Genomic DNA, 144,179 nt, shown 5'->3' with positions numbered 1-144,179 from the left:
TCACATGTTTAAAGAGAAATCCAGACATTTAACATATTTAATGCATGAGCAGTGCCACTTGTACTCCTTAGGATAATTTATTGGTACCTTTCTTATCATTGCTACAATCTTGAAAAGGAGATACAAGCATCTTTGCTTTGTAAATGAGGACTCTTGAGTTTCAGAAGTGAGTAACAGGTCCTACGTCATATAATGGGGAAGTTGCTCAGATTTTGTTTGAACCTCATCATCTTCTGCGGTGCCGAAGCACCTCTTCTTCATGTGAAAGACCTTATATTAAGTCTTCATTTTAGCACATTCACAGGGCTCAACATCGCTCTGATATTTTTACTGCTTTGCTGGTAAGAAGCAGAGCTAAATTTCCCTTCTCAGACAGCAGCCTCAGGGTGGACCTGAGTATTTAGGTCACCCCCCTTTTCTTTCTGTTTTTCAGGTAGCCTCCTGTGCCTTAGTCATCTTCCCTGTTGGGCTCTCTCTTTGAGGAAGCTCAGTCTGCATGTCGCTCCCGGTTTTGATCACCGCTGTACTAAGATGTCACTCTGTTTCCTGGCTCCCACTCTCCCAGGTGAATGTTTAACATTTACTCTTCTCTTCTTCAAATTGAGCACTCCGTTTTTCCTACTCATGCTCCACTAATGCCTTTGTTTCTTTTATCACTGGGAAAATGGAAGCTATCAGAAAAGAACCTCCACATCTTTCTACCAAATCTGTTAAACAGTATCCATACCAAGTACCCTATATTCCCTCCCATTGCACTGGATCAACTGTCCCTTTTCCTACGTTAGTCCAGCTCCACCAGCCAGGGGCGCTGGCTCTCAGCCCTCCTTGCCTGCCTGAAGCCTCTTGCATCATCATTTTCCCCTTCTCTGTTAGAGAACTTCCATAAACGTGCATCATGGGGTAGTGTTCTCCGTTAAAGAAGAAAAATTCTTTTTTTTTTTAACATTTTTTATTGATTTATAATCATTTTATAATGTTGTGTCAAATTCCAGTGTTCAGCACAATTTTTCAGTCATACATGGACATATACACACTCATTGTCACATTTTTTTCTCTGTGAGCTACCATAACGTTTTGTGTATATTTCCCTGTGCTATACAGTGTGATCTTTTTTATCTATTCTACAGTTTTGAAATCCTAGTCTAAAATTCTTTTCTTGACTCCTGAGCTGTCATCTAGCTACCCTTCCACCTCTCTCCTCTTTTGTGTTGTATCTGTTTGTTCTCCTCACTCTGCCTCTCACATTATTTCTCGAATCCTCTCAAATTGGGCTTTTGCACTTGGCACTCCATTGAAACTGCTTTCCTCAAGAATGCCAAGCACAACCCGCTGCCTAGTCTGTCGGGCGATTCTCAGTGCTCGTTCACTCAGTCTCACAGCAGAATTTCCCTCTGTTGGTTTCCTCATTCTAGAAACACTGCACCCTCCTGATTTTTTTTCTTCTTTTATAGGCTATTCGTTATACATTTCTTTTCCAGGTCGTTCTCTTCCTGACCTCTATATCCTGGAATGCTCCAGAGCTCAGTCCCTAGACCTCTTTTCCTTTTTGAGTTTTTATTTCTTAGAGGATACAGTCATTTCTGGGAATTTAATACCATCTGCATACTGATGATGCCAACATTTGTTCTGTACTGAACCTCTGACTTGTATATGCAACTACCTGCTCAACATCTTTACCCAACGGTTTAACAGGCTTCTGAAATTTCATATGCCTGGGAGAACTCTTGATTTTTCCCATTCACACCCATTCTTCCCTCAGTATCCCTGATTTTTCTAAATGGTTTCTCTTACATTCAATACTCTGTATCCAGACTTTGAAATCATCCTTGGCACCTCTCTTTTTCTCACACACGACATCCAATCCATTAGCAAATCCTGTTGCCTCTGCCTTTAAGATGGATTCTACACATGACTCCTTCTTATCACTTTCATCAGTCACACTCTAATTCAGGTTGTTCTTTTCTCTTGCCCTAACACAGTAGCATCCTGACTAGTCCAATAGCATCCTAACTAGTCCCCCTGCTTCTGTAGTTGCCCTATTGTAGTTTATTCTTTACACAGTAAACAAAATATTTTAAGAATGTAAATGAGATAATGCTGTACTCTGCTCAAAAGCATCACGTTGCTGTTTCACTTTCTTCATAGCACTCACCATCGCACCACAACGGGACGTTATATAACTATTTGCTAATCTGATTATTTCCTTTCTTTACCTCCAGAATGTAAGCTCTGTGAAGGCAGAGGCATTGCCGGTCTTGTTCACCTCTACCATTCAGACTACTAAAATAAAACTACACTATAGACTGGGTGGCTTAAACAACAGAAATTTATTCCTCACTGTTCTGGAGGCTGGGAAGGCCAAGATCAAGGTGTAGGCAGATCCAGTGTCTGGTGAGAGCCCTGCCTCCTGGTTTACAGACAGCTGTTTTCTCACTATGCCCTCACGCAGCAGAAGGGCTGTGGGAGATCTGGAGGGTCTCCTTCATAAGGGCCTTAATCCCATTCATGAGGGATCCACTCCCATGACCTAATCACTGGCCCCACCTCCTAATACCATCACATTGGGGATTAGTTTTCAACATATAAATTTTGGAGGGACACATTCAGCCTATAGCAACCTCCATGTCACCGGTGTTTAGAGGAGGACTTGGTACTTAGGACGTGCTAGTAAACATTTAATGAATGAATGATGAATGATCTTGAAATCAGTACACTCCTGGGATCGTGTAATTGTTTATTCAAATACCACTGCTAACTTCATCCTCCTGCCTTATCCTAACTAGCCACTCTCCCATGGATCTCTTAAATACATGAAAATTTAATGTTACGCAATTTGTTCTATTACCCTATTCAATTTATTTAGATACAGTTTAGAATGCTGGAAAATGGAACAAAGTATATACTTAATAGGTGATTAAGTTACTTAAAATATGGCTATTGTGGTTTTTTCTAAAAACAGTCTTTGTCTATGAAGAGAACTTTATCATGGCATTTTGGGGGGGGATAAATTTGAGTTAAATTATTTCATCTTACAGAAAATGTTCTTTGAACGTGAGCTGCGGTAAAGATGTAGGTAACTTTTTGTGCCTTGCACTGTGTGTGCATGTGTGCATGTGTTTTAGGAGCGGGGGCAGTTACACAGGGAAAGGGACGGTCTCTGCCTCACCCGTGTAGCATGTGTTTACATTTTCTGATAAAGAAAAATATTTCATTAGCTAATGCCCTTCATTTAAAACAGAGCATGGTCATTGTTAGAACATAAACAGAGGCAAACACAAAATGTTATTCATGACTCAGTTGAATTAGGCACAGAATTTGTTTGCTACTTTTAAATGACACCCTTTCCTTTTTCTCTGCAATTGTTTGTGCAATGAGTTTTTATACATATTTATAACAAAATGACGAGTCCTCCGCAGACAGAAGTCTATCAGTTTTACTTAAGAGCATATGGCAATTTACATACAAACTGCTTTATGTTTGCAATAATAAAAATGTCAGTACAAATAGGAAGTGTTAAACATGGTGATATTTTTATACCATGTAAATTTATTGTCCCATTTAAAATTAAAGTTATAACGGAATGTGATTGATGCTGCACGATGTAGTTGCAAAAAAGACTAGGCAACACCGCTTCACTTTCAGGCTGAGCGCTGTGTTTTATTTGGCAAATCTTCTGACGGTCATGATGCTCTCTTTTACCTTGTAATCCCATATGAAGCCTACCCAGAAAGCATAAAGAATGTTCTGGATGTATTGACTTGTGTGTAAACAAGTTTCCTTTGCTGTCTTCCTCAAACAGCTGGGAGTGAAATACTGGTTGGTTTCCCCATTCTAGTTGCTTCCCTCTGTGGAGTTTATTACAGTTTGGTGCTTCTGAGGTCCTGAAAGAGAGCTAGTTTTCAGATCACTTTCCCAGGTTATACAAGAGTACAAGGTCCTTAGTGAGTGAAAACTGAAGAGACTTACACTGGCCTCTTCAAATGGAATAAAATAGACCAGGCAAGGAAGGAAACACAGAAAGGAGACGTGTCTGAACAAAAGATGTGCCAGACAGACAGCAGATCTTGTATGATTTACTCAAGGCTCGTGTTTTTATTCCCTCTAAATTTTGAAGAAGGTGAAAGATATGTGTGAACACCTAGGAGTATATATAAAAACAAATGTGTGCATAAAGTTTTGTATCTAAACCAACTGAAATAACTCAAACCTGTCAGCCTGATTCCCTTGAAAAAAGAATTGGCGGAGAGAAATTCTTTAAAGTAGTTATAGGCTCTTTGGGGATCAGAGAATGAATTTTGACTTGTGTTTAGAGACTACATTAATGTGAGCAGTACAAAGATCTAGATAACATATCCCAGCCATAAAAAAAAAAAAAGACAAAACCAGGAAAATGGAAATTTTGCATCAACTCAAAACTTGGACAGGGATCAACAGGGAGTCGTTCTGCTGAGCTTTTCAAGCACAGAGGTGTCTGCTGCTCTTTCTTAATGAAACGCTGGGATGAGAGGTGAATCGTGGGTGTTTCGTGCCTTTGGAGCAGACGGATAGGTGGCGAGTCCTACTGGCTCTACGTACAAACAATGCTCTCCGGGAGTGGCCCGGTACTTAGGTCTCGGCATTACTCACACGTATGCTGGCCCTCAGCCCAGCCGTGGGATTTCAGAGTCTGTACCTCATTGCTGGGAGAGTCTTCAGGAGACATTCAAGTAGTGAATTCCTTCCAGCAGACCTGATTCTTGTTTATAGTCTTTTTGTCAAAATAAGGTAAAAGAGGTAGTAAGAGGGACGGGCCAACCCAAACCAAGAGTCCTTCCTGGTTACGATGTTTTCTGAAAGTGTCTTCTAAAACCTTCTTTAAGGAAGCATTCAAAACTCATCAGAACATCTCTTGCCTCAGTAGAGTCAAAACAGCTAGTTTTGCTCTCCCTGATTATTGTATAAAGTAGTGTTGTTGTGTTGTTACCGTTTGAAAAAAGGAGAAAAGAAAACTGAGGCTGAAACATGCTGAGTCATTAGTCCATGTCGCATAGGACAGGGTGGAGCCGGAAATTAACTTGCTCCCAAACAGAAGTGTTAGCATCAACACTGTGCTCAATAAATATTTATGAAATAAATAATAAGTAAGTGGATAATTTCAAGTCCACTGTTGTTAGTGTGTAAGTAATATTTTGCTTTTGCCCAGTGTTAGAAGCATCTTCAAGAATCACGGAAATCATTTATTACTCCCAAGCATACTGCCGATAATAAATCACACTCCTTCATAACAAAATGGCACTTTAAAATTAGAGAGACTCTTTACAAATGGAGAAGTTTTGTTTATATTACATATTTAGTTCTTTCAAGAATCTTGTGAGGTACAGAAACATTATTGTCTCTATTTTATAAAGCTATCATGACTTGCCAGTATCTGCCCACTGTCAGTGGTTTTTTGAACTGTCAGAAGTCAGGATCTTCTAATTTAGACCTCCTCCTCTTCTCTTTTTCTCCTTCTTTTCCACTGTTATAGGCAGCTGGTTGCTTAATTCCACATTAAGGATATAGCTGAAAGGCTGTATAAAATGCATTTCATGACTGACTTTCAAAACAACACAACACAACACAACAGGGAAGCATTTATCCACTGGTGCCTTGTCCCTGTCCTTCCTACAATGTACAGATTATGCCTGTATGTGTGGCATCCACAAAATCTGAAGGGCAGGTAGTGAGCCACATGTACCACGGAGCTGAGGCAAAGTGCTGTCAGGCTGCTTCTGTGTGAAGCTGAAATAAGAGACAGGGAGGGCAAAAAGAGACAGGTACAGACAAAGTCTCAAACAAGCAAACAAAAATAAACAAATCAAACATCCAAAAAAAGTCAAGAAGCGTTCAAAATGAGACAAGCAGAAAATAAAAGATGGTAGCAAGTCCAATTATATCAATAATACAATAAAGAAAAATAGATTAAACATACTAATTAAAGATAGGGATGATCAGATTAGATTAAAATATTCAGGCTTGTATCTAAAATATAAAGTCATAGAATGGTCCAAAGGATAGAAGGACAACATGCCACGCAAATGTTGACCCAAACTAGGGTGGTATGGGTATAGTATCAGACAAAAGAGGCTTTGAGACAAAAAGCATTATTAGAAATAGAGAAGGTCACTAAATAATGATAAAATACTGAAATTATCAGGAAGATACAGGAACTCTAAATTTATATGTCTTCAATAAAATATCTCAAACATACGACACAAGAACTGATAGACCCAGAGGAAGGTAAGTCTACCATTAGTGGTGAAAAATTTATTACACCTGCCTCACTGTCATATCCTAGAGAAAAATATTTAATCATAAAGATAAAGAAATTTGCACAACACAGTGAACAAGTCTGAGCTAACAGAACTCTGCTCCAAACTCTTAAACAATACACGTTCTTCTTAAGCACACATGAAACATTTACACAAAAACGATTATGAACTGGATTAAAGAGCAACACTGACCAAATTTCAAAAACATCAGCAATCTATACACTGACCTATAACCTGTATCTCCTAGATCCTTAAAAGTTCTGGAGCTTTCTGGCAAATATGTGAACAGAAATAAATGTATGGGGTTACTCCACACGGAGAGGCTCTGGTAAGTGCCCACAGGGTCTACAATGGGGAAAGGGGATGAATAGGCTTTGTTTCAAGCTGAATTATCAGCTGACACACTGCTTCCAATGATGCCTCCATACAAAGATAGACACTTGTTTTGCAGAAAATGCAAAGAAACCAGCAGCTGGAGAAGAGCTGCAAAGAATTCGGTTAATCAGCAGCTTCCAGTAAGGGGAGTTCCTGGAAATCTAGCTGAGCCAAGGGGAAGAGATGTTTCGTTTATTAGAGAGGAATGACAAATTTTTAGGTGTTGAACTATGTCAGAGGAGGTCAGATTATATGAGTTAATGCGAAGCTAACCAACTCTGCAATGGCTGTTTCATGCTGTGTCTACAATTTAGGACCATTTCTTCCAGGTGGTGTATGCTACATGTACAGCCACATACAATTTTAATTTTCTGGATAATGCCCTCATTTTGGTTCTTTTCCTACCTTTCCTTGTTGCCCAATCTGCATAGTTGATGGCAGCCCTTTACTTCCAACTCCTTTACATTTGAATTACTAACCTGGATGATACGAAATTGGATGGACACATGTGCATATTACCACCCTCCTTTGATTTTTCTTCCTTTAAGGATGGTTGAGAATTCTGGAGGCAAGGAATATATTAAGTGCTGGTTGGGCACTAAACTTTACTGCTGACATTACCTATTAAGTATCTCTAAAGGAAATAATAAAATAGCAGCTTTTTAGAGCCCATTTGTGACTCATAAAATATGGGTTAAAACCTCCCATTTTATTGCACTTTTACTTCTGTAATTATTACTATAAGTGATGGAACAGTGCAGGGCAATCAAGAAAGCAACTCTCTCAACTCCTACGCTTGAAGACAAGTCTATGAAAGTCTAAAGAACAGCCTGATGAAGTAAACAATAAACAGGTCAAATGAAAAGGAGGCAAAAGCAAAAACCAAACTCCAAATGAGGTAAAGCAGTCAAAACAATGCTAAAATCGTAGATCTGCAGAATCCCAGAGCCCCCACAAACCTGCTCATTCCCTGCCTCAATCCTCGGGGATGACCCCGGGAGAACTGAGTGTCTCCACACCTTAATTTGCTCATTTGGTAAATGGGGCATAATAATTATTCATAATGAATTTTGTGTCTTTTTTCCGGGGTCAGGGGGTGGAACTAAGTGAGCTGGTGTATGTAAATACATTATCACCAGTTCTGACACATAGCAAATGGTCAATAAATGTTAGTTAATATTAGCTAACATTATTAGTATTATAATTAATAATGGCAATTGTTTTCTTACACATAGCCCATTAGATTGTATTGTGGTATGTCGGATGTAACGTTTATGAAGCCATTTGACCCATAGCCTGTCTATTTTAATTCCCACCCTGATGTGTGCTTGAAATAGTAATTGCAATTGACTTACAGTAAAAGTCTATTCTCACTCACTTCTGTTGAGAAAGGATGGGAAAGCTGTAAATCTAGCTATTAGTTTTTACAAATGCTATGTTAATTCCCACAATCTTCAAAGCATTGCTCTTTGGTTGTAGGAATAAGCCATAGTCCCTGGTTTCAAGAATTTATGGTATAACACAGGAGCCAGACACAGATACAAATACTGTGTCATACAATGGAGAGAACCAGAAAAAAGTTGCGTGGGGGAAGGAAAGTGCTGGGCATAGACTAAGATTCAGATTTAAATTAAACTAATATTTAACCTATAAGCTACTGGATTTCAGGCACTTTTCTCAGAATTCACTGTTGTTTGGTATTGAACCAATCACCCACAGCTCTAAATTGGAACATTAGTTATTGTGAAATGCAGTAATCACTTTAAAAATCCCATTGCAACAGTGTTATTTAAGGTAGTACTTTCTGTGTTTGAAGCCAGGAGAAAAGCTAAAAGGTTCTTTTATTCTTTTATTCTTTTATCACCCTACATTCTCTGGATTCAAGAAGTTCACTGTCTAGTGAAAACAGACAATGTATCAATAGGTATATTACTATGTGATAAATTCTTAAGTGAGGAATGAAGCGGTGATGTAGGTATGGTTTTCCCTGGATTAGTTCTAGCTTGTCTCGGGGAACGGTGAAAAGTTTGTGAAACACGTGTTTCTGTCCCTCAGGGCCCTGGGAGTTTCTGCAATTCTTGATTTTCTCTTCTACACATTCCAGGGCCCTACCCTAAACACATGCCCACTGCACAGGTTCTGTTTTTATTTGTCATCTAGTGCACCCCAAAGAAGTATTGAGATTTCTCTTCTTTCAGGGTTAGAATTTCAGTAGGGACATCTTGAAGAAACAACCACTTACATGTGAAATGAGGAGTGAGTGTTTATGATGGAGGCCTCTGGCTAGGGTGCCTGCCTGCGGGCTCTGCCGGGTTCCACCATTAAGAGTCTGTGTCAGACAGTGAAAAAGAATGGACCCCGCACAGGACAGACCTGAGCTGTAACTCGTGCTCCAGCAAATACCAACCGTCTTGGGCAAGTTACTCAGCCTCTGAGGGTTTTTTCCATTATTATTAAGAGAAGAAGGGGGAGGGTATAGCTCAATGATAGAGTGCATGCTTAGCACGCCCAAGGTCCTGGGTTCAAACCCTAGTACCTCACCAAAAAAAAAAAAAAAAATAATTAATAGAGGATAAGAATCTCTATTTCAGAGAACCACTGTGCAAGTTGAATGAAGTCAATCTATACCTAATGTAATGTTCTGTATGTTGCAAAAATTAAGAAATTATAATGGGGAGAGACAAATAAGAGAAGAGACTCATAGTTAAAATATGGAGTGTCATGGTAATAAGGCTGCTGAGGAACTGAAAAGCAGGGAAAGGAGGAAGGTAATGTCAGGGGTGCCGAGCAATTAACTAGAGTGGGCAGGGAAGAACTTTCTGTAATACGATGTGTTAATAAAGCCGTGAAAGAAGTAAGGGAATGACAGAAGTTTGTAGAAAGACAATTCCAGGCAGAGGGAATAGGCAGGGGAAAGCTTGGTGCATCCTAAAGTAAACAGGGATGCCAGCGTGGCAGCAAAGGGACGAGCTGGGTGTGTGTGTGTTGGAGGCGGAGGCAGGAAGCAGTAAGCTCGGAAGACAGAGCGGGTGGGATGGTGCAGATCATCTGGGCCCAGGCTGGTCATTCCGAGGGTTTGGCTCTTACTCTGAAGGAGGCAGGAAGCTTTCAGAGGTTCTCGTGGAGAACAGCAACAAAACCTGACTTGCGTTTTAAAAAGGACAGATAAAGTGGTAAAGCAAATATAGTCAAATGTTAACTAACGGTAGAGTTGAGGTTGTGGATATACGGGTTCACTGTGAACATTTTCTCTCTTTGCTGTATGTTTGAAAATTTTCATAATAAAATGTTGGGGAGGAAAGATTCATTCTGGTTGGTGGTCTGAGAAGAGACTGAGGTGTCAAAGGCAGAGAAGGGGGACCAGTGCGAGGCTATTAACAACAACCAGGGGGAAAGGCGAGGGCTTAGAGAGGGCAGCGGTACAGGGTTTTGAGTCTGGATATAGTTTGGAGGGAGAGCCATGAGAACTCAATAGCAGATTGGCTGCGAGGGGTAAGGAAGAGGGGACTCAAGGGTGACGCCAAGTTCTCTGGCCTGAGCAAGTAACCGCATGTCGTTACCTACCGCTGACAGCGGCCAGGCTGCTGCATCCCATGCTTTGATTCCAGAAGGGCCCCTACCTCACTGTGAAGCAGGTGAATATGTCTTTGTGTCATCCTTTCTCAAGGACCTTTTTTTGTCTTCCTGGGTCAGTCACTCTGTGTGGCCTCTGCCAGCCTGAAATGCTCCTGTTGCTCAGTGCCTGCTACCATCCAAGCCTTCGTGTTACTATGGAACAGAAACAGCACTGAACTTGAGTCAGACGACCACGATCCTCTGCCTCAATACGTTGCTTAACTTTTCTGAACCTCAGTTTACTTATGAGGCTAAAAATATACAGATATAGGGATCCTGTGGGAACTGAGGGGACATATAGCATGAAAGTCCTGTCACAGTAGCTTCTGGTCTTTCCTCACATACCCCACTGAAATTTGTCCATTTTGTATCTCCTTACCCCGAAGGTCTTTGATCCACTGTGAAGTTCCCTGGGATTCCTAGAGTTCTGCAGCGACATTCTCAAGTGCAGAGCGCTGACCTCGGAGCTGGGATGTGTGAGTTCCAACCTGCTTCTTCTTGCATGAGCTGAGTGACTTTCACAAGTGGCTTTAACTTTCTGTGATTCAGTTTTATTGCCTCAATATTCTCAAAGTTTCTTCCTTTGTAGATGTTGCCTATTAGAGGTACTCACCCACAGAAATCACATTTCATTCTCACAGTGACCCTGTGAAATAGGTATTCTCTGATTCCGGAGACAATATTCTAATCTCTTTGGTCTAAACCACTTTAGATTCTAAACATAAGGTTTTCAGTCCAGTTTGTTTATGTATAAATATACCTTAGACATAAACAGTCAAGATAAATGAACATATCTACAGCTCTAAAAGTTCCTTTGCGCCTTTTTGTAACCTCTCCCTTACTCCCTTCCCTAGCCTCTGTCCAATCCCTTGGAAACTACTGATCTACTTTGTATCATTATAGTTTCATTTGCATGTTATAAAATATTATATAAATAGAATAATGTGATGTGTATTCTTTTTTGCCTGCAGTCTTTCACCCAGCATAATTATTTTGAGTTCATCTATGTAGCAATAGCTTACTCGTTTTATTTCTGAGAAAATTCATTTCTTTTTATTACTGAGTAGTAATCTATCATGTGGATACAGCACAATTTATTTTTCCATTCATCAGTTGATGGACAATAAGGTTGTTTCCCATTTTGGCTAGTATAGATAAAGCTGCTATGAACATTTCTATACCAGTTTTTGTGTAGGTATATGCTTTTATTTCTCTTAGGTAATTGCCTAAGAACAGAATAGCTGAGTTGCATGGTAGGTGTATGTTTAATTTTTAAAATTGTCAAACTGTTTTCCAAATTAATTGTGCAATTTTATGTTCCCTCCATCAGTCTATGAAAGTAGCCAAAACAATTTAAAAAGGAACACATTTGGATGACTTACACTACCTTATATCAAAGACTTACAAAGCTACAGTAATCAAGAAAATGTGGAATTGGTATATAGATAAGCAAATACATTAATGGAACAGAATATAGAATACAGAAATAAAACCACACGTATGTGGTCAACTGGTTTTCAACAAGTGTGCCAACGCAATTTACAGGAAGAAAAAGATAATGTTTTCAACAAATGGTGCTGGAACAGTTGGATATCTTTATGCAGTGATATGAACCTTGACATTGTAGACATTTTAATGAATCATTATCAAAAAACCTAAGAAAATACCATGGTTTGAATAGGTTTTTTGGATAATAAGTAAATGATTAGAAAAAATGATTCAATTTAAAAAGTTTAAAAATTTGAATTATCACCATCCAACTGAGGAAAATTCATACAAACAATCATATAAATTGTAGTCAATATTGACAAGTACAATTTATCAATCTCTGATTTGCCTTCTATAAATATATTAAAAAATATTCAATACAATTCTAATGTATGGAAAATGAAAATAGCCAAATAAAGTTACATTCTTTATCATTCTGTCTATATAGGCAAACTAATTTATCAATACATTCTTTAAAAGATTGAATAAGAAACAAGATTAAGCTGTTTTGAAAACAGCTTGCTGGATCAGTAAACCAAAACTTTTTTGTGTCACTGTATTTACCTCTTTTGTGTCTAGATGGAGCCTGTAGTAGCAAATACAAAATTGAGAAGTGAAGGTGAAAGTTTACCAGTTGAGAAAAAAATTGTTTATTTGTGATCAACTCTCTCAATACTATGTAAATTTAACCCTTCATTCTCTGGCTGTTACCACAGTTTTATAACAAAGTAATAAAAACCTACTTTCCTTCTGTATCTTTTTCTGATTTAAACCACATGCAGATTTGTTAGCACCCTTGCTGGTTTCTAGCTTTCTATGCCAGTAGATGGCATTCTTATTCTTGTTTTTATTTTAGTAGTCTTAGATTCATGATGAACGTAATGCTATGTGCTAGACTGACATTGATTCTGGTTCCTACAATCCATGTCATCAGGGTGAGCAATTTCTGATGCACACAGAAAGGAGAGAAACACACTCAAGAGAAGGATAAACCTGTAGTACTTGGAAAACTGAGATGTGTCCAAAAAATTGGAGTTTCTTGATTTTTTCCTTTGCTGAGTAGTGTCAGGTCTAGTGACGGCAGGAGTTTTGGGGGAGGGAAAGACTGAAACTTGGCCATTCAGACTATCCCCATCTCTGCAGGGCAGCTCAGTTCCTTGTAGGTTAGCTCCGCCGATGGCTCGGGCATTCAGGCTGTTTCTGCGCCTTGTTCCCCTATGTGGAGTCGCTGCTGGACTTCGGGGAACATTGACCTTGTGGCAACAGGATCGGGTCTTGGGTCTGCATGCTGGCTATTTTGAATGTTCCCTGCTCACCTGGTGGCTTGGTCCTGATGGCTCTGCAGGTGTGATAGATTCCCTTAGCACAGGCAGGGTTTCCTCCCCCAGCTCTGCAGGCGCTGTGATCTGCTCGTCTCGGCCACGGCCTCCGACTGGCCCTGGCTACGACCATTCTCCCCACGGCCTCTGCTTCAGGGTCCCTTTACCCTCAGTCGGGCGATCTGTGGCTAACTGTCTCACTTGCTACTCTCGGCTGTGGTACAGCTCCCTGTCTGAGAGGACCTTTGAAATGTCTGGTCCCCATCCATACCCTCCAAACGGGGCCACCGGAAGCTCAGGGCCACCATTTCTGGCCTGTTGCCTACATGTGCCCCACTGCCATTTCTAGTCTTCTGTGACTACCAGGTTCTGGGTAAGGGCATAGAGCCAAGTGGCATCTCCCCTGGGTTCCAAAGAGGAAATAGATCCAGGCGCCCCTGTCTTTAGCTTAACTTACCGTCTCTCATTGCAAGACACAGTACCCCTGCTTCCTGCTAACTAAATGCCAGTAGTGCTCAAAGGGACAACTAACCTCCTCCCCGATTTCCAAATCCTACCCTAGGAGGCAGTAGCCTTCCCACTGAAAACCATTGCTTTAGACAGTACCTTCCCATAACATGTTTATAATCTCTCCTGAGTCTGCAGGTCACAAATTTAGCAATATTCAGCAAAATGAGCCTTTTTTTTTTTAGTATACGTTCAGATAATTCTGGCATCTATGCTGTGGGACTTCTTTTTTTTTTCTTTTTGAATTTTTATTTTATTTTATTTTATTAAACTTTTTTTTATTGAGTTGTAGTCATTTTACGATGTTGTGTCAAATTCCAGTGTAGAGCACAATTTTTCACTTATACATAAACATACATACATTCATTGTCACATTGTTTTTTCATTGCGAGCTACCACAAGATCTTGTATATATTTCCCTGTGCTGTACCATATAATCTTGTTTATCTATTCTACATATCCCTGTCAGTATCTACAAATTTCGAACTCACAGTCTATCCCTTCCCACTGTCCCCCTCCCCAGCAACCACAGTTTGTATTCTATGTCTATGATTCTATGTCTGTTTCTGTTTTGTATTTATGCTTCTCTCTTTTTTTTTTTTTTTTAGATTCCACATATGAGCGATCTCATGTGGTATTTTTCTTTCTCTTTCTGGCTTACTTCACTTAGAATGACATTCTCCAGGAACATCCATGTTGCTACAAATAGTGTTATTTTGTCGGTTTTTATGGCTGAATAGTATTCCATTGTATAAATATACCACTACTTCTTTATCCAGTCATCTGTTGATGGACATTTAGGCTGTTTCCATGTCTTGGCTATTGTAAATAGTGCTGCTGTGAACATTGGGGTGCAGGTGTCATCCTAAAGTAGGGTACCTTCTGGATATATGCCCAGGAGCAGGATTCCTGGGTCCTATGGTAAGTCTATTCCTAGTCTTTTGAGGAATCTTCATACCGTTTTCCACAGTGGCTGTACCAGACTGTATTCCCACCAGCAGTGGAGGAGAATTCCCTTTCCTCCACTATGCTGTGGGACTTCTTGATACAAGTGTCCACATTATTAATAGATCTGGGGACTCCTAAGTTGCCCAGGAATTTTTTGAGAACAGCAGCCCCACACTATACTGTCTTCCATTCCTGTCTTTTGCCCATTTATCTATTGAACTATTTTCTCATGGATTTGAATTAACCCTTAATAACTCTCTGCTATGATTAGGAAAATTAACATCCAGAGACACCAACAGATTCATAGAGTCTCAGGGGTGGGAACTAGGTTTATCAGGACCAAAGCTCTAATCTTCTGTCCAGAACTTTCCTATGTTGTAAGATTATTGCCTCATAAATTAATCCATTGGTTTTTTATTTGGAAATCAGTGTCATCATCATCATCATAATTTATTATTATTGATATAAATCAGTTCAGGAGGGCCTGATTGTACCTGGGTAAAGTGACACACTGAATTTCTAAACCTGCAGACCTACAAGGTAAGGACCCCACTAAAGCTACAGCCACCTTAAGAGACCCAGCCTAAGGAAGCCTTTTAACTAACTTAGTTCCTCTTCAGACCCAAGGAGCCATGATTTTCCTTGGTTTTTTATTCTATATTTATCCATTTTTATAGTCAGCCTTTGTTTACTGTATTGTCTGGATTTTTTTTTTAATGCAAAAGTCTACATTTCCTAGATCTCAAAATCCATCCTGGAACAGTCCATCTTGTCTGGAACCAGATAATAAAGTGAATCAAACATGTAAAGCCAAAACAGAAACAGTCTTATCTTCTTCTTTTGATGTAGCAAGCCTTATTTAAGGGGGAGAAAATTAGCATGTTCTATACAACATTAGAAAAAAAACTTCTCTTTCAGGAGCAATTTTTATGATCCAGTTCCCCAATTTGAGTCCTTCTGATCTACCTGTTATTCTTTCTAAGTCAAGAAAAGAACATTAGGGGTAATGGTTGAGTTGTGAATGATAAACTCTATGTGTGTATTAGAGAGAGAATGCATATGTAGCAATTGACTTAACTAGGAGTGCAACCCTGTGCACATTTATGTCTGAGGTCCAAATCAAGCCCTTAACAGGCAAGATTCTTTAATATAAATGAGAAATAGGCTCTGTCCTGCCATAATGACCTGCAGCCTCTCAGACATGACTCTCTACAGACCGATCAGTCCACAAAAAGGTTGGCCGGCTCACTGAAGCCATTATCTTTTATTTATGCAGATCAGATTGTGACAATCCTTGGAATTTTTTGTTTAATCTTTTTTTTTTTTTTAAATCCTCTTGATATGATCTTTTCTTTCTGCTTCTGTATAGGCAACTCCCCAAACAAGCATTTTCATGACTTTCCAAGTCATTGAATGAAAATATTAGAGTATAATTTGGTTAGCTTGTATTATTCCACAAAGAAAAGTGTTTTAATTTTGGAGACTACTAGATAAAGGAAGAGGAAAAAATTCCTTAATTTTTTAAACCACACAGGGACTTATGCGCTGTGCCAACATACTAACCAGCACCGAATCCCAATAGCTTACACTTTCATTATTTCATATGCCCTCTAGGGTTTTGGATGTGGCTCAGAAAAAAAAAAAATTAAACAAATTTCTTACATAAGGCCCTAATTTTCAATGGATGTGCTTAAAAAAAAAACCTTGCCTTTCTTCTTTTTACATTTCCCATTAGTCAATATTAGCTACATGTTCATGAATGAGAATTTAAATAGCATACATCTTGTGAAAAAAAAACATACCAGGGTGGCCGTTCTTAATGTGTGTGCTTCTAGTGATCATCCCCTCTTAGGGAGTGAGGGGGATGTTCAAAAGTGGAAGTTGAAAGAAAAAGAGAATATTACTTCTGAGTGTGGCAATTTGGTCTCCATTGCATATTACTTTTATTTTTTCCTGTAGTGTTGTTCTTTCTTGCTTTTATCTGAGCCGAGAAGCAAGGCAAGAAGCCCACTGAGAGATCAGGCAACCACCATTGTAGGAAGGATTTTCCCACTTGATTAGGGGTAGTGCTGAGTTCAGCTGACATCCTCAGGGTTTTTATTCCTGCGTTTAATCCACGAGCATTTTATTGAATGTTAATTATTATGTTTCAGTTACTCTGCTAGATGTTATGGCAGATAAAAGAAAGAATCAAAGACAATGCTTGCCTTTTTTCACTCATTTGATAAACATTTGCTATCCACTGGCAAAACAACAATGAATACAGAATGGCATGGAAGACAACCTGAGTAAGTGATGGTGTGGTTACAGAAAAAGGATCCGTTGTACTGGCTGTCATCAAAGTAAAGGTACGGGGTGTTAAGGGAGCATAACACACAGGGATGCTAAGTTAGTGTGTATGTCCAAAAGTTAGCAAAGTTCTCCCTGAAGTAATAAAGTTTACGTTGAGACCGGAAGTATGAGACCAAGTTAGATATTGGAGATGGTAGGGGTTGAGTGTGTCCTGGGAAGCTGGGAGACAGCTGTGTGAAGGTTAAGTTGAGTGGTGCATTGTGAGGAACTAAAAGAAAACTCAGAGCAAGGTAAGTAAGACTCAGTTCCTTTTTCTCATTGAGATCATGAGTTTTGAGGGCTGCTGTTAAGTGGCCACGAGTGGCTGTCTTCAGTGACTGGAAGAGATGGGCTGCATTTGGAGCAACGTGCCGTCTGCAACTCACATCTCACTGGGAGGAGCGGGCAAGCCCCTGGGAAGCCAAGGATGGGGGAGGGGAAAGAGAGTTCAGGAAGTAAATTGTTTGGGATGGAAGTAATATAAAGAACCAGCAACCCATAAAATATTAATTGATGATAAGAGGAAAATGTCTCTCCACAACCAAGGAATAATTGAGCTCCTGAGAGTGGACATGGATTGTATTTCAGGCTTCTTATCAGTATTATTAACAGCTTGCTAGGGGTGCAGTTTTAGCTGTTGGTTGAAGGCAGGGAGTTAAGATAGTGGGATGTGAGGCAGGAAAGTTTCTTTAGAGAATTGGAGAAGAGATGGGACTAAATTGTTGTGTCAGGGAGGGAAGGTGTGTTACAAGGCCTGGGGAGTCAGGGGCTCTGTGGGGATAAGGAGGTGAGAAGGCTTTAACTGCAGCACGTAGTCATCATGTGACTGTCCCATACGCCATCTGCAACTCAGGGTGGAGGCCACCTAACTTCTTAAATAGGAAGTTTGTCACAGTCCCCTCCTCTGTGGTCATCAGGAAGCCATTTCCTACTGTGAGAAAGAAAATTGCAGCATTGGTAGGAAGAGATGTGTTTGGGGTCAGTGACAGAATAGTTCTGTAAGGATATTACCTGAGTGTCCTCAGGAAAGAAGGACAATGGTTGTCTTACAACTGAAACGGAATATTGCCCTCAATTGCACTGCATTCATGATGAGTTTCTTGTCATTATAGTTAGGGGATTTCTTTCTCTATACTTAAAAAAATATACATATTAAAAATACAGAATTTCTCCAGAAAAACTGTTTGTTCTTAAAGAAAAACCTTCATAGCTTTTATTTATGATGGATCAGGAATTTTATTTAAGTTTTGAGATGAAGAAACAATAGAAACTGATATAGTGACTCAGAGGGACCTGTTAGCTAATAGAGAGCATTTGGAACTATAAACTTATGCTAATGATCCTTGGCAGTACCAGAGCACTTGGCAGCACTCAGCAAAGGAACAGGGGATGGGACAGGGATGACAAAGTCATCAAAAGGACCCAGAATCTATACACACACAGGAAACCCTGCAGGCTGAATGTATACCATGTCTCACACACTCATATGACAACTATTTTCAAATATCTGGACCTGCTGTTTTGATGAATAAATTCAAATTGATATTAAAAAAGAAACAATCAGAAAGAACGTATTTGACTACATTCATGTAAAAAAACCAGTGGTGACGTCTGCCATGTGAAGTAGAGATCCTTGGAAGTCAGAAATAAAGTTAGATCATAACAGAAAAAGAGGGCAAAATATACCTTAAAATAACAACAATAAAAATCTCCCCAATTCATCTAACCAAGGCTGCTCGGACCCCCTCCAGTAGAGCATGTCATCTGGGCTGACGCCATCTTTGCATGTTGGCGTTGACGAATGCATGTTGTTTAAGGCGGATACTCATCATATTGATACTAATCATGGAAAATGACCATCCAGTCTGATGTTTCTATGTTCCAGCATGAGCACTCCCTTTACAGGGCACATTTGTGAGAATTCAGTCCTTATTTACTGCCTTCTGGGTGCGGCAAGCTATCTTGTTCACGTGTAAGAAACTATAATGCATCTTTCACATTTAAAGTGCCCTCTGAAGCTTTCTGCTTCACAGCCTCTCTCCTTCTTTCCCCGTTACTCTAAATTTTTCATACTGTCTTGAGCATCTCTCAAAGAATTGCAGATTCTAGCTGGAACATGATTAATTTAGCATGTGGCCTCCTCCGATGGAGTGCTCTGCTGTCCATCCTCCTTACACAAGGCGACTTCTCCTCTCGGCTCTTAGCAGGAAAAGTGAATTAAGGCAGAGGCCCTGGTTGTTCTGATGTGCTGCTTGAAAATGAATTTTTACTGGCAATGCCACAAAGTCAAAAGTGTGGTGTTGCAAAAGTGAAATTACAATGTATAGTTGATGTTATTTTAGTTGCAAAGCTCAGTCACCCCATTTCCCTCTCCCAGTTTGCCAAGGGAGTATCCATTATTCTTTATTTGGAGGTGGAAGGCAAAACACAGGCGTTTCTCCTCCTTAAAGACTCCCTGCCTTTATTTTGTTCATGTCTCTAACGCTGTCTTTATTTATTTCATCCGCTAATGTTTTCTTTGAGAAGGTCACCTCCCTTTGCTATTGAGAAGAGAGGTACTTTTATTTTCAGTGTTGTAATTCTTTTAATAGAACTCATCAAGCTAAACCATGAAGGCTGATCCTCTGCAGTCACAGATGGCTTCCAGCGGCATTCACCGTGGAAATCTGCTCCAGAATATCTCCTAGACCTGGGTCCATTTGGCTTCCATAATTTTTATGAAGAAGGACAGTGAACAGTGTAAACCTCTTTTTTGAATGGTATTTTGAAATCACATTTGTGTGTATCTCCTACAAGTTAATTACTTGCCCGTTTTAAAAGACTCTTTTTGTGTAAGAGATGTGACTATCAGGAATATAACCTATTTAGCAAGATGCCTGATTGACTCAATCAATCCATGCTCATATTAATGATGAGGAAGAGGAGGAGGAGGAGAGGAAGAATGAGGAAGATGGAATGCTGCATCTTGGAAGATGTCACTAAAATAACCTGTTGATAAGACAAAGCTGAGATCCTCTGTATTTCAGAGTCCTAATAATGAATGGAAATTTGGCTTAAAGCAGGTCTTTTAAAGTTGGGGAGTAGTGGAGTTTGGAGGAGTTGGGGGATAAGGGTACAGGAAGTATGGGAGGGAAATGTTCATTGAGTTTGCGTGACGACCATGCTATAAGAGCTTAAGATTGGTGAAATCGAGAATTTTGAAGGGTCTTGGAAAGTAATCAGTCATTGGATTGAAGAGCTGAACCTTTTAATGTTCATGTAAGTGGGATTTTCATCAAGTTCCTGGAACCAACAATAAAATTATATATTTGCAACTTTTCTCTTCTTGGGCAAATTTTCTGAAGCACTACAGTAATGTCAAGGAAGACAGTGAAACAGTAAATTTCTGTTAGTGAAGAGTGAAGACAGCTGCTAGGAAAGCCACACCAGCATCGTGGTAAATTGTGTGGGTGTAGCTGGCTTCCATCCTCCTTCCCCCTCTTCCTTATCCTCTTCATCCTTCTCCTTATTGTGGCATTTTGAAGCTGAAGCCATTTACTTTCAGGGAATTAGTTACTTGATGTGTGTGTGTGTGTGTTTTATAGTATGGTAAATATTCTGTGCTGCCATGAAAAGAACCTGTCTCGGGGAAAACTTTTCTTCAAGGCCATTTCAAACATTGACTCTTTATGAACTCTGACCACGGTGCTGGAGAACTACATGCCCTTCCCCTGTGACGTATTAGGATTTACTGCTTTCCTGACTCCTCCTCCCACAATGTGAGCTCCTCAAAGTAGAAGCTGCATTATTTTTCTGTCATCAAATACTTTTCTCCTTAATTCCAGGGACTGTACTTTGTGTTAAAGAAACCATGAGAAATAAAAAGCAGTGCCTGCCATCTTTGAGTTCTTGTTCCACTACAGAAAGTAAATGAAATAACTGTCATTAATTTACCTTTTTAATGATTCCATGTGCTTAGTAGAGCATTGCACCCAGTAGTGTAGCAACAATTCTGAGATGAGTGATTGTACATCCATGAGGTGAGTGTGAAATGGTATTTTATTGTGGTTTGAGTTTCCTGAGAAAGTTCACATATACCCCACTTCTAAATAAATTAACTTTTTATATCACTTACTCATGTTTTGTTACTAGATCATTGTCATTTAAAAAATGAATATGAAGAATTTTATTGTATATTCTGAGCAAAAATTTCCTACTGGTTTTATGGATTGTGAATATCTTCTCCCTGTGTCTGGCTTGCATCAGTGTCATTTTTTAATATACTGCCTTTTGTGGTCCAGAAGGTTTAATTTTAATGTATTAATCTTTTCCTTCATCGCAAGTGCTTTTTGTGTCTTGCTTGTGAAAATTCCCTACTTTAATGTAATAGATGTGTTCTCTATTTTCTTCTAAAAGTTTTAAAGTTTTGCTTCTTGAGTTTATTGAATTTACTGTAATTAATTTTTGTGTATGGTGTAAGGTAGACATTTGACTTTTAGTTTCCTCACGTGATTCACTGATCAGCTGAATACTTAAGGGAGAACCTCTACAAATCTCTGAAGGTTCTTTCTTTGTGCTGCTCACTCCTGTCTTTTACTTTGTCTTTCTAATTCTAGCCTCCTTGTTGTCCCTGAATTCTCAGCTCCATCTCTTCAACTCAGTTTGGTTACTGGGCTATGCCTGAGTTCCTCCTCCCTGTTCTGTGGCTTGGAAATGCTCTCAAGGCAGTAAGCTGAGCAATCATGGGGCTCACCTCATTTGTTTCCATTTCTTAGGGATTACTATCTTTAGATGCCTGATGTTGAGTGTCCTGAAAACCTTGTTTTATATATTTTGTCCATTTTGGGTTGCTTTAGACAGGAGGGTAAATCTGGTCTCTGTTATTTCATCTTGACTGGAAGCAGAAGTCTGAAGGCAGTGAGAATTGAACTAGTTAAGATCTGAAGCTGGAGAAGTCAACATGGAAGAGCTAATTTTATGGATCCATAATCTGAAAGAGAGCTCACATTGATTCAACACGATGAACTGCGGAAATGGAGGCTTCGAGAGGTGAAGTGACTTTCTAGGTGTGAGCTGTATACCAAACAATGATTACTGTCCAGGAAATCAGGTGGTGGCTTGGTGTATTTTCTCTGAGCTCTGGCATTGTATTTGGAAAGACAAGTTAAAAAGGGCATATTTTCCCTCTCAGTGTTCAGGGGACCTAGGAGAGAAGGCAGTGGTTTGGGCTAGGATAAAATCAGTGTGGTCCTAGGAAAGGAAGCAGATCTCCTGATGATGGTGGCCTGAGAGTTCTTGTGACCTAGCTTCCAAAGTCCTGTGGAAAGACTTCCACCACTGTCCATTGATAAAATGCGAGTCACATGGCCAGCCAAAGGCAAATGAGGGAACACAAGGATGTGAATATCAGTGTGGTTACTGAGGTGAAGATCTTTGGTGCCAGTAACCATAGTAACCCACTAAACGTTTTGAGTGGAGAAATGGGAAATAAAGTGAGAAACAGAATATGGCCAAATCATCAGCATCTTGAATGCCAGGGTATAGTCAAAGGGACCCTAAATGCTCTTGTGCATTGGATTAATAAAGCAAAACCAGTGTTTTAGGAAGAACAGTCTAGTATTGACATGTGTTCTGCTTAGAACAGGGAGGACTGGATGTAGATTGAGATGTTAGGAGGCTGCACAATAATAATTCAGGTGTGAACAGGTAGAACCAGAACAAAGGTGGATGCAGTGGGGATAGAAAAAAAGGGAGACTTCTAGGATATTTTGATTCCAATTTGATGTTAAGAATCCTGCCTAGTAGAGAGATGTGTTTCCATTGGCACACGATAGCTATGAAAACCTAGTGAAGAAATATGCTAAGTCAAGAAATACATTGTCAAAAATTTTTCAGGAATTCATAAGATGATAAAGAAGACCAGAGACGTATTAAGCAAAATGGGGGGCAGGAAGGAAGTAGAGGATAGAAACAGTGACCATGAAAGTGAGAACAGGGACAATGATTATACCTAAAGTACACAGGAAAAAATATTCATAGGGGAGGAGACAAAAAACACACTGAATAGAAATGCATACCATCTATGTAAACGCAGCAGAGAAACAATAAGACATAAATCTCAGTGACATCACCACTTCAATATAATAGCACAATAAATGATTTTTATTAGTGATAACACATTCATTCATTTAACACACACTTCTAAATATTTACCATGTACACAGCCCTGACTCATCCCTGACACTATTATGTACACAGAGAGAAAAAAGACCCTCAAATCTTCCCATTATGAAATTTGCAAAGTGTTGATGACAGATGTGTACAGGAAAATTTGTAACATTATAAATGCTAAGTGCTAAAGAAGTCGTAGGAAAAATTACTTAAAACACAGAAGAGGGAGTGAATAACTTTTCTGAGGATGTCAGAGATGACTTCACAGAAGATTGAGGCAATCAAGAAGAATGGGAGTTCGGCAGCTGGAGAAAGTGGATCGTTTCATTCCAGATAGTGGAGACTCCCGGCACAAGCAAAGGTGGAAGATTTAGAAAGCATGATGGATTTGAAGATTAGCAGGAAGCCTGGTGGACTCTGTTCACCAAGGTTGGGAAGTTGGGAGATCGTTTAAACTATTAAAAACTATTTGGAATCTTTGGCACCCAAAGGTTAAACTGTCAGTTATCTGGAAGCCTATTCACCCACAATAGCTCTTTATTGCCCAAACTTCCCATTCCAAAGTGTCTCTTGGTGGTATTTACTACTATTGCCTACTCTTAATCTCTTCCCTTCAATATGGTGGTATGACCACCACAAGATTTGTAGAATCTCTGAGTGAGGTAGAACATATGTGTTCAATGTTTTGAGGCAGCAGACTAGATTGAAGAGGCAGAATTAAGTCACATGTTAGGCATTCTTGGGATATCCTATGTGACTTTGGAAAAGCTGGGAGAACTAGACCTATTTATCTATCTATCAATAAATCATCAATTTATATCTCCAAATTGTGATATGAAATGCCCTTGGATAATATAAGAGTTATCAACCAGCATGGATTAACAGTGCAGAATGCAAACTACAGGATTGTCATTTCTGCAGATGTTACCAAGCAGCCTGTTAAAACAGTGCAATATTCAACTTCATTAGCTTTATCCAAAACACAAAGACTGCTGTTTAAAGTGTGTTCTTTGGGTAAGTCGTTTTTCAGGATAATGCTAATATATAACCTTTGTAAATAAAGTTTCAGTTCACAAAGTGCTGCCACATCCATTATTTGGCTCACTCTACCTCTAAGAAGTAGGTAGACATTTTCCCTCCCATTTTACAGGCTAGAAAACTGAAGCTCAAAAACATTCAGGGCTTTGCTTAAGACCAGGTAGATCCCAAGTGGAGGAGGCAAGATCGGAACTTAGATCTTTTGACTTTAAGTGCTTTGTCTTGCTAGAACACTGCAGCTTCTTCCTACAACCTGGTGATTCTGATTTAACTTTAAATCTTTATTGTCAGTGCAAACGTATATAATTTAAAAGTTAGGGCACTTAAGCACATTAGTAAGTAAAAATATACCAATAACTTCAATAGAAATATGGCATTTTAAAAAATGTAATATGTACATTTCTGCCATAGACATTATTACCCTGCTGATAAAGAACAGTTCGTTTTACTTATTTACTTGATAATGATGATGACCAACACATGTTTCACCACACGTAAACATTGCAGGGACTCGGTCCCCGCACGGAAGCAGCTCACCATCTAATGTGAAAGGCCGAAGAACCTAATTATCAGCAGTATGGGGCAGAAAAGAGTAAGTGTTGACCGGGAGGTGCAGAATGTACGGAGGCAAGGGAAAGGGGGACATTCATTTCAATCAGGGAAATCAGGAAAGGATCATGACGGAGACTTCTTGGAGCTGAGTTTTGCCTTATGGATAAGATGCTAAGAAAGTCTTCGTCTGTTTAGGGCTGGAGACAGGGAGGGTAGAGAGCATTCTAGAAAGAAAAATGGTTTGCAAACACTAGGAAGTGGGTAGGTGTTTGAATAACTGCTGATGATCTGATGTCACTATGTCAGAGAAAGGTACTAAAGGTGTAGGGCAAGAAGCAAATGACATAGGGACTAAGGGGCAGATCATGGAGGCTATTGAATGCCTCCATGGTGTTGGTCGTGCAGGCCCGGGAAGACGTATGTCAGGACTCGGAGCCAAGGAGAGGCACAACCGAGCAGGGTGCAAGGAAGGTTGCTCTGGGAGTGGTTTACAGAAAGGATGAGAGGGGAAAGATTGTGCTGGGGAGAGGCTAAGAAAGGAATAGGAGGGGAACTCAAAAGAGGCAGACAGCCAGGTGAGGTCCAAATGAGTTTCACATTCTGCAAGTAGCAATAGGAACAGAAGAAAAGATGGTCAGGGAGTGGGACTCCAGAAGAGGCAGGAGCCACAGACAATGGTGGGATTTCTGGATTTAATAATGGTAAGGACGGCGAGGATGGAGGTGAATTCAGTGATGTGGAACAAAGAGGGGACTGGTGAAAAGATATTTGTTTGGGTTTGTTTGAAATCCTCATAGTATTTTAGTTTTATGGATAAAGCACAATACTTTTTTCTTTTGAAAAAAATGAGCAGGCAGGAGCTGCATGTTTTGCAGACTGTGATTTACGGTGCATAGTGGTTGTGTAAGTTTTACTCTCTTTGGCCTAAGCTCTCAAAAGAGAGCTCTTGCTGGGACACGCATTCTGATTTTGTGTTTCTGTGTTTTACGAGGGAATTGAAATGCACCACTTCAGAGTGAATTAGGAGTGAGTTTGTACATTTTTCTGCTTAGTGGAACTCAAATAGTTTCTCAGGGAATACGTTCTCTGTTTTCCCAACACCTTTCCCTTATTCCCCAAACATTACCACGTGTCTCTCATATTTCCCACAGTGTCATCAGATCGAGAGAGCGAGGGAAAGAACAGGCAGAGGACACGATAATTTTACACCTGAGACAGTGATATGTAGGATCTGAAGTTCCTAAACTCCTGAAGACTCTTGGGTACGAGGTACCTTTTGTGTTCCAGCACAAAACCAACACAGCACGTGGAGTAGTCCCTGAAGGTATCAGGCCATAGACTGCACCTGAAAACTCTTATTGTCGAGCGTTTGGGAACATTTCATAGTGTTTCCTCAGTGCCCAGTTTCACACTTATAATATACTGAAATTAAAAAGGAAGCCTTTGTTAATATTCAACAGGCCTAATACTGAGGAAATGTAGATGCAGTTCCTCTTACCTCTCCTTTTAACACTTTTTTCTCATATTTAATCTCACGGGGATCCCTTCCCTCTCTATTCTTCCCTTTATCGTACTACCCAAACTTCTGTGAGCAAACGACTGGGAGGAGTTCTCTGATCTAAACCCAGTATCACTCAGAAGGGCTAGGGGATTAATCCCATTCGGAAGAAGACGGTTCTCAAGTTATATATATTTGAAAGGGCCGCTTGTGTAGTAGGTTGCAAATTTATGTGCATTACACCTGATGTGCCCAGAAAAAATAAGAGCTAAAAAGCACCCGAGGCTGGTGCTTCCAGGGATTGAGTTCTTTGAGGAGGGTTTCCAGGTCCTCCTACATCAGGAGACATCAGGTCACGCAGATGATGCCAGTGGAGACACAGACACTGGCAGGACAGGCAACATCACTTTGATATTATTCTCTGGCTGTCTCTGGACCTTGTGTTTCACTGAGCAAAGTCTGGACATGCTTGGGCTTTGGGTCTTTTTTTTTTTTTTGTCTTTGTACGAATTTAGGAATTATTAGAGCCAGAAGCCACAGTTTGGCGAGAAAACCCTTAGAACAATGGGAGAAGCTGGCGTGAAGGAGGGGGGCTCCTCCAGCGTTCTTTTTCTGCTGAGGGTCTGATGACCTCGGAAGGTGAAAAGCACTACCTAGAGCTCTTCAGGGGGTGGGTTCCTTTAAAGGGAGTGAAATACCAGAGTTAGCATGATAATCATGGGGTGTTGGAAATGCTGCCTCATAGGAAACAGTGAAAAGAGACCAGCTATGTTGGCATTAAGGAAACCAGTGCAATATTAAAGTTTATCAGGTGAAGGAACTGAAGCAAAGGAAGTAGTTTAAATTACTTTCTAAAGTTGGAATACCTTTCTGAGTACCATCACCAGTAACCTGGGTTCAGCTCTCACTGAAGTTTTCAAATAACTAACATGCTAGAGTGTGATTCCTATTTTTCCTAAATAAGAAAATGATAACTTTCAGTTATCATGGAGGGAATGTAGACGTTCTGGGAGAGGAAATTCAAATCACAGAACCCAGCCCAGTTCCCTGCGACAAGGGTCTTTCTGTAAATGCATCCGTCACCAGTTCATGATGACCTTGTATGAGCTTTTTCACTGGACTGGCTCCCAGTTTGCTCGTTGGAAAATGGAAGCTGTGGTGTCCAGATTATGAAGATCCTTTCATCTTTCTAAGGACATTGAGCATTTTTACTGGGAGTTGAGAAGGAATGATCACTGGGGTTTTAGCAGCAGAAACAAGATGAAATCTGGGTTTTAGAAGATCACTCTGGCGCCATTCTGAGGCGGAATGGGGCAATGCCACCAAGCTGATCAATACTTCTGGGATGATGGCCAGAAAAGGAGCAAAAGTCTCCAGAAAACAGCATTTATTTGAAACCAAAGGGCATCAATTCACGACAGAAGAGGCTCCATGAGCTCAAGTCGTACCAAGGTGAGTCTGACCCTCTGAAGAACATCAGAAAATAGAAGAATTTCTGCCCATGTAGAATTTCTCCAGCTAAAGGGAATTTTTTTTTCTGTCCAGATGTGTTCTATATTACTCTGAACTTCTGATTCATGGTGAGATTTGTTTCAAATTGAGAGTCAGTTTTCTTTTGTATTTAAATGCACCATTGCTGTCCTGAACCTTTCAAGCAAACATCAAGATGGAAGCCTTGAAGTGAATTGTTAAAAAAAAAAAAAAGGAAGCAAGCTATTGTTTTACAGAACAAAAGTAAAAATCTACAAGCAACGGTAATGGGCAATGGATATAATTTTGAAACACACGGCAATTGGATTACAAATGTGTAAATATTTACATACACGTTTCAGCAAATTATATTTTATTTCCTAGCAAAGTCATCCTAGGTGGAGCAGGGCTGGTGCCTCATTTGGTGGTGCTATACCCTGAGAAGTGCTGGTCTCTCCCACTGAGTCCTAATTGCATGCATTTTCCCTGGTAAACCAAAATCTCATAGCTGGGGTCACTTTTGGTAATTAGTCAATACTTAATACAATTTGTATTCCCACCTTTTGTTGCTGCTGTTATTTTAAAAAACAAGACAGAAAAAAAAACCTTCTTTTTGTTTTTTTGCATGGATTTACTTTAAAACTTGTGTGGTCCACACAGTAGAACTCAGCCAGCTGAGATTTGCTGTGACGATGGTTTATTTAAGCAGCTGTATTCTGTTGTAGAGTATCTTGTGACTTGCCTCAAGGAAAATGTCTGTATCCCCCAGACTGTTTGATTGCAGCTCCTGTTTTGGACTCTTTGGGGCGGGCTGTCCCTGTATGCTATCTGGTGTCAGCTGCAGCGAGCGGTGGGGGATGGATCTTCTCGCAGCCTGCTGATGTCAAGGTCTCAGTGAGCTCGGGAGGTCAGATTCCGGGGCTCATCCGCCTTGTCAGGAGCACTTTATTTGTATTGCTCGTGTCGCCTGATGTGACCTCACATCAGAATCCTGAGAGTCAGGATAACAGCTACAAAGCGGTAATTTTTCCAGCATCTGTCCTCGTCCGTTTGGAGGGACCTACAGCCCATCGGTGGCAAATTTCTTTCCAGCAATCATAGCTGTCCTCAGGGAGTGTCACTGAGGCCCCCGATAGTGCTTGCTCCCTGTCTCTGGGTGGTGCGGGGCTCTGGTCTCCAGCCTATTCAGTTGTCTGAGGCGAATATGGGGTGTGTGTGTGTGTGTGTGTGTGTGTGGTGTGGGTGTGGGTGTCCTTGTGGATACGAGGAGAGGCTCAGAGGGACAGGTGTCGCAGGACCTGTTAGTCTTGGGTGGCCGGAGGCTGGGAAACAGCACAATCTGTATTTTCCTTCCTGTCCTTCTAAACGGTTTGAATATTTATTAGAAGCACATGCTACTTTTACAGGAAGAGAAAGGCCTGTTTAAAAAACAGACCGAATGTTTGTGTTCTCTCAGAATGCATATGTTACAAAACCAATATCCCAAGGTAGTGGTATTTGGAGGCGGGGCCTTGGGAGGTGATGAGGTCATGCCATGGCACCCTCTTGAATAGGACTGGTGCTCTTGAAAAGGGGATCCCAGAGAGGTCTCTTGTCTCTTCTGCTGTGTGGGGCCACAGCGAGACGACAGCAGTCTGTGAGCCGGGAAGTGGACCTCACTGGACACCAAACCTGCTGGCACCTTGATCCTGGACTGCCCAGCCCCCAGGGTGGTGAGAAACAAGTTCCCACTGTCTATGAGCTGCCCAGTCTATGGTGTTGTTACTTACGGCAGCCTGCACAGACTAAGACAAATGGCAAAGTGGAAAGAGTTTCCAAGAAAAGAGCCCGTTCCTGAGGGTGGGCCATGGGAGAGGGAAGCTTGGTATGGGTTGTGTAAGGGGCTGGGGCCACAGAGGGCTGACTGAGGGCAGATGAGGATGTAGTGGGGAGAACTGAGGGCCAGCCCAGGAGATCTATGCAGGAAGGATGGCCTTCCATTAGCCATCTTGCTGGCAGAGATTCAAGATGGGCCCTTTGAACTCAGTCTGTTCTCTTCTCCAAGACTCTGAGTGGTGCCCTGTACACCATTAACCCTGTTACTGTCAAGGGTACCTGAGCACTCACCCACTATAATAGCTCTGTTCCCATGTGGAACCTTCATTCTTGGTCGAGACCCAGGACTCCTCCCATCACTACCTCTGCCAACTGAATTCAATGTCTTATATTATTTCTGTCCATGGCTTTATATTCTATTAGAGATTTTAAATTCCTTTGCGGATAGGAACTGTATCTTATCCAGTTTCACTCCCTTCTCCAGGATTTGAACTGTAATTCACATGTAGCAGGTGCTCAATGAATGTTAAACTAAAACAAGGAAATAAGAGTGAGGAAACATTTCATTATTTCACTAGTGTGGCAAGGGCTACACCCGTGAGAAATTCTTGGCTTAGTTCCCACTACATTTGGCATCTGTAAGAAGGAGATCATCTTAATTTCTCATCACGTTGGTAGGGTTATGATAAGGCTTAAGGAAAAAAATCCATGTTAAGGCCATGTCACATTGTTAGTGCTTCGAGAATGACTGAGGTCAAAATGCCTGTGAAAGTTTGGAATTTTGCTTATTTCATCGATTTGAACAGAATCAACTGCCAAAGAAAACATATGAATAAATGGGTTTTTTCAGTCTATTCTGTTTCCATGAAAATATTCCATAACATAAGAGTTGGCTTATATCTAGTTGAACTCACCTAAGTTTGGCAGACCTGAAGATCATGTAAGTCACATTAGTGGAGAGGAATATCTCTTGGGCAGAAGAGACTGGTAATTTTACTAAACGCAAGTCCTAGCAGGACTGAGTCAACTCAGTTTTTATTTATCTCTGAATCCTTTGCTCATAGAAAAGTACCTGCCCTGAAAACAGACTGAAAATACTTGGTTAAAAAAAGTTAATGAATGGCCTGGGGTCAAAGTTGCTTGATAGTTTCTAAATTGTACAAAAATATTTCAAATATATCACTCATAAGAAAGAAAAATGTGTATGTGAGTCTGAGATTTGGGTAGCCATGTCAGGGTGTTTATTTCTGATTAAAAACTGTAAAATCAAAGCAGTTCAGCTGTTTGTTACTGAAGATCCAACTAAACTGGGTTGAGTAGAAGCAACCTAAGATAATCTTGATTAAGTGGCAGTCACTTGAATGTTTGGGTCGAAGTGCTTTTTGTGGATCCCATACGTTAGGAAAGCTAAGCTGTTGAACAAGTAAATCGATAATTTGTGAAAGAATCCAATAAATGTATGTAGAAAGGCTGATTTTGGAGTTGCTCTCTTTCAGGGATGTGAGAGGAGCAGCTGAGGAGGGGTGGTCCTTAAAATAAATCTAATGCTCTTGCTGCTGTGCACAGAACAGCTGCCCCGCCTGGTGCTATTTCCTTTGCCACCTGGTACAGCCATGTGAGGGACCAGCCCAAGGGAGGAAGTGGCCCAAGAGGGTTTTCCACTTCAAATGTAAACTGGCAAAGAGCTGTTTCCCTCCCCTGCAAAAGATTCACCAGCTCCTAAAGAGGTGATCTATATGACAAGGTTCTTGCCAATTATAAAGGACTTACTAACTTCCTTACAAGTTATAAATGGTGAGGACTAGTGTCCATCTGTTGTATAGACTAAATATGGCTTAGAGTTGAAATACTTGTGAAATCCAGGCCCTGTGCTCTTTTCCCTCCCTGATGGTGAAATTTGGCGCTTGGAGTGTCTCAATCCCTGTTGAACAATGGTTGAGGTGCAGGCAGAGCAGGGAGGTGGGTAGTGTTGCTGATAAATAGATGAAGTTGTGGAGTGTGAGCCGCACCGATGCTGGGAGCTGGGCTTCCCACTTTGATTAACCTCTGTGTGCAGTCACACTCACGCAGCCAACTGAGGACTCCATAAATGCCATCTTGAAAGTGGAAGTAGCTTAGGCTCCGGGACACTACCTCAAAAGAAAGATCTGGAGAGGGAGGATTAAACTGCTATTTAATTGTTGGGGACACGTCCACAATGTAACAAATGCCCTTAGAGAAGCAATTTGGAAAAGAGTGAGTTGGAGACCTTGGGGGAAAGTCAGAATCTTTAGTCATAAAACACCTGAACAAGACATAATTATTAGCCCCGAGCTTTATTTTAATGATGTACTATGTCTTAAATATAATACCGACAGTTCTCTGAAAGATGCCAGCTGCTCAGAACAGGCGAAACAAAAGGAAAAGAAGGGCCATTTGTAATGAGTCTGGATCTTTGTACAACCTGTCACTGTGGTCGTCTGAAGCTCTGGTGCCCTCAAGGGGCTGACAGAATGCGCCGGCATATGCCATGGGACATCTGCCGACAGTCCTCTGGGCTGAGTGGTCCCCACTTTGATCCTTTGCCCTGGGTGCGCCTATGCATTCGCAGCAGGTTGTGAGAGAGCGTCTGAGAGACAGTCACTGGAGCAGGGTGGTTGATCAAGTGCTTTCCTTGGACTTTGGAGACCTGGGTTCAAATTCTGACTCTAAGTTTGACAAATAATTTTGCTTTTGACATTACAGTTCCTAATCTGCAAAATGGGATTGAGTCTAGATACTTTCAAGGATTAACATAAAGGCTGAGTAAATGTTTTATGTGAAAATGCTTAGAAAGTAGCAGAAGCTTTTCTGAAGGTAAGGTGATTATCTCAACTCCTTCTACGGAAAAGCAAATTTCTTATTATCAACTTAATATTTATCTGGACAAACAATCTTGGTTTTTTTTTTATTAATGACCTTATTCTTTATGTTACAAAAATGTGTTATCCAACCTAAATTCCTTGAGACAATGCACATTTGTGACCTGGCTGAATGGACAGATAATTTCATTTAGAGGAGGGAATAGCGTAGTGATCTTCTTTGGCACTTTTCACTCATAATTATTTAGAATTTTTCAGTCTTTTGGAAAAAAAGACCAGATGAGCAATGCTTGCAAGGCATTTAAATACTAACTCAGTATTATTACCTCCAAGAAGCTGCTCACAAACGCCCAAGCTGGGTTCACATATTCATTCATTTGTTCCATAGCCAGAAACTCACCCATACTTTACTGCTCCCACAATGCCCACACGCATCACCATCACTGTTCTTGACATTTCATGATACAATTAAGTTTTTGTAGGTTTTATCTTCCCCACTAAAATAAGGGAACCTTAAAGATAAAACTTTGACCTATTTGTTTTCACACCTATTGGGCTTGACATATTATTACCTGGCATATTATTAGACTTATGAAAATCAAATACTTGTGAAAATACTTGTAAAAAATACTTGTGAAATCTTGTGAAAATGCTTACATCCAAGAAGTTGCTCCTGGCAGCAAATAACAGATGACCTAACTCAGAATGACTTAAACACTGAGGATTTTTGATATTCATGTTGTAAGAAGCTCAGAGGGAGGGTGGTTGATTCATTAGCTTCACAATATTACTCAAGATTCAATTTCTTTCCATCTTTCTGCATTCTCATTTTCAGGGTGGCTGGGTGGCTGCCATCACACCGGATGTACAGCATCCTATAGAATCTCCTTCAGGAAAGGGTTTAATTCCTTTATTCTTTTCTATGTCTTTCTTTGTTTTAAGTTCTGACTCCCCCATCCTCCACTTCCACCCCAGTCAGACTTTTCCTACCATCTCATTGGCCATCCTTACCCTTCAACTAATCACTGGCACAGGAATGGTGATACCAAGATAGGTTATAATTAAACAGAACTTACCACTGGGCTGAGCACTGGGAACTCTTTCTTGACCAAATGGCCAGTCAAAGGAGAACGGATATCTGAAAAACACTTGTTTCATTGTGCTATTTTTTTAATATGAAAGAATGCTGAGTTGGCAAGGTAATCAGGAATGTCATCCAGAGCCAAATATTTATAGTAAAACAATGAAACGACACTACATTTTAGTTCACCAAAAAATTTGTTACAATATGGAGAATGATATGAATTTGATTTTAAACACTTAAGTGTCATGAGACCTGAGTCCAGAGTTACCTTCTTTTCTGAATATTCTCCTTCAGGAATATTGAAATTTAAAATTCTTAAATGCTTTAGAAGGTCATATTTATATTAGGCCAAAATAGAAGAAGAAAATAAAAATAATTTGCCCACCCACCTACCAATAATGCCTGAAATTCAACTTTAAGCTTTATTCCTTTAGATTCATACACTAATACCTCATTGATAGAAACACATTAATTTATAATCAGTCACTTACAAGTTCATGTCAAATATTTTATTATGTACTTTTTTTCGATAAACAAGCCAAGTGTAAGTGTTTGATATGTAATAAAGACCCCAAATACAGTGAGCACCACCAAACTACTTAGAGGATTTTCCTGTTTTCTGTTTTTTATATTTAATAAAAACTGATATTAAATTCATATATTCAAATTCAAGGGTAAATTTGAGTCAGTGTAACCTAAATTAAATATAGATAACCTCTCTTTAAAAGTCTGAACTATAACATCTAGCACTAAAATCTTGAAAACATTTTTGGAATTTTTGATCCCTAATGTTCTATCTATAATACCTACAGTATTACTGCTAGGTCACTGAGGCCGATGATTGCTATAAAAATTCACTTAAGAATAGTCCTTTGGAATTTTTTCATCAAAAGAAAGTATTCTCTGGTTATTATAAACAAGCCTAAAACAACATTTCTGCAAATTCTCTGTAGTCTGTCTCCTGCTACAAGGGATAAAAACATTAATATTTGTAACAGTAACTGGAAATCATATGGCACGTTGCACTTTATAAAGTGCTGTTTCATAATTCCCTCTTTTTTTAATTGAAGTATATTTGATTTTACAATATTATATTAGTTTCAGGCGTACAGCATAGTGATTCAGTGTTTTTACAGATTATACTCCATTAAAAGTTATTACGAGATAATGGCTATATTTCCCTGCATTATACAATATATCCTTGTTGCTTACCTATTTTATACATAATAGTTTGCTTCTCTCTCTCTCTCTCTTTTTAAACTTACTCTTTTTGTATAGGATTCTTTATTTTGTTCTGAGTTTTAATTTTTTTTAAATTTTATTTTGGAGGGGGAGGTAATTAGGTTTTTATTTATTTATTTATGCATTTATTGAAGGTGTTGGGGATTGAACCCAGTACCTCCTACAGGCTAAGCATGCACTCTACCATTGAGCTATACCCTCACCCCTGCATCTCTTCTTTTTTTTTACCCCCCTGCATCTCTTAATCCTATATTGCCCCTTCCTCCTTGCCTCTCCTTTTTGGTAACCACTAGTTTGTTTTCTACATCTGGGAGTCTGTTTCTTTTTGCATATACATTCATTTATATTACTTTTAAGATTCCATATATAAGTAATATCATACAGTATTTGTCTTTATCTCTCTGACTTATTTCACTAAGCATAATATTCCTATACACATTGTACAAATGACTGGCTTTCATTCTTTTTTATGACTGAGTAATATTCCATTGTATATAAATATTGCCTCTATCCATTCATATTTTGACTGGCATTTCTTGGCTATTGTAAACGGTGCTGCTATGAACACTGGGGTGCATGAATCTTTACAAATTAGTGTTTTCATTTTTTCCAGACATATCCAGGAGTAGAATTTCTGGGTCACATGGTAGGTCTCTTTTTAGTTTTGTGAGGAACCTTCATATTGTTTTCCATAGTGCCTGTACCAATTTATATTCCTGCTAACAGTGTACAAGAGTTTCCTTTTTTTCACATCCCCGCCCTGGTTTGTATCCAGCTTATTGGAAGCCAGGCTTTTATATTTCTGGAAAAACTTAACAATAACAAAGGAAATACTTACAGACATTGATGTTTGTGATTCTCCTAAATAGAATTACTCTACGATGTTAGTTTATAGTCAATGAGACTTGTCTACTTACACAAAGCTTCCAATCAGCTTTTTGGTTATTCACTCTTAAATATGAATATACAATCAAGCATCATGATATGTTTGAGGAGACCCTTAAATATTAAAAAGATAGACAAAAACAAACATGAAGATACGATAATTTGGAGGGAACAGATACAATGCAGGATGCATAAGGAAGCCTTCTATCATCAGAAAGATGAGAAGATATTGCATTCATGAAACAAGAACAAGATGCTCTGAAAGAAATAAGAAACATAAAAGAACTCTTGAAAAAATACATGTAGAAAAATATATCTAAATACTTGGAAAATAATATTTAGAAAATATCTCAGGAAATAAGACTAAAATATAGGGACAGAAATTAGAAATAAAAAGAATAAGAAAAAGACCTAAATTGTGACAATGTCAAATGTTGACAAAGCTGTGGGGAAATTAAGTCAAATCCTGCTTGTGGGCATGTAAATTGTAACTTCTACTTTGGAGAAGAATTTGGCATTATCTTCTAAATGGAAGAGGAGTATCATTATGACTCAGCAATTTACCTCTAGGTGTATACTCTTAGTCTAGAGTGTTTTCCCTGAAGATAAGAATCACTCAGAGTGGGTGGGTGGGGGACTTATTAAATGTGCATCTTCCCAGTCTTTTCCATGGAGATCATGCTTGAGAAAGACTGAGAGGAAGCGTGGGATTCTGTATTGAAATGTTTGAATGTGTGTGCAAGGCTGTTGAAGAACTGTTTTTAACAACTGTAATTTGTTTATCTACAAACAAACGTATGGGTAAATTATGATACAATGGAATGCTACTGAAATAAACTATATACGTTAATACATATCTATGAATTAACAGGGATAAATATTGAAAATATAATAGAATATAAGCATCACAAAAGGATAAGTATAGCAGGGATCATGTATGCAAAGCTCAATACATATTTAAAATATGTAAATATAAAATAACTATTTTATATTATATGTAACATATATAATAGAAAATATATATTTAATATTATCATATATAATAACATTATATATAGTATAAAATAATAGAGGAGAGTGATATGTTACAACTTCAGGAAAGTGATTGCCTCTAGAGAGAGAAGTGGGCTTCAACTCTGTGTAATGTTTATTTACTGAATAAAAAAGACCTGAGGCAAATACAACAAAATTGTGTATTGGGTACATAGTTTTACTGCCTTTTCCTTTGCCCTTTTTTATGTTTTAATTATTTTGTTTAAAAAAAACCAAATAGGCTTAGGAAATTTGAGGGTATTGTGTACAAGTCTGATTACGAGGTCTGACTTTTCTTGTATACACCATGCTCATTTTGGATCCTTGATGATTTCCAGTGTGGGATTCTTTAGAGTGGAGCAAAAAGATAAAGATCCCAGTAAAGCAGTTTGAGAGAGTACAAAATTCTCTTAGTTTTACTCCCTTTCTCTTTGTTTTCTATTTCAAAATTCCCTTAGTTTTACTGTTTTCCTCTTTAATTTGAGAGCAATTAATTTTTTTATAATTTGAGAGCAATTTTTAAAGCAATTTTATCAAGTCTCTTCAGAATATTCATCTTAGTTTTCAGAGAAATGTCTATTTGTTTTAGAACTGTTATTTCATATAGGTTTATGTCATATTTAGCAAAATTAAATAATGTAACAACTGAGACCATGGGCAAGTTTGCGAATAAACACAACTGATTCTTCTTTACTTATTTATTTTAAAATTTATTTTTATTTTTATTTTTTATTCAGGCATGGTTGATTTACAATATTATGTAAAGTTCAGGTGTACAACATAGTGATTCACAATTTTTAAAGGTTATATTCTATTTATAGATATTATAATATATTGGCTACATTCCCTGTGCTGAACAATATATCCTTGAAGCTGTTATTTTATACATAGTAGTTTGTACCTCTTAATCCCTTACTCCTATCTTGTCCCTCTCCCCCTTTTCTCTCCCCACTGGTAACCAGTAGTTTAACACAACTACCTCTTGATGGATTGTACTACCCACCTGGAGAGGAAGAAACAGATGGGCATAGCAGAGAGAAGCCGGAATTCTTGACAGTGTTCTGTACACTGTCAGCAACCTCTGGCATATTTTACAGAGAGAGTAGAAAGTGTGGTGGATCTGATAAACTAGTTAATTAGAGGTTGGTTAAAACAGCTTCTATATTTTCATCTGAGTATAACTACAAATAAAAGCTTCAAGCTTTTAACAACCAAAGTGATCAAAAATATTCTTTCTCTAAAGTACAAGGAGGCTTGTGTGACTTTCCAGACATAAATGATTTTAAACAAATCTCCACTTTATGCCGTATGACAGAGTAGAAATGTTCATAATAGCTTAGTGAAAGAGATAATGTTTTATGTGTCACTGGAGGAAAGTGTAAAACAAATATTTTACAATTTTTCTGTAGCCATTTATTGTTTTGATTTGACTCAAATAACCTTTTATTGTTATAGGAATCGACTTCCTAATGCATTTTCTCAATGGCATAGGCAGATACACAGAACTTTATATGCGTGAATAATATAAGTTGATGTAGCAATATATTTTCTTTGTTTTCGCATTATACATACAGCACAAATCCTAATAAAACTAGACTGGAATATATTACAAATTCATTTGGTTACTATTCAGTTACCAAGTGAGTGAATAAATATATATGATTTAAATTAAGAATGTGCAGTCCATCACTTAACATGCCACCTCTTCTACTTTATTTTGACTTTTGCACTTATCATGTTTTATTAACATTTTGAAGTTGTAAACATGAGCAGAGTGAAAGCCACATCACAAAACTGAGGTTAAGGGTTTATTATATGTTGGAATATGAAAGTCCTGAGAGTAACTACAGAGAAACTCAGGCGCAGTGACTGAAAACATTGCTATGTCAGTGATGCTTCTAAGCTTTCCTTTGTGGATGGTGCGTGCTTTTGAGATGCAGTCCAGTGCATCTCAAAGAGTAGCTAGCAGACAACTTTGAGCCCGTACTCAGTCCTTGTTAAAAATGCCGAACCCTGAATGTGAAAATGAATATATGTATATTCATGTATGACTGAAAAATTGTGCTGTACACCAGAAATTGACACAACATTGTAAACTGACTATAACTCAATAAAAAATAAAAAATTGAAAGAAAAATGGCCAACCCTGGGCTCACCGTACACCTATTAAATTTACTTCTCTGGAGGTAGGGCCAGTGAATATGCATTTAACATAACCTCCCCTATTGATTCTTATAAACAAGAATTTTGAGATTTTCTTAGTTCTGGTCCCTTAAAAGCAGAGCCTTCAATGGAGTGGTTGTAATCATGGCACATGATTTACTAAGGCAGTGATTTTCAGAAAAATCTGTGAGGTTGAGGGTGAGGCAGGATGGGGAGAGAGAAAAGGGCTGAGCAGCAATGTGGTCTCAAGTAAAGATCCAACCTTGGTCTGATCCAAAATGGGCTATGGAGTTGTCCCTCTTTGAGGCAAGGGTGGCAGTGTTTAGTACTCTGCTTTCAACTGATCATAGGTTGTGGGCTATGGTATGGGGATGGAGGGTGGTGGAGATGGTGCAGCCCTTTCCTGGTGAGGCAGCTCCTATGAGCAGAGGGCAACCTTCCTGTCAATGGTGTAGCTGGGAACCCTCTGGCAGCCAACACTTTGAACACCTGGGGCATGAGTGCCCTGGTCTGATTAAGAGAACATAGGTGGGGCATCAAACAGCATTCATCACAGTCTACCCCTTGCATTGCTCATGTCCACTTGCTTCTCACATTAAAGTCACTTGGATTATACAGATCCCGTAATCACAGTTCTTGGAGAAATATAAGAGGAGGGTTGGTGGGACAAACTACAGCTCCTGCTACTGTAATTGGTATCAGTGTCCTAACTATACTCATCATCTCCCTCCTCTACCTCCATTTCTGATTCCCCTGACCGCCAGCTAGCGTGCTGGCTGGACTGGGTGACTTGCCTTTTTGGTTGGTACAACTGTCATCTCTGAGGAGCCTAAGTCTCTGGTTTCCATGCTTTCTTGAAACTGGGGTTGCTGTACTCGCCTGTTCATGGTCACAGAAGGCATGAATGTGCCAAGAGATGCCTCAGCAGAAGTATCAGACGTATTCATTTATGTCCTTATTACTAGGTGGGAGTTCTAATTGCTCATAATGGTCAGGGCTGATTTTCCTGGATTTTGGATACCTCCATCAACCACCGGTTGATATTAGCATAAGGAGCCTAACGGGACTTGTGGCAGCCATTGCTTTGCATTTAGTTGGAATTAGGTTTACTTTGTCTTTTGGGTAGGAACATTCCCTATTTTGCAATCAGGGTACCTAGATTCAGAGACTATAAACATACGGGAATGGAAAGCACAAGTTCTTTAAGTGAATCACTGGCAGTGTTGGTGAGTGGGGCTACTCCCACCTTTCTGCTACTTGATACTTGGACCTATGTCTTCTATTTATTGGGGACACACCACCATGTGATGGACCTTGCTTTAAGGAATTTACCAAATTATTCAGGATAGCAGTATCCTTACAAGGATGTTTACAACTTCAAAAGGTTAATAAAACTGTTTCAACCTAGTGTCTTGGATACATCTTTAAGAAGCTGTTTCATCACCCTATCTGGACAGGGGCTTCTAGACGGTATAGAAAGTGGTAGGTCTGGGTACACCATACACACATGCCCACTGCCACACCTTCTTGGCTGTAAAGTGGGTCCTTTGATCTGGAGTGGTTTTATGCAGAATTCCATGTCTGTAGATCAGACATTCTGTGAGCCTGTGAATAGTGACACTGGCTGAGAACCTTCGGACAAGAAACGCAAACCCATACAGTATATGTTAATCCTGGCGAGGAACATCTCTTTCCTTTCTGGAAGGCAAGTCTGATGCAAGCAATTTGCCATTAACTAACTGGTTGGTCTCTTTGAGAAAAGGATGTACAGTTCCAGTAAAGGGGATCTAGGTGGGGTACCAAGATTGGTTCTACCACAGAGACCTGCTGGCCTTTCTTTCAGGGTACAGTTTAAGCCAGATTTGACACAAAGGATCAACTTTGACCATATTTGTAGATTTATTGTTTGCATACCGGCTGTTATGATGGAAACTAAAATGTGTTCAAATTAGTTGAATTCATGCAGTTATCTTCAGTTTAGTTTGCTTGAGCAAACCCAAATCAGATTTATTGTTAGGTCGAGTTAATTTAATCAACACAGACTCTTTGTATTAGATGTTAGCCAGTTAATGGAGGTAAGATGGTCAAACCACTTGGGCTGTGTAAAATCAACCTTTGAAAAATTTAGCTGCTCTTGACAATGAAAAAACTCAGAAGCAGGAATTGCGGAGAGATGGCATGACTCAATGAGGTTTCCTTTTTTGATTTTGAAAATTGTATTTTATAAAATACATTTCCTTAAAAAGTTTTTGGTCTGTAATCTTAAAGTAGAAGAAACTAATTACTAATTTAGTTTTTTAAGTTAGCAAATTACTTATAAATTCTGAATTATAAAACCATAGAATTATGGAATCACAGAATTGGGAGGGCTTAGATCTTCACAAACATCCTCCTTTCCAACAAAGAAATTCTCTTTATTACAGGCTGATGGTCAAATAGCTTCAACTAATAATGTGATAGTAAATCTAGGACTTCCCAAGAGAGTCTACTTAATGTCTTTTAAACATTATGTTTTTACAGTTATAAGGATAATATATTTTTATAATAGGAAAAAACCCTCAAAAATAGAAAGTAAAAGATCACTTTAAATCCCTATTTAAAAACTGCTGCTACTAACATTTTGCTGTTTTTCCTTTCAGTATTTTTATATGGTTTAATCATCCCTCAACGTAGCTGTAACCATGTTACACATACAGCTATATATCTTGCTTTTTTAAACTTAAAGTTATAATAAAAGCCTGCTTATGTTGTTATAAATACCTTTGAAGTTCCTTTGCAATGGTGCACAATATTCCATTCTGTTCAACTACAGAATGTGATTCAACCATAAACTAATTTATTGTTCTCTCATAGGTAGGCAATTAGATTGTTTCCATTTGGCTAAAACAAGGGTGATAGGAAATTTACCCGCAGATACCTTATTTTCATAAAATTCATTTTATTTTAACTTCTTGGAAGAGAGGCAATTAGGTTTATATTTATTTTTAATGGTATTGGGGATTGAACCCAGGACCTTGTGCATGCTAAGCACACACTCTACCACTGAGCTATACCCTCTGCCCTACTCACAGATACTTTGAAATACAAAATTGCCTTCCAAAAGTTATGCCGTAACATTAGGACATGGTGGACAACTATGTTTTCCCTCGTTTGGAATCTTAACGAGGTTTGTGCTTCACTTTCAGTTTGCATATAATTCCCCTTGATGGAGAATGCTTATCCAAGACAGGAATTGGACAGTATTTTCTCTGATGTCAGCATATACTTCAAAAGCATGGAAACCCTTTTCATTTGTTCTCCTTGCTTTGAGGAAATCGACATACCCTCCATATTGCACTTAGCGTTTTCACAAGCTTCGATTCTGTTCTTCAGTTTTTGTTTTTAAAATTTCTGCTTTCAGCAACTTGATTATTATGTTCCTAGGCATGTTTTTGTTTCTGTTTATCCATTATAGATTTTACTAAGCTTCTTTAATCTGTTAGTCGATTTTTTAAAATCAATTTTGGAACATTTGCAGCCATTAGTTATTCCAAACATTTTTCTATTCCAATGTTTCTTCTTTTTCTGAGACACTATTTGTGTATGTATTTGACCATTTGATATTGTTCTATAGGTTCTGAAGCTCTGTTCATTTTTTCTTCTTTGTAATTCAGTTTGGATAATCTCTGTTGTGTTGTCTTCAGGTTCCTGAGTTTTTCTCCTGTGGTGTCCAATCTACTGTCAGCTCATGTAGTGAATTTTTCATTTCAATTATTGTAATTTTTATTCTAGAATTTCTATTCAGTTTTTAAATAATTTCCATTTCTCTACTGATAGTCTTCCTGAGAACTTTCATTATGCCAATTTTTTCCCTTAAAATATGTACGCATGTTCTTTAAACTGTTTTAAAATAATTTTCCACTAATTTAAATATTTCTGTCATCCTCAGTCTGTTTCTGTTTACTGATTTTTTTTCTTCCTGTTTCAGGTCAGTAAATCTTGTATGTGGTCATTTTTGATTGTATGCTGCATATTGGAGATGCTCTGTTGTTGAGATTCTGGATTCCACTTTCTTACTTTAAAGATGGTTGAGAGGTGGGGGAGGATGCAGTTCAGTGTGGGGAGGATATAGCTTATAGCTCAGTGGTGGAGTGTGTGCCTAGCACACACGAGCCCCTGGATTCAATCCCCAGTATCTCCATTAAATAAATAAATGGGTAAATAAGCCTAATTACCTTCTCCTAAAAAAAAAAAAAAGATGGTTGAGATTTTATGATCCCAGGCAGTTAATTTTCTGTTGAATTAGCTTAATACTTGTTTTTAAGCTTATTATGGCATATCCATAGTAGTCCTTCCCATAAGGGTCCAACAGCCCTACTCCTAACATATGGTCTTCCTGGCATCCCAGAACGCTGAGCGCTGAAGTCTCTGACACTCTTGCTGTATGGAAATTCGACATCTCTCAGTACTGAGAAGCCTCTAGAATCTCCAGTTAATCCACATTTCTTTAATAACTGTTTTTTCCCCAGGCTTCAGAGAGTCTTATTCTGACCATCTGCACTTAATACATGATTGAATTCTCAAGAAGCTGCTGTACAGATTTCTGGAGCTGCTTCCCTGTGCAGCTTCCATCTGACCGATCCCACGTGCTCCAGCAGCCCCGGACTCTGATTCCCGCCTCCTCAGTTCCGTGAAGCTTGGGCCTCATCGCTTGGGCCTGACCTTCCTGCGCCAGGTTCCAAAGTACGTCTAGTGAGAGAACCAACACGACCGCGGGGCTCGCTTGGTGTGCTTCCCTTTGCCTAATCGATCACAGCTCCGCACCGCTGATCTGCAGCAGCTGAAAGAAGTTACTTCATATGGTTTGTACAGTTTCATAGCCGTTTACAATGGGCAAGCTCATCTATTACCAACTACATCTGGAAACGGAAGCCTTTACAGTAATTATGTATATATTAAGAGATGAGCATTTATCTATTTCGAATATAACTCTTCTGTTGCACTGTTTTATTACTTACCCAATTAATTATTCCTTTGCATCTGTCCAATGACCTATTTTTTTTGCCACATACATTGAAAAAATTTTAAACTGTGATGTCTTTGTTGTATGATATGATTGGCATTCTCTATGATAAATCACATATCAAAATTCAATTTATTTAAAAACGAATTTCTTTTAAAAACTTAATTGCCACAAATTTAATATTGTTCTGATTTTTTCCTTTTGCTGGCATTTTATTCAAAATTGTTAATAACCATTTCTGAGGCCCAGCCTGTTCATCTATAATTGCAGGCAGGATGCCAAGCAGCCACTTTTTCTGAGACATTAAACCTTTTAGAATACTTTAAATCTCAGAAGTTACCTTTGCCATTTCTAAGATGGGATCCAGAGACATCTTTCAAAAATCAAACCCCACCAGAATTTTCTTCCAAATTAAAAACTTCAATCCTAACGGTGGAAAATTTACTTATTCCTTTAATAATATTCATTACACTTTTAAATGTTTGTTTTCCCTTTTAGTTTGCAAATCCTATGAGGGCAAGGACCTTGTTTTCTATTGAACCATTAACATTCAGTACTGTGTCTAAACATGGTAAATACTCATTTGTTAAAGACTAATAAAAATAATAGTAAAGGCTAACCTTCACTGAGAGCTAACTGTGTGCTCGGAGCCCTTCTAAGAAGCAAGCATTATTATTATTTTAAAATTTGTCATTTCTGTATTCCACGTGAATCTGTCTCCTCTGCCGTTGCAACACTCTCTAATCAGGTTTGCAACCCTACACATCCTGGGGTCTTTTCACTTACTGGCATCATTGTAGTCCAGGTATCTCCAGCATTTCTTGGGCACAAAGAGAAAAAAAAAAGCCCCTAATCGTATTAATTAGGGCCAATTACAATGACCCTTCCCAGCATGCCTACTGTAGAAAATAAAAATTCGGTATGGGGGCTCCAGATTTAAACTCAGGCTCCAATGACCCTGAATTAAATACAAAGATGAATTAATGTAGCTGCATCCAAGACATGAATTCACACCAAACCATGACCCTTATGAAAACTTCACAAGGAAAACCGCGGAGCCCATTTTGTTTCTCACCTGAACTTTGCTCAGTTTCCCTTCACCTTGCTGATCCTACAGGCGGCCGTGGGAGAAAGAAACGCCACCTGAAGAAGGAGACCCGAGTTTGAAGCCAGCTCTGAAACTCATTATTCATCTGACTTCGGGGTTATCATTCAGACCTTCAGAGTCTCACTTTCCTGACCTGTCATATGGAGGCAAAAACTTTTCTAGCGTGGTGCAGCTAAGAAGATTAAGTGATAAAAAATTAAATGTTATATATGCACAGGTTTTTGTCAATGATAGTGTGTGCTAGCCATGTGAAGAATATTAATAATGAGTATATATTGGCGTTAATTTATATCTTCTAAGATATTTTGATACAATTTGGGAGATATTCTGATAAAAGAATATTCTGATAAAATTTGGGAGAGCAACTGATCAGATTTATTTCTTTCAAAGGTGTCCTGTGCGCCTATCATGGTAAATAAGTAATGACGATAATAAATAAATCCAGGAATTAAGTATTTATGTATAATACTTTACAACTTCATTTGGTGAAGCATCTTTCATGCCAACTATATCCCCAAACAGATTACATTCAATAAAGACTTACAGTGATATGCAATAAATACTAGCGGTGAGAGACAGACATTGAGATAAACAGGCAGGGGAAAGTGCTTTTCAGCTAAATTCTGAAAAGAAATGAAGAATTTAGGGGTGAAGAGACCCAGGAGAGATGTCACAGTAGGCAGGAACTACCGGAGAGGAAGTTCTCACGCTCAGTTTTCTTAGTGAGAGGCCCGAGGCCCAGAGTTCCAAGGCCTTGAACCTCTGCCTGGGTCATCTCACAGGCAGCACGTCCTCACTGTGGGAAAAGAGAAGGATATGAAGTCCAAGATCGCTGAGTTCCGACTTCCTGGGAATTATGCGTCAGGGAGAGCTTTGCTTTGATCTACATGGAACAGAGAGGAGCTCTGCATGGGTACCCTGTTCGCCGTACTCCACCCAAGAAGGGCATCTGTGAAGTTTATCACTGAAAATCAGCCGGAAATCTGATTCGCAGTCTAGAGTGAGGATTTTCAAGTTAGCTCAGAACAAGCTGATTTCTAAATCCTCCATGTGTTTGCCTTTGGTTCACAGTTTTGATGAAACAGAGAGATTTTTTAATATGTTAACTTGACTTTTTTGTATGCATGTGGACAACATAAGGTCTTTAACACTGTGTTGTGGGATGTGTGTGTGTGTGTTTTAAGGGTAGGGGGTGGTGACATAAGAAGAGAAAGAGGAGAGGAAAATGTTACTTGTAAGTCTAACTTAAGACGAATTTTATTCTGCTCTCAGGGTTTTACTCTCAGTTGCTTCATCTAGAAAAGGAGGATATTAATATCTTCTCGCTAGGGTTGTGTGCAGATAAATAAGACAACAATGGCAAAGCTTTGGTGCTGCAATTTTTAAGGCTCTTAATAAACATTTGTCCCCATCTTCATTAGCCTGAATGTGCTATTGCCTTGAAACCCAGGAAACACGAGAAGGAAATGTCCTTTCTCTCTCTTTTTAAAGAGTTATTACTTAGAAATTTTAATTTTTGTAAACTGCTTTCTATTAGAGACAGAACCATATCACAGAAAATTCTTAGAGTAGGCAATTAAAAAAACTCTTATATTTTGATTTAAAAATGCATTGTATCTCACAGAAAAAATGTGACAATGAATATATGTATGTTCATGAATAACTGAAAAATTGTGCTCTACACTGGAATTTGACACAACTTTGTAAAATGATTATAACTCAATAAAAATGTTAAAAAAATTTAAAAATGCATTATATGCATTTTTTAGCACATTCATTTTGTTAGATTCTCGAGTGCTAAAATAAGTGTATTTGTGTAAGTCATACTTACTGAGATTGGGGGAAGGTGAGAGTGGGGAAAGGTAAGGAGGCTCAAAAGTTAAGGAAGAGTTGCTTGTGTGAGAAATTTGATTCAGACCATCAAAAGAGTGCATAAGCAAGTGTTCCTGTATTTTCTATTCACAAAGTGTTTGCATTGTTGTCATGATTGGTTTGGTTTAATGACAAACCAATGCCCTCTAAAGAAAGACGACCTTGCAAACCTATCTGAAGCCCTATTACATCATTTTATGTTCAGAGTGGCAGATGTAGTTCAATCTCAACAGCATACGGTGGGCTTGCTGGGCACACAGTGGCAGCTTGAAGGAGGGCCACTGAAGTGTCTTTCATGATGCTAAAGTGGCCTCAAAATGAGGAATTTATTTTGGAAGAGCATATAAAGAGTAAAAAAGGGAAAGCTTAACTTAAAAATATAGCTAGGAAAAGAGACTGTATATAAATGAATGAAGAGATTAGTGCCCAGTAACTACAAGCACAAGTTGGTTTCACAGCTGCTCCTGATACGAGCAATGAAAAAGATAAGGATGAAAAGAGCCATGAGAGGGTCCACTTCTTGAGGGCAGGGCTCCTGTCTCGTTGCACAGGATGCACCCCCAGTGTCTAGAATATGGTACGCACATGGTAGGTTCTCACTACTCCATAGTGGAAAAACAAAATATACACAAAGAGGGGAAGGACTCGACCTTTTTAAGGTAGATTTAGATTATTTGACCCCAATGGCAGAGGCTGTCTTTTATGAAACTTTCTCTGTTTTCCAGTTGTCTTCTAAGTAGGTAGTTCTATAGGTGGTGTTCTTTATGGGCTAAGAGGCATAGGACAGATGCGTCCAGAAACGAAGGAGTGAGCTGAAGTTGTTACATTAAAAAGTTTTCCCAGGCAAGCAAGAAATGGCCTGGAGTTTGCTCCTGGTTGCAACTTTAATCACTTCACACCAGTGACTGTAGAAATTCATTTGAATGATGAAGGAAATGCTTTAATCTGGACTTCGTCATGTTACTTTTGCAACCTTGGAGTTCTAAATTGAAACTAAGCATGGAAAATTATCTGCAACTTCAGTCCTCCAAATTCTAGTAAATCCATGAGAAGATGTGTTGCTTCATGAATGGAAGAGAGAGGAAAAAGTCCAGGTCAGGCAGGGAATCAGGAATGGGAGATCTGGGTGTGTGTGGGTGGGGAGTTCAGGTCCCAGAAAATTAAGTTTGAATATATATTGAGAGTTTGGACTAAGGTTTGGAAGAATAAGGCATATCAGGGGTCATAAGATTAATGACAATTAATGAGCAGAATCACACCAGGTATTTGGAGGCCAGGAAATCAAGCTGATTTTAGAAGTCTGTGGTCTTGGAGACAAAAGGAAGCTAAAGCTACAATAATCATGAAGTCAGTCAAGGTGAGAAAGAACTTGTGGGAAAAGTGATTTAGAAAGATAAAGAATTGGATTGCAGGAATTAGATAGGCCAAAGGAATTACAGCACCTCTCGGAAAGCAGGACTTGTCTAATTCTGATACGGTAATTACTAGAGTCAAAGACTGTTTTCATCCTTCCAGGTGCAGGAATTTGTTCCCCAGCAAAAAGTAGGCGTGGATCCTCGCTGCAGGGCTGTGTTCAGCTGGTGTAGGAAAGTGAGAAACCCCAGGACTGTTCTTGTGTGTGTTTTTCTATGAGCAGATCATCGCATTTCTCAGCTCAGGGGTCCACGGAGAGCGGGGGAACTGGGAAAGGTGTTGCTGCTGAAAGGAAGGATAAGCAAGAAAGGAGGGCGGTCACGTTACAGAATGATCTATTACGGGGCAACTCTGGGACGTATTGTGAGAGGATTGTATTTCTTGCAAATAACCACAAAGACCTTTCAGTCTATGTCTTCTACTTTGAAAGAAGAGAAATTCAATTGAATCTCCCCAGTCTAGATACCAAATACACACAGGACAGGTGTCCCGACTGAGAGATCCAGGAAGAGTTAACCGAAGTCATTTTCAGATTTAATGATCCCAGGAGTCTAAATGAGTGTGGCATCTCTCTTAACCAACTGAGTGGCACAGCAGAAGCTCCTCTGTGGTTAGGCTGGCCGCCTTAAATGACCCAGAGTTGAAGCTGCTTCTTTGGTGATGTCTGTAATGTCTGATCCATAACCTCAATCATTTCTCTGTCTTTTTTTTTTCAAGCTCTTATGATAACACAGCACATTTGAATATGCTTAAAGTATTCAAGCGGTGCTACTGGCTATAATTAAGTTCTTTCAGCCTTTCCATAACAAAGTCTTCTTTCCAGGGTTTAATATCTCAGAGACTTCTAATCCCATTGGACCAAACTCAGTACAGAAATTGTCAGCAGGAATGCAAATTTTTCTGCTCACCCCTAAATATTTCCAATTAAACAAAAATTTTTTTCTTTCTCATTACAGCATAGGTATAAGGTTTCAGGCAATTTTGGAAGGCCAAAAGAAAAAAAGTAATCTAAGCACAAAATCAGAAAGAAATGTACAAGAATGCAAAATTTATCTAGTTTTGGGGTGTGTGGGAGGAACTGAATACTTCCAGTATTAGAGAACTTTTTATATTGGTTTTTTTTATAGCAAACTCAAGATTTAGCTGTGAAATAAACTGAAAACGTATTGGTTGTTGGTTTGGAATTTTGATTTTTTTAAGAGACATATTTGTTAATTCTGTGACACATTAAGATGGTTAACTGATTCCAATATATTCATCTGATGTGGGCTATAATTGAAGTTTCTTTTTTCCTTCTTCTCTGTCTTGAAGCCAACTGAATAAAAATCATTTGTGACATTAATTGTTTACAACAAAGTTATTAAGATAAAAATTTTGTACATGATATTATACTTACCATCTTAACCATTTCTAAGTGTACAGTTCAGTAGTGTTAAGTATATTCACATTATTGTACAATTAATTTCCAGACTTTTTCATCTTTTACAACTGAAACTCTCTACCCACCAGAGAACTTTCATTTTCCCCTTTTCCTTGGCCTCTAGCAACCACCATTCTCCTTTCTGTTGCTATGAATTTGACCACTCATAGATACGTCATATAAATGGAATCATACAGTATCTGTCTTGTAACAAACTGTGATTGCCATATTTCAATTAGCATAGAGACCTCAAGTTCATGCATGCTTTAGCATGTGTCAGAATTTCTTTCCTTTTTTAAGGTTGCATAATATAAAAGTTACGAAAATTTGACTTTTGAATGCTTATTCCATTTTATCTTTGTTCTCTTTTTTATTATCAGAAGATCCAGTTCCTTAAACAGAAGACCTTGCTATGTCTTCAGATTCTTTCTTACATATTAAAATTCCTCTTTGGAGATTTTAACTCTGGCTTAAAGCTACAGGTCTTTGACCTTGGCTGTACTGCTTGAGAGTGGGGAGTTTTTTACAGCCGTGTTTCCTAGAGAGTGGAAGATGGACTTCTTGAGGTCCCAGCCTGGCTGTTTGCTCTCAGGTCTGAGTCGTCCTGATCACCTGCCTCGTGGTCACCACTGCTGTTGACAGTCATTCTCCATCCTGTCTCCATGGGGAACTGTCCTCTTTGCTGTCATAGTTCTGGGGATTCCAACCCCTTTGACACTTCTGAATGTGCTTGTCAAGTTCTCATCTGTCTCTGAAGTTATTTCTATTGTGTTCTTCAACTTTTCTTCTCTTTTCATCTTTCTGTTTTTTCCTACTTCCTGGAGTTTCTCTGACAGGTCTTGTTTCCTCAAGGAAAGGTTAATTTTTCAAGACATGTGAGCCGCCTCCTTTTTCTCATTGAGCTCTGATTATTTGGTATGATTCCATTTAAGTCCCCCAGTATTTATTAAAAAATTTTGGGTATTGATTGAGAATGCAGAGACAACCAGACATGCCTGTGTCCTTGAGGAGATCTTAAGCTAGTGAGGCAGACAGACACACATGCAAACAATCTGAGGCAATGCAGAAAATAGCAAGGGAAGAGCCCTGTGGCTTCTGTGAGGGGGACGGATGAGAACCTTGCCACACCTGGAGAAACTGGATCAGCTCTTAACAATAGGGCAGCATTTAAAATCAGTCTTAAAGAATGACTACAAATTGTCTAGAAAAAATAAATTTTTTTAATCTAGTCTCTCTTTCTCAATTATTTGCTTATATGGTAAAAATATACTTGGAAATGAATAGCCCCCAGATCTTTTCCCACCACAAAGACATATTGGATAAAATCAGTAACTTTTCTCAGGTGTGCCTGTTATGTTTGGCTGTCCTGCTGCCACCGCATTTCCTATAAGGATATCAGCTTTATTTTTGAGGTATTCTGGGTCTGGTATATTAAAGAATCCCAAAATATCCAAATGGATGGACTTGGATGAGCTAGCACGCCATACATTGCTATCAGTTATTTACATGTAGGTGTGAATGAAGCAAATGGAAGCAGGTTTTGATAGGGACGGAAAGGGGAGAGGCAAGAGGGTAGGAAGAGCTGGGGGAAGAGGTGGCTGGAGATTCACTGGTGAAAAGGGAGTGTGGAAGTTGGAGGATGGGGACCTTGAACAAGCTAAAGGCCTAATTCTCTCTGGGAGTAGTCTTGTGTGTGCAAGAATGCCTTCTGAGTCATGATTCATTTGAACAACAAAGGTGTAAGGGGTCTCTAAGGTGGCCTCTGATAAGGAGCAGCACTTCCTCCACCTGGATTCCAAGCAAACTGAGAAATAAAAGAGAGAGTAAACATGGGATTAAAAAAGCTCCCTTTGCCTCTGCTAGACTTCAGGGTGAATAAAGGAGCTTTGGGTTTGTTAGCTTTCTGATCTTGAATCCAGAACTGGGCGGACTTGCTATCCACACCCCGTCTCGGCAGCACTAGACTGGGGCAGGACACCCCACAAGCATGAGTCCCCAAACTCTTCTCCACATTGACCAAGCACGAGGCCCCTCTTCCTCCCCCAGACTGGAATGAGAAAGGGGCAGGAAGAGGCTGGAAAGATGCCTATGTCCTTGCTTCCCAGTAAGAAAGCCTAAGACATAAGCTAGAGAACAGCTTCCCCACCGTAAGTTACTCTCATTTAATTTCTTTTTTTTTTAATTAAAATCTAAACATAGGTATGGATGGTGTTGCCTTTCAGTCATTTCATCTTCAACCTTTGTCCGTTGCTTCCGGCATTGACGCTTTCTCAGATTTTCAGCAGAGGCTTTAAGTGTCACTAGCCTCCACCCCTCTTTGGTTATTCTCATTTTAGTTCTTCCAGTTTTGTATCTTTTGGTTTTGTTTTGTTTTTGCTTCTAGATGGACCCTATTTCTTGAAAGAGAATGCAGAAGAGTGTAGGAACTAGTTGCTTTTGAGTCCTCGATGCTACTGCCATCTTCTGCTTTGGCCCCTTTTAGCTCCTTTTGGTATTCAGAGTAGGTGGATTCTGTCAGGTGCAATGTCTATGAGCTTGCATCTCGGTAGAGCGCATGTAGACGCGATGGCTGTTTACCTGGTCTCCCCACTGCCGTGCTATGAATTATCATGAGCCATTTAGATTAGCCTGTGTATTTGTTTTAGGGAGCCACCCTCTTCATCTTTCAGTTCCCTCTCTCCAGCATTGTCCCTGTGAGGCTTATGGGAGCTGCAGGGACTTAAAAACGAGGCAAATGGCTCTTTGAGGAAATCTCCCTAGGAGGGAAGAACCACTGGGGGTTTGTGAATGCTTGGAGTTTGATGCTCACTGTGAACTGAGATCAAGGTAAAATAAGAAGATAATGAAACAACATTTTGTTCCTGTGGGTGAAGTCAGATTGGTGACAGCTAGGTATTCTTATAGTCAAGTTTCATAATCTGGATTGATTTCTAAAGAATTTAAAAATCATCAGTTGTCCCAGGGCTGTGCATATGTAAGAGCAGCAAGAGAGTGGAGTCTAATACAAACCAGCGCCAGCCGTGCTCATTTGCTTCCTGTTCTGTTCTTGACATGACAAAGTGGCTGAAGAGAGCTTTTATTGTTGTGGGTGTCACTCAAGTCTCAAATAAAGGTAGTTTCAACATCATGCTTTTAAAAAGTAATTTTGGCATAGATGGTATATATTTGCAAAGCATACAGAGTAGTGCCTGGCATGTAGTGAGCACTGCATGAGGATTTAATTAAATAAGAAGTGTTTAGAGTAAGTCAAACCACACTTGCCAAAATTCACAGATGAGGATGGAAACTTGGCATTGTTGATTATTTATAGCTCAGGTAATCTTCCCTGTGTTTCACATCTTTTGGGGTTAGCAGGGTCACTTCTGGTACTGCCAGGTTAAAGGTTCGGCTACAATATCAATTAAACATTATTCACAAATAGCCTCTTTAGAGCTTCCCAAACTTAGAAATCATTGTAAATGTGAGGAAATTACAGAGAAGAGTAATGAGTTTATATATTAAGTGATGAAAGTTTATGGTAGATTAACTGAGGGCAAAGCAATTTAATTATGGACAAAAAGGGACACTACTAACTTGAAGAAGACAGCCACACCAGTGCTCAAGATACCTGCCAAATTCAGGAATGAAGGAGAAGACTGTGCCTTGGCAGCCTATAACATATGTCTCTGTAGAGATTGGTTCCGCCCCGTTAGGCAGATGAACCAAAGGCCTTAGAATCCAGAGATTTAGCTAATTTGCCCATGTTTATAGAACACGTCTAGATACTTTCTACTCTGTGTGAGACTTCACGTTAGTAATCTCATAAACTCAGACCCGTAGGAGAAGAGAGGAGCTGGTTTCCAATCTATTGTTTCATGAAGGTTTTGAATTTAGTTGATTTGTACAATGATTAAAATTTCCTTTGGAAACATTTTCATTGAGTATGTCTAATTGGTTTTTAATCTCTTCTGAAGCACCCTGAAACTTAAGGAAAGGGGAGTGTTTTTATTTTCCATAATCAAAAAGTGGTGGTTTTATGATATTAGGAACCATTTATTCAATTTTTGTCTTTTTAGAAACGTAGTGTTAAAATTTATTCCATCTTCACAATTACAGGCATTATAGGTCAGAGTGCTCAAGCAAGTCAAATGAAGCAAACTTTCTTCTCTCATTTTACGAAATGCAGCATCTTGGTATTTTTATGACATACCATTTTTATGACAAGTTGACTCCATTCATTGACTTGGGTGGAAAGCTGGCAACAGCAGAGCTTTGCTGTTTAAGATTCCTCTATAGAAACTCCAAAGATCTTAATTCCTGAACTACACTATCATCTCTGAAATAGTGTTCACTGCAGCATTCTTGAAGCTTTCACATCTTAATCTGAGATCCGACACCTCTTGTTAAGGCAAGGAACAGTTAAAAACTGTCTTCCTCTTGGCTAACCCAGCCTACCAGCCGTCTTAACAGTTAAACTACTATATAAAAATGAAACTGCTCCCAAGCATTGATTGCAACTGTTGTGCTGGGAACCCTTTCCAGAGCATTAGCTCCCTTAGAGCAAAGAGAGGTCCTAACCAGCTGTTTCCAGGAACACTAACAGTGTAGTAATGTCCTTCGAAGCATAACTCAACCTTGATCAGCCTGACAAGCTCATCAGTTTGTACATACAAGGTATAGTTAAAACTGATCCCAGACCAAGTGTTGCGACGAGAATCCCCAGTAATCCCAGTGTTTAGCATACCGAGCTCCTGTGAGATGCCAAAGCCAGAAATCGTCTCAAAGCAAAGTGATGGCTCATCGTCTTTTCCACGTGAGAGAAAAACATCAAGAAGGAGGAAGGGAAACTTTTCCCTCCTAAACTCATCAAATCGATCGCTACCGTCACAGCGTCACTGGACACGATCCCGAGTCCTCAGTTTCTCGATGCGAGGAGTCCGTTTTCAAGGTGACCGTCGAGGTCGGGAGGAGCGTCCAGGCCTTTCCTTTGCCGTGACCCACGAGCTCCGCTCCTCCAGTGGGAACCCCCTTCTCCTTGACGGCCTTCTGAACGCACCGCTGGGGGCGCTCCGAGAGGTCAGTGCACGAGCCCGCGGCGCCGCGGGGCTGGAGCTGCTTCTCCGCAAACCGGCGCGCGTTGCGCGGGCGGCTCCGGGGCCCCGCGGGGCTGCGGCCTCGCGCACCTGCTCGGGCGTCGCGGCGGCGGCCGCTCCTCCGACGTCGTCACCTGCAGACGCGGCGCGGCGCGGCGCTCGGCTTCACGCGAGGACGCGCCGCGGGGCCGGGCAGGAGCGGGAACCATCCAGAGACGAGTTTAGGAGAGGATACACTCAAGAGATGTGGTGAGAGAAAAGACGGGAGGAGCAGCGCAGACGAATTTGAGAATGTTCTGCCTGCCGAGGACAGATCTGACCCGGTAAGAGCACGTTTTAGAAGCTCACATCCATTTCGGGAATACCTGGGGGGAAATACGATAAATGTTTAGAGCCCTTACTCAGAATGACCTATAAAGGCTTCTTTTTAAGTGTGCTTTGCCAAAACCTTTTATTTATATTTATTTAATTTTATTTGTATTTTTGTATCTAAGATAGGTTGTGTCCTTGCCCTAAACAGGTCTGAAAATGGTTTCCAGGCTCTTAAGCGGGTAGAATTTAGATCACCCAAAGTGCCCCCCACCCCCACCCCCCGTAACACCTAGTGTCTTCTGGAAGCTCTCTGCTTCTCTCTGGGGTCCAACCCAAAGCAAGGAGAGCAAGGAAGGAGAAGCAGCTACAGCATTTTGAGTGTCTTCTCTGTGCCCAGTAGTTCCACATATGCTATCTTATTCATCCTCACATCAGCCTTTTGAAAAATATTTCATTATTTCCATTGTGCCTGTGAGGAAACAAATTCAGCAAAATGCAACGCGCCGCTGCTGGCCGGGCACTTGGGGCGGTGATGTTGGGAGGCCGCGCGCAGGCAGGACGCTGGACTCCAGACGCGCGCGCTTTCCGCGCTCCTCGCCGTGTCGTTCACCTTAGCTTAGATTTTGCCTGGTGCTCTGGTCACGCTTCTGATAGCGATGTGAGCCCTCCCTGACTCCTGTTCCTCAGTGCGTCTCTTTCTGTTGGTTCCTCTGATAAACAGAATCATGCTATGGTATTAGTGGCCATCAGTGTCTTTTGACAAAGGCGTGTATGTCTTAACCCCGAAGAGAACCAGTGGCAGGAGCATGAAGCTTGTCATCACTCTTTACACTGCCTGTACAACGCCTGCAGGTGAGAAAACTTAGGTTATATTTTCTTTGAAGAATCTAAGGAAATGGCACCTTGCAGAACTCTGTGTAATAGCGGACTTGCAAAATTGCAATGTGTGGATGAATGAATGAGTTGATGGGCAACATTCGGCCTCAACAGAAAGGCGGTTTAAGTGGATTTCCACTTGTGAAGTCTTTCTTTTTACTCTTCATGAATAGCAGTGCTATATGTACAAATGAAAGTTCTTAGACGAGTAGAATATGGTAGTTTCTAAGAAACCTAATATGATGATTGTGCTCAGAGCTTTTCAGACTTCGAGCATTTTATAAAGTTGTGTGTTCCAGTTGTGAATGAATTCTTTTGTCCCTTGGAGTGCGTTTTGGTATTTGAATGAAGATCGTAGAGCACGGTGGTTGCTTACCTCAAGCTGTGTTAAACTGCCTGACTGCCCTCCTTTATTGTTTGTGACTACAGCTAAGGCTGGGTGGCAGTGAAATAAAATATTGATGAAAATGGCACTGAAAATGTGTTAAAGCAACATATTTTGAAATGTTTGTAGAACTCTTTGAGGTGAAATAATGGTTTTAAGTGAATTCATAAAGATGTTAGTACATCTTTTTAGTGGTAAAATTGCAGCTACACTGGAAATCCCTAACCTCATCTGAGAACATAGATTAACTATAGGTTTTATTAATTTTCCAATTTAAGAATAATTTAATAATAACAATATAGGAAATGTATGCTACAAGAACTGAATTCTTTTTTGGTAAATCTCTTTAATATTGACATGACCTAATAGAGATGCATGTGGCCATCACAAGATTTACACAATGCTAAATATTTTTAGATTGATTTCAACATGAGAGATTGGAGAATACTCCTTCAGAAGTCTCAGGAGAATTGTTTTAGCATATTTTTGATAAAGACCTCTCTGCACACAATAAACAACCTCAAATGTAATATCATTTGAACATTTAATCCAGTTACCTTTTAACCTTCATGAAATGTTAGCACTAGATTTCAGGCTTAATAAAGGAGGTAAAGTGTGTGTATTTGTGTGTGTGTTTTAATATAATGCTGATCTTAGAGTCTTTCCTTAGAATAACAACTCTATTTTCAGTAAAGACAAAAAGGAGAACAGTATCATAGAAATGAATGGATGTGTATCAGTATCTTTAAAAATATTTATGCATGAGGTTACTGATCTGTCCATTTGGCCAGGATCTATTTTAGAAGAAAATATTATTTTTATGATAGGTTGTACACATTATTTTGTATTTATGGAACATGAATGGAGGAATGATACAGGATGGACAGCTAGATGGAGCTGGCTTTCCATAAGTCACAACTCTTTTCATTGCTAGGAAAGCAAACTCTGATGGCTTAGAGCAGATTCTGTTCTGAAGAGAAAAATAGAGAACACTTAAGTGTTCTCGCTGGTAGACCAGTAATGACAGTAAATGATGAGTCCCATTAAAAACAAAAACAGAATGAGTTGTTACTTAATTGGACACAACAATGCAAAGACTGCTTGCTCTCCCACAAGAAGTATTTTGTTAGAAGCATCCAAGATCACAGCTGAACCCTAAATTTACATCAACCCTAAATCTTCATTGTGTAATTGCCTTACTATAACTAGATTAAGTTGGTGAGATAGTTTAACTAGAATATCTAGACATAGATACAGCATACTCAATTTCCTTTATTAAGCAAATTTATTTCTGGTTGCTTTCTATTTCATTAGCAGCTACAAATTTTTTTTAACATATTAATGGAGAGATATTGTTTGAGTTAAGTTAGACCCCAAACTACTACATTTAGATATAGAGAGCCAACACCCACCTGGCACTGCTTTGCTTTGCTAAAAACCGGACTTCTGGTAAAACTCCCTGCCTTCTCTCCCTGAAAGATTTCAGTTATGTTGGGTTTCAGGTTCTAGGAGTTTCTGTAGCACAAATGACAGCCTTTTCACAATTTTCTGCTGAAACCACATTGCACTGGACATCAATTTGTGCTTTCTAGAAGAGAGTCTCAAAGCTACCTTAGCTTTTCTAGGAAAAATCTCCCAAAGGCATCCTTCTTTGGAGAGAGGGAAAAAATGTATTATTCTGGATGTATATTCACACAGTTTTCACACATTTTTCAGGGGTAAGGGGGGAAAAATCCAGAACCAAGGCCATATAAGTTCACTAGACACTTAATTTGCTTGTCTGATTTCTCCTAGTGACGTTTTTGAACCTTTCTGAACTGGGTTTTGGGTACTCTTTCTCGATTCTTGTCATGAATGGTCTGCAAAAAGTTGGGTGTTCACTCTCAGGAGTCCACATGGTTAATATTATTAATGTAATAATACTAAGGCAATATTTGCTTTTTTCACTGTGTTGACATTTGCACTGATAATGAGAAAGCAATGGTGGGTAAAGGAGCTAGTGCCCCAGCACAAAGGCAGGGCACCAATTGAGGCAGAGTCATTGTGTATTTCATTGTCACTCACTCACAGAATGTCTTTGATGAAGCATTACAAATTATCAATATTATTAAATCTCAACCCTAAGTATATCTCTTTAAGATTCTGTTGATAAAATGAGACGTCACCATAAACCCATCATTGCTGCAAACCAATGTTCAATGCATATCTCAGACTTGGTCATTCAGTAGATGTTTCTTGAAAATAAACAAAGTAAACCTGTCCCTATAAGAACAATGACTGACAATTTTTTGTTTCCAATGATCAAACTCAACCAAGCAAAACTTAAAATTTTGGAAAACTTCAATATACCATCATGAACTTAGCTCTTTTATATGTAAGGACTTTTCTGATAAGATTGGTGGGACTCACATTGTACTGTAATTTTTTGATATTGTATAAAGGAACACATGAGATACAATGCATGAGCAAAAACATACTGGAGTAAAAGATCCATTTGAGATGGAAGATAGATCAGAGTGTTACAGTGCAACAGAGTAACCATCAGAGTTGTAAAGTTCATTCAGATGGTTTCGTTTCCATGTTACAAGTTTTCTTTTTATTTATATATATTTTTTATTGAAGTATAGTCCGTTTACAATGTTGTGTCAATTTCTGGTGTACAGCACAATGCTTCAGTCATATAGGAGCATACATATATTCATTATCATATTCATATTCATATTCTTTTTCACCATTAGTTACTACAAGATACTGAATATAGTTCCCTGTGCTATATAGTATAAACTTGCTGTTTATCTGTCTTATATATATTAGTTAGTATCCACAAATCTCAAACTCCTAATTTATCCCTTCCCACCCTCTTCCCCCCTGGTAACTATATGTTTGTTTTCTATGTCTGTGAGTCGGTTTCTGGTTTGTAAGTAACTTTGTTTTTGTTTTTGTTTTTTTAGATTCCACATATAAGTGAGTCTATTTTTAGTCTTTTGAGGAATCTCTACTATTTTCCATAATGGCTGCACCAAACTACATTCTCACCAACAGTGTAGGAGGGTTCCCTTTTCTCTACACCCTCTCCAGCATTTATCATTTGTGGACTTTTGGATGATGGCAGTTCTGACTCATGTGAGGTGGTATCTCATTTCTCTGGTAATTAGCGATATTGAGCATTTTTTCATGTGCCTATTGGTCATGTGTATGTCTCCCTTGGAGAATTGCTTGTTTAGGTCTTCTGCCCAATTTTGGATCGGGGTGTTTGTTTTTTTCTTATTAAGTTATATGAGCTGTTTACATATTCTGGATATTAAGCCCTTCTCAGTCTCATCTTTTGTTGCAAGTATTTTCTCCTATCCTGTAGGTTGTCTTTTTGTTTTGCTTATGGTTTTCTTTGCTGTGCAAAAACTTACAAGTTTAATTAGATCCCATTTGTTTGTTTTTGCTTTTATGACATAAATCTCAGCAATGTTCTCCTAGGGCAGTCTACCTAGGCAATAGAAATAAAAGCAAAAATAAACAACAGCTTTTAAGAGAATACCACTTGTTGAGTTTTGGTGTAGTATTGAAGAAGAATATCCTCAACTGCCTAAAAAGGCTATTAAAATACTTCCTTTTTCTAACTCCGTATCTGTGTGAGGACAGATCTTCTTTATAAACTTCAACTGAAAAAAAAAAACCTATGGAAACAATTTCAATGCAAAAGTACCGTATTAAGCTGTCATCCATTAAACTATAAAGAGTTAAGTAAAAACGCAAAATATAATTACCACTTTTTTTTAGTTTTGAAAATACAGGGTTTATTTTTCAGTAGGTAATAGAGGCATACCATTATTTTAAAATAGGTTAATAAGTGAATACATCCTTTCTCAGTGTTAATTTCTTTAAAGTTGATTATAATCCATATAAACATTCTTTGGGTCCTCAGTGGTTTCTAAGAGTGGAGAAGGATCCTGAGAGGAAAGAGTTTGAGTATGGAGAGATCCTACTCTCAAGCCTAGACTGCTCGTGTTTGGCACTGTGATATGCTGCCCAAAAACCCCCCTTCAAGGAAAGAGTTGTTACCCCAATTGCTTGGGAGTGCTGCCACCAACAGCCTAGAGCCATCAGCCCCTTCAGGGCCACACGGCTCAGTGTCAGCTACAGAGAGCTACCCCACCCGTGCCCCTTCCCAGGGTGGCCATCTAATGGCTAATGGATGCAGGTGCATAGGGGCGTAGCTATCTTTGTCCAACTCATGACAATACTCAAGGCCATCCTAGCATCAGAGCTCCTATGGGATCAGCCGAGCTGTCAGATGGCCTGCATCAATGCTTGACTTCTCCCTTTGCCCACTGCAATTTCCTTTCCCTCCTTTCCTCACATGTTATTTCCAAGGTCCTTCCTTAATACATATCCTGCACAATAAACTCTGTCTCGGAGCCTGCTTTCCAGGGAGACCACCCTGAAACATCATGGGGGCTCCACAGTAGGTTAAAAGTCAGTTCTCTTTCCAGCTCTGAGTAATCAGGACTCCTGAAGTACCACTTCACACAGGGTTCTAAATTCCTTCTTGACAAACCACACAAACCCATTGGCCTGTAAAGGGCTTTATGTGGTCTGGAAGCTCCCACAATGCACATCCACGAGGTCTGGGACAGCCTAGTTCCGGGCTTCCTAGGGCTAGTTCAGGAGTGACAAAGGAAAGCAGGTTTTGGCTTCTGGGAAGCACAGGTGAAAAATACTGATGCTCATTCCACTTGCACGCACCTTCCAAATTTTAAGTGAGTGGTAAGAACACACAAGATAGAGAACGGGGGCCCTCGCTTGAGGAGACAGATTAAAAAATTATTGCTAAGACCAATATCAAAAAGTGTACTGCCTGTGTTTTCTTCTAGGAGTTCTATGGCTTCAGGTCTTACATTTAGCTGTGAAGTGACTCTCTTGTAGGCAGCATATAGGTGGGTCTTGTTTTAAATCCATTAAGCCACGCTAAGTCTTTCGAACGGAGAATTTAGTCCATTTACCTTTAAAGTGATTATTGATAGGTGTATACATTGTTGTTTTGTTACTTGCTTTCTGTTTGTTTCTATAGTTCTCTTCCTTTCTTCTTTTAGCATCTTCTTTTGTGGTTTGATGATTTTCTGTAGTCTTATGTTTGGATTACTTTTTCTGTGTGTCTCTATTGTAGTTTTTTGTTTTGTGGTTACCTTGAGGTTCATATATATTGACCTACATATATGTGGCTGCTTGTTTTAAGCTAATAGTTACTCAAGTTTGGACACTTACTAAAGCTCTACATTTTTTACTCCGCCCCCACATTTTGTTTTTGACATCATACTGTACATCTTTTTCTTTCATGTATCCCTTAGCTGCGTGTTATAGTTCGAGCTGGTTTCATGACTGTTGTCCTTTAACCTTCAGACTCTCATTTTAAGTTGTTGAGCCTTGCCTTTACTATATATTTGCCTTTACCAGGGAGATTATTTTCTTTCGTGTATTTTCTTATTTCTAATTATGGCCTTTTCTTTCTCAGTTAAATTTTAACACTTCTTGTAAGGCTGGTTTAGTGGTGATGAGATCTTAGTTTTTGCATGTCTGGGAAACTCTTTAGCTCTCCTTCAATTCTGAATGATAACCTTGCTGGGTAGAGTACCTTGGCTGTGCGCATTTTTCCTTTCAGCACTTTATATATATCGTGCCGCCTGCTTATGTCCTGAACAGTTTTGTTGAAAAATCAGCTGTTAACCTTATGGGGACTCCCTAGTATGTGATGTTTTTTTTTCTCCTGCTGCCTTTGAATTTTTCTTTTTATCTGTAACATTTGCCATTTTACTTATGGCTTGTCTAGGTATGGATCTGTTTGACTTCATCGACTTCCTGTGCTTCTTGGTCCTGGATATTTGTTTCCTTCCCTAGGCTAGAAAAGATTTCAGCCATGATTTTATCAAATAAGTTTTTGCCATTTTATTTCTCTCATCTGTTTCTGGAACCCTGAATATGCAAATATTAGTACACCTGATTTTGCCCCAGAGGGTCCTAAAACTATTTTTACTCTTTAAAATTCTTTTTTCTTTTTACTGTTCTGATTGGGTAATTTTCACTATTCCAGGTTGCATATGTGTTCATCTGTATCACTTTATCTGCTATTGATTCCCTCTAGTGTATTTTTTAAAAATTTCAGTTGTTGTATTTTTTAGCTCTGATTGGTTCTTTTTTATATTTTCTAACTCTTTTTAAAGTTCTCACTGTGTTTCTCCATTCTTCTGCCAAGTTTAGTGAGCATCTTTATGACTGTTGCTTTGAATTCTTAATCAGGTAAATTACTTATCTTCATTTCTTCAGTTTTTTTCTAGGTTTTATCTTGTTCCTTCATTTGGAACAAATTCCTGTATCTTCTCATTTTGTTTGGCTTTCTGTGTTTTTTTTTTTTTCTTTCCTATTAACTTGGCAAAAGAGTTACTTCTCCTGGCTGGCCTTGTGTAGGAGCAGCCCTATGCAGACTGTGTGTAACCTGTGGCTTTGGAGGGAGGGCTGGGCTGGAGCTGGGTGTGGGCCAGGTTTTTCCTGGGGTGTGGTGGGGGCTGCCACCTTGGTGGGAGGGCTGGAGCTGGATCTGGAGCTGGAGCTGTGTGCAAGCTGGGAGGAGGCAGGCTGGGGCAGTCTTGGCAGGCTAGCTAGAGAACCAGGTGCTTTGCATTCTGCTGCCTCTGCATTGAGATGAAGTGAGTTTGTGCATTAGCCTTTTAAGTGTAGAGTCTTGTTTTTCTACCACCCTCAATCTCTCCCAATCATAAGCCCTGCTGGTTTTCAAAACCAGTTATGAGGGTTTTTGGGGGGTCTACTTCCCTGTGCCAGTCTCCAGAACTTGGGTGCCTATTATGGTGCTTGAACCCCTCACTCCTTGGAGAGAACCTCCAAGTTTGTGATAGTCCTTCCTGTTTGTGGGTCACTGCACTGGGGGTGTGGGTCCTGACTAGATCACATCCCTACCCTTCCCACTTGTCTACTTCCTCTACATCCTTAATTGTAGAAGAGCTGTTCTGCTAGTCTTCCAGTGAGAGCATGTTCTACATGTTGTAGTTTTTGTGTGTTTGTAGGAGAAGATGCGCTCAGAATCTTCCTACTCCACCATCTTGATCCCCTCAGGTCTCACTCTTAATGTTCCAAATTGCACTTGATGTCTGATCAGTTCAAGAAAGAAACAAGATACATGGCTTTAGATGTAGAAATATAGATATGTATGAAAGGCAGAGACAGAGATCCTCCATTTATAGAAGAAAAGGATATTTACACTAAAACCCAGGAGAATTACTTGATAAACTGTTAGAACTAATAAGAGATAAAATAGAAAACCAAAAATATGAGTATTAAAAGATTTTCTCTACACAGCAGTAACCAATTAGGAAAAGCAATAAGATTAGAGACTTAAAATACCATGGGATAAACAAAAAATAAACATTAATTCATTAAATGTTTGGAAGAATTCACCAGTGAAACCATCTGGTCCTGGGCTTTGCTTTGTTGGGAGGTTTTTTGATTACTGCCTTAATCTCCCTAGCTGTTATTTTTCTGTTCAAATTTTCTATTTCTTCATGAATCAGTCTTGGTAGGTTGTGTATTTCTAGGGATTTATCCATTTCTTCTAGGATGTCCAGTTTATTGGTGTGTAACTGTTTATAGTAGCATCTTATGAACTTTTGTTTTTCTGTGGTGACAGTTGTAATCCCTCCTGTTTTATTTATAATTTTATTTAAGTCTTCTTTTTTCTTGGCTAGCATAGCTAGAGGTTTGTCAACTTTTGAAATCTTTCCAGACAACCAACTCTTTGTTTCATTGATTTTTTTCTATTGTCTTTTAGTCTCTATTTCATTTACTTCTGCTCTAATCTTTATTATTTTCTTCTTTCTGATAACTTTGGGTTTAGACTTTTCCTCTTTTTCTAATTCTTTGAGATGTTGAGTTGAGTTGTTTACTTGAGATCTTTCTTTTGTCTTAATGTAATCCCTTATCACTATAAATTTCTCTCTTAGAGCTGCTTTTTCTAATCCCGTAAGTTTTTGTTTGTTGTATTTTCATTTGTCTCAAGATGCTTTCTGATTTCCCTTGTTTCTTCTTTGACCCATTGGTTGTTCAGAAGTGTGTGTTTCATGTATTTGCGAATTTTTCCATTTTCCGACTGTTATGGATGTCTGGGTTTATATCATTTAGTCAGAAAAGATACCTGATATGACGTCAACCTTCTTAAATTTGTTAAGGCTTTATTTGTGGCCCAACATATGAATTATCCTGGAAAATATTTCATGTGTGCTTGAGAAGAATGTGTATTCTGTTGCTGTTGGATGGAATGCTCTGTGCGTGTCTGTTTGGTACATTTGGTATATAGTGTTATTTAGTGTTTTCTTATTAATTTTCTGTCTGAATGATCTGTCCAGTGTTGAAAGTGGGGTATTCAAGTCCCCTACTATTATTGTATTGCTGTCTATTTCTCCTTTCAGTTCTGTTAACATTTGTTTTAAATATTTAGGTGCTCTAATGTTGGGTGAATATGTATTTATAGTTGCTATATCCTCTTGATGAATCGACCCCTTTATCATTATATAGTTGCCTACTTTGTCCTTTGTGACCAATTTTGACTGAAGCTCTGTTTTGTTTGATATAAGTATAGTCATTCCTACTCTCTTTTGGTTAACATTTGCATAAAATTTTTTTTTCAATCCCTTTCCTTTCAGTCTATGTGTGTCCTTAGAGCTAGTCAGCCTCTTATTGGCAACATATTGTTGGATCTTATTTTTTTATCCTTTCAGCCACTCTGTGTCTTTTGATTGGAAAAATTAATCCATTTGCATATAAGTAATTATTGATAGGTGAGGGCTTGCTATTGACATTTTGTTAATGGATTCAGAGCCATATGAGTACCTGTCATATGATCTAGACGGGGTGCATGGGCTCTGGGCGATGACAGAGGGTAAGGGCTTCTCTTGCATGGAATAAGGAGACTCCGATGAGGATGGCTGATCAGCTTGCACCTGTTTTCATCACTCCTCTTTAGGGCCTGGGTGCTGCCGAAATATCCCGACACTTTAGGAGGCCTGAGCTTTGGCTGATGATTTCTACCTTCCAGTGGCAACAGGGCAACCCATCATCTCCCCAGGATGTACGGGGGAAGGAAAAGCAGACCTCAGAGCTTTCCCATCCCATCCCCCTACCACTTGACCTTATGTGGTTGTCCTCTTTCCCCATCCCTCCAGACTACAGGTGTGCCTGACCTCAGTTCCTCCTGGGCTTCCTCTCCTCAGGCATTTCTTTGTATTCCTTTCTTAGTTTCCCACATCCATGCTTATCTTTCTCTTTTATAATTGCTCCAGGGTAGTTTTCAGGTACAAATGCCTCAAGCAGTATTGGTTCACCATCTTAATGGAACCCCAAATTCATTTCTTTCTCCTTTTAACTGAGCTTCTTGAAAGCAGGGATAGCAAATTATTCATTTCTGTATCTCAGAAAATAAGATGAGGATTGAATCTCAATAAAAGTTTGTGGAATTGTCAAAGCATGCTAGAGAGCTGTAATAATCAGGCTGAGGTCTGGCTGGACCACGAGGCCGCTCTAATCAGTATGACTTCCTATCATTGTGGCCAAAGGAGTCAATGAGAACAGAAGTATTAGACCAATGATAGCAATGTTCATTGAGCCCTGAGCAAGAGTGGGATTTTTATGTGACAAAGAACTGCTGTTGTAATCATAAATTCAATGATGATACGGATCCTTGAGATGTAGATCCAGAGATCTGCCCAAAAAGGGAATGGAGATTGGCAGGACACAGTGTTTATACTGCTTGTAACATAGAGGACAGTCTGATTAAACAGTGAAAAATGTATAAAGTTCAACAGGTAAAAAATGAATGCATGTAAAAAAATCAGTGAAATTCAGGTGAAGTCTGTTGATTGTATTGTGTCAATGTCACTTTCCTGGATTTGATAATGTACTAAAATCACGTAAGATGCTACCATTGGGGGAAGCTGGGTGATCAGTAGATGAAACTTCTCTTTACTATTTTTGCAGTTTTTTATGAGTCTATAGTTATTCCAAAATAAGGAGTTAAAAAAAAAGTCAAGTTTTTACTTACGAAGCACAAACAAAACATTTGTAAAATAGTGGAATCGGGGCAATATGCTTTAAATTGATGGGAAACAGGAGGAAATGTTACTTAATATTGTGAATGGTAAGTTTACAAAACTCTTTAGGAGATGGAAGGGGCCGAAAACAAATAGGTAGAAGAAAGGCATGGACAAGTGCACAGGTGATTAATTCATGATTTACATTTAAAGGCAAAAGTGCTGTTTGGGCTGTAACTCATAATTCCATTGACTGACACTCAGTGATAAAATATGCCACTGAACGAAAATAGTGAGATCAGCTGTTCATCAGGGCAATATTGTCCAAAATGGAGAAACAGTGTTCCACGTGGAATGTCCTCTGTAGCCAGGAGCCTGAATTTGAATCCAGACTCTGACAGCTACTAAATTATTTCACTTTTCTGAGCTTGGTTTTCTCATTGAAAATGGAGAAAAAGCGGCATCCACAGTGTAAGCTTCATGTGAAGGTTAAGTGAAAGAATGCACGTAAATCAGGGTTTCTCACACTATTATGCCAAAGAACTATTTAAAAAAATTTTCTAAACTGTCATAGACCAATACTTTCGTAAAACAGAATAAAAATGATTATGGAAAAATTAAATTAAAAAAAAAGACAAACAAGAAGCCTGGGTTTTTGTTGTTAGATCCAATAGATATATAATTACTCCCTCAAATGGCTATAAATATTTTTTAGCTTTTGGTCTCAAATTCTGTACCTAACTTGGTGTGGGCTGGTGACAAGTCGACCACATGTTGGTCGGGTGAAGCACTGAAAGAGAATTTTAGCTCAGAACTTGGCTCGAATAATCAAACCTAACAGTAATCTCCTTATAGACCACTTAGTTTTCATCTTGTCTTTTTCCAGTTTCCTCTAAAAAAAAAAAACCCAAAACCAAACAAAACAGGTTCTCCCCCTTCTTTGAGTACTTGCTTGTTTTCAAGCAAGCCTCCTATGCTTAGATGTTACCATTTCTTTCCCCTGGAAGAAAGTCTCGCTCTCAGAGTGAGACAGTTCCCTTGAAAGTCTGGCATTTTCAGTTCCTACAATTGGGCTCGAGGAAGTACTATTCAAAAACATTCAAAATATTAAAAAATACTCTTAAAGCATAAATTGTTGGCTTTAAGAGCTGAATCAAGGAAATCTGTGGACAGGAGATCACAAAAGACAGCACCCTATGGGGAGTTGGCTTTAGGAAATTCTTTGTTGTACACGTCCCTGTTGAAAATGTTCATATATGAATAAGGCAGCATGGCACATGGCTAGACATGCTAGATTTTAAGTCTATGTCTTTTACTCACGGTTGTGACTTTGAACTTCTTTCTTCTTCTTTTGAGTGCTCAGGTTTGCTTTTGTATTCACTGGGGAGGACAAAATCATGCTTGTAAGGAATTTGTTGATTAACTGATGACTTTAAAAGTTCTTTTGAAAGTTTAATTGAAACACTGTTGAAAAATAAGAAATCGTTGGGAATTCAACAAAAACAGAGTATTTTAGAGTTGTGTACATTTTCAAATGTATTTATTAAGATGAAAGATCAAAAACAACTGGCTTGGTTGCCATGTGATAGGTTTATTCACAAAGTTTTGTTTATCTTGCCATTTGTTGATAAAATATTAATACATATTGAGCATAGTGCCTTCAAAAATCTTTAAAATGTAACTTCTCTAACTGTGAAAAGCTATTTGCACCTTAGCCAATAGAAGAACTAGAGAAGGGTTGCTTAGTTCAGAGTTTTTGAAACTGTTTATTTGCTCACTGGTATCTGCAGAGCAGACTTCGCTTGTGTGTATTATGAAACTACCTCAACATTCTGCAAATTGGAACTTCCTCATTAGCTACCAAAATGTCATGGTTTTCCTAAATGCATAGCGTGTTCTAGGCTTGTTTTCTGGGCACTATTTGGTTGACAGATGATTTGAAATTACATTTAAACCTGTCATAAATCCCAAATCTCTTTGATTTTTATTTTTATTCACATTAATCTGTGATCATGAGATTGTCAATTATAAGTGTCAACAAGTAAAAACATTTTACACTGAGAAATTTTAAAATTTATCCTGAAAGTAATAATGTTTTTAGTATCATTTGAAATTAGATTACTTTTGGATGGTTTTTTGCAAAAGAGTTTTCCCTTAGTATGATTTGATACATTGTATATAATCCGAAGTTTACAAATGTTTTATATAGTAATTAATTCAAAGGGCTATGTGTGAATATTTATAAAAATAGACTTATTCTTTTAAGTTGAAATTTGCTCAAAGTATGTACAAAAGTTTTTGACAAGTTGACATACAAGAAGAGACACAAAGATAAAACTAAAAGATGATATTCATGTATTACAAAAATCAGTTTATATTTTAGAATCATATTTGAGACAAAGAAGAAATACATAATAAAAGATTGACTTTTATTGGGGGAAAAACAAGCAATCATTTGAAATCATAAAAGTCTTTTTGATTCAGATAGTACATAATTTAGGAGTGACTTGGTGAAAAAGGAGCTTCTGGCTTGTTTGGCTTGCCCCTAGATGGTGATAAAATTGTTGCAGAGTGAAAAAGACAAGACAAAAAGACAAATGTAAGCAGGATACTCAAATTCTTTCAGAAAGTTCTGGTTTTGATTCTTTGTGGTAAATTGACTTAAGCTGTCTGCTCCTTTTCACATTTTTGCTCATGTGCACAAGGATAGTGCTTTTTAAGAGCCTTACGTCTGGGTATTTTCTTGACTCCTTCTCAACCTCGCATCTTCTGTCACCCACTACATCTGGCACAAATGCAGACTGGGCACCTATTTTCTAAATTATCATCATTGACTCACCAAACTTCAATTTTGATAGTGGTCTATAGGAATCATAAAGACTGCTCAGATTAGGCTATGCTCAAAATCGTTAAATGAGGGATTATATTGCATATGCAATCCTTTGCTTACAGTTAGAAAAAGGAACATGCTGAATAATTACATATCTTGATTAGCACATCACAAGTTACACCAGAGTTTCATACTCCTTTGAAGACATATCATTCAGCAAGAAGTCCTCTGAGAACCGAGGAAACTGATTTTCGACGTGTTCCCCAAATTGAATACTGTTTCCTTTCTTAACAAATAAAAATTTCTAAGGGAAAAACACTGTACTATTTTTTATTGTTGTTGTTTTTGAATTCAGATGCATTTCCATCTTGTATTTTCAACATGGCATGTTGGTTGAGGCTTTTCTCTGTTAGTGATAAGCCTGACATATAATTGATGAGATTAACAAAATTTTTAGGTGTTCAACCACCTAAAATCTAACCTAAACAAGTTTAATATTCATCATTCTGGATAAAGACACAGAATTGTTACATTCAATTCAATCTGAGGAAAAATAATCCAACATTTTAACAACTATTTCACCAACATTCTGTAAATGAAAATTTATTCATCTGATGGCTATCTTTAGATAGGCCACAAGATGTTGAATGTATATTTGCTATTCTGACATTGTATTAATATATTGCTTGTTCTAAGATAAAGGGTTCAGTCACAACCTCTCTATTGCTCAACGACTTTATCTATAAAATAAAGGGTATTCACCAGATGATATCTAAATTTAATGATTTGTAACTAACATTCATGAGAAAAGCAGATAGCCAGTGACCTAATGAAGTATACATGCTTTTTTTTTCTTTGAAAAATGACTTTGTCATTTCAGTGAAAGATGTGTCATATTCCTTCGTAGTATAGGCACCATTCAGTTTGGTGTCAGAAAGGTGGTGTCATGGTGGAATCTCTGGGCATGTTATTCTCAAGCCGTTAGAATCTGCAAAACTTGACCTCTAGCAAATCATCTTCTATCAGCACTTCAGTGTGAGATGTTGTATGACATATCACCTCTCCTTTATGAGTTAGTCATTTGAGTTATCATTTGCTGCAAATCACCGTTTTGCTCATAAAGGAGAGTATCTGCTTCATTAAAGAAGTAAATAAGAGCAAAACAATTGGCTTTGAAATGAGTTTTCTTTTTAACTCTATTAAAATGAAGTACTTATTTAATGTAACATTTGATCTTGATTCTCTTCATGCAGTTCAAGAAGTAGCTTATATGTAGATCACTTTGATAATATGCTGCTAATTTCATTTGATACTGAACACACTTTCTTGCACAAGGTAGCTGGTTAATCTTACTGAATGTTTGTTGAATGACTATAAAGCAGAAGAAACCCCCAAATAATATGGTTGTTATTTATATGACATTTACAGGATACTGAAAAAACTTGATTTCCAAAAATTCTTATGAAAGTGCAATCAGAGACAGTGCAAACTAATATATAGCATCATAATGATATTTTACACTTACAGAAAAATACAAGAGACTTTAAATGATTTGTATTTTCCCCATTAGTATTATAGATCCCTATAACTTATTTAATTAATTAAACCGTGTATTGTAGTCTAAGATTAGATGTTATATTCATATTGCTGGTGTATGCCAACAAAACAACATCTTAACAATAGAATTACAAACACAAACTATATATACTGACTTTCTGATGAAATTTATCATCACCTTTGGGATTGTTTTATTAAACCATGGGATGTGTATGTAGCTTTTAGGGAAGGAATTCAAACCCCCCCTTTTTTTTTCAAAATCCTTTGTGAATGTTGAACATCATTTTGGAAACCAGTGACAAATGACACTTTAGTCATAGATCTCCACAGCAGTATCCACCAGGGCCTGTGTGCGCCAAACTTTATGAGACTTAGGAAGGCTCTTTGATTTCAATTGCAGAAGAATAAAAATAAAAATCACTCTAGCCTTGTACAACAATTCCTACCAAAGATTAACTCCTTTAGAAAAAACTGAGTAGCTACTGGAACATAAGCATCTAAAATGCATTCTTTTTCATTTTTGTCACCTGGGTTAAGTCTAAGTATTAATATGTAGTTAAGTCTTAAAAACCACAGCACACTAATCATAAGGACTACAGTTTACTGAGAGCTTATTGTTGTTAGGCATTTTACATGTGTCTCATTGAATCCCTACAATGGTTCTAGGTGGGTTTTGTTAACCGTCTTCTATGGATAGTTAAATGTTCTGTTCAAATTTATAGACTTACTAAGTGGTAGAACCAGAGTTTGGGCTCACATTGTTCTGACTCTGAAATCTGGACTGTTAATCACTGAGACCAGTGCACCTACAACTTGTGGTATTTAGTAGGACTGACTCCTGTAGTTATGAATGAAGTGATATGAAGAGAGATGGGAAACCCAGCCAGTTCTGTTGGCTGACCAGAGATGTCAATCATCTATTCAGTCTACGTGGTTTCAAATTAGTCTAAGGGCCATAATATGCTCTTCATGTATATATATATATGTTTATTTTTTAATTTGGAAGATTCCAATTTATAAATTCTTTAATATAACAGATGCACAGCTCATTCCCAGAAATGATGTTGTCTAAAAAGCCATGTGTTATAAATAGCTGTTGAAAGCTCTGACAGAGTTTTCATAACGAAATAAGGTATTTACATTATTTTCTTTTGCACTTTAAAGATGTTACTCCATTGGCTTTTGGCTTGTACAATTTCTCACAAGAAGAGCGCTAATAATTCTTTTTTTTTCTTTTGTTCTTTGATATGTAATGTGTCTTCTTCCTCTGCCTGATTTCAAAGTTTTCTCTTTCTCTTTGGTTTTCTGTGGTTTTCACAGGACATACCTACAGGTGTTTTGTTTGTTTATATGTTTGTTTTTGTAATTATTATTCTTGTTTCTGGGAGATAGTGTGATCTGTGGTTAGCTGTGTTTTATTATTTTTGGAAAATTCTTATCTATTATCTCTTCAAATATTTATTCTGCCCCATTCTCTCCTTCCTCTTCCACTTGTGTGGTAGCCTCATCTTCCTCCCATGGTCTGCTACAAATGGGCCAGGACTACTGTCTCCTGTCTCCTTGGAGACAACCAGTTTTCCTTACATTTTAGACTCTTTGCTCTGCAGCTTCTTCTCCCTAATGGATGTAAGAAAATTTCCAATTTTCTAGATTATCTGGCTTCTCTTGTTGGTAGGATGGGAGGAAACTGTTTCCTACTTTTTAACTCCTAGGCTGCAGCTGGAAGTGTCTGACTTTTGAGAAGTTTATGACAAGGTATTTCCTTTTCAGATGGCTTGCAAGATATTATGCATATTTTATCAAACTTCTGGTCACTTCTTACTGAGGAGAATGTTCAACTGGTGTGTTATTCTGGCACATTTTATAGTTCTTTACAGATGTTTCTTCAGCATCATTATCAATTGTATGTCACCAAACCTACTAGCTAGTAGCTAGTCAGTTTTTTAAAAGGAAAATCCCAGGAAATCTACTTCAGGATGACACCTGCACCCCAATGTTCATAGCAGCACTATTTACAATAGCCAAAACATGGAAACAGCTTAAATGTCCATCAACAGGTGACTGGATAAAGAAGAGGTGGTATATTTACACAATGGAATACTACTCAGCCATAAAAACTGACAACATAATGCCATTTGCAGCAACATGGATGCTCCTGGAGAATGTCATTCTAAGTGAAGTAAGCCAGAAAGAGAAAGAAAAATACCATATGAGATCGCTCATATGTGGAATCTAAAAAACAAAAACAAAAACAAACAAACAAACAAAAACAAAGCATAAATACAGGACAGAAATAGACTCATGGACAGAGAATACAGACTTGTGATTACCAGGGCGGTGGAGGGTGGGAAGGGATAGACTGGGATTTCAAAATTGTAGAATAGATAAACAAGATTACACTGTATAGCACAGGGAAATATACACAAAATGTTATGATAAATCACAGAAGAAAAATAAAATAAAATAAAAGGAAAATCCCAGATATTGGTGCATGATGGCTACCTTCTCAATTAACTGTATGATTTCTCCATAAAGTATATTCAATAGAGAAGATGAACAAAAGTTGATAGTTTATGAACAGTTTTGAATTCCACTGACAGTATTTTACTCTTCAATGCCCTCTCTTAAAAGAAGAGAACACCACTCAAATACATTTGAAAGAAAGCTAAATTTATTATAACTTATTATCGGTTTCTGTGCAAGAGGGAACTGTATTTGTAGAATACAGTCTCTCTGAATGAAGCAAAGAGTGATCTTATAGTGGGTTTTGAGGAAGCGTGGAGTTTGGGGACTGCCGGCATTCAGGAGTACTGAAGGAATCTACGACTAATAGATTTGGGTGAGTTTAAAACTGTTCTGTGGTTATTAGTTTATGACTTGAAAAAAGGCCACAGAACAGTTAGTCATGTGAATCTTTTTTGAGTTTGGAAAAGAGAAACTTTTAATTCTTACTCCATACTCAATTTAAGATAACAACCAGTTTAATATCATCCATATCTAATTCTTTGATTGCATTTGATGAGTTGAGGTTCTGGGAAGTGAATGTTTGTGCAACAAAATCTGGGGCATGCAGTGACAGATGGCACAGCACGTTAGTGCACCAATTAAGGTTTTTGGTTGCAAGTAGCAGAAACCAACTTATCTACTTCAGGGAAAAAAAGGAAATATAGATTGAAAGGATAGTAATGATCACAGAATCGATGGGTTAGAAGACTATGTGTGAAAAATAGGAAGAAACCAAGGCAGTTTCAGAGGTGTCAAGAAGCCAGATGTGAAAGGCACAAAGAAATTTTCTAGCAGGGATGATCTGTCTAGGATGAGAGTGCTTCCAAGGCCCCCACCACTGCTGCTAGGGAGAATCCAGACATTCATTTTCTCATGTGATTAATCAGTAAATATTTATTGAGAACATACTACATGCTAAATTCTGCTTCTAGTGCTAGAAATACAGTTGTTACTTCTTCCTTGAAATTTATGCTCTGAGGAGAAAGACATAATAAGTAGAAAAAGTAAATATATGTCAGATAATAGTAGATGCTCCAGGGAAAATGTGTCCTATACTTAGTGTAAAAGGGTTATGAAGGATCAGGAACTGGAGAAATTGGGCTACAACTTGATACAGGATATTCAAGGTGGCACCTACAGATTATGTGACATTTTTGCAGAGAACTGAAAAAAAGAAGTAGAAAGTAATGTAGATATGTGGAGGAGGAGTGTTCCAGACTGAGAAAATAGCAGATGCAAAAGCTCTGAGACACAAATGTGTCTGGGGAACAGCAAGGAGGTGGATGTGATTGAAACAGTTAGGTGTTGGGACAGTGGGAGGAGACAAAGTCAGAGACAATAGGGGTCGGGTTGGGGTTAGCAGGACGGGGTTACAGGGACTTTGAAATACATTCTAAAGACCCTAACATTTGTTTATTCTTCTCTAGCTTTATTGAGGTATAATTGACATATAATGTTGTATAAATTTAAAGTATGCAACATAATGATGATATATGTATATATTGTGACATGATTATGACAATAAATTTCGTTAACATCCATCACCTCACATAGTTACCTTTTTTTTCTTGTGATGAGGATTTTTAAGTTCTATTCTCTTAATAGCATTATAATATACAGGACTGCATTGTTAACTGTAGTCACCATGTGGTATATTATATTCCCTGGAATTTCTCTTATAACTGAAAGTTTATTCCTTTGCAACACTTTCATCTTATATCACAAATTGGGGATCTATATTTCAGCAGGCCTATGTAATTGGCACAATAGGGAATTCTCCAAAACTAGGAAGAGGAGTTAGATACCATGGAGACAAAAACACTAACACGTGCCTACTAGAGTCAGCAATTACAACGTTGTTTCAGCTTGTCATGGTCCTAAAAGCATAGGCTATGTCTAGCCACAGATCCCTCTCATCCCTGCATGCATGCCTCTTTCCAGAATGACTTTGCATTTTTCCTGTCAAAAGGAGATTTTTTTCCTCTACTCCTTGAATCTGAGCATATAAGATGGCTTTATTCGGTTGGACATTAATAAATACATCACAACAAATGGGTTGGAAAATAAAGTGCTTGTACATCAGAGCTTCCATTGTTGCTGCTTTTGGAACCCTGAAAGCACAGTTACGTGAACGAGCTCAAGCCAGTCTAGTGAATAGTGAGAGTCACTTAGCCCAGTTAACCAGCCCATCACTCCACTGATAGTCAGCCAAATGACAGACATGGGGAGAGGCCATCCTAGACCACCCAGCCCACAATCAATTTGCCAGCTAGATCCAGATATCCAGAGAGCTCAGCAGAGATCAGTGCCACTGGCTGAGCCAACCCACAAAATTATAAGTGTCATTATACATTTGTCAAAACCCGTAGAATGTACAACACCAACAGTGAACCTTAATGTAAATGTGGACTTTGGATGATGCTGCTGTATCAGTGGAGATTGTAAGGAACATACCACTCTGGTTGGGGAAGCTGCCAATGAGGAAGGCTGTGTGGAAGGGCAGGGCATAAGTGGGAACTCTGTACTTCCTGCTCAATTTTGCTGTGAACCAAAAACTGCTCTACATTTTTTTTAATAAAAAAAACGAAGGTAATAAATACTCAAAATTAAAAACAAGAAGCTAGCTAATACTTGCTTTTACCTACAAATCACCAAATATTTGTGCCTAAAGACTCATAGTGATCTAAACTTCGAAATGGCCATGTAAATTACTGATGGAGTATATTCTCTTTCAATTTGAGTAAAGAATATGATATTAGGTTTTGGTTGAGAAAATGAAGAAAAACCATGTTAGTTTATTTATTTGCACACATAACTGTGCCTGATACCCAAAAGGAAGACCCCAGACTCTTGATTGGAGGAAAGATGCCTCATCCTCAAAGAAGAAGAAAATAAAATATGCAAGACCTTAGGATAGCAAAATAAACCCACTTTGGATTTTTACCATTGGTAGCACTGGATAGGCTGTTAGGCAGAAGTTCTGTGGCCAGAAGGTCCAGTTCATTTCTTTCCTCTCCTCCCCTTCCCTAGAACAAACTCCCCAAATAAACATTACCTTATGTGCTCCCAGAGTGACTGATACTATCTCTGGGCTATTTATTTTATTTTATTTTATTTTTTTACATTTTTTTATTCAGTAATAGTTACCTTACAATGTTGCATCAAATTCTAGTGTAGAGCACAATTTTTCAGTCATACATGAACATGTATATATTCATTGTCACATTTTTTTTCCCTATGAGCTACCACAAGATCTTGTGTATTTTTCCCTGTTCTATACAGTATAATCTTGTTTATCTATTCTGCATTTTAAAATCCCAGTCTGTCTCTTCCCACCCCCGCGCTCTTGGCAACCACAAGTTTATATTCTATGTCTATGAGTCTATTTCTGTTTTGTGTTTATTTATTTTTTGTTTGTTTGTTTGTTTGTTTTTTAGATTCCTCATATAAGTGATCTCATACGGTATCTTTCTTTCTCTTTTTGGCTCATTTCACTTAGAGACATTCTCCAGGAACATCCATGTTGCTACAAATGGTGTTATGTTGTCGGTTTTTGTGGCTGAATAGTGTTCCATCATATAAATATACCACCTCTTCTTTATCCAGTCATCTGCTGATGGACATCTAGGCTGCTTCCATGTCTTGGCTATTGTAAATAGTGCTGCTATGAACATTGGGGTGCAGGTGTCACTTTGGAGTAGGGTTCCTTCTGGATATATGCCCAGGAGTGGGATTCCTGGTCATATGGTAAGTCTATTCCTAGTCTTTTGAGGAATCTCCATCCTGTTTTCCACAGTGGCTTTCCTTGCTTCCCTCTCCCACTCTTAATGATTTAGATGTCTTCTTTTACAATTTTGTGTTTATTCTTTTTGTAATTCATGGTAGTTATCTCCTTTCCAGTTATGAGTTTCTCATTTTTGTAGCATCCTGCTTCTTTTCTATTTAGAGTAGACCTGTCAATATTTCTTTTAGCGTGGGTTTAGTGTTGCTAAACTTTTAGTTTTTGCTTGTCTGTGAAGTTCTTTATCTCTCCTTCTATTCTAAAGGATAGCCTTCCTGGATAGAGTATACTAGGCTGCATCATTTTTTCATTCAGGACTTTGAATATATCTTGCCACTCCCTTCTGGCCTATAGTGTTTGTGTAGAGAAATCAGCTGAGAGCCTTATGGGGGTTCCCTTGTAACTCACTCTTTGTTTTTCTCTTGCTGCCTTTAGGGTCATTTCTTTATCCTTGACTCTGGCCATCTTGATTATGATATGTCTTGTTGTGGATCTGTTTGGGTTCTTTCTGTTTGGGACCCTCTGAGCCTCCTGGACTTGGATATCTGATTCTTTAGGTTTGGGAATTTTTCAGTCATGATTTCTTCCAAGACCTTTTCAGTCCCCTTTGTTCCTTCTTCCACTCCTGGAACCCCTATTATACATAGATTGGCATGCTTTATATTATCCCATGGGTCCCTTATATTGTTTTCATTGTTTTTTATTTGTTTTTCTCTCAGCTGTTCTGATTGGGTGCTTTCTGTTGACCTGTCTTCTAGGTCACTTATTCATTCCTCTGCATTATCTAGTCTGCTCTGTACAGCCTTTAGGTCAGCTCTCATCTCAGCAAATGAGTTGACTAATTCCACTTGGTTCTTCTTTATAGCTTCTATTTCATTTTTGACATATTTTATATCTCTAAACACTATTTCTTTTAGTTTCTTCAGTACTTTGATCAGTCCTTTTTTGAAATCTTGATCTAGTAGGCCATTAATGTCTATTTCCTTGATGGTGCTTTCAGGAGATTTCTCTTGATCTTTCAATTGGGAGTGGTTCCTCTGCTTCTTCATATTGCTCATATCTCTCTGGCACTGTGGCTTAAGGATTATCAGTTATCTAGTTCTCCTGGAGACGGTGTGCTGTTAATGATTTTATTGAGAGGTCTTTGTGTCTTTGTCCTGTTTTGTGAACTCAGCTTGCTGTTTCCAGAGGCCCTCTGTTGGTGCCCTTGTCTGTGCTGCTCCCAGTGGCTGTCGACTAGCAGATCGCACACCCTCCTAACACTGGGTCAGGAGCTGAACTCTTACCCGGTGGGCGGGCAGGTCACTCCCCCTCCTAATGCCACAATCAGATGCTGTGCTTGGAGGGAGGCAGGTGGATGGATCATGCCCCCTCCCAGCACTGTGGTCAGTTGCTGAGTTCCTGCCAGGAAGGCGGGTGGCCACCTGCCCTCTCCCAGTGCCGGTCACTCCGCTGCTCTGTGCAGCTGCCTACTCCGCCTCGGGTGGACGCTCCAAAGGCAGGCTCGGGGAAGACCATGGAATGGCCCCGCCCCTGCTCCGTGCCAAATCTCAGCTCCTTGTTTGTCTTGGAAGAGCGAATTCTCTGAGGTGCTAGGGCAGAACGATCCTATCTGCCTCGGGCTGTAAACAAGTCTCAGTCCTGCCTAGGAGGTTGCAGAGCCCCCCAACCCCGTGTGGATTCAGGTCTTGGCCCTGCCCATGCCCGGGGGCTGTGCACAGGAGGAGATGGGGCTGTGGCTGCACCTGCCTCTCTTCTCACAAGAAGCGCCAGTAATGGTGGCGCAGGTCTGAGGAGACAAAGGCTACGGCATCCCTCCCCCCAGGGCACACCAGCCACATTGCTTGTTTTGCAATTTTTGGGGAACCGAGGTTGTTCTGCCCTGTGCACCCACAGCTATGGTGCGCAGCACCCTGCAGTCCCCCAGGGCTGCTTCAGTGCAGCTGCCCCAGTCCTCCGCCCGGCTTGGGCAGCCTGTCCTGGTCCCAGCTGCTGGCTCGGCTCGTGTCTTGGGCTGGGTGTTGCAGGGATCCTTTGTGCCCATTTAACTCAGTTCTGTTGGTCAAGGGGTGATTGGGGTAGATCTGAGCCTTGGAGGCTCCCCCTCCGTCGCGCTGGCCTCTCCATTGGAGAGGGGAGACCCAGCGAAAGAGCGCCAGTCCTCCTTTGCCGCTCCCTCCCCACAGGATCAGTCCCACACTGTTTTGCTTTTTCTTCTTTCTTTTTTCCTTTTTTCCTACCAGAGTTTTGGCGTCTTTGTCTTTCGAAGAGGGCGATGTTCTGTTGGAGTTCAGCAGCTGCTCTGGTTGGCTGAGTAGATCCGTAGATGTGAGTTTTGGTGTATTTGTGGGAGAGGGTGAGCTACAAGCATCCTTCTACTCTGCCATCTTGCTTCTCTGTCTCTCTCTGGGCTATTTTTATTCTGAGAAATTCAACTGGCATTGTCTCAGAATGGATGAACACATTAACAGTCATCACACTATAAACTCATCAATTAAAAAAATAATTTAATGTAATTTCATAATAAAAATTGTCCTAAATAATTTTTGAAAAAGCAACTAAACAATTTATTTGAGGGAATTCTGTTTTGAAGACTAGGAAGAGTGGTATTGGAAGAGATTGCTTCCAGAAATTCTGAAGTGCTCGCTCTCAGTCATAAGATCAAAGAGCCCAGGACTGCTGAAATAACCCAAAGATTATTCCAGAGCGTCCCTGGGAAAATCAAAGCATAAATTACTTTGCTGGTCATTTTGATAGAGGAAAGACATTATCTCATGATGCCAGCTTCAGAAGAGTGTTCAAAATGAAATTTGTTTCATATTTATGACATTAACATGGTCAGTATTTTATTTTCTTCAGCTTCATGGAGCAATAATTGACAAATAAAATTATACTTGATTGTGGGAATCCTTTCACAATGTATGAGTATTTTAAATCATGATTCAGTTTATGACATATCTATTAGTTTGTGTGACTACAAAATGTTACATTGTTGCTATGTGTATATAATACATGTGTATTCATTATATGAATATATTTTATGTAACATATAAGATATTATATAAATGTGCTCTCCATTCCAATTTTTTTCTCTGTTATCCATTTATTGTGCACATTATCTTCTTTATGGGAGATAATTATTCTTTATGGAGTCTAAATATGGACTCTCCTCCCAGCCAAGCTACTTAAAATTTATCCAAAGACAGTTTCCACTTGTTTTTGAAAAGCAAAACCAGAAACTGTGTCTAATGTTCCAGCAACAGAGATGGCTAAGCAGCTCAGAGGTGTTTGGGCTAATATTCTGCCTAATGCAATCTTCCTGTTATCAGCCCATCAGCAGCTCATCATCCTTTCAATAGTGTAATATAAGTGGCTAACCCCCTAGAGCTGATTACATCACAAAGGGATCACCCCAGTCCCATTCTGGGAATTAAACCTACAGACAAAGGGCAGGCAGCTGGGCCGCCTGCATCAATCTGACATCGGTTATTTGCTACGTACATTAGTACAATCTGCTGCCACAGGACAGAATCATAAACATTCTAGCTGCAGTCTGAAGACCCCGTTTTTAAAATATTAACATTCTTCAGTAGGCTTCAAGAACTCGATAATATAGTTAAATTCATAGCAACTGAGGATGTAGGAAAACCCAGTGAAGCTGGAAAGGCTCTGAATTCTGCAAGACAAGTGTTTGGGAGTCTGAAAATTAGAGGCACTGAGTTGAACCTAGGCAAAGAGCAGAAAGTGTCATCTATAATCACTCAACAGTGATGCCTTTTCCCCAACTCAGCTTCCTAAGAACTTTTTCCTTCTTGTTAATTGCTTTACCATTTGGAAATCTTGATTCATTTGAAACAGGAATTGCAGTAAACAATGTCACGATTTTTACTTGTATTTCCTGGTTGCCTTATAACCATTTGAAAAAAAAATTCATATATTTCTGGCCTCCTGCTTTGGAAATATGCCCATGGGGAAGGTTTTCAGATATATTCCAACCTTCTTATCTTATTAGAATTTACTAGTTGTAAGTCACTTACACACTTGCATGCAAATATTAGGGCAGAGTTTTAAGATTTTTTTATTGCCCAGTGCGAGAATCTGAACTTCTGAAATGCTGTCAATTCCGTGCCTTTCCCAGATGCTGCGTATACACCCTTTCATCATTTTTCTGTCTTAGTACTTCCTGCGACACTCCTTTGTCAAATAAGATTACATATTAAAAGGAGCTCCATTTGAAATAGCTTTCCCCACTAACACAATTTGCATGCCTGGCAGCTAAAGAGGAATCTTATTTCAATTGAACTCTATTTAGGCCCTTGAATCAGGATGTTACTCAGTTCGTCTTTAACACAATCAGTCAAATAACCCTGTTCCTAGAAGCCCAGGACCTGAGAGAGACTGGTGAGGGCTAAACTAAATCATGTTAAGGATAACAATATTAATGAAAACAGAAAATTAGACTTACAGTCTAGAATGAATTTAGATATTCTAGAATAAGTGTATCTTTAGATATTTTAGGTAGTTCACGTGCTTTGTTATTGATTGGTAAAGCAATAAATATTGAAGAATAAATAAGGTGAATCAAACTTTTCCTTTCATTGAAAATCTTTTGAAAACTAGGTACCCCTAAGGCTAATTTAAGCCCCACATAGAAAGAAGGGCACTGAACATTTCATTCAAATTTTGTTGCAGTCTTAGCAGCAAGGGAGATGGATGTGAAAATGATTTTTTAAAAACTGGTTAAAAATGTTGAATTTGATTTGGAACTATGATTTAAAAGACATTCCGGAAAGGAGGCACACATAGTCATCTCCGTGACAACAAGCTCACACCAGTGGTACCAAGTGCAGTGTGTCCCTTATTTCCCAGAATTCCTTTACTTTGTCTGGATTATAAGGGATGGTCCTCAATTAGTTGTGCTATGTTTTTTCTTGCTTGGTAAGCATTTTTGGTCAAACAAGGAATGGCAGAGATCCACAATTAGATCAAAAGATCAATCCTAATGTACCATTTTCTCCTCACCCTCCTGCTGTAATAAAGTGGCTGCAGCTCTCCAGGGGACAACTCAAAATCCTAGGACTGATATTTCTAAATTAGCTGACTCTCTGACCTTGCTGGTAATTGCGTTAGTTTATCAATGTTCAACACAATTTATTACTCTCCAATATGTACCAAAGTGTTTATCTCTCAACACTAACAATATTAAAAAATCTAAACTATCTATTGCAGCACAAAGAGGCATCCTTTCATTAGGGAAAAACATAAATAAGTGGGAAATGTCACATGACCTGCCTTAGCCCAGAAGGGTTGTGATGACTCCGGAAAAGGAGAGGACAGCTGCCTCCTTCTCTGACTTGACAGCGTCATGTTTGTAATAACTGGAAGAAGAGAAATCAAGTTTTATTTCCATTTGCGTGTGTGAGATGCAGGAATGAAGTGGTGTTTTCTGCATTACCAAAGCAATGGCTTTATTCTAAGAAAAATGGTGTTGATAAAGCCTTATCAAAACATTTAAAAGCAATGGGAGTACAGATAGCACCTCACTTTGACTTTCAGCTTGGAAAAGCGTTAAGTTCATAGGTCTTATTTTGAGATGAAGGAAATCAACAGCATTCCTTCACTACTTCATCTTAATCATTTTATTATACATTATTTAAATCTTGTGTTTGATTAGGTTGGTGAACAATCTGTGACAAAACTCAGTGTATGTTAAATTAAGAGCAATCTTGCATTGAATTTTTGCAGAAGAAATGTTTTCTAGTTTGAACATACTATTGACAAGAAAATGTGGCATGACCTGGCTGTGGACGATGTTGATAACCTGCCTCAGGTAGGAGTAGGTGTGATAAAGATCATGCTGTCCAACTGTAAATAATGAGCTGCCTTTTATCTGCTCTCCTTCTGCCCAGAACTAGTCTTTTCTCTGCTGTTTCTTCACAGATGGTACAGAAGTCAGGAAGTATTCAGTCACATCCATCCACTCACCCACCAACTATTTCCCATTAAACTGAATCCCTGGGTTCATTCCTCACTCATAAGAAATAAGTTTCAAAGGCAGATGGTACTGGAATAAACTGGTCTGAAGGCACGCAAAACACTTTTCTTCTCAAGATCTGAAAGTCTTTATAGCTCATTGTTATTACTATTATTATCATTATTTTACTTTATTAATGACTGTTAGGCTAATGTTCTTTCAAAAGCAGATTTGTTGAAATGTCTTTTTCACAAGCTCATTTTAGTGCAGAGAATAACATTTCTTTGGGAAGGGAACTGTTAGATTTGCCTCCTCTCTGCAAGTTACTCTAGAGTTTTCCATAGCACTTAAAATCCATATTTAGGAACTTTATTGTTTTAATTACAGGCCAAAGTCATAGAAATTTTTTTAGTTTTTAAAAGTCCTCAACTTCTCTGACATTCTTTTAGTGTTTGAGTGCTGCTTACGCGACATTAACATCGCCAACCTGAATCGTGAAAGCCCCAAAGTGGATCTACTGTGTGTTAACTCAAACTAAACTCCACATGCAATCTGCTATATTTTAGATTTGGACTAAACACTCATTGAGCACCTATAAGGAACCAGATTCTGTTCTCTTCATTTCATGTACACGTTGTATCCTTTCTCATCATTTGGAAAATATGATAAATGAATTTGTGTCCACTTTAAGATAATGTTACTCAGATGCTTTGACTAGCCTCATAACATTTTCCTCTTAAATAAAAAATGCAATATATTTTATTTTCATTCAGATAAAAATGAATAAATAAAAGGTATAATTTTGCACAATAAAAGTCTTTGTATTTTATCACAATAGCAGCTTTTGTAAATGTCAAATATCTCCTAGGGAAAAGGGGCAATGGAAATTTATTAGCTGCCTACCGTTTGCTCCCAGAAGCTCAACACTGTTACCCGCTCTCTCTAAAGCGAGCGTTTGTTTTGTGACAGGCACTGTGCTTAGTACAGGGGACACTGAGGGTGAATAAGGTAACGCTCCAAGCATTTGAGGGAGAAGTGAGGAAGCCCTGTCTGACACAGAGGTGATGAGTACCATGTCATAGGAACATGCAGGAGGGTGGGCTGACTGTGCAGGCAAAGGAATGCTGAGGTGGAGGGCCTCCTTCTGCTTACAGTCCCTCTGCTCCCCTCTCCCTCCTTCTCTGCCTCCCTCCCTCTCTCCCTCTTCTTCCTCCTTTCCTTTTCACTTTACTAGATTTTTTTAAATTACAAAGCATTACCTGATTTTTATAACACATTGAACAATGCAGAGATAAAGAAATAAGCAATGCAGAATATAGAGAGCAAAGGTTAGTAAGTGTCTCACTGCATAGTCCAAATAATGATAATTCTCTGAGGTAACTACAGAGAAGAGATGCTATATGCATTTTTTTAAAAAAAATGGGATTAAACTATGCAGATTATTTGGTAACTTTCTATTTAAAATTTTTTGTTATCAATTATATTTTATTTTCTTTTTTGATTTACAATATTATATTAGTTTCAAGTGTACAGCATATTGATTATTTTTGTAGATTATACTTCATTAAAAGTCGGTACAAGATAATGGCTATAATTCCTTGTGCTATCTAATACATCCTTGTTGCTTATCTATTTTATACATGGTAGTTTGTATTTTTTAATCCCCTCTCCCTATCCTGCTCCTCCCCCCTCCCCTCTCCCCACTGGTAACCACTAGTTTATTTCCTATATCTGTGAGTCTGTTTCTGTTTTGTTATATACATTCATTTGTTTTATTTTTTAGATACCACAAATAAGTGATATACAGAATTTGTCTTACTCTCTCTGACTTATTTCACTAAGCATAATATTCTCTAGGTCTATACATGTTATGCAAATGGCACATTTTATGCTTTTTTATGGCTGAGTAATATTCCATTGCATACATACATACATACATACATACATACATACATACATACATATACCACATCTATCCGTTCATCTGTTGATGGACACCTGGGTTGCTTCCATATCTTGGCTATTGTAACTAGCTCTGCTATGAACATTGAGGTGCACATGTCTTTTCAAATTAGTATTTTTTTTCTGGATATATATCCAGGAGTGGAATTGCTGGATCATACATAGTTCTATTTTTAGTTTATTGAGGAACCTCCATACTGTTTTCCATAGTAGCTGCATCAATTTAAATTGACAGCAACACTGCGCAAAAGTTCCCTTTTCTCCACATCCTCATCAACATTTGTTATTTGTGGTCTTCTTAATGATAGCCATTCTGACAGCTGTGAGGTGATAGCTCATTATTGTTTAGATTTACATTCCTCTAATAATTAGTGATGTTGAACATCTTTTCATGTGCCTGTTAGCCATCTGTATGTCTTCTTTAGAAAAATGTCTATTCAGGTCCTCTTTCCATTTCTTGACTGCACTGTTCGTTTTTTTGATATTGAGTTGTATGAATTATTTCTATATTTTGGATACTAATCCCTTGTCAGTCTCATCATTTGCAAATATTTTCTCCTATTCCATAGGTTGTCTTTTAGCTTTGTTGATGTTTTCTTTGTGATGCAAAACCTTTTAAGTTTATTTTGGTTCCATTTGTTTATTTTTGCTTTTATTTCTTCTGCCTTAGAAGACAAATCCAAAAACATATTATTATAATTTATGTCCAAGAGTGTTCTGCCTGTGTTCTCTTCTAGGAGTGTGATGATTTCAGGCCTTACATTTAGGTCTTTAATCCATTTCGAGTTTATTTTTGTAAATGGTGTGAGGAAATGTTATTTCACTCACTGAAGAGACTGCCTTTTCTCCATTGTATATTCTTGTATGATTTTTATCCTTCCTTCTGTTGATGTGGTGTATCGCATTGATTGATTTGTGAATATTGAACCATCCTTGTGTCCCTGGAATAAATCCAACTTTATCATGGTGTATGATTCTTTTTATGTATTGTTGGAATCAGTTTGCTAATATTTTGTTGAGGATGTTTGCATCTATTGTCTCCAAAATATTGTCTGGTAATTTTCTTCATTGGTATTATTTTTGTCTAGTTTTGGTATCAGGGTAATGGTGGCCTCATAGGAAAATTTGGGAGTGTTCTATCCCTTTCAATTTTTTAGAATAGTTTGAGAAGAATAGATATTAGTTCTTCTTCATATGTTTGTTAGAACTCCCCTGTGAAGTCATCTGGTCCTGGATTTTCATTTGCCGAGAGTTTTTTAAATTACAAATTCAATTTCCCTACTAGTGATCAGTCTGTTAAAATTACCTGTTTCTTCTTGATTCAGTCTTGGAAGTTTGTATGTTTGTAGAAATTGGTCCTTTTCTTCTAGGTTGTCTAATTTGGTGGCATATAACTCTTTGTGGTACTCTCATGACTTTTCGTATCTCTGTGGTATCTGTTGTTATTTCTCCTCTTTGATTTCCTATTTTGTTTGGGTCTTCTTTCTTGGTAAACCTGGCTAAAGGTGTATTCATTTTGCTTATCATTTTAAAAAAACAGTTCTAGATTCTGTTGATTTTTTTTTGGTTTTCTATTTTTTTATCTCTATTTTGTTTATTTCATCTCTGATTTTTGTTATTTCCTTCCTTCTGCCAACTTTGGGCTTTGTTTTTCCCCTTTTTTCTAATTCCTTTAGGTGGCCCATTAGGTGTTTTGTTTGAGATTTTTCTTGTTTCTTGAAGAAGGCCTATATCATTGTAAATGTCCCTCTTAGAACTGCTTTTGTTGCATCCCATAGATTTTGGAGGGTGGTGTTTCCATTTTCATTTATCTTGAAGTATTTTCTGATTTCCTCTTTGATTTCTTCATTGACACATTGATTTTTTAGTAGCATTTTGTTTAGTCTCCCCATGTTTGTTCTTTTCCCATTTTTCTTCTTGTGATTGATTTTTTGTTTTATACCATTGTGGTTGAAAAAAAATGCATGATATAATTTCTATCCTCTTAAATCTGTTGAGACTTGTTATGTGGCCTAGCATGTGATCTGTCCTGGGGTACATCCCATGTGTGCTTGAAAAGAATGTATATTCTGCTGTTTGTGGATGGAATGTCCTGTAGATATCAATTAAGTTCAAATTGGTCTATTGTGTCATTTAAGACCACTGTTGCCTTGTTGATTTTCTTTCTAGATGATCTGTCCATTGATGTAAATGGGGTGTTAAAGTCCCCTACTATTATTGTATTATTTTCAGTTTCTTCCTTTATGTTTGTTAATACTTGCTTTATATATTTTAGTGCTCCCATATTGGGTGCATATATATTAAAGAGTGTAATATGCTCTTCTTGCATCAATCCTCTTATCATTATATAATGCCCTGCTTTGTCTGTTGTTGTTGCCTTTGTTTTAAAGTCTATTTTGTTTGATATGAGTATTGCTACCTGCCTCTTTCTTGTCATTTCCATTTGCTGGAAATATCTTTTTCCATTTTCTCACTTTAGATCTGCATGTGTCTTTACCTCTGATGTGAGTCTCTTGTAGATAGCAAATAGAAGTGTCTTGTTTTTTTTTAATCCAATCAGCCACTCTATGTATTTTGATTGGAGCATTTAGTCCATTTACACTTAAAGTAATTATTGAAATGCATGTACTTATTGCCATTTTATTACTTGTTTTCTGGTTGTTTTTGTAGTTTTTCTCTGTTCATTTCATGTTCTTTTTGTTTCTCCCCTTGTGGTTCAATGATTTTCTTTAGTAGTATGCCTGTGTTATTTTCTTTTTATTTTTTGTGTATGTATTATAGGTTTTTGATTTGTGGTTACCATGGGGTTTATATATGTTGACCTATAACTATATCTACTCATTTTAAAGTGGTAATCATTTAAGTTCAAAGACATTCTAAAAGATTTAAATTTTTTTACTCCCCTCCCCTACATTTTGTGTTTTTGATGTTGTATTTTACATCTTGATGTTTGTCCCTTAATTGTAGTTATAGTTGTTTTTGTTTTACAATTTTTTGTTTAGTCTTCATACTGGTTTATTTAAGTGGTTGATCCTCAGTCCTTCATATATATATATATATATATATATATATATATATATATATATATGTATGTGTGTGTGTGTATGTATATGTGTGTATATATATATATATATATATATATATATATATATATATGCCATTCCAAATGAGATTTCCTTTTTTCTATAGATTCTTCTTTTCCTCAGCACTTAGAATATATCATGCCACTCCATTCTTGCCTTCAAAGTTTTTGCAGTGAAAGCAGCTGATATCCTTATGGGGATTCCCTTGTATATGAATCTCTCCTTTTCCCTTCCTGCCTTTAGAATTCTCTCTTTATCTTTAACTTCTGCTGTTTTAAATATGATATGTCTTGGTGTGAGTCTGTTTGGGTTCATCTTGTTTGGGACCCTCTGTGCTTCCTGTACCTGGAAATCTATTTCCTTCTTCAGATTTTGGAAGTTTTCAACCATAATTTCCTCAAATACATTCTCAATCCACTTCTGTCTCTCTCTTCTCCTTCTGGGATCCCTGTAATGTGAATGTTGGTATACTTAATGTTATCTCAGTGATCTCTTAAACTGTTTTCATTTTTTAAATTTGTTTTTCTTTTTGCTGTTTTGATTGGGTAATAACCATTATTCTATCTTCCAGATCACTTATGCGTTCTTCTGTATCACTTAGTCTGCTATTCACTCTTTCTAGTTCATTTTTCATTTCAGCTATTGAATTCTTCATTTCTGATTAGGTCCTTTTTATGTTTTCTAATTCTTTGTTAAAATTTTCACTGTTTGTATCTCTTCTTTTCCCTAACTCAGTTAATATTTTTATTACCAATGCTTTAATTTTTTATTTGGTAAATTGTTTATATCTGTTTCACTATTTGTTTTTTCAGGTTTTTTTTTCTCTTGCTCTTTCAATTGAGAGCAGTTCTTCTGCCTTTTCATTTTGCTTAACTTTCTCTGTCTCATGAATCTAGGTGACACAGTTACCTTTTGTGGGGTACTTCATGGGGGAGTGTTCCTGTGCAGACTGCATGTGCTCAGTGTCTTTGGTGAAAGAGCTGGGTTTAACATGGATGAAAGGCATGTCTTTCCTCAGGGTGTGCTTTGGTAGGGGGTGGGGCTGGAGAAGGAAGGACTAGAGCTGGGGCTGGAGCTGAGTGTGAGGTGGGGCTTCCCCTCTTCTCAGTTGCTAGAGCAGGAGCCCTGAGGGTTGGGCCTGAGCAAGCTCTGCTCCCTTTAAGTGAATATTTTCCCCCTTTCCTAAACTGGGACCCCTGCTCCAGAGTAAGAGCAATGCTGAAGCAAGGGGGGCCCATGCAGGCTGTTGGCTCACATAGGCTGCAGATAGAGGTCCAAGCCATTGCCAATTACTGCCTGTGCAGGTGCTCACAGTTGTTTCCCTCACTTCACTCTGACACAGCTTTGTGTGCTAACCCTCTATGTCCCTCATAGCCTATCACTGCCCCCAAACTCTCCCACTCCTGCCCTGTTGTGGAGTCACACGACTGGACAGGTGGACCATGTGGACTTCTGGTGTGTATTGAGGGAGTGAGCAGTGGTGGAGCAGCTGCTGTCAGAGATCTGGGCTGCTTCTGATGCACTGTTTGAGAAAGCACCTGCAATGGCCACCGCTGCCTCACCTAGCCTCCAGCCCGGGACAGGGTCGCCTCTGCACCCCATGATCAAGTCTTCTTGCAGGTCGTGGTTGCTCCAATTTCAGTGCTACTCTGTGACGTGGAGTGAGCAGGGCCAGAGTGTTTGCTCACCTTGGGCTGGGTGTGTACCAAGGCAGTTGCAGGAAACATGGCAGTAGCTAGAGCAGACCTCTCTCCTCCCTGCCTTGGGGGCTGGCCAGTGCACACCTCATTAGCAGAGCCCAGGCTTCCCACAGCCCTCCTGCTAGTCTCAGTGGTCCTCCACCCAGCCAAGGGGCCTCGTCTATCCTGTATAGGGTCCCAGAACCGAGGTGCCCAATCTATGGCTCTCACTGCTCACCCCCTATGGTGGGTGTCTGCCATGTAATCTCCCTTTTCCTCTTAGTCCCCTCCCAGGAGCCCAGATCCTAACCTGATTGCTTTTCCTTCTTTCCTACCTGATAACGTGTGTATCTCTCTTACAGTCTTGATTGTACAGGAGTCCTTCTGCCAGTTTTTAGTGTTTTCAGTGAGAATTTTTCCACATGTAGATGTGTTTTTGACGGTTTCATGGAGGGAGGAAGTGCCATGTTCTCTTACTCCTCTTCTTGATCAATCTCTGACCTGTTTTTTCTCTCTAAACTTTATCTATAAACCCATATTAAAATATTAGAAACCCCCAATAAAAATTGCTTAAAATGGAAATGTTTTCATTTTTCCCATAATTTGTTGTTTTTGCCCATTTTCTCACATCATCAGTTAGTACTATAGCATGCGAATTCCATTTGTGGAATGTACTTTTTCTCACTTTATGTTGTTTGACCCATGGACTTGCTCCTGGCAATCAGAGGCTTCCCTCCTGTCCTTGGAATGTTTGTTCTGCCAGCCGTTCCCACAGTGGGAGCCATTTTTCAGGGTCGCAGGCTTGAGAGAGCAGTGTGTTAGTGAGACCATCTGGAAGTATACGTGACTGAACCCGGTTAAGGCTGTAAACTCATAAGATTCTGACAGGCAGGTCTGGAGATCTACTCATTTGTGGCCAGTCAAGATACGCCTCCTAAGTAAGTCCCCTTGCTTATTAAACCGTGACTTACTGGCCAGAAGTGGTCTGCCTCTTTCTTTGGTCTCTCCTTGCCCTCTGGGAGCCGGGGCTAGTTTGAGAACCATTGTCTTCTCCTCTTTCCTCCTCACCTTGCCCACCCTCTCTACATTTTCTGTGCTCATACTGATCAATGTACATGCCTCCTAACATATGTATTCAAAGACATTATTAGGTTTCTTAAGAAAGAAAATTACTCTTCTGATATTATGGTGTTTTAGAAAGTGTCTTCCGTCACATAATCCTTAGTGTTAAAAAAAAAAACTGCTTGCTACTCAAATGGTATTATTTTTCATTGTCTATTTTGGTTCCTTTTTCTGTCTGCACACATTCTCTGGGTAGTTTCAAACACTCTCTTGGCTTTAATTTTTCACCTTTTTGCTGATGACTCTCAAACAGCTCTGTCTCCTGAGCTCCATATATGTACCTGCCTACTAGATGCCCACCTGGAGATCCCACGGGCACCTCCACTGAAATACAACCACAATGAGCCCACCATTCTCAAGATGTTTCCCTAAGATTCTCTTCCTTCTGTATTACCTGTCTCAAGGAAGGCCTCCCATTCTCTTTCTTCCTGGTTTTCTTCTTATTCTGGGCTGCCTTGAATCCCTAACCCATGACTCCCTGTCATGTTAACATCCAGGTAAGTATGACTTTTTATGACTTCCTGGAATTCTGGTAATAAACGTGTTGTCATCCCATGACAGTTGAATGAATGAATGGATGAATGAAGATGTAAATGACTGAATAAGTCCAGGCTGAAACCATCAGCTTAGGCCTACCTTTGATGATTTTAAGCACCCCCAAGGAACTTTCTTTAAGGCTGAATCACTGAAGGTATTGCTAATACCACATCTAGTAAAAACATATATTTTCATGGGCAATTCTTTTTAGCTATCCTTTAGATGTTATATTGTGAGGGAGAATTGTTTGTTTTTTCAAAGCTTGTGTTCATCTCTTTTGGGCTCTGGGACTATGGGGAATGCGTCATGTATGTCTTTGTGTCTGCCATGTGATGTAGCAAAATGCCTTATGCAGACCGGGCACTCACTTAATGGTGAGATGATTGACTGAATAATTATTCCACTTATAAACACTTCTGTAGTGCATTACCTGATGAGTGTCTATTTTAATATGACGATGGCTGTGACCTTCGTGTAGTTCATTAGCAAATGAAAAGTATGCTCATTTCCATGGAAGGAAATGAGAGTATAAAAAATGTGGTTCTATTTGTAGTGCCATTACTGTCTTACTGTTTGATTAAGAACAAATTCTTAACCTTTTAATGCCACCAGTTACCTTTGACTCTGATCTCAAGGGCTACTGTAGAACCAAAATCCTGGGGACGACAGGATAGTGGCCGTGACCTATTTGAAGGGATAAAAATAGGCCACAAATGGGGGAACTCACTGACCAGAATTAATCAGTAGTAGAGGAGAGGTGATGTCTTTAGAAACAAACAAGCAAGCAAAGAAGCAAATAAGCAGCTTCACGAGCACATTTTGTAATCATAACAATTCCCTGGGTGAGTATCACCATTTTGCTGATAAGGATATGGAGGCTGAGAAATTTTAAGTAATTTGAGCCATGTCCTGTAACTAGTGAGAGGCAGCTATCCCTGGTCCACGGTCACCTCTCCCTCCTCCCCCTCCTACATCAACCCATTATTTGTTGTCACCATCTCAGTTTTGAAGTGTTTGTGGTAGAATGTCTACAGCCATGTCATTCCAGTTCATCAGGAAAAGGAAAATGGAGTTACACTGAACTGAAGTGACAGCTGAAAAACCTGTTAATAAAATCTTTGACCACTACTGGTCATTGTGCATCTGATGTGCATTGGCTGAGCCCCTTTTCTGTACCACACAATGTACTGTGTCCTAGGGGTGTGCAGAGAAGAGAGAAGCAAGCTCGCTGCCTTTCAGAGGGTTCCGGGTCATGAAGGGTGAGAACTTTGCCAGATGCACGAGAGGAGGAAAGATAGTCCAGGTGGAGGGAAAATGCAGGCGCGATGGCAGAGAAGCAGGTCTGTGTACTTAGGGGTCATGCGTGTTTCAGTCTAGCTGGTGAGGCAAGCGCCACTGTGGAAGTGAAGGCAAAGGAGAGCGGGAAGACAGAGACAGACTCACGGAGAATCTTGAAGGGAGGAATCTGGCTTTACCTGGGCTTTCTGTAGGTAATGGAGAGCCAGCAAAGAATTTTAAGTAGGAGACTCTTAGGACCAAATTTTAGAAACAATGTACTGATATTGTGAAGGAAAATGGATCGGGGTAGCTCATGGGGATGGGAGAAAGAATGTAGACTGGTGGGGTGCAGGGAGCTATTGCTGTGAATTGGAAGCTGAGAGCCACTTTTCCTTTGGCAGGTGAGTGGGGATGTTACATGATTAGTTTTAGTCGATGATTGATTTGGGTAGTAGACACAGGAAAGTCGGTGCATTTGGTGTTTTAAAGTTGTCACTGAGCAGTAATTCTAGTTGCTCTTTCTTCTAAATTAAAGCTTACCCAAGCAAGTTTATGGCCTTCTTTGTACTAAGGCTGTGATGATTCTTTTCACTAATGTCTTTTCCTTATTTGCTTCCATTGACTGTTTAAATCCTTTCCTGGCCATTTACCATTTGTATCATAACCCTCCTGTGTTTGCTCCTAATGTGTTATAATTCTTCATAATCTGGTCTTTGCCTGATCCCAATTCTCTCTAATATTTCTTTTTCCTCCCTTGAGGAAAGTATATCCATTTTTGGTTTCAAATGCTCATCACCTTTGGTAAATATTGAGGCAACGATTCAATTTAATTTAAAAAATAATGTTTTTCTATTTCTTCTTCTGTCAATAAATTACCTTTGTCATCTTTTAAAGTGGTATTGTCTCATAATTTTCTTCTCTGCTCTCGTTGTTCCATTTTGTTGTTCCCCAGAGAATCTAAGAATATATATTGATATAATGAGCAATGTGGAAATAATAATAAAAAAAAGACGAATTTAGGGTCATATTCATACTCTATAGTGTTTACTAGTGATCTATTTCAAAATAAAACATATATTTCAGTCCTGATGAATCAAATATTTAAGAAACATTCTTTAAGTGGAGAAATATATATGGAAAAAATCACTACTGACCCTGAGAGGCCGCTTTGAAAGACTCTAGCCATGGATGATTTAACTTCGATTTCGTCCCCCTTCTTCTACCAAGGTTATGGTAGTGAACATTGCTCATGAGGGTTCTGGGAGTGCCCGCGGGGGTCAGAGATCAGAAAACATAGGATATAATATTAGATAAAATATTAGCAGCCCTGGAAATATTCACAAAGTCGTATATTATGTTAGAGCTACTGTATTCCATGTAGGAAAATAAAAACGGGAAATTGCACAAGCCACTTTCTTTTTTTTATTACAGAAATTAAAGGTCTAATTTAGAATTATAAATTAACGTAAATAGCCATTAATACCATTTTATTAGTTCAGATACTTGGTATATGAACATATAAATATAACAGGATTTTTATAGAGCCTGCATTAGTAATTAGTAAGTATGTAGACATGTATGTATATGCATATATATTTATATATATTATGAGGTTTTTAAAATTTGTAGACCTGCAAAGATGCTCTGAGCAACCCTTAAAGTTCATATTCAACCACGTTTGTGAAAGTTACTTAATAGATACTTCTGCTTCTTCCTCTCTACCAGTCGGTGGTGGTGTGTGATGACGCTGGTGCTCACGATGATGATGGTAACACGCTGGCACTTTCTGCCATATATACATTGTGCCACTTAACCTTCCCAGCCCTGCAAGTTAGGCATTATTCTCATTTTGCAGATGAAGTAAAGAGGCACGGGGAACTAGAGGAACTTGCCCAAGATCACGTAAGTGTGTAGTAGAACTGGGAATAGAAGTGGGTTCTGTCTGTCGTCAAAGGTTGTGCTCTTCTGTTGACCGCAGGACATTGGCCATAAAGGGACACTGAGTGTGAAGAGAGGTACAGAGTGATTCCATTTAACTTGTAGTGGGATGGTAGCTCTTTCACTGGGAGCCCTTACAAGGAATCCTGACGACAACTCTGCATGGTGTCTTTCTGTCTCATGCGATATGTTATATACGTTTCTGCGTTACACGACCCAGAGGGTCATTGTGGACTTCGTAAGTATCTGTCTTGGCAAAGTGTGGCAGCCTTTGTTCTTTTCCTTTATTATCTCCCTTGAGCTTCCTTGAGAATTTGTGCCTATGTTGGTGAAAGTAGAGAATTAAGTCATTATTGATTCAGCAAACTTGATCAACCTGAATTGCTTAGATTACTTCCTCTCCTTGTTTTACTTTATTTTACCTTTAAAAATTGATAAATGTAATATCTATGCAAAAAGTACAAATAATCCATACATATAATTTAAAAGAATTAAGAAGAGGAACATTCATATACTCATGAACCCAACTTACCAAGTGGGACAAAGCAATATCCTGAAGTTCCTATTTGATCTTTCTGGAGTACATCTCTCTCGCTCCCTCCTGAAGTGTTCAGCTATCCTGAATTGTATATGTAACACTCCTTTGCTTGGATTCGTCACTTTACCATATGTGTAGGTATTCCTACACATTTATTGCGCTGTTTTACTTTTGGACCCATTAGACATTTGAGATTCATCCATTTTAATGCTCATAGTTGTAGTTTTTCATTTTCACTGCTTAGTATTTTATTAATATCACGTGAGGTATCAATATTCCACAGTCACTCCACTCTATTTTCAGTAAGCCCTGGAGTTTTCACATTTTGGCTGCTCCATATACGGTTGCCATGAACCTTTTTATACATGTCCTGTCATGCACATATATAAGGGTTTCTTCCGAGTATTGATGACGAATGAAATTGATGGGTCATACTGGACGTAAATCTCCTCATTCAGTAGATCAGGCTGAATTGTCTTTTGAAGTGGCTGTACCAATTTTCATTCTATTTTTATATGAGTATTGTCTATGTATATTTCCTTTTCTGGTAAAATGCCTATTCCTTATATGTTTCTCATTCTTTTAATAGGAGTCAGTCTTTTCTTTATCATTTCTTGCCCATGAATTAAAAAAAACACCTGGATACTAATCCTTTGTCCATTGTATGTGTTGTCTGTCAGTTTTGGGCTTGTTAAGTAAGAAATTCTTGCTCCAAGTCTCTCTCCTCTCTTCCTGCTTCTTTCTCCCAGGGCAGTCAGAAACCTTGGGTGACAAAGTGGGGAAGGAAAAACAGGGAGAGACATCCCTTACCTGCCAGAACTCTCTCCCTGCAGCAGGCCCCAGATGAAGAAGATATAACATGAAATAAAGATGGAAGCTTTGGCAACGATATGGTGCAGATCTGAGAGCACTTTTTGTGACTTAAAGTCAGCGTAGGATTTTGAATTACCTAAGAGTGACCAACATACTCATAGAAAACTGCCATGTTTTTATCCAGAAGAGGGGAAATCTTTCCCTGCAGCATGTATTGTAAAGGGCTGATAGGAGACAAAATTACGTTGCGTTATGATTAAATTCCATGAGTCCTAGTTTTTCAACACACACATTCACTTAACATGTATTTGCTGAGGACTTGTCAAATATCGGGCCCTAAGTCAGGCTGTGAGTACAGAAAGGAGCAAGGTAAGCCCTGCTTCTGCTCTGGGAGAGCCTGTCATCCCGTGTGGATTAGAAAACCTTTAGGAAGGAGAGCGTGGTTGCCTGGATCTCTCCTCAGGTTCCTGGCAGGACTTTGGTGATGTTGCTTGTGGGAAATATGGCTTTAATGACTAGCCCCCTTAGTCTGAATTTGTATGAGAGTTAAAGCTAGAAAGAAGGCTAAGGGGTCTTGTGTCCCTTCCACACCCACGTAGGCTTCTCTACACGTGAAGGAGATTAACCAGTGGAATGTGAATTTATTCATTGTCACACCAAGATTCAGTTAGTTTTCAGCTGGATCATGAGTTAATAAGTTGAAAATCTCAGTGGAACTGTGGCAATAGGATGTAACTGTAACTAGTCACTTTCTCAGAAACGAATCGTGTTTAGTGTCAATGAGCATAGCCCTTTCTGCAGATAATCATGTTTTAGTTTCAAAAGTCAGAGCACTGATAGAATTAAATGGGAAACCAACAATAGTCTACCGCTGACAGATTAGTGTCAGGAAAAAGTGACTTGATAGTAGCTATAAGGTGAAAAAAGATTTACAAATACTGTAATTTAGGATAATAAAAATACTAGAAGATAAAATAAAATTTTGGTAGCTTCAGTGTCATTGAAACAAATACAGTTAGGCACGAACTATGTGAAACTCCTTTGGAAGTGAGTCAAATCAGAATATTAAATTGAACTTTGGGACAAGATACCAAGTTACAATAACTGTTGTATCCTGTTGTGTATGTTGGATGTTTACCGAAGAGGCATGAGAAGATTGGTTAGAAGTCTTTTGAACTACTTCATCCACTGAGTATGTGAAGTTATTGAGAGGTTACAGATGGAGAGGGCTATTGTAAAAAGATTTTTTTTTTTCTTGAGAGAGAGAGCTTTTTTGTGCATCCTGTCCTCTGCAGGGGAGGATGTGGATAATGCTACTTCCTACACCTGAGCTTGAGGAGAGCAGCCTCGTTAAGTGTCCGTCTCTCCCTCTCTCTCTTTATTGTATGGCTCTTGCAGTTGGGTACCCATTCTGACATACAACCTTGGAAATCCAAGCAAGAGAGATGGACTGTTGAATTATTTTGGCAGCAGAGTGAAGGAGTGTGGCTGCTGGGTGGGGACTGACCTGCTCCCCAGAGTTGGTCAGGGTATAGGGTATATGAATGTTTCCTTTGAGCCAGATGAGGGTCGTGCAGGAGCTGGCCTGGAGCCATTTTAAATTACACTCAGTAAAATACAGAAATACAAACAATCTGGGAATTGCTTTAAAACAACCCCAGGAAGAAAAGGTAGGTAGAACGGTGTTGACAGTTGAAGCTGGATGATTGGTACTGAGCATTCATTGTATTGTTCCCTCTACTTTGGGAATGCTTGCAAACGTCCAGAATAGAAAGCTTAGAAAATTCTGTTCAAGAGGTCCCCTAGGAAAAGGCAGTGGGATTCCAACAAAGTCTGTTTGGCTTGCACCTCCCAGCAGACTGGGGGTTGAGGGAACACAGCGGCTGGAGGAGTAAAGGACGTTGTCATTGTCAAGAGAGCTTCAGGTGTGGTACCCAAAGCTTGAGAATCTCTGAGAAACATGTGAAAGTAGCCCACATGGGGACAAGTCCCCTTCAAACACTTCTCTGGCCCAGACATTGAGAGGCCATCACTGACAGCACCAGTCAAGAAACAACTGCCCTGTCCCCATTCGTCTGTCCTTTCTCTCTTTCAAAAACAGGTCTGGCAAGTGGAGGAGAAAATAAGTGATGGAGAGAAGAAATGTGGAAGGAAGACAGGAAGAGAGGGAGAGGAGGAGGAGGTGAGTAATGGGAAGAGAGAAGCTTGACCCCGCATTTCAAGGTGGGGCAGGCGGCTGGTGTGCCGTCAGCTCCAGTTGGGAAAAGTGGAAGCACCAGATGGAGAAGGAGAACAGGAAGACTGCATGCTCCCTACCTTGTCAAGGGCCTGTGTGCCGCAGGGTCTTCTGGGAAGGAGAAAGTTTTTAATTCTTAAATCAAGATCATGGTTTTGATTAATAACGTGAGACTGGACAATTTTAGTTACTGAATTGACATATGGTTTGTGAAATAAAGCACCTGCAGGGCTTTATAATGTCTAGGAGTGGCCTACAAAATCGTAGGTCTCGCCTGAGCTTGCTTCCAATGGCAGGAGAAGAGCTAAGTGTGTTGAGTCCGCTGAGAAGTTTAAAGAGGTAGAGTGAAAAAACAAAGGACAGACCAAGAGATCATTGGTTTACACTGCAAGCGTTCTGCTTGTTCAGTCTGTCTTATACATGTGCTCTCTCATTTTGACCTCATAACAACCTGATCAGGGGAGGTATCATTCACTGCATTTTACCAGTAAGGAAATTAACTTGCAAAGAAGGGGAGCGATTGGCCCAGGATCACAGTGTTATTGAACGACTGAGGCAAAGCTACAACAGGCCCCTTCTATAGGCAAAAAGTAGACTGGTTCTTACCTTACACAGAATGCAAAACCATCTCCCATAAAGACTGTAGAAAGTGATTAAGAGATGATATCATTAAGCTAACAGAAGAAAATCTTCATTTGGGTCTTTAGCTACTTTTCTGGTCCAGAGTTTTTGCACATCATCTCCGAACATCCTGGAGATTTAGAGAAACTCTGAGAAAAGTGCTAAAAGAGTTAAGGGCCACCTGGGGTGCTGGAGCAGCACTGGGGCCGCCTTGTGGGTTCTACCCTGTCCCTGGAACCCAGTCCCTCCAGGTCCCAGGGCTTCGTCTTCTCTCCAGGGACCTCAGAGATTGAGAGTTGATTCATGTCTAGAGAAAGCTGCTGAACCCAACCAGTCTGGGCTTTTATTTCCTGGAATTAAACATCAGAGGAGGTTCTTGAAGGTTTTGGTTTTCTCCTGACAGCCCAGCATCAATCAACCAATCAATCACAATTGCTCACCAGGAGTTATTTGAACACCTGCTTTGCTAGACTCTAATATGTACATGTGGCTGTTTCTTGCCATCTGTTGTACTGGAGAGTGTGCCTGGACAGCAACTGCCCATCTAATGCGTTTATCAGGTTTCTAAAGTGGAGATGTGGGCATTCATTTGTTGGATAAATTAATGAGCATCTACAATGTACCACCACCGTGCTTGGCATGGAGACATGATGGTTAGGTGGAAAATGAAAAGAAGAAAAAGAAAAAAATGCAGCCCCTAGCCTCATGGAGTAGATAGTCTAGAAGGAGAAACAGTTATTAATGAAAGATTCAGACAAATAAAATGTGTGAATGCCCGCTGTGATAGGTGCTAAGAAGATGAGGTGCATGGTAGTGTAAGAACCCAGTCCACACAGGGACTTGTGCTCAGGTTAGGGGAGTCAGGGCAAACGAATGGAATTTAACATTTCATCAGCACAGATTAACTCAGCTCCTTCTGCTGGGGTCAGGGAGAGGGAAACGGAGATGATTTTTAAAGACTTCTCCAAAAATGTTGTCTTTCTTCCCTGAGAAAAATAGACTATTAATACAAATAGAATTAAAATTGAGTTCATTTCCATGAGGAGAGCATCTTGCTTTCATTGATCTAGGACACATAAAGAGTCTGAACTTAGTGCTTCCGTAACTTCTGTGCTTTTAATTTTTGTGGAATAAGCTCTTTGTTATGCTCTAGGCTTTGAGGGAGCAGGAATTAAGTCTCGGGCTTAATTTCTTTTTAATGAACATGGTGACAAAAAGTGCTTTGGCAGGACTCAGCAGCAGCCTGCCCTTCCTGAGGCAGAGGAGGGGGTGGCAGAGAGGACAGGGGGATGACGAGTCAGGAAGCAAACAGTCCCCGGCAACAGCCTCCAGAGTTGAGAGCTTTGTGAAGAAGACAGAGCACAGGACCCAGGGTCTCATCAAGTCTGCTGGGGGTCAATCTCCCCGGGTGCTGGGATATTCAGCCTCCCCCTCTCTTAATTATTTATTCCCACGCCTAGCACAGTGCATGGCACAAAACTGGTCTTTAAAACATGTTAGCTGAATCGATGATGGCACTCAAAATGATTTTTAAATTATTTTGAAACCAAGAACTCATAAGAAGTAAAGCTATCAAAAGAAAGCGAGGACCTTGGAAGGAATGGAGAGAGACCAAAGCTGCCAAATAGGGAGGGCTGGTACAGTGGTTGTAAGTCACTGAGCATCCAATTGGCCCTCGGCGTCTAGCCAGCTGCACATCGTCAAATGTTGATTTTCAGTTTAGTGCTCAGGTGAAGCAGTGAGTCTCTACCCTTCTTTCTCAGTGATGTATACACAGGGCAGTTTTCAGTGGAGAGAACCCAGCCCGACCACTGGAGTGGGCAGAGCAGGCTGCTGAGTCTGGTGACTGCTTTCCGATCATTGGCCTCAGAAGGGCTCTTGCAGGCTGCTGCCCAGGAGACAACAACACCCGGCTCCCCCTGCACTTCAGGTAGTGGAACAGGATGGAGCGACCAAGGGAGAGGGGTGAGCGCATCCTGTTTATCTCTTGGTTTCAGTAGAAGGAAGGTTGACTGGGCTCTGTCGCTTTCCTTAAGACTTCCGTATGTATTCACTGTATTTTTAATCACTAGTAGCTGTCTCACAGTGGCAGTATTCAACAAAGAGTCATGTGTGCACTGAGACACCACCGTGACACCAAATCAGTGACTTTTTACACTCTTGGGAATATTTGTAACCACACCACAACCTCATATAAAGCGCATTCAATCAGAAAAAATACATTGTAATAAATCAAAAGGTGGACTGCAGAAATAATAATGTAACCATCTGGAAAAAAAGAGGGAGAGAACTATCACTTACTGAGAAGTTTGCACCAATTTCAGAGTCTACCAATTTGCTTTTCTCTCAAGATAATTTTGATGCCTAGAACAGTGCCTGGCAAACTTAAGTGCTCAATAAATATTTGTTGAATGAATGAATGAAATTTCAGGCTCTGCTAGTTCTCATTCTGTGACTTTGTACAAATGAATAATCACAGTTACTTCCTTGAAGTAATAATGGACTCACAGAAATGAACCTCTCATTTTTGAACCTGACTTTGGGTCATACATCACTTGCTCTTTGGAGTTGAATGGAGTAAGTGTCATTCTTTGTGTTCTTTATTTGTTCTTATTTTTGTTCAGATTTGTTTAAAATTAATCTGAGTAGCAGAGCAGTGAATTTATTTATTTATTTATTTATTTATTTATTTATTTATTTCAGTTTTATTATGTAGAATTATTACAGTTCGACTGCACATACACACTATATTGCGTGTAAATACATATAAATAGTACACTGCACATTTTTTAAGTTTTCGTGTATGTACTAATTATTGTTTCTAAGAACAGATTAGATCTTTAGCTTTTAAAACTTATATAGTTATCAAAGGAATAAAGCCAACTACAAAATAAGAAACAACAGAGAAAGAAAAAAAAAAACAACAGAGTAGTAAATTTAAATCCATGACATAAAAAAAGTTACCTGAATGCGTATATCTGGGCCATTAGGATAAACCTCTAGGATCCAGCTGTGCCCAAGCCTGACCTAAGAGCTGGGTAGGTGGGCTCATGCTTGAGGTGAGGGCCAGGCTCTTAGCAAAGCTTGCTTCATGTCTGTACCTAATGGCAGGTGAGTTCTGGGCTCTTAAATGATCCAGGTGTAATGAGGGCAGCTACACAGGAAAAGACCTCACTTCACAACTTGTCTCCCTTGCTATGTCCCAAAGGAAACTCCCAGATAAGTCAGGGAATTTTTGTCTCATTATGGTGATATAAATCCACTATAGCCCATCCCATCCACCGACTACAGCCAAAAACTCTGAGCAAAATACAAAACAAAACAACCCAAACTATCAAAGACACAGGAGTCAAAATTAGCAAAAGCAGGCGGATTGTGAAGGGGCAATCCGTGGGAGGAAGAGAAATGAGCTATTCCTTGGTTTACTATTATTTTTTTTTCTTTCATGGCTTTGTCCTGAGAGTAAGGCTTCAGCTGCAGAGCTACTGGGCAGAAGTGGCCAAAACTCTGATATAAACCCTGCCTTTCTGGGTAGAAGAACCAGAGAAAGGAGCGTCTGTTGGCCAGAGAGTGTGGGGGAGTCTTGGAGAGAGGAGAGCTGGAAAGGAGACCCCCTTATTTCTGTGTGAATGCACGCAAGTCTCAGGTTAACTCCTGAGCGATGCGTGTGTGGTTCAGACCCAAACCAGCACACCACAGGCTTTGAGACTTAAACTGAAATTTGAAACACTGCTCACAGAAGGTGAGACAGAATTTATAATCTGAACCTAAATGAGTTGATTGCCTGCTAAAAGCAGACTTATACTATTTTGGGTTATAATATAATCCAGTCTACAAAACGTAACACTTAGAAGTTCCTGAATACAATCCAAAATTACTCAGATACAAAAAAGCCTGGGAACATGTAACCCATTCTCAAGAGAAAGGACAATCAAGAAAAAGCCAATTCCAAGGTGATGTGGATGTTGACTATAAACAAAGGCTTTAAGGCGGTTATTATATCTATGACCCGTGAGGTGAAGGAAAACACACATGTCAGCAGAGACCTGGAAAGTATGAGAAAGGACCAAATGGGAGTTTTAGGACTGAAAATTTAATATCTGAAATAAATATCTCACTGAGTGGGCTCCACAGAATGACAATGAAACAGGGAAGACAGAAGATTGATCAACAGGGATCACCCGGTTTGAAAAAGAGAGAGCAAAACAGATTGAAAAAACAAACAAACAAGAAAGAACAGAAATTCCCGCGCCTGTGGGACAATACAGAGGTCTGACACGTGGAAATGGAGGCCCAGGAGGAGAAGACAAAGATTGAGACGCAGAAGGTTTTTTTTAGAAATAACCCAAATTTGCTGAAAGTCAAAAATGTACAAAAATCAAACTCAGTGAAGAGTAAACAGGACGAACTCAAAGGAAATCATGCTTATTAGATACATTGTAATTGAACTGCTGAGCATCAAAGATGAAGTTCTAAAAGCGGCTGGAGAAAGCAGCTCCCTGCATGCAGGGGGGCCGTGATCTGAATCACCGTGGGTTTGTCATCAGGGTCTGCAGAGGCCAGAAGGTAGAGGAACGACATCTTTAAAGGGCTAAAAGAAAAAGAAAAAGCCCTGCTAATCCCAAATTCTCAAGTCTATAACGTATCCTTCAGAATTTAAAGCGCAGTAAAGACATTTTGGAATGAAAGAAGCGTGAACAATTTTCTCCAGCATACCTGCTCTATCAGAAACGCTAAACAGTGTTCTTCAGGCTGAAGGAAAGTGATACTTGAGGGTAGTTGGATTTCTAAGAAGGATGGAAGACCACCAGGGATTCTGCATGGCTGGAGAGTTGTAAAGGACTGTTCTTTTTCCTTGTAAACTCCTTAAAATATGATGGCTGTATTAAATGAAGCAGAGATTAGAATATGTTGAGTAGGATTTTCGGTGTATGTGGGTATAAGGCATATGATAGCGATAACATACACTTCAGTTGGAAGGGTGATAAACGGACTATGATGTTTTAAGTTTTTTCGATTTTACAGGAAATGGTAAATATTAACTCTGTGTAGACTGTGAAAGATTAGATACATATGACCCCTAGAATAATCCATAAATATAATAGAAAGAGATAATTGCAGGAAGACTAATAGATAAATTAAAATGGAATAATAAAAAAAATTCAAATAACCGTAGAGATGGCATCAAAAGAGGAACATAGAAACAAAACACAAAGGGACAAATGGAAAACAAAGTAACAAAATGGTAGACCTAAATCCAAGCATATCAACAATTGTATTAAATGTTAATGACTGAGACATTAAAATTAACAGGCAGAGATTGAGTGGATTAAAACAAGACCCTACTACACACTGCCCATGGGACATACATATTAAAGTATGAAGACACAGGATGAAAGTAAATTGTGGAACAACACGTACCATGAGAACAGGAAGCATATCAAGGTGAAATCCACTTTCAGATTAAGCCGACTTTAAGACTCAGAGTATTAGCAGATATAGAGAGACGTGATAATTACAGACAATTCACCAGGAAGATGTAACATCTACATGTGTGTGCATAAAATAATAGGGTCTCAGACCCTTTCCAGATCACTGGGTCCCTTGGGGAATGCCAAGCCCGCGCTGCCCCCTTAAGGCATCCTCAGTGTGGCCTCAGTGACGATGACACGTGGGGCCTCTGAGTCACAGGTGGGTCCGACCTAACGTTACAAGGACTGCTCTTCTCTCACCTGTGGCTGACTAGCTTTTGAAGGACATTTTATCCATGATATTGTTAGTCTCTAGGCATTTATCTCGTCTAGGAGATTATCTTTTCTTTCCAGTAGGAGAACAAATGAAAACAAGCAAGAAGTAGTCAACTTTTCATTTTGAATTCTTCAAGTGTTTTACAGTAATGACTAGAAACGCAATGAAGATTTTTCTTTTTCAGAGAAGTTCAAATTAAAGATCAATAAATGAAAACTCTAGCTTTTATTTGATTTCCTCTGCATTATTTTAGAAATTTACCAGGCTCTTCTTTTAGGTGAAGTCCAATGTCTAGTGGCATAGAAACAGGTAACAACATAGTACAAATGAAAAATAACTTCCAGGATGTAGAGACTGAATTGTATTCCCTGAGATTCCTACGTTGATGTCCTAACCCGCAGTATCTCAGATTGTGGGTGTTAGGAGATAAGGTCTTCAGAGAGGTAACTAAGTTAAAATGAAGTCACAAGGTAGGCGCTAATCCAATCTGAATGCTATCGTTATAAGAAGGGGAAATTAGGACACAAAGACACACACAGAAGACCACGTGAAGACACAGGGAGAAGACACCATCTAAGTACAAGCCAAGGAGAGAGACCTCAGAAGAGACCAACCATACTGACAGTTTGATCTCGGACTTGTAGACTCCGGAACTGTGAGCAAGTAAATTCCTGTTGTGTGTGGTGTATTACTACCCGGCGGATGTCAGAGAAGCAGCAGGAGTGAAAGTGGAGTCCTCTGGAAATAAGCAACACTACATAGCTGTGATAGAAAACACTCCTGTTCTGTGAAGGCGGTCACTCATATCCCCGGACTTTATTGTTAATATCTGTGAAGTTTTCCACTATGCATAAGTACATATACAGGATTTCCTCGTGCAATGAGAATAATGGAAGTAATAATAAATGTGGGAGTGGATGTAATTATGGCTGAAAGGATGATTTTATTATACGGGAAAGGATACTGTTGGCTAGAACCAATTCATTAGGCTGCTCTGGCAGTCTGTTATTATTATTCTTTCTAGCCCTTACTAGATTTCATTCTTTTAGATAAAAACATGCATATCAGCTTTGGAGTTTGATTGCCTTATGGGCATAAAGCTTTGCATATTTACTGCCCATGAATCATACCAGTATGTGAAATTCAGAGAAGATTCAATTTTTCCTGCTAGATGCACCTCCAGCCGTTTAATTAAAATATGTATTATTAATAAAACTATATTTAAGTCATATTTTTTACAGATATGACTGAAACATTAAGTGCAAATTGTTTCATACTTTCATAGTAATTTGCTTTTAACGTTTTGTGCCTTAATCAAGGTAGCTCACGAGTCGTGGGTTTGTGGCACTACACACTTCTCAATAGCGAAGTTGCGAAAAACAAGTGGAAAGTGGTGATTAATGAAAGGACATATTTACTCTTCAGAAAGACTTCGTGGTTTTATTGCAGAAAGAATCTACACTGAATAGGAAAGTGCATTAAAAGAAGTAGCAGAAGAGACGATTCAGTTCCCTATGTCTGTGCACGGCGATGACACTTGCCACTTGCACGATAGCCTTTTCGTGTTCCTGAACCAGCGCTGTGTTTCAGCTTGGTCGTCTGCCTTTAGATGTCACAGTTGTTCTTCCACTGAACTGAACCCACTTCAGCTCTGCGCTTTCACAATTCTTCCACTTCCCAGAAACCTTGTATAACCAGTAACGCTGATTAGAAGCTCGGTAGCTTACTTACAGAATTCTTAGCAAGGAATTGACTCAAAATAGTTTTATTAAAATAGGTGATGACAGTGATGGGTGGCTGACCCTGCTGGACACTGTAGAGCTTGCTGGAAAATGTTCCCATGGTTTATGGAATTTGTTATTTCAGATGACAGAATTTCCAGACTCTCACTTTTGATCCAAGGGGTGACGGTAGGGAGTGGGGCAGAGAAAGCAGAAAGGAAGAAAATGAACATGTGATGACTGCTGTGGGCCAGACCCTGTGCTAACACACTGGCCACTTGTGTTAGTTAATCCTCATGTAAATCTTCAAGGAAGAAATGCTCATCTCATGTGTTTCACACGCGGAAACGGGCTTGGAGAAGTGACTGGCCCAGCTTTGGAACTGATAAACGACGGGGTCTGAGTTCAGACCTTTGCCTCTTTCACTCCTAAGCTGAAGGGAGGCCACTGTATATCCTCTTGCATGTTGGGCCTCTGCGAACATGCGTTTGTTAGGTCTGCCTCCAGCTGGCTGTACGAACGTTCCCCGCTCCTCCCCACCCCACAGAGTCTCCAGATAATCAGCTTAGCTTCCTTCCCTTCTGCTCTACTACTCAAGTCCCTTCATAACCCGTCCCTTCCCCTCACTGGTTTCTCCCTCCACCGGTGCATGGAAATTCTGTGACACCTAAGTGCAGCGGTGGACTTTCTATTTTGACATCCTCTTTAATATAGAATCTCACATCCATCACGTTATTTACCATTTTCAATTGAATTTCATTATAATAGTTCTTTTCTAAGTGGACTAACTGCTAAAATTTAATTTGAAAAAATAATTTATTTGTGATCCCAGAGCTTGTAATTACAGAATTCACATTAATAAAGCCTGCCCCTTTACCTTGGAGCCAGTTTGACTAGAAGTTATTAGCCCAGCTAAAAACAGGACGGTTTTACATGTTTCTACTCCTAGAGCTATAGGTATATATGGACATATATGGTATGATTCTGACTCTGTAATATCCAGTTAGATGCCACTGGGCTGGAAAGTTCTCCTTTAAGAAGAAATAAGAGCTTGGAACTGACTTAAGCCATAGAATAAAAATCTCCACTCTAGTGTGTTTAGTATAGAAACTTCTTCTAAGTTCACATTACAGAGATACTTAAATATGCTTTTTTATCTTCAGTTTTTCCCATTTCTTCACACTAACTGTACAAATTGAATGGAGCACCCTGTTGCCACTAGAAACATAGATACTTCTCTCCTTTCCCTAACCAGTAGGAGAGCTGACCTTTGTTTAAAATAATAGCAGTCACTATGCTTGAAAACCAAGGGAAGCCAAGCAAAATCAGATCTAATGTTCAATAATTACGAAAGAAAGACTAGGCAGAGAAACAGAAAGCCCCCAGAGCCCAGCACTGTCTAAATTCCAAGAAATAAGTGGCAAATTCCTGGCTCTGGTGTGGTAGGGTGCTGGTGAATTTCTGTGCACTGAGTAATTTTTTGCCTTTCATGGAGCGTCCCTAGGGAGAGCTCCACAGGCTTCCCAGAGGAGATACTGCCTCTTGACTCCTCAGAGCTCCTGGCGTGGAAATTAACTCTGAAAAACAAACAAAACACACTCCAAGGGACTCATTATTTACAACACTCAAATTCCAAAACACACTCATGCACATGCACATGCACACACACACACAGTTATACATATTTCAAAGTATGAAAACCTATCTTAACATTTTTGTAGCTAGGCCCCCAAAGCAACGTGATCTCTCATACCAGCCTAACACACACAAAGTAGAAAATACCTAAAATAAATGCAATGAACTGAGCACCAGATTTGCACAAACACCGAGTCTCGGAAGATGAAGGGCCTAAGGCGGAGATAAGCTAGAGAAAGCCAGCCCCTCTGACAGGAACGGGTAACGGAGGAACCTTTTGTGAAGCAGCAGCTGTTAAAGCCTCTACCGCACCAGATGGTCCAGTTGAGCAAGGCTTGGCCTTTGAAGACATTGCTGGGTTAGGTGATATTTCTTCCAATGGGCCACATTCATTTTCAGAATTAGGACGTCCCGGGAGAAACTCATGGCAGCAAACTGGCTGAGCTCTATTAAACTAAGTGTTGTCTGCTGCCCACCCTACTTACACTTTCCCAGTCAGCCTCCTGTATGGCAGAGCTGAGTGAGAGAAGACTGAAAATTTGCTAGAGGGGGTTTACTTAGTTTTGCTTTTAAAATTACATCTGACTGAATAAAAATATTTCCGACACCCCAGTCACTTTCTTTTTGCCTGGGAGCGGTCAGTCCTATGAGGTTGGGCTGTGTTCTGCCTGAAATACCTGTGCCTTCCTCTCAAGTGCCTGGTGCGGGGCTGAGCGCTGAGAAGGCAAGCAGCAAGGAGACGTCATAATGGCAGCCTGCATCCTGGTCTGCTTTCCAGCCTGATGGTTGCAATAACTTTTAGATTTGAAAAAGAAAAAAAAGTAATACTGTCCTGTCATATGCCAGTACTTCCCCTGGGGAGCTGTTTCTGAAAGCTCTACTCCGCTTTAGCAAGGGCCTTGGAAGAGTGGTCCCAGTTCGGTCCCTACATCTGCTTAGGGCAACAAGTAAGTAACTGCTGTTTTGTTTTGTTTTTTATTTATCTTTTTCTTTTTTTTTTGAATTGCTTTGGGCAATGCAATTGAGAAGTTGATGACTTACTTCTGAGCCTGTTCTAAATACTTCAGACAAATCCGGAGACATTTAAATTCTTTAGTACATTTTGCTTAAATTGTGAGGGTTAGGTCGTGCGTAGAAAAAGTGATTTGAAGCCTTGGAAAACTTGGATGGCCCTTTTTTGGAAAAGTCATTCATGAACTCCAGGTTGGGCCAAGTGTCCATCCTCTGTGGTCCCTTAACACACAGGGGAAAACTCTGTGTACTCACCACGTTTTATTCAATGGAAACCTGTTTGAGCTTGTCTCTCTCAGTCATCTTAAAGCTCTTTGAGGACAAGGTACTGGAGTGGACTCATCTGTGTGCTTGTTACCTATTTTGGTGTCTTGTGGATCAAAGACCCTTAATAAATGCTTGTTTAACAGAACTGGAATGGGAGTAGGGGGTGAAAGTAACTACATTTTCTTGTAAGAACCTCCCTTCCGTTCTTTTTGAAGCAGTCTTTATTTTAAAGGTAAGGCTACATTTTAACAAATACCGGGGAGGTTTTTGCCAGACTTTTTGTCATGGATTTTGCTCATTCTCCTTTCCTTGGGCATTATGCTGAATCTGCTGATTTTTTAAAAAAACTTCCTGGCTAGACAATTTGTTTTACAAGAATTCTCAGTCATGAAATTTAAGTTCCAGGCCCTGCAACATACATTTGCAAAGGGTCCTACTTACAAGCACCTTTGCTATGTCTTCTTGGGGGTTTCTAACATCTGTGGAAGACAAGCGTGCTTATTGATATTCAGTTCTAAGCATCTTCCAATTTCTATTATTTTTTGGTAAGCGTTGCATTCTTAGATGCTTGTTTGTTTAAACTATATTTTGTTACTGTTATTAAATACACAAATGATCTTTTATTTAAACTATCTTTTGTTATTGATGCCACTATTGATATTTCTGTCAGAGAATATTATCACTGTGATAAGGATTCTATTTTGAGTTTATTTCTGTGTATGGAGTGAGGGAGTGTTCTAACTTCAGTGATTTACATGCAGCTGTCTAGTTTTCCCAACATTCCTTGCTGAAAAGACTATCTTTTCTCTATTGTATATTCATGCCTTCTTTGTCAATGATTAATTGCCAGTAGGTCTGTGGGTTTATTTCTGGGCTCTCTGTTCTGTTCCATTGATCCATATGTCTGTTTTTATGCCAATGCCATGCTGTTTTGATTACTGTAGCTCTGTAGTATTGTCTAAAGCCTGGGAGGATTGGCCCCCAGCTTCGTTTTTTTTCTTCAATATAGCTTTGGCAATTTTGGATCTTTTGTGATTCTATGTAAATTTCAGAATTGTTTGTTCTAGTTCTGTGAACAATGTCCTGGGTAATTCCTTAGTTTCTTTGTGAGAGATCAGTTGACTATACCCATATGAGTCTATTTCTGGGCTCTCTGTTCTGTCTCATCAGATAATTAGTTTATTTCTTTGTAAACACTACACTGTCTTGATCTCTATAGTAAGTCTTGAAGTCAGGTAGTGTCAGTCCTCTGACTTTGTTCTTTTACTTCAACATTGTGTAGGCTATTCTGGGTCGGTTGCTTCTCCATATAAACTTTAGAACTGGGGGAATTCAAATTAAAACAATATACCTATAGATTCAGTTGCAACCCCAATAAAAATGCCTGCAATTTATTTTGTATATATTGACAAACTGATTCTAAAGTTAAAATATCCTCCACATCATATGTCATCAGGGAAATGAATTCTTTTTTGTCTAGTGATACTTCCTTTATGGCCTGCAACATGGGCAATCTTTAAAAGTTCTCCATGTATGCCTTAAAAAATGTATGCCCACTGATTGTTATATATAAGGTTTTAAATATATGTCTATTAGTTTGAGCTTTTTACTGTGTTATTTCTTCATTTTTATTTGTTTCTTGAATGCCTAATCTTCATATTTTGGGGACAAATGTGGCTTTAGGAAAACCCAATTTGATTGTAGATTTATTCATTTCTCCTTAAAGTCAGGACATTTTGGCTTTATGTATTTAGAGGCTCTGTTGTTGACTGTATAAATACTCAGAATTGTTACACCCATCCAATGATTTTTTTCTTTGATCTTTCAGAAATGTACCCGTTTAACTGTAAGAATAGGTTTTACCATAATAATTATTTTGTTTTATATTAATAGTGCCTAAGCAGCTTTATTTTGATTAGTTTTATTTTATATATATACATATTTCATTACTTTATATCCAATTTTTTTTCATTGCATTTTGCATTTCTTTTGTAAACAGACTTGGATTCTGATTTTTTTTGTCTTATTTAATTCTAATCTGAGCATCTTTATCTTTTAACAAAGAAGTTTAATCCATTTAGATTTAGTGTGAATGCTGATTTTGGGGGGACTATTTATAATGTATTATTTTGTATTTTGTATTTATCATGACTTTCATTGTTTGCTTTTTGCCCTTCCTATTTTTAATTTATTCAGTTTTTTGTTGTCTTTTTAAATTTTTACTTATCTCCCTTTCTTAATTTGGAAATTACACATTCAATGCCTATTCTTTTGTAATTGCCCTTACATTTTCACCATCCACAGTTGATTTAGTAATATTAAGAAGCAGTCAATATCCCTATCCTCCTAGAACACCAAGGTTCTAGAATATTTTAATTCCAACCAACTGCTGACATATTTTATGTTATTGTTGTATTTTACTTTTGCCTTGTTTATAATGCCCTCAACAAACTTAATAATTATTATAATTAATATTCTTGAGTTAGAAAAGAATCCATCTTTATTTAGATTTATCTACATTTTTATAATTTCTTTGCACATCATTTTCCTTGCATACCATTCTTTCCTTCTGAGTTTAATTTCTTTTTAATAGGAATACATCCTGTGTTTTTCTGGCTTGTGTTTAGTAATGGATTATCTATAGATAATAAAATTTTCAGTGTTTCTTTGCCTTATTTTTGTTTGTTTAAAAATGATAGTTTTCTTGTCTATAGATTTCTAGTTTGATAGTTATTTTCACCAAATATTTGAAAATACGATTTCAATGTCTTTTGACTTCTATCAGTATTATTTGTTCTCAGCTTTTTTATGAGTAATCATTTCTTTTCCTCTGATAGCCTTTTAGATTTGCTTCCAGAAATTACATTTTGTTATTATTCAAGTCTGCCTTATTTTTAGTTTTGTTGGTCCTATTTCATCATGGTTTCTCTTTGTTTTATGCTTATTACTTTAGACGTACTTTTAATTTTTTTTCTTCAAATTGTTTTATTTGTAGTGCCACTTCTCATCTGCTACTTCTGCTATTGCTTCATCATGGTGGTTTGTTTCCCTGGTTTTTTATTTTGACCTCATATTTGACAAAGGATTTTGTTTGTTTTCTTGGAAAGTTCCATGTCCCTTGAGTTAAACATATATATATATATATGTTTAGGGAAGCATAGGGAAACATAAAGTTAGCTCTCCACATCTGTGCAAGGTACAAGGTAGGAATTTTCATTTTTGTGAACAATTTTTTTTCTTCCCAGGAGCAAGAGCAGATAGCAATCTTCCTTACTATGTCTACCAGCAAGGAGGTGGAGTTTTTCTAGTCCTCTTCACTAACTGTGTGGGCTTTTAAAGAATGCTGGCTTTATAAAGTTCTTCATCTCAGCTTCTCTCCTAAGATCAGTTTGCTTGTCCCTACATTGGCACTAAAACTACAGTCCCACAACTCCTAGGATCACATCTGGCTTTAAAATGTGTCTGGGTAGCTGAGCTTTTGACGTAAATGCTGCCTTGGCTTTGAGCTCTCCCTTCATTTCTGTATCTGGAAGACTTATCCTTTTTTTTTTTTTTCCCCCAACTTGGCTATGTTTTCCCACTTAATTTTTAGTATCTTTAATCTAGCTTGCCAAATTTTATTTCATCTGTGGTTTGTAGCTAGAGGGAATGCCTCTTATCTTAATCTGCCATGATGCCAACACTGGAATTAAACAATTTTTTTAAAGAAAATGAAATAGATTATGCAAATATATTTTAAAATATATTAAAAGAAAGAAGTTTTCAGTGATTTATTTATGATTTCTGTTTCTGTTTTGTTTTGTTTTTTAATCAACAATTCACCTTGCTCTGAGTATTTGCTTAAGTTGTTTGCTTTAGTTCACTTAGAACAACCACCCTCCTGAAATTAACTTGAGAGACAAAGTGTATGTACTGCTTCATGGGGAACAAAGGGATTAATTGACAGGAATTTGCTGTTACATTATACTCTGTCCAGGAAGGAAGAAGGAATATGTTACCTTTTTTATATTTGTTTCCTTGTTTTTAAATTGATGTTTAAAATCCTTGGCACTGTTTTTTTGTGTTTTTTTTTTGTTTTACCTGATTTTTTAAAACATTTTTTATTGATTTATAATCATTTTACAATGTTGTGTCAAATTCCAGTGTTCAGCACAATTTTTCAGTCATACATGGACATATACACACTCATTGTCACATTTTTTTCTCTGTGAGTTATCATAACATTTTGTGTATATTTCCCTGTGCTATACAGTGTAATCTTGTTTATCTATTCTACAATTTTGAAATCCCAGTCTATCCCTTCCCACCCTCCGCCCCCCTGGCAACCACAAGTCTGTATTCTCTGTCTATGAGTCTATTTCTGTCCTGTATTTATGTTTTGTTTTTGTTTGTTTGTTTGTTTTTTAGATTCCACATATGAGCGATCTCATATGGTATTTTTCTTTCTCTTTCTGGCTTACTTCGCTTAGAAAAAGAAAGTAAAGAAACAATCCCCTTTAAAATAGCATCCAAAGTAATAAAATATCTGGGAATAAATCTAATCAAGGAGGTGAAAGAATTATACACAGAAAACTATAAACCATTGATGAAGGAAATTAAAGAAGACTTTAAAAAATGGAAAGACATCCCATGCTCTTGGATTGGAAGAATCAATATTGTTAAAATGGTCATACTGCCCAAGGCAATCTAAAGATTTAATGCAATCCCTATCCAATTACCCAGGACATATTTCACAGAACTAGAGCAAATCATAATAAAATTTATATGGAACCATCAAAGACCTAGAATTGCCAAAGCATTACTGAAGAGAAAGAAAGAGGCTGGAGGAATAACTCTCCCAGACTTCAGACAATACTATAGAGCTGCAGTCATCAAGACAGCATGGTATTGGTACCAAAACAGACTTGGCACTGTTTACCTACAGGAATCATTTAAAGAATTTGTTTTCTAACTTAAGCCAGTGATCATAGTATATGCCTAGAGTCAATATTGTGCCCATTTGTTACCACTGTAATTCCATGCCTGGCACAGTTCTAGTAAATAGAAAGTACTTGAGACCTATGTCTCAAATAAATATCATGACATGACTAAATGGCTGTGCCCACAGTACCTCTCAAAGTACAGTAGCAGAAGTGTGGTATATAAGTTAGTTGTTTCCAGAAATGCTGCTTAAAAAATGGCCCCACAACTCAGTGGTTTAAAACAATAATCATTTATTGGCTCCTCTAGGCTGAGTTCAGCTGGACTCACTCATCTGTCTGTGTTGAGGATTGAAAATCTAGGCTGGGCTCACTGAAGGCTGCTTAGCTCTGCTCCAGGTGTCTCTCTTGAAGCTAGTGGGCTAGTCCAAATATGTTCTCTTAAGGTCAGTGGCAGAGGCAGGGGAGCAGGCTAAACAGCTCAAGAGTATTTCAAGCCTCTGTTTGCCTCGTGTCTGCTACCATTCCCACTGCCCTAAACAAGAAACACAGTCAGGCCCGAGATCGGTGAAAGGGGAAGTGGGCTGTGACTGGAGGGAGAGAATTTTTCTAAACAATAATGCAGTCTACCTCATTTGGTAAAAACTCAAAAATTACTGAAGCCCGGTCCTCCAAAGTACTTTTTCTGTTTCACAGGGCCCTACTCCTGCAGGCATGAATTCACCATTGTAGAAAGTGCAAAACTCTTTTTAAAAATCTACACTGTCTCCTCTTAGTAAGAAAGGCTGCTCTCTTAAGAGAGTCTACCTTGTGCAAGTGATTTTTCTACACCATCAAATTCAATCACTATAACATCTTAACAAAGTAACTGTTTAATTAATCTTTACTTTTCAAATAACAAGAGTGGCTCAGAATACTGAACTACGTGGCTGTAAGTCAAACAGCTCGTAACTGGTAGAGTCAGCACCCAGATCCACCTCTCCCTGAACCCCAAGTCCATGCTTTATGCATTCTCTGTGCCGCCTGGCGGCATAGCTGACCCACTCTTAAAATCTGTGCTACGTTTCCACCAATACAATCTGGAAGCTGCTTCTGAGGCATGAGCTTTGAGCTCTGTAATAAAGCAACTGATATGAAGACAAAATTTATTTTTTAGAGGACCCTGTTTTCTTAACTACCAGAAGAGGGATTAAAAAAAAATACAGTATTTCTGATTTATCATTGGTTAGTGTTTTATCGGCTCTTGACCTTTTCTATAGCTTTTCCAAAGTAATATCACTTCGTTGCCACTGTCACCTTTACTTTCTTTAAGCATCTGTGTCATCTTATCGAATATCTGTACTTCTGATTACTTTTTTTCCTAGAAACTTGGCTTACATTTTTAAAATATAAATCTATTTTATTTCAGGATGTCTCAGAACCTCAGGACTTTATGTTTTCTGATGTCAAAAGTGCACTTACATTTTTAAAAGGAAATTTTCTGAGCATACATCATAATTTATATAATCCACGTGCTCGATATTTTCCTTGTTGGAAATGTCCTGAGTACACAAATGTTGTCTGACAGTTTTACAACTCCAGGAAAAAGGTAAGTAAGTATAAAATTGCCAGTTTGCCACTGGGTATGTGTGTGTGTGTGTGTATTTTTTTTTTTACCATTTTCAAAATGGCGGAAATCTTACCAAGTTAACTGCTGATGTTTGCATTGCTGATGAAGTGTGCACAGAGAGATGTGAATTGATGACTGATGGACGTACGAGTGCAGAGCAGTAATTCTAGCTGTTTTGGTTCTGCTATCAGTTTTGCCCCCAATTATCTCTATAATCTCCATAAAGCTATGCTACTCCCTGCCACTGTAAACACTAAATGCACAGCCTCTTCCACGACTGAATTGTCCTGTTGCTTATTTGGAACTGGCCACTGCTTCCTGGCATTAACTTGGATAAAGAAAAACTTCACGTTGATAGTTTCTATCTTATTTTTCTTCTAGAGAAGGGGAACTAGGCTGATGCAGGGAGAGATTCTGTGGTGGTTTTTCAAAGAGCTGTGTGGATTGGGGTGTTGTAGTGTCAGACACCAGGGCTTTAGTGATTTCAGGTAAGGTTGGTGAGGACATTCTTAGAAGACAAAGTATCCCCGGGCTCTGGGAGTCGCACTGTGAAATAGCCACCCTCCCTCCTTTTTGCCAACAGAATTCCAGTGCTGTCTGTGTAGCAGCGTTGACCATCCCAGCTTTCGTCCTGCTCACCTCACTGCTCTGTGTGTGTGAGATCCTCGGAACTGAAGTAGCCCCCTTTCTGCGACCAGGGACAGCTCCCTGACTTCCTTAAGCTCTTGAGCCGATTCTGGGACCACTCACCTCCAGACTGATTGCTATGAGGTTAATTGAATACTTTTCATTATTTTCACCTCGATTAATTGGGCTTTCTGATATTTGTAGTCAAATGCATCTTTAAATATTCTACGTGTGGGGAATCCCAGTTTCATCAGTGAATAAGTTTATGCCCCCTCTTTGGGCATTCTGAATGCATCACTATTCTTTTCATTTAAATTCACTTTCTTATTTGTTTGTGAGCTGGTATAGGCGTTGGAAAAAACTGATGAGCAATTCTGACTCCTCTTATGTACCTAGTACTGGGTAGGGTGAAATGTATCATCTTTGGACCATAGTATTTTTATCAAATAGCATCATCATAGTGAGAGTCTTTGTAAGTGCATCAAGGACCTTGAAAAACATTTGGCTCAGAATAAGTTGAAAAAAAAAATTAAATCTCAGTTGAAGATGAATTGTGCCCTCAAATCCCTCTACTATTTATTTATATTTTAAGTTTAAAAATTTGCCCAAATACACAGAGAATGCTCCAGAGGCACAATATCCAATCAAGTTGTGGTGTGGGGAGGGCTGCAGTCAATACCAGTTTGCCTTTGAGGCAGTATGCTTGGTGATTGAAACCTCTGTGGACCAACGCTCTCCCTCTCAGAAACCTGATTATGGCGACGAGCAGTTGTGTTCGTCTGACAACTGTCTCCTTCAGTTGGCTCAGACTGCCAATCTCCGGGTCAGGTTGTGCTGAAGAAGACCGGACTTGAGAACAACGAGAACTGGAAAGATCTTTGCATGACTCGCGCTATGCGTATAGCTAGTGTGTTCTCTGTGCCTATGTAATTAATATTCACAACAATTCATGGCTTGAATGGGATTCAGCGTTTTGTCGTAGCTTATTTGTGTCACCCGCTGCCACATGTCCCATGACAGTTATCAAGTGGTGACTCAGTCCTCCCTTCTCCAGGCGAGTTATTGTAATTACGCTCACCTTACCTGCATCAATCAAAGAGTAGTCAGGTACAGGGCATAGCAACTTCCCTAAAAATTTCATCGCACTTCCTGCACCTTTGCATGTTGGAGGAGCCTGAAATTTGAACATAGTATTTCCTTTAAAGTTGCTCCAATCGATCAGGTTTAAAAATCCAACCGTTTTGCACAGATGCTGGTATTTGAGGGTTTGTAAAGTTGATTATCAAGTGCTTCTTTCTAAGTTGTGATTGCACAACCTACCAAGATTAGTCATGAGCTGACTCCGTTACAGGAGCTTTCAGCAGCTGCTGCTTTTATGAAAGAACCAACATCAGAGGTCCAGTGCCAAGGTGATTTCAGCTCAGATCCCAAGCAGGAAATTATTCTTTCCTTCAAATGAGGTGTTAAATCCCTTCCTGTTTCTGTGTGAAGACATCCTGCCAGTGTCTTGGAGAACACAGGCTGGGCTGCATGCTCGGTTAGCGAACGCCTGGGGTTGGAGGGATGGCCTGATGGCTACGGCATCACAGGGCTGTTCTTTAGACTTGGTGAAGCAGGCACCAGCATTTTGTAAAGCATATTATAAAACATCCGAACCTCTTGGAGAGACAAACTCCTTTCTTGGAATCTGATTGATACAGACTAAGTACTTAGTGACGGTGCTTTGAACAAGCGCCTTAGCAAAGCCTAAAAAATGTTCTGTAGTCAGTAATAAGGAGGCCAGAAGCAGACATCCCATTGTAGACCAGTGAGAGGCAAGAAGCAGTTTGGTACCCACAGAAGAGCATCCACATGGACCTAACACTGGCCAGGGGTCATCAGCTACTGCTTGTGAGGAGAAATAGGGAACTGGCATCAGACTCCATCCTCTGAGCTGCAGCAAGCAGAGGAGTGAGGATGGTTTTAGATTCACCCACACAAGACAAGGGCTTAAAGTAAGACAGTGAAAATCAAGCTCTTTTTGCTGCCGTCCCCCAGCATATCAGGCAGCAGTGGTACACACTGAGCATTGCTCTCTCCTCCATGAGATCAGGATTTCCTTAGATACAAGAGCTGAATTTCATTCGTCTTTGTATGATCAGTAACGTATGATCCATGATCCAGCTTTTTTTAATTAAACAGGCTCAAGTTCAAATTTCATCTCCATGTATTAATAAATGTGTGGTCTTAGCTAAGTCATGTTACCTTCTCATCTGAAAATGGGGATAATACTTTTGCAGAGAAAGGACCGTATGTAAAATATAAGGCACATAAATGGACTTTATCACAGAAAGCGATGATTGTTCCTGGAGACTTGCAGTTTGTTTAGGAAAATGCAATATGCACAAACATAATTCTCAGATGGCTCTAAATCTAGAAGTCCCATGAGTGTGAGGGTACTTATAGGAAAGCCACTGCCCTTCACATATACTTTGCTGTTCACCCAAACACCCTTGTGTCCAGTGTCCTCCACAGAAAAGGCCTTTTCCCTCCATCTCCACCTGGCCAAACGCTGCCTGTCTCATTTCCAAATGCAAACGTCCCCACCACTTGGTCCAGTTAAAGGGCTCTTTCTATCCTCTTGAGCCCCGTGGCATTCAACAGCTCTTTCCTACAGTGCTTCTGACTTTCCCCCTTACGGTAGAGAGAAAGAGTGAAGAAACAGCCTTGTCTACCTCACAGCTCTGTAACCTTAAGTACTGTTTCCTCTTCTCTTGGTGCCTAAATTAGCATCATTCACACAGTAGGCACTGAGTAAGTAAATACGAATGGATGCAGGAGTAAATCCTCATTTCTGAGTGGAGAGCAGGAGAAGATGCAAGAGGAGGAGACCATGCAGCTGACCCTGAGGAATGGGCAAGATTTGGGTGAGGAGAGATAGCGGGAAGGCACTTCAGAGCCAGTGGACACGCGCGGTGAAGGGATCGCCAACATGTGGGCCAGCGTGGAGGAGGGAACTTGTCAGGTGTGTCCGGGGAACAGTGCATGACAGGACCAGGAATGCTGTGGATAAAACTGGGAGGGTAGCATTTTATATTAGTTGGGAAAGATGGGGATTTGATTATGAGAGTTTGGAATGGAAACTAAAATGTTTGGATTCTCTAGTCAGGATCAAATCTTGTGGACTGTGTGCAGGATAGACGGTAGGGGGTGGGTGGAAAAGAAATTAGAGGCCAGTCTCTTGGAATATTGCTTCTTAATGAAGTAAAGAAGGCTGAGCCACATTGGTGTGGTAGAAATAAAAAAAAAGAGAGATAGAAACATGCTAATGATCATGCATCATTTAATAGGAATTGGTGGTATGTGATTGCTGGGGTGAGGTGAAAAGGATGGACCAGTAGAAGTCAAGATGGTAGTGCCATTAAGAGAAATAGAGAATTGGCCAGTACATGTTTGTTTGGTGGAAGGCGATGATTTCTGTTTCCAAGGTTGATTTTAAATAATCATTTTGGTAGAAATCAAAAAGATGATGGTATCTTGAGAGAGAAATCAATGCCTGAGTTGTAGTTTTGAAAATCTTTTATATTGCCATCATGGTGGGAGTACAGACAGCTAAATGAATGCTCCCTGTACACCTGGTTCTCATGGTGGGCGTGTCTGCGAGTGGATTGTCAAGTGGAGGGTGAAGTGGAAGCAACTAAAGCATGTGTGATTATTTCTGGACCTTGTGAAACCCTTTCTGTGTGTCTTTAGCCTCTATATGCTGGGAGTGCCAAATCTGACTTACCTATCTTTACAAGTCCAACTGGAATAAGAAGATGAAAAAATAATTTTTATTTCCACTTTGTAGATAAGACTAATGAGACAACTGAAAGTCAGAAATTCTCCTCCACTCCCTTGAGCTTTAGCCTCCAGAATTCAATTTTCCCACATATGAGGATAATGTGTGACTTTGGGAATATGAAACATTTATAACATAGCTCTCATTTTAAGAACAAATACCCTTTGTTGTCTCCAGGAAAATACTCCTTAGGTGTAAATGTTAAGGTGAAGTTCTCTTAACAAGCAGTTGCTTCACCAGAAATTTGCCAAAGTGGTCCCCAACTCTGATATTTAATACTTAGTTCTCACTGACTGTTATAAATTGTGCCTTTGGTGCATTCAACTATTTTTGGTGGTTTTATTTTAACATTGTTATTATAAATGAAATAGGGCCCATTAGCAAAAAATGTGGATTGGGAACTAATGCTTGAATTTTGAACATTCTTTTAGTAACAACTGAGGGAAGGCTTACTGATTTTTAGCTTCTTAAGAAACTGGCGAAACTCATTAAGAAGAAAATAAAATATCAAATCCAGGTTATGCCAGTTAAGTTATATCATTATGTCATTTTACTGTTCTTATTTTTTTAAATTAAAGTTCAAAAGTTTCCATCTTACCCTGGGCAAAACCTTTTTGTATAATGTCTTTGTCCTATTTGTTAATTTTTTCTTTTGTTACTCTTACCTAAGGAGATATATCCAAAAAAATATTGCTAAGACTGATGTCAAAGAGCATACTGCCTCTGCTTTCTTCTAGGAATTTTATGGTTTCTGGTCATACATTTAAGGAAACCATCAACAAAACCAAAAGTCAGCCTACTTGAGTGATACAGATATTTGCAAATGGTATACCTGATAACAGGTTGATATCCAAAATATATAAAGAACTCACACAACTCAATATGAAAAAAAATCCAATTGGAAAATGGGCAGAGGACCTGAATAAACTTTTTTTCCAAGGGAGACAGAGGACCTGAACAGACTTTTTTCCAAGGGCAACAGACACATGAAAAGATTCTCAGCATTTCTATAATCATTAGGGAAATGCAAATAAAACTGCAGTGAGCTATCATCTCACACCTGTCAGAATGGCTATTATCAAAAAGACAACAAATAAGTATTGGCTAGGATGTGCACTTTTGGTAGGAATATAAATTGCTAAAGCCAGTATGGAAAAGAGTATGGAGGTTCCTCAAAATGTTAAAAATAGAGCTACCATATGGTCCAGCAATTTCGCTTCTGAGTATTTGCCTGAAGAAAATGAAAACAGTAACTCAGAAAGATGTGTGAACCCCTATGTTCACTGCAGCATTATTTACAACAGCCAAGATATGAAAGCAACTAAAGGTTCACTCATAGATGAACAGATAAAGAACACACCGTGTATATATACAATGGAATATTACTCAGCCATAATAAGAACGAAATGTTGCCATTTCTGACAACATGGATAGACCTAGAGAGTATAATGCAAAGTGAAATGAGACAGAGAAACACATTTCACTTCTATGTGAAATCTAAAAAACAAATGAAAAAAAAACAAAACAAAACAGAAACGGATTCACAGATACAGAGAACAAACTGGTGGTCATCAGAGGGGAGGAGCATGGGAATGTAGGCAAAATAGAGGAAGGGGATTAAGAGGCACACGCTTCTAGCTAATATGTCAACAAGTCATGGGTATGTAATGTAGAACATAGGGAATGTAATTCAGTAATGTTGTAATAACTTTGTATGATGACAGATGTTTACTAGCCTTATCATGGTGATCAATTCATAATGTATAGAAATGTTAGATCACTGTGTTGCACACCTGAAACTAATATAATATTGTATATCAACTTTATACTTTGATAAAAAATAAAAGGGAAAAAAATTTCCATCTTATATTTTTCTCTAAGAAATGTCCTAAAGATAAGAATAAATAACTTTCAGGTGTTACAAAAACACACATAAAATTCACATTTATTTTCTTTTCCTGTGGGGAGGCTTCTATTTGCTTCTTTCTTTTCTGCAAAGGATTTGAGATAGCTGAGCTAATTTCAGAGACTTAATTTAATTGATGTTTCCTTCCTTCCTTCCTCCCTTCCTTCCTCCCTTCTTTCCTTCCTCCCTTCCTCCCTTCCTTCCTCCCTCCCTCCCCTTTCTTCCCTTTCCTCCCTTTCCTCTCTCTCTCTCTTTCTTTTTTAAAAGCTTGGAAGTGGTTGGGGAGTCCATGTGAGAAGGGACCGGATGCTTTTGGAGGAGATGAGAAGGAAAGTTTTTCATTTGAGAAATTTGGTCTTTGCTCTTTTTACCAAAGAAGAACATAATTGTGGGCACACTTGAGAACACCAGATCAGATATTTTAATAAAACAGTTGTCTGTAGGAAGCAGACAATACTTCCTCTGCCCTTTTAACATTTTGGTAAAAACACTGGTAGAGACATTGCCCTGGAAGTCAGGTGACCTGGGGGCTACTTCTCTTTCTCTGCTTCTGCATTTCTTTCCTCTGAAAAATGAAAGGGTTGGATTCAGTGATCTACGTTCCTTTTCTCTTTTAGAGATTCTATGAAGCTGTGGTTTCAGGAGAGTCCGATTTCTTCCACATGTTCCATTTTCCATTAACGCAATGACCATTGATACAGAGGAAAGATCCTGGACATTTCCAGGTAAGGCAAGTTTTGGGATCTGTTCTGAGAAATCCGCACAGACAAAGCAGTTTGACCCATGTCATTGTAAGCCTTGCTAACATTTGCAGGAGGGAGGGAGAAATTATTAGCTAAAAAGATCCTTCTGGATTTACTGTGTTTCACAGTGTTTGCAAACACGAACTGTAAACAAAATATTAATGTTTAGAGTCTAGGTGTATATCTGGTAAAGAACTGTCACAGTTAGCAAACTGCTGTCACGTCAGTGAAACGGCAGGCTGTCTTCTGTGTTTGCTGTTCTCAAAGAAGCAGTTACTGGAATTTTGAAATGGGTCAAACTGCTTTTAACCTAGCTGCTGTTATTCAATTTTATCAATTCTTCATTTTCTATTAGCAGACAACCTGTTTCATGACTTCAATGTATAAAAGGTAGAAAGATCACAAAGCAGCCCCGAAGCGGATAAATAGTGACTGACTCGCACATGCGCACTGCTGAGACTCGGAGCAACTCGGCCTTTTGCGATGGGGCCACGCCAGAACGAGGAAGGTTGAGGCTGTTCACGCCTAACTTACTCAGTATATCTCACTTGTCTTCATTTTTTTTTTTTGGCTTGTTTGTTTTTGTTTAGTAAACATCGCCTTCCTATTAGATTGTTTTATCCCCTTAACCTTTATAAATGACAATTAAGTCCATCTAGCCTGTCAATAACATGTCATTTGTTGCTACAGCTGAGCCTGACCTTCATTGATTTTATTGGACTAATTTGCTGGAAATGATTTTTTAATGTTAGATTTATTACTGGAGCACTTCATTGTCAGATAACTGAAGTAAATTGTAATTTTTCTCCAAACCAAATGCAAGAAGTACGGGAAAGGGATGTATTGTTTTCAAGGGTTATTTCCTATTAGGGTAGAGACATCCGTTATATATGATAAAATTTGCACACATAGGTTGTTTTTGAGTGGTGTGTATTTTTCCTCCTGTTTGACTTTTCTTTACGGATAGCTGAGGTAGCAGGAGGAGCTGGTAATGAATTAGCGTTCAAAAATGACGGTGCAAATTAGATTAGCTATCTACATAAATCTATCCAGTGACTGTAACTCCACCCCTCACATAAAGGGCCTTGCTGTTTTAATTTAACTGCAGGTTCAGTTTTGAATAGACTGACGTTATGTAGTTAATCTTACCCTTTATACAAATAGTGTCTTATACCTCCAGCACTGGTGTTAACAAGGGTTTTATCAAATTGTGCTTCTGGCTCTCTAAAAACTTTGTCTGCCCAGATAATAATGAGTATTTCAATTCCTAAATGAGGCTGATATTTATTTTTCTATCCCATTGATGTAGGGATGGCTGTCCTATTGCTATATTTATGCAGTGGAGGAGACGCTGAGTTTTATATATTTCGTATTTTGAAAAGTGTCTGTGACTATGTGCCTCATCCGTATCGTGCTCTTGTGCCCGCGTGTTAGCAAGGCCAGCAGAGGTTTGCCAGCAAAGTTAACGCTCTTGTTTTTCTGGAAGTGAATTCTGGCTTGAAATAAAGGAAATGGACTTTCAAACTCAACTTTAAATGTGAGCAAACGAAACGTGCTGTTTTTCACACTCCAAATAATGATGCCTTGTTACAGAGGAGGATTTCCAATATAGTGGAACTAGTTAAGGGAAAGTGGAGCAGAGCTTAAGCCTTATTCTTTAATGAAGATGTCCTTTTTTTCACTCTCATGGGAGCAGAATCAAAGCAAGTCATCATGTAACCAAAGGCAGAAAGAAAACTAGAATAAACGTCTCTGGAAATCTGTTTTAATTGCAGCAGTTTCTCCACTGCTTCACAACCGTTCTGAAGCAAAAGAAAAGTCTAAAACAGGATGTGAACGTCTCTGCATGTTTTATATAGAGAAACACTTTCTGGAAACGATACCCGTCTTGTCAGTTTATAAACTAAAATTCTGACAATACGAGCGGGTTTTGGTGATGTAAAATGGTGCCCACCCCTGTTGCCAGTGGCTTCCTCTCCCATCACCTCTTTTAAAGTGAAGTTTAGCATCAACTTTAATGAAGAGCAAATAGATGATCACATCACCAGGTTTTAAAAAAATCAGACTTGCTGTATCTTGCTGAAAGGCAGTTACACACAGGCTTAGGAATAGCCATGGTATAAAGCTCAACAGAGGTAGAAATCTGATTTCAAAATAGAAGTCTGATGTAATAACCTCGGAGTAAAGGTGTCAGCCGGTAGCAGCATCCTTCTCAACAGACTGGACTCTGAAATTCAATTCTAATTTAAGTAGGAATTACGGGGAGAAAACTGTAAGGACTTAAGGGAGAAACTTCTTGCTTTTAAATGGTCATGCTTCTTTCCTGTCTCTCTTCCTGTCAGGATTATTGATATAAAGGATCCATCAACATATTTTTATGGGTGATTAAGAAAGGCTGACCTTTCCTTTGCAGGTACAAATAGGTAGTTCTTCAGAGGCTGTAACTGAATGACAAGATAATTCTATCCATTTAATATTGAAGTGATGTTGATAGTATCATTCTTCTCGTGCTGGAAACAGGGCAGTGCAGAGGCCCTCTCTGCCTCAGCCTGTTCTGCCCTGGGTGATGGATTTTCCCTCTGACTAATCGCTGTCACATTAACTTGCACTATTTCATCCTTCAGAGCTGTCAGGATAATGAGGATAATCCAAGTGGCTCATTGTAGGTAAAGGAAATTATATGAGCAAAGTAATATCATAAAACAGTGTTTAAATATTTTAATTTCATTTGTCAGGGCTGCCCCAACACTTCATTACACATATAACCATCTCTCATCAGTGGAATTAGTGCATTATTCATTACTGTTAATTATTTTCACATAATGGCTGCCCTGATATATTTAACCTCCACATTATATCTCAGATAATGGGTCTGTAAAATTGAATTGTGTGAAGAGTGGAGTTCTAAAGCTCATTTGCAGAACATCAAAGAACAAAGAAGAGGAAAAGAATTCTAAATGGGACATTTTGCCCAGCTGGGGCCAAACATTTGTTTCTGTCTGATTTGCATACAGAAAATAGGTGATGTAGAAGAGGCTTAATACTGTATCGGCTGTCTGCTCCTGTTACACGATCAATTAGGATTTGCTAATATCGCACACACTGGAAACAACTTGAGAATTATAGCATGGAAAAATGGAACAATTAAGAAAGTACTCTTATACGGTGTAGACAAAATGGAATTTCCGTTTGGGAACAATATGCAAGGGGCAGAGAGAGAGAGAAAGAGGGAGGGAGAGAGAAGGAAGGAATGCTAGTGAGCTTCAGATTGATTACATATTTTTATGAATAACTTTAATAATAGACACTAAGTTTTTTAAAGTGGTAAAAGCAAAGAATAACCATAAAAATCAATTTAGATTTTAGTCATTCATTTCTATTGCAGCTAGTGCAAAATTTACCACTTACAGTTACGATAACACTTTCTCAGTAAATTTAAGTTTCAACATTTGTGCAAACAATGCATTTATTTAGAGAAGGGAGGCCAAATTTTACAGCAATTTAATTCTTTATGATCGTGCATTATTACTCCTTTATAGAGCATTTAACAAGCATGATGATCTGTCGAGCAATGTCAAACACATCTGGATGTGAGTGTATTTTCTTTGTACCTTTCCAGTGTAGTAAACTGGACCAAAAACCCAATTGAAATCAGTAGATTGAGCCAGAATCTCCTGATGGTGGAGCTTAGACATGTGTATATTTTCAAAGCGCTTCAAGTAATTCTCAGGGGCTTTCTGTGATCAGAACCTTGGCTTTAAGAGGTTGGAGGGGCACGTAGCTCGTAGCGCCCCCGCACTTTGGTCTTTTGGATGACTCTCTCATTTTTGAACATGGACAGTAAGCTCTGCCTTGGGTGAGCTGGTGATGGCGGCAACTGTACCTTCCTGGCTTTCTTCACTGTTATCACAGGACACAGTGTAGAGACTCACGCCATAACTGCTTGTTAAATTTACTTTGCCTTTCTCAGATTTTCACTTTTATACTGAAATTAATTTCTTCAGACCTATAAGTTTTCTTTCTTTTGGATTTTTCTTGGGTCAAGTCCCATGAGTGGGGGGTCACAGTTTTGATGGCTCTTGGTAGATTTTGTCAAGTAGATTCCTAAAAGTTACACCAATTAATAATGCCAAGACAATATATAAATGGAACAATTTTATTGCAACCTTGGCAGAATTGGCTGTTAACATTGAAGAGTCATTTTTGTTAACCTAGAAAATGGCTTCTCACTGTTTTAACGTGCATTTTTTCCCTCTTACTGTCCAGGTTGAAAACTTCCCATTTTGACTTATGTTTCTTTTTTTTTTGTGAGTCATTTCTTAGTTATCTTAGTCTTTTGATCATTTACTTATTGATTTCTTAGTTTTTTTCTTACCAAACTGAATGATCTCTTTATAATAATAAATATATTATACTTTTAGCTATCTTATTTACTGCAATTTTTTTTACTGTCTGTTGTTTGCAATTTTCTTTTAGCCTTTTTTTCACTTGTACCAAACTTTTTATTTCTTATGTAGTCAAATGAGTTGATCTTTTTCTAGTGTTTTTTTTTCCCTTTGTCTTCAAAGCTTAAAACATTATCAGAATTACCTTTTTTTCCAGATGGGTTAGATCAAGTTCTGAGAAATTTGAAGACATAGTGAAGAAAGCCTAACTACAGAGCTGGAAATAAAATCATGAAACCTTAGCTCTCAATCCATTGCACCATTCCTAACGTGTTAGACAAGCACCCCTCATGAATACCCATCATGAGAATAAACCCAGTTGGTGGGAAATAAACAGAGGAGAAGTTCATCTCTGCCACTGTCTCTCTTCTCCTTCTCATTCATTATGTACATTTGGTTGAGTTGCCCTATAGCATCAGTCCATCGTATCTTTACGTATGAAATAAGGTCTGAACTTTTGCACTAGACTTTCAAAATCTTCCATTTTCCCCTCTATCTCTCTATTAACTCTGCATCCATAGCCCAGTGCCTTATTCATTTACTTACCATTTATTGAGTGTCTACCATGTGCCAGCAAAGTGTTGGGAATAAACAGCATTCCCTGACTGAGAACTCACAGTGCCGTCAACTCCCTCTTCTTGGAATGCTCCCCGTCTTCTCCTGCTTCTAGAGCCTGCTTAATTTGCTCATTCTATTTGGATGGTCTTAGACCTTAGATATTCCTTCAAAGCACTGCCTGTCTTTTAAGGATCCGTTTGAAATTCCACTTTCTTTAATAAGCCTTCTCTGTTCACTACACCCCTATTGGAATGAATCCCTCTGTTCCAAACATCCCCAAAGAATAATGTTTTTGTCTCTGTTATGGTATTTGACCATTGTGAGCTTCACACTAGAGTTACTGACATGCCTCTGTCCCCTCCACTAGGTTATGATGCACCTTCCTAGCAATAGCATTTGAATCTTACTCAACTTTGTGTGTCTCATGGTACATGGCAAGGCCTGTGCCTGTGATAGGTACTAAGTAAATGTTTGTAGTTTTTTTGTTTGTTTCTGTTTATTTGATTGAAAGCTCAAAGTCCCAGATTACAGTCAGCTTCTCCAGTGTTGAATCACAGTTAACATGACTTTGGAATTCTCAAATATGTATACTCATTGTGAACCTGTAGAAGCCATAGCTTCCAGACAATGCAAATCTAGTGTCCAGTAGGCACTCATTTTTGATTAACAAGCTGAAAGAGCATTAAATCTATACAGAGAACCTGCAATAATATTTATTATCCACTTTGGCTCTCATATGTTTTGGTGTTTTTGCAATTAAAAAATGGCTTGAAACATCATTTGACTTGTTGTCATCCGAAGCATCATGCTTACAAAGCCAATTCTGTGATTGAAAATCTTATGTTGGGTCCCTAAAAAGTGTTAATTTACATAGCCTCCTGTTTTCATCATTTGCTAAAAAGGGTTATTTCACAACTGCCAAGTGGCAAAGGGTTTTTGGCTCTTTCTATTAAGTATTAATAAAACATCCCATAATACAGATCCCCTTCACCTGGCTCATCTGGGACTTGTTTGGAAGAGATCCATTTATTTCACTTAAAGTTTGTTACATCCTTCCATTTCTGTAGCAAATCCCAGGGCACCACCATGGCCCGGAAAGGTTGGTGTTCATTTGTTTAGAGACTCAAGAAAGATTACTCTCTGCTGTCAGTGTCAGGATGTGTCAAAAGCAGGGTGCCGCTTTTATTTTTACTTGGCAACCCTAAGAATGAAGACAATCTGATGTTTCTAATGAAAGTGACTTTTATAAACAAGTCATCTCCCACAGCTTGCTTGATAAAATGCCAAGGCCAGTTCTAGGGAAAATTGGGAAGCTGAGAAGGTTTGTTTTTGCTCTTGCCCCCATCGCTTTCTGAGCTGCTTTGCCTTCTTGGGAAGCAACTTTTCTTGTGCAGCTTGCCTGTTGCTCCTCTCTGTGCCCTTCTTCCCAGGCCCAGCCCTGACTTTTACCCCAGTGCCATCTCTCTGTCCTCCTCCACTGTCCTCAGCTCCTGCTGTCGCCCCAGGGAGGTAAGTGAACAGCGTTTCCTGATCTCTCCCTGTGACCCTGGCTCGGTGCTAAGCACCTAACCTGCATTATCTCATCAGTCCCCCAAGCAGTCCCATGAAGTGGCCATTATTACTATCATTTTACAAATGAAGTAACCCCATCTTGGTGAGTTTAAAGGACTTGCCCAAGGTCAAGCAGCAAGTGGAGTAGGCGGTAATTTCCACAGATGGCTGCAACAGGACCTCTCACCCCGCGTGTGCTTTGGTAGTGTGACATTGTGACTCTTCCCATTAAGGAGTCGGGTCCTGTGACTCTTCTCTTTGAATCTGAGTGCACTGATGACTGCTTCACCTAACAGAGTATAGCTGACGTGACATGACTTGGCTTCTGCGTCCGGAGCGTGAAAGGCAATGTAGCTTTGGCCTTGATCATTGGACCTCTTGCGCTTGGACTCGAGCTGCCACGTGTGCAGTCTGATTACCCTGGGGCTGCCATATTGTAAAGCAGTCAGGTTACACAGAGAGGTCACATGTAGATGTTCTGCTCGGCCGTCCTGGCTTTTGAGGTGTTTTATCTCCGGGACCAAACTTATGAATGAAACTGTCTTGGACCCTCCGGACCAGCTAGCTCATCCACCAGTTGAGAATCACTGCATGATCTTAGTCAATGCTACAAGAAGCAAGCAAATCACTGAGACAATCACTTCAAAAAATCCCTAACCCACAGAATCCTTGAGCAAAATGAAATGGTTGTGGTTTTAGGTCATTACATTTTGGGGTGGTTTGTTCTATAGCAGCAGCACCTGGAACAGCCAGTACGTGGTAGAACCCGAATGTGAGCCGGGTATTCTGACTCCAGAGCTCTCACAATTAACCCCTACACCCTAAGGGTGAATTAATCCCCACTAATCTGAGACACACTTTCCACCAGTATTGGCATATAACAGAATTTCCTTAACCAAAAGGGCTGAATTTCTAATGGTGAAATTTCTGGCACTGCTGGGAGTGTTGATGGGGTTCCTTGAATCAAATCAAGGTACCCATTACGTATTTTACACTGAAGATACATTAGCCTTTGTCACTGAATACTGAATATAATTTATTTTTTAAATTTCCTATATATTAGAAACAAGTTTCTTGACTTTTGAGGGGAAATGTAACACATCTATAGAAAAATGCACAAATCATACTTGTATAGTTCAATATAGCGTCATCAGGTGACCTCCCCATGTAGGTAACACCGAGGGCAGGAAATAGCAATCCATCAACCTCCAGGATCCCCCTTGAGCCACCTCAACATCCCTTTTCTTTCCTCTTCCTCAAAGGTAACTACTACCCTGACTTCTAACATCATGGATTAGTTTTGACTGCTTTCGATCTGTACATAAAGAGAATCATACAAAAGGGATTGTTTTGAGTCTGGCTTTTTTCCTTCAATGTTATGTTTATGAAACTGACCCATGTTGGTGATGGTTCATATAGTTCATTTATTATTAGTGTATATGTTAATAGTATTCCATGGAATAAATATTTCACAATGTTTACCCAGTCTATTTGTGAGAGATACTTAGCTTAGAAAAAAACACTGCATTTTTTAAAAAGTTCTTTTTCTTTTTTTTATTAGATTTTACTTTATTTATAAATTAAGATATAATTGACATACAGGATTATATTAGTTTCAGGTATACAACATAATGATTCAATATATGCATATATAGCAAAATGATCACCACAATAAGTCTAGCTAACATCATCACCACATAAAGTAACACCTTTTTTTCTTGTAGCAAGAAATTTTAAGATCTCTCTTAGTAACTTTCAAATATACGATACAGTATTATTAACTACAGCTCTTTCTTGTCAAGCTACAAATATAGAAGGAATATAGCACGTGGGAAATAGCCATCAAATGAAATAGAATGCCATCCATTTACCTCCCACAGGCAAATGAGAATAAAGGTACATGAGCATCGGGGAAGTCTTCCCACACTGAGAGGACCTGTGAGAACGTGGGCAGACTCAGACTGGGGGGAGGTTGAGATTTAGTCTGATAGGGATGTGGGGGCAGGAAGGGGAAAGAGTGGGAGGGGTGGGGCCATGCCTCCTCCATAAGGTCCTACCCCCAAGGGTGGATTTGCAGCCACAGGGAAAGTAGAAGATGAAATTGGGTGGGACAGAAAGGAGATAGTCTTCAGCGAAGTCCTCACGGTGGGTGGTCCTGTAGTCAGGCGGTGCGGTGGTTCTGAGTGGTGAGCAGTTAAGTGTAAGACCCATACCGGGAACTGCGGGTCTGAGGCAGTGATGCCAACTCCCCGGCCAGGGGCAGGAGGACCTGGGAGAGCTAGAAAGGATTCCAGAGCCCTTGTCAAAGTGGCTGCAGGCTCAGTGCAGCTCTCTGGAGGCCACTTGGAATGCTAGGGTAGGAATATAAAGCAATCACCATGGGAGGTAAGGAACTATGGGACCTGGCGATGAAGAAGATGCTCAGACTCCCCTTCCAGCTCTGCCAGCATTCATTCTGATTGGTGGGTGCTCAGATCGTGCAAGCTGCTAATATTTCAATTATCACTTTTTTGGCTTCAGGCAGTGAAGAGGTATAGGTGCAACTGTAACTTTGGTTGTAGATTTATCCAAAATCTTATTGCTGAGATCTCAAATTGGAGAAAGTTGAAAACAGATTCTTGCTTTTCTTTGCCTTTGACTTTTTCACCTTTCATGTGAATTGCATTTGAATGAAAAATGACAGAGAAAACAAAATAAAACAAAACTTACCTGGGAGTTAGGACACCTGTGGTTTTAGTTCTGCTGTCATACACATACTTAGCATATGTGGGAGGATTTTTCAGACAAGCAAGGAGCGAATCTGGATCTTCTCGGCTCTTCCTCAAAGGGTCATCAGGGTGTGCACGTCTGATTGCACTGCTGGTGCTGCGCCTGCCACCCCTTCAGTCACACAGCGGGGGGACGACGAGAACTCTTATCTCCTGGGATTGCAATTGATCACTCCAGCTCCCTGTCTCTTCACAAGCATCAGAATTCACATTAGCCCAATAATGTGGATTTAAAGATATCTCAGGGGGGATTTGATTCCATTAAGAGTTATTAAGGCATCACAGTTCAATAGGATGAGCCAAAGAGCTGGAATAGCAAGACTCTGGACTTAATCGCCTCTCTCCCGCTAACTTACTCTAGCGCAAACTCTTTGTCACCTTATCTTTCTCAGCCCTTCAAATACTGAAGGAAACATACTGGCTTGACTAGAACACACTGAGGTGGGAGCCATAGATGAAAAGGTGGCTCCCTCACCATAATAGTCAAGACAAGAGAATGTATATTGGATATTTTATCCAAGGGAAATATAATGCAATACACACCTTAAGTCGGATGTGGCATTTTTATGAGGAGTACTTGACCTGTGTTTAGATTTCCAAAAACTGTCTTGAAAAAGTTTACCCAAGTTGTAACAAATGTATTTTTAAAATTTCCAATTGCTGAAATGAGTATCTGCTTTTACATTTAAATTTAAAGCAAAAATAAATAAAGCTAAAAATTCAGTTTTACTGTCACACTGACCACATTCCAAGTGCTCAGTAGTCACATGTGGCTAGGGGCTGCTGTACTGGACATCACAGGTCTAGGCCACAGGTGTAAATACCGATACCTGCCGGCTCAGAAATCTATAGGAGCAAAAACTTTGGCCATGCAAATATATAAGGAATATGCCATTTTTTTAAGATTATTTTCTTCCATATAGCTTAGTGTTTATACCATGAGTACCAAAATTCTTTCTAATTTTAGATGAATTCTTTGTAAAACACTTTACAAATTTTCCTGACTTCTTAAATGGAGAGCACTGAATATAAACAAAACGTTGCTTGCTGAGCTAAGGCCATTGTCACAAACAGCAGTAATGTTACTGTGTTTTAATACATCACTGCCTTGGGGGTCAGGAGACCAGGGATTGGTAGCCTCCAGCTGGGGGCCAAATGTGGCCCTCCATCTGCTCTTTGAATAAAGCCTCAATGGAGCGCAGCCATGCCCATTCATTGTCTGTGGCCCGTGCCTGCTTCCACGCCACAGGGCAGAGTGGTTGAGTGGTTGAGTGGTTGTGATGCACACTGTGCAATCTGCAAAGCCTCAGATATTAACCATCTGGCCTTTTCAGAGAAGGTTTGTCTGTCCGTGGAGTGGACTATACTAAATGACCTAACCCGAGACCGTTTTAGGTTCTTACACCTGCTTTTTATCACTATCCTTACTCCCATTGTTAGTATGACGTTTTCCCTTCCTTGCTGTCGGGGTTCCTATCTATATATAGCAAGTTACTTGTTGATTTAAACTACTGTGGATTTAGAAAGGAGTCACAAAGCATGTTAGATGTTTTTAATGCCAGAAGCACATTGACCATCGTGATTCAGCTTTGGGTTTTGTGGCATCTACTTGGCTATGCAGGGATTTTATCTTCATTTCCGAGTTCTCAGACGTGGTGGCCTCTGTTCAGCCTCTTACCTCTTCTTCAGCTGGCTCCCACCTCGACGTGCTCCAGTCAAGCCAAGTCACTTCTGTTTGCACACTCATTTGCACATTCATGACCTCCTGCGTCAATCACGATTTTCCACGCTTGGAGCACCTTACTCCTTCCTTATTCACTGCGTGGCCTTGTGAATGTTCCTCCACCATTTCCACCTCTGGAAGACCTTCCTGACCTCTCACTGCCCCCACTCCCAGCTCCCAGTGACACCGGGGCCATGTGGTGCCGCCCTCCTTGGGACATCCTGAGCCTGTGTGATTATCTCAGTTACAGGGTTTTTATACTGTCCTGCCATTGTCTTACATGCTGCTACCTGTCAAAGACAGTGTGGGCTCCAGAAGGGCAGGCCCTACCCAGCTCGGTTCCTGACACACAGCAGGGGGTCAATAAACACTTACTGAACTGCTTCAGTAGGTACCTAAGAGTATATTGTTTTCAAATATATAGAAATAGATCACAAAGTATAGAATAATTGTTAGGTTATGAAAATCTTAACTTAAACATTTTAAAAGCTTTCTTACGACTTAAACATCTGTTTAATATAATCAACTAAAATATCAGACTTCAGTGTAACCCACAGCATGTTAATGCAAAACGATCAGACTTTCTCCTCCACTCAGACAGGTCAAATATTAATTTGGTAAAAATATCTGTCACATGAGAATCTTTTATTCTTTTGACATGTAATGTGTGTGTCTAAGTTGCATCACCGTGTGAGAATAAAGTATGGGCATTATTTAAATGAGGTCACATTTTCATTAATACTGAAACTGTAATGATTTGGGGTCCCCACTTCCCAATACAGATACTCAAAACATTTCCACATTTCCCTGTGTCTCACAGTTTCCTCTGAAAACAGTTCCTCCTTCAGCCTTGGGCCCGCAGCTGCAGATTTCTTGACAGCCAAGAATCCTCTCACATCCTCTCCCTCTCCCTTCCTCTCCCTGCCTCCCCCTGCCATCTTACCTCTGTCCCTTCCAGACTCCCAGAACGAGCACAGAGAAATTCGGTCCATGCTATGGAAAAAGAGCATTTCTCTGAAGGAAACATAACTTGCAGAGATCCGACTGTCTACACGAGAGGCAACTTTATATTACCACCCAAACCGGTTTTGCTCTTTGTAGCCACTGGTCTCAAATATCTCTATTTCAGAAGGATGTCTTTGCTTTGCATTTGAAAACGGAAAGGACTATTTGGATGATTTCCCCAGAACTCAAGGAATAATCTGTCCCAAAAATAGTATGCAAAGAATATTAAATATTGCTTTTAAATGACACTTTCCCAGCTACCGTAAGATTTTAAACATCTTTAGGGCTCGGTTTTCACAATGGCATCTCAATTCTGCATGGGGAAGAGCAAAACATTGTGGAACGTGGCCGTTCCCAAGAGTCTGTCTTCTGTTGTACTGTGAAATCCCGAGACTCTCACAAGGAAACATGAATAGAGGAATATAAACTAATCCCTTGGTAAAATTTTGTCAAATAAAAAATCACATTGAATTAAACTTCTAATAAATCCATTTATTTCTTGACATAGAGAAGAGATTCATCCACATGGGAAAATGCAACTTCAAAGTTCTGAGAAAGCATGCGTTACAATAACCTATTGAAATGGAGAAGTTGTAAGACAAGTCTGTTCTCAATGACCAGCGCCCCCCTGTGCCTTCTACCTGGAAAGGCAGCTTCTAAGAGCGGCTCTTAGGGTACTTCCCAAATAAGTCCGCTTCCGCTCCCTAAATCTCTACATATGGTCGAGGATCAAAGTTAGTGCTCTGAGGAGGCTTGTGATCTGAATACCACCGTTTTCTGGTAATAAATAATTCCTTATTTAGATCAGAAACGTAATAGAACAAAAAGGTTAGAACTGCTGAGCTCTATAATCTGACACAAAGGAAAACCTCATTCTTCAAATTGTTGCTCACCAGTCTTTCAGTTGAAGCTTGAAAGATGTTGTTTGCAAAAAGCAGTCGAGAGGTTATAGGGGCATCTCCAGCTACAAAGCTCCTGCGGGTTTTCAAAGTACTTAACCGCTCCCTGGAAGTGCTCTTTCCCGGGGAGTGTTCAAAGCTTCCCTAGAAGATTTTTCAATATTTCCTTTCCTGCAGTCAAACTAGGCTCATTGTTTAGAAGAAATGGGTTACGTGAGTGTCTTTGAACTGCATTTTGAAAGGACTATGAAGTCAAGTGGCCTTAAACAGACACATATAAGCAATGTATAGTGAAAGGAGGATTTAAAAATATTAGTTATGGGGAGTGGGATGGGGTTGAAGTGGAGGGGTATTATGTCAGTTAAAAAGCAAACATTTTTCCTGAGAGAGCTGAATTTCAAGGGTTTTTTCCTGCATCATGGCCATAGGCCAGCCCTGCCTTTTTGAAGTGTTGCTATTTAACTCACGGTAGCTTGAACATTCTAACAACTGCATGGACATAGCAGAGTTTTAAGGCGCTCTCAGGGCTAGTCAGGCCGAAAGGTCCACTGCTATCAAATAACCAATTAGTAAATATTTATTGAGCACAAATTGTGTGCAAGGCAATAGTGTGTTTTGTGGCATCATTTTCCTAAATCAAATTCTAATTCTGTACTTTCCAAGGCTTGGTAAAAGAAAAACATGTCTTACATTTCTATAATTAGAGGCAAAATGGGCCAATTTATTCATAAGCTAGTTTTCTCTGGGTTGAATCAAACCCTTGATTGAGTGTGTATACTTATACCTCTATACGGTCACAAGCAATGCCTTTTCTATGAAATGACATAGTTCAGAAAAACTTCATCCTCTTGTGGACATAGAATGTCACCTGCCATTTCAGTGAATAGCAAATGCTGCCCACTATCTAACCATCAGCCACCGCACTCGCCCCTGATGGCACACCTTGAGGGGAACTCAGGATGGAGGAGAACAGTCTTGACCCCAGATAGTTAAGATGCATCTCAAAGGAATGATTTCAGTAAGCCTCACTCTTACATCTTCCCATACATAGAAAGGCACTGAAATCACTTACTTGAGATGTCTGTTTTTGTGATTAGCAGTTATCTTTCGATGTTCGACTATGTGTTTGCTTGTTTTCAGGAAAAACTATAATGTGGCTTCTGTCTTAATTCTTTGGAACAGTTCCTCAAAGCCATCTGAGAGGCTGGTTCCCAGGCTATAGTCCTCAGTAATGCCCCAAATAAAACATAATTCTCAACTTTAAGGCTGTGCATTTTTTTCAGTGGGCAGTTTATTGTTGCTCAAACTAGTGCTGTCACATAAAATTTAAAGTCCTAGGTGTTAGAAGTTAAAGAAAAATATAGAATTAGCAAAAGTAGATTCTAAATGAATCTCTGTCATTTTTGCATTTGAAAAAAAAAGAGCTCTTTGTGTTTTCAGGAATCTCAGACACAATTTGATAAATACATCCTAACTATCTTCAGCTTTTCCTGTCCTTACTCCTCCCATACACGAGGACATCTTACTTCACGTGTATAAATCATAGATGATGCACTCCCACTTGTGCACACACACTGACACACACACATACACACACTCACTTGTTATTACCAACTGCTGTGTGGACAAGACAAGGCAGGGGAGACTGGGATCTAGTTGTAGCCTTACTAAGCAAGAGATAATTTTTTCTGACTGTTATTTTGTTGATGAGGAAGTCTGAGTTCTGCAAGGGCAGTTTGTTATCTGGGGGCTGAACTAAAACCAGAGCCATGTATCCTGACTCCCAGGTAAGTTTTATTTTTCTCTACCACTTCTCATTCAAGCTTAATTCACACCAAAGGTAAAGGCAAAGGCCAAGAAGAGTAAGCAAGAGTCTGTTTCTAATTTTTTTCCAATTTGAGATCAACACTCCCAATGATGTCAGAAATTTCGCAATTAGAAAGTCAGGTCTTACGGTCAAGTCAGGATGCTGTTATATGCAAATACTGATAGAGAAGGTGTCACAGAATGAGGGGTGGTAATCGCATTCTTGTGGTGTAAAATGGCATGTGGCAGCTCCTGAGGCAGAATGCTCAGCTCACACTCTGGTTCTACCATTTACAATCTATTGCGTTAGTTCAAAACGCACATCCTAATGACCCCTTAAGAAAGCCAAGATAATCCAGATTTGTTCTTGGATATCTGAAAATCCCCCCACATAAGCAAGGCCCATTTTTTTGTTGTACATGAGGAAAAAAAAAAACCCACAATTTATCTCACCTTCCTTTTCTTCCTTTCCTTCCTACCAGCAACTTAATTTAGTTATGACTGTATATGTAAAATTCAGTATGGTTTCTGGTGAAGCTACAATCAATAATCTGTCCACTTTTTCTGTGTCATATTGCAAGTGGGACAAATAAGCAGACACACATGTACCACAATTTTATAAGGAGGCACATTTCATCACGTCATCCATAATCTAAATTTAAAAGAAAGTTTAAATGCCACAAAATCACACAGAGAAGATCAACACGGCATGAATTTCCTACATGGTGAAATCGCTTCATATATTTCTACTTAGAACTTTGCTAACCTTTTTTTTTTAACATTTTTTATTGATTTATAATCATTTTACAATGTTGTGTCAAATTCCAGTGTTCAGCACAATTTTTCAGTCATTCATGAACATATACACACTCATTGTCACATTTTTTTCTCTGTGATTTATCATAACATTTTGTGTATATTTCCCTGTGCTATACAGTGTAATCTTGTTTATCTATTCTACAATTTTGAAATCCCAGTCTATCCCTTCCCACCCTCCACCCCGCTGGCAACCACAAGTCTGTATTCTCTGTCTATGAGTCTATTTCTGTCCTGTATTTACGCTTTGTTTTTGTTTGTTTGTTTGTTTTTGTTTTTGTTTTTTAGATTCCACATGTGAGCGATCTCATAAGGTATTTTTCTTTCTCTTTCTGGCTTACTTCACTTAGAATGACATTCTCCAGGAGCATCCATGTTGCTAACCTTTTAATTTAATACTGTATTAAGACACACGAGGGCCTTTTGAAATATGCTTGAGTTGGTAGCACTCTTTCTCACTCTCAAACTCCCACCCCCACCTCCAAAACTGCTGGAACCAAGTTTGTGAGTTCTTGCTTAGAAATCTTCCTAAACTTTCTTTCTCGTATAAAATTTTCTCATGGGTGACGACAGTATAAAGTGGTTAAGCTTGAATCTGATAGCAACTTTCGCATTTTTTTCCTCCTCTTTCATTTTATCTTTGCCACGTGTGAGGTGATGCAGGAATGTTCGGAAGAAGCAATGTGGAAGTCCCACCCGCCACTGTCCACCTCCTGAGGGAGTTCAGACTGTGAAGGGAGGGGAAGTCAGGGGAGGAGAAGTTTGACTTCAGATTAATTAGCTGAGAGAAAACAAAGAGCAAAATATGACTGAGAATGACATTAGCCAAGGGTCAGTTAAATACATAATTTCATAAAAGAACATTTATTTTAAAATAGCCTTTGCTAATTTAAAAAATACAAATGCTTATCTTAAAATTATTTGACGTACAGAGATGTATAAAGAAGAAAATAAAATCATAGGCAAGTTCAATTGCGATAACTGCAATTGACATTTTCTGGTATTTTCTTTCCATCTTTTTCCTTCATTTTTATATACAAAGTATACGTGTGTGTCCTTTACTGAAATGCAGTATCTATATACAGTTTTAGATGCTTTTTCACTACAAATATCATGAGAATTTTCCCTGTGTATTAAACATTTGTTGAAAATATGAATTTTGTTTGCTCTATTTCATTCTCTTCTATGGAATTTATAATTCAACCCTTTTCTGTATGTGTAACATCAATTAAAGGGAATCTTTCATTTGGAATACCTTGACTAGGCAGTGGTATCTAAAGAAAGTTACTTCATTGAAGTCCTGGTTTTCTGTAGCAGGGCTCACAGGGTCCCTACAGATCTGTTCCGAGGAGCATTTGGTGGTAGGGATGCAGGTGGTGTCATCGGCCAGGGATGAAAATAACTGAGGGTGTGATTCAAACCTTAATTCTCTCAGCTGGGCTGTGGGAGCCTTATCTGCCCCCCACCCCAAACTTCACAGCCTTTCTTCTGGATTATCTACCTACCAATTCTCTTCCTTTTCAAACCATGACAGAATATCTTCAACAGCCGCACCCTAGCTTTCCTGGCTTACTTTCTTACCTCATTCAGACTCTCCACATCCTACCTCAATCTGAGTGGTTCCCCAGATCCTGGAATTTTGCTAGAATGATTTTGTAACTTTCCTTATTACTGCACAAAATGTTTCTTCTTGATATTTATAGGGTAAATGTTAGCTCTATTTACCTCTTTCCCTAATATGTCTTCATTTGTATGCATCTTAATGTTCTGCCTTTGTTGCATCAGTAAAGACAGGGCTTATATTACCATACAAGGGATAGGTTTGTGCTAGAATCAAAACACTTGTCTGCATTGGGCGGGGGCGGGGGGGGGGTGCGCACATGAGTGCGTGCCAGAAGCTCCCTTTCAGTTCCTTTCCTCAACTTTTTCTCAGATATCACTTACAGTTTTACTTTTACCTATTGCCTTTGGACTCAGATGCCTTCTATGAAGTCTTCTCTGTGCTGGAACTAAGCAGGGGTGAGGCTGGAGCAAAGGGTAAGTATTAACCTGGGTGCCAAGTTTGAACTCAAGTGGAAACACAGTGTTTGATCAAGCAGAGATTTTAGGATGCTGAATGCTCTCCTCTGCAGTGACTATTTGCTTGGTCAGTCTAATCATATGACCAAATAAGTTCTGACTGATGTTGGTTGAAGTTATTGAATATATTTGCTGAACTCCAGAGCTGTTAGCAAGAACAGATCAAGAGATAGGCTCTAAGATGCAATCATTATCTTTAAGGAGTTTATAAGACATAAAATGTAAGATTTATCTGGGAGAAAAATATGAATGAAAAATACCCCTAGTATACAAAGAATTTCTGTATAAATATAAAAATCGGTAGAAACTATGAAAGGCAGTTTTCCCAAGGAGAAATGCAAATGGACAATGAAGAGACCAAACTTCACTAGCCTTCAGAGACACACAACCAAACTGTGAGATAACTTTTTTTTCTCTAATCCTGTTCCTAACTCTTGGTTAATGTTCTGAAGGTTGATAATATCCAGTGCTGTGTGAGGAAAAAAACATTCAAATATATTAATGGTGGGAGGGTGACTATATTATTTTAGAAGAGTAAACTGGAAGTATCTTTAACAATTTAATTTTGCAAAATAACCTTTAACTACATTCCTGTTCTGCAAATCTGCAAAGAAATAAAAGCATAAGTACAAAATGATACAGATACATGTAATATTGGTTATCATGTTGGAATAAATGGCCGTAAGGGAAATGACTGAATAAACTGTGGTACAACCACTCAGTGGAATTTTATGCAACTGTTAGAATGAGTTGAATCTGTATGTGTGGTCGTATAAAAAAGTTACAGAATAAAGTGTATAATAAATAGAAAAATATCCTCATGTATTTTAGAGTATATGTTTATATATTTTCTAGGAACATTGGAACAGGTGTAGACGTGACATGATGGAGAGAAAATGAATGGCATTTGCTATCAATCTTTGCTAGAGGGAAAAAAATGACTTGATATTGACTCAACAAACGAGCAACTGCTGAAACTTTTAATGTGTATGAGGCCGTGTGAGGCCCTGGGGAGAATACAGATATATGAGATGGAGTTACTGACCTCCAGATACATTTTAATCTAGTTAGGATGAAAATGAACACATATAAAACAACATGAAAACAGGAGAGTGCGTAATTACATGCTAGGTTGTATGGCGTGGGCTCCAGGTGCAGTGGTAATTTCAGAGGAGAGGTTGATCCAGAAGAATGGAGGTGGGAGAGCGGTGGAGGGGAGCTCATGGGGAAAAAGTAGTCACATTGTATCTAGCGAGAGGCCACTGCTTGCCTTCTTTTGTTTCTCTTTTTTCTCTGCCTTTATTCATCTTAGACTTTCACTGATGTCCATCCGATCTTCTTATTTGCCTTTGACTTCACTGTTGTTAATACTTGCTTAGTATTTTGAGCTCTGAGTCACTTGGACCTCAGTTAATTCTCAAGGGTGACTTTGAACCTTTTTCACCAGCCTCAGTCCCTTGGAATAAACATTCAAAGACTTTAGTCAACTATCCAAGTTCTATCTGTCCCCATCTTTATTGACATTGGGAAACATGACAATTACCATAGCATTCAGTTATGGTTCATCTTCAGTCAGAAATCCAGGTTAGGACTCTAAAGGGCTTGTTTAATTCCTGCCTCTCACGCTGTTATAATAAGTGAGAGTGAACCACGCTGGTTGAGTTTTGCCATTCTACAGCCAGTTCATTATGATTACACACTCCCAGCCTCAATTAAGCAAGTTTCTGTGCAGTGGGAGGGGGTCGTTTTGTGAGTGAATTTGAATGTCTGCATAGATCAGCATTATTGTTAATCACATCTGCACTTACATATATTTATATGCACACTCACAAGTGCAAAGATGCAGTTTCAAACTTAATTAAAAATAGAAAGCAACCTAAAGTGTGCTGGTATTTCCCCTGACTTCAGCATGATCTACCACTTTGACAAAATTTCATAAATCTCCTGCAATAGAAAATTCTACCGCACAGAATCATTTTATGCAGCAATATAGGTACTTAAAATATTCAACAACTTTCATCATGTTTTGCCTCTTGGTACATGGGATTTTTATGTATTTAATAGTTACATATGCTATATATTTTAAACAGTATTTTTTACTAATGGTCCCCCACAGTACATTTTTCTGAAACTCTAACATCTGTGTTTTGTTCTTGCAGCTCATGATGATAATCTTAAATTGAGCACATCCAACCACAGAGGGCAGATTAGCCAGCGATTTTTTTTAAGGTGGCTGGATCCAGTGATGTAGGCGTCAAAAGTTATCAAGTCATGACAGAAATGCCTCCCCCACCCCTCACTTTTTGCAGAGCAGTTCCGATCTGGCATCTGAGCAGCTCCTGCTGTTGCCAGGCCTGTAGCAGGTACACAGAAATTCAGAGGAGAGGAACCGTGGGGAATGTTCATTGGTTATTTATTTATAAACGTGCGGTGCCACATCATGTAAAATTAACACCTTTAATGGGCTCCGGCCTCAGTTGCTTGAAGGACGGGCTTTCGCCAGCCAAGGCCGCCCACCGGCTTCCAGGCAGCGTTGCTGTGTGTTTGCTCTGGGCTGCGGGCTTTGTGGAACCTACCTGCCGAAGTCTCCCTGGTGCTCAGCTGGTCAGCAAAGGTCTGTCCCATTAGAGAGAATGTTCAGGAAGAGGAATCTTTGGGGCTTTTGTGGCTGAAAAGACAAGTGATTACTTGGGAGCGTAAATTCCTTTCTCTCTCTAGTTAATGAAGAGATTTACTCCCACATTCATTTATTATAAATTGAGGGACGGAGTGGTTTCTCCCATGTGCCAGCATCCAGAGGGTCCCTTTCTGGAAAAGTTCATAAATAATCAACGTTTACAATGAAAAGGTTTTGTAAGCATTATCTTTTCCTGTCACAAAAATTCCCTCATGCTTCTAAGGGAAGACCAGTGTAATCTGCAGACAAAGATTTTGGAACCAAAATGGCTTTATGCATAGAGGGTGGATGTAAGTGTTGGGGGATTTTGGAGAAAGATCTCACCTTCCACCCACCTAGCTCACTGTTCCTGCTTCAGTGCCTAAAATTTAAGTCTAACTTTATAGCATTATTCAAATACAAATGATGTCTTGTTGGGGGGTGGGAAACAGCACACCTTTAGTCATTCAACAAACATTTGTCAGTTTATTATGTGCTGAGAATTGCACTTGGTAGGTACACAGTCTCCTAAGAGCTTGTGATCTAATGGAAGAGAGAGACAAGTGACAGAAAACTAAAAGCCAGCTTAAACTATTACAGCTGGGGTGGCTGTTGAGTGCTAGGGAAATGCAGACGAAGGAAGGATTAATTTTGCCTGAAGAAATCGGGAAAGCTTTCCTGGAGGAAGTGATATTTGAGATTGAAGAATGGATAAGCATTTTTCAAGGTGAGAAGAAAAAACAATTCCAGGTAATTTTCAAGGGAACAATGTAGACATGGGTATAACAGTGACTTGTGTTTGAAGGCCTGCCAGAGGCCACTCCTGTGTGCAGGGCCAAGCACTGTGTGGCATGCGTTAGGCGTGCCGTCCAGCCCACTTCTTAAAAGGGAGATGCATCATCACTGTTTTTCATGTGGAAAAACAGAGGAGGCCCTGAGAGATCAAATGACTTGCCCAGTCTGTGTTTCATATCGGACCCCCTACTCCCACGCATACGGCCTTGCTTTGACCTTGCGGCATCCTCTGCTGCCCTCTTGCACAGTTGTGAGGGAATGTGACCTGTTTGGGGGAAAGGCTGAGATCTTACATGGCTGTGAGGTGACAGGGAGGGGCTCAGGGAAGTCAGGGTGGGGCCAGATGGTGGTGAGCCTTGAATGATGCAAGAAGCTTGAACGTGATCCTCTATCCTGTAGGCAATGAAAAGCTAGCCATCGGAGGCTTTTAA

The sequence above is a fragment of the Vicugna pacos genome, chromosome 14 (genome assembly GCF_048564905.1).
Source record: "Vicugna pacos chromosome 14, VicPac4, whole genome shotgun sequence".
Lineage (NCBI taxonomy): Eukaryota > Metazoa > Chordata > Mammalia > Artiodactyla > Camelidae > Vicugna > Vicugna pacos.
Note: the sequence above shows the minus strand (reverse complement) of the source record.